This window comes from Podarcis gaigeae, assembly GCF_964106915.1.
Source record: "Podarcis gaigeae genome assembly, chromosome: 12".
NCBI classification, from domain to species: Eukaryota; Metazoa; Chordata; class Lepidosauria; order Squamata; family Lacertidae; genus Podarcis; species Podarcis gaigeae.
In genome coordinates this window covers 29,551,527-29,672,882 of record NC_139688.1, presented here as the reverse complement: position 1 = coordinate 29,672,882, position 121,356 = coordinate 29,551,527, and the positions used below count along the sequence as shown (strand labels likewise).

The 121,356-nt window shown below is 42.5% G+C and overlaps 3 protein-coding genes across 7 annotated transcripts; 2 read left to right on the top strand and 1 right to left on the bottom strand.

Moving 5' to 3' along the window:
• Positions 1–2,480: 2,480 nt before the first annotated feature.
• Positions 2,481–73,512, top strand: COL28A1 (collagen type XXVIII alpha 1 chain). 3 transcript variants are annotated; one of them, XM_083705228.1, is made up of 36 exons: positions 2,481–2,820; positions 5,299–5,468; positions 7,799–8,355; positions 10,777–10,797; positions 13,573–13,629; positions 14,178–14,231; positions 14,452–14,493; positions 16,114–16,140; positions 16,839–16,883; positions 20,962–21,006; positions 24,496–24,549; positions 34,889–34,957; positions 35,054–35,122; positions 36,433–36,501; positions 38,970–39,038; positions 39,983–40,051; positions 40,615–40,683; positions 41,980–42,048; positions 42,487–42,558; positions 43,378–43,446; positions 44,681–44,752; positions 45,575–45,643; positions 45,747–45,815; positions 47,912–47,980; positions 49,075–49,143; positions 55,995–56,063; positions 57,612–57,680; positions 60,077–60,145; positions 60,502–60,582; positions 60,671–60,706; positions 61,610–61,646; positions 62,746–63,300; positions 69,993–70,174; positions 70,736–70,970; positions 72,166–72,342; positions 72,670–73,512. In XM_083705228.1, exons 2-35 carry the CDS (start codon positions 5,342–5,344, stop codon positions 72,336–72,338), a joined length of 3,507 nt encoding a protein of 1,168 aa, XP_083561354.1. In that variant the 5' UTR covers positions 2,481–2,820; positions 5,299–5,341; the 3' UTR covers positions 72,339–72,342; positions 72,670–73,512. The 3 variants fall into 3 exon arrangements, with proteins under 3 accessions (XP_083561354.1, XP_083561355.1, XP_083561356.1); XM_083705229.1 differs by having other exon boundaries at positions 2,603–2,820; positions 5,302–5,468; XM_083705230.1 differs by lacking the exon at positions 2,481–2,820 and adding an exon at positions 5,139–5,198.
• Positions 73,513–75,151: 1,639 nt separating this feature from the next.
• Positions 75,152–87,959, bottom strand: C1GALT1 (core 1 synthase, glycoprotein-N-acetylgalactosamine 3-beta-galactosyltransferase 1). Of its 2 annotated transcripts, none has more exons than XM_083705376.1 (5): positions 87,053–87,959; positions 84,888–86,993; positions 83,242–83,909; positions 80,452–82,703; positions 75,152–80,287 (listed from the first exon to the last, which is right to left on the bottom strand). In XM_083705376.1, exons 2-4 carry the CDS (start codon positions 85,111–85,113, stop codon positions 82,479–82,481), a joined length of 1,119 nt encoding a protein of 372 aa, XP_083561502.1. In that variant the 5' UTR covers positions 85,114–86,993; positions 87,053–87,959; the 3' UTR covers positions 75,152–80,287; positions 80,452–82,478. The 2 variants fall into 2 exon arrangements, with proteins under 2 accessions (XP_083561502.1, XP_083561503.1); XM_083705377.1 differs by having other exon boundaries at positions 84,888–85,140; positions 87,602–87,959.
• A 5,930-nt stretch (positions 87,960–93,889) lies between these two features.
• On the top strand, positions 93,890–107,991 carry ASNS (asparagine synthetase (glutamine-hydrolyzing)). Of its 2 annotated transcripts, none has more exons than XM_083706223.1 (12): positions 93,890–94,119; positions 95,813–96,079; positions 96,952–97,189; positions 100,366–100,551; positions 101,181–101,282; positions 101,525–101,652; positions 102,990–103,116; positions 103,431–103,537; positions 104,147–104,247; positions 104,723–104,804; positions 105,194–105,349; positions 107,526–107,991. In XM_083706223.1, exons 2-12 carry the CDS (start codon positions 95,831–95,833, stop codon positions 107,733–107,735), a joined length of 1,686 nt encoding a protein of 561 aa, XP_083562349.1. In that variant the 5' UTR covers positions 93,890–94,119; positions 95,813–95,830; the 3' UTR covers positions 107,736–107,991. The 2 variants fall into 2 exon arrangements, with proteins under 2 accessions (XP_083562349.1, XP_083562350.1); XM_083706224.1 differs by having other exon boundaries at positions 93,916–94,219.
• Positions 107,992–121,356: the final 13,365 nt, after the last annotated feature.

Sequence of the window (121,356 nt, the reverse complement as noted above, 5' to 3'; positions counted from 1 at the left end):
TCATTTGATGAATTACTTTCTACAAGTGTATGAAGACAATTTACAAACACAACTAAAAAAACAACTAAAAAAAGTTTCAAAAATAGTACCAAAAATAATAGAAGATCAGTTTACAACCAAAACAAGATAACATGCAAGCCAGAGTCAAGTTGGAAAGGCCTGTTGAAACAAAAGTGTGTTTAGTTGTTTGGGGAAAGTACAAATAGTGGATGTCTGTCATATCTCAACAGGAATCCTATTCCACACAACAGGGGTATACACACTGAGAGCTTTGCTCCATGTTGCTGTGGAGTGGACTTCTGATATTTTAGGAATTGGGAGGAGAAACTCTCTTGCAGAATGCAGAGGCCTACTGGACATATCAGAGATCAGGTGCTTTATCAAGCTGCCCCTGAGCTGTTTATGGTCATAAATGTTATCACCAAATCCTTGAATTTGACCTGGTAGAGGATTGGCCATCTTGCTCTAAGACTGCTTGCCATCAGTTGGCTCTAAACAGCATAAAGCAACACTCCAAGCTCCGAGTGAACTTGGTATCTGGCTGCTCTCCTGAATCCAGCTTCACAATGAGCTGTCCCTGGTCCTGATCATTTGCTGCCGGGCCTGCACCTTTCCACACACCTAGTCAGAGCATCTCTGTGGGACCCAGCCTGGAATGGGAGACAGACAAAGACTGCAATCCTAATTATGTCTACTCAAAATTCAGTGGGACTTTCTCCCGAGTAAGTAGGATTATGACTACAGTCTTAGGCTGCAATCCTGAGCCTATTGAAGAGGAAGTGAATCCTATTGGGCACTGAAGCTTCTGACTAAATGTACTCAGGCTGTGCCACCTCTGTAGTACTTATTGTGCTTGCCACACAGAGGCATAACAAATCTGATAAAGTGGACTGTAATCCATGAGAACTTCTACCATTATCAGTGTGTTAGTCTTTAAGGTGCCAGAAGATTACAGTGGTATCTCAGGTTACAGATGCTTCAGGTTATAGACTCCGTTAGCCCAGAAATAGTACCTCGAGTTAAGAACTTTGCTTCAGGATGAGAACAGAAATCGTGCAGCGGCAGCGGGAGGCCCCATTAGGTAAAGTGGTACCTCAGGTTAAGAACAGTTTCAGGTTAAGAACGGACTTCCAGAACGAATTAAGTTCTTAACCTGAGATACCACTGTATTTGCTTATTTTTTTCTGCAGCAGGCCAACCTTTGGAAAGAAATCTTTAGTAATAATTGGAGTGGTAACAGAATGTGTTGATAACTGCAAATGGTTGTTTGGTAGGTGTTGTCCCCTACCCTTTGCAGGACACTGTGCAGCCTGTTTCACGCCTTAGACTGAATGCATGGAGGGCAATTGTAGGGTGCTGCCCCTGCTTACAACCTCCATGTGTGCAGTTGATTGATAGTGTACAGCTCTATGTGTGTAGAGCTCTCTCCCCACTGCTTCGGGGCCCTGATTTCTCCTGATTGTGAGTACAGATCTTTACATACATGTAGTCCATAGCAGGGATGGGCAGATCTGGGTCCAGCCGTAGATCCCAGGATGATTTGCAGTAGATGGCCAAGGACTTAGGACACTCCAAAGTAGCAGCTACAAAATGACTCCCTAATTTATACTGTTGAAGTGAAAAATGTTGAAGTAGATATGTTTTTGGAAGCACTGTGAACTCTTTTTCTTTTTGGTATTTGAAATAATTCATGGGAGCAGAATTCTTCAGTTCTAATTGTTGAACCAACTGTTGAAGAATACACCAAACCCAAGGAAGAGCCTAGAGAAAAAGTACCTTCGTAGGTTGTGAAATTCATTGCTGCACAGGTAAGATAATGTGCATCTGAGTAGAGTGGCTGAGAAGTCCACCAAAGCACCTTATGAGCAGTCTGAATCTGCACAAGTGTGCAGGTGGACATGCTCCAGTTCTAAGCACAAAAAATAGCTCCGCCTACTTACACCCATCTGCCAGGGGTTCTAGTTTGGCCTATAGGTCAGTTAGCTGATATCACACCCATAGGCAGGTGATGGACAGGGGTGTGGCTTTCAGTTCTGTATTGGCACACACAACCTAGACATCAGGATTTAACACCAGCAGCTGATGAGTGGCGGTTAAATCCTGTTCCGTTTTTGGCAGTGCACGCCAGTTCCCAGTCATTGTGACATCAGGTGATTGACAGGTAGCAGCCCAATCCTGATAATGACCTGGCCCTTGGCACTGAAAAGCTTCCCCGCCTGTGGCATAAAGGTAACTGCTAGCATTCACTGGTGTGTTTGTGTAGTGAATAAACAGGTGTACCTGTTTCCAGATGTTTTCAAAGCTCATCTATAACCTTCCCCAAATTTTGGCCATTCACTGTAATGCACACATAGTATCATGGTTGCTTTCTTATATTATACAGGAAGCATTATTGAATAATAAGCATGGGTGTGCTTTGGAGACATGGCAGGGACAACCACAAATGCCAATAGAAGTTGTTTGTAAGAAGTACCGCTTTCATTTACCGAATAGCAAACAGCAACCAACTCTATAGCAAACTCTCTGAATGGCTGTTCCTTTAAAGTTGTTTATGCTCCCACCCAGATTGCTAGACCTGGCTGCATGCCTAACCACTCTGCATTCAACTTGGACTAATAAAACATGAATAAAGGATCATGAAAAATCCAGATGCAGGGTTCCCTGATTTGCATCAGGACTAATTATTTATTTAAGGACAGCTGTGCTTAAAAGTATTTAAAAACAAACCAAAAAACCCAGCGACCCTAGGAATGCATTTTCTAGTTCATATTTGTTTACAGAATATTTATTCCCAAGCTTGCTGATTTGGTGTTCTATAAGGTAAGATACCAATACTTTAGAAGTTGTTTTTCTTAGCAAAAAATTCAAATGGGACTTGAAACAAAATGACATAATAATTATTGTCATATTGTTAAAATGACATTGTATTGTATTTTTTTGGGGGGGAGAATGAATTAATTAGATCAAAGTACTGGGTGGTGTTAAACAATATTCTGTAAGGAGAGTTTGGAACTGGAAAGTGAAGCATATTGTTTAAATGTTTCATATTAGTGATGTATTGTAAATGCATTTCTCTAAGATATTCTTGTAAGTTGCATCTCAGGCTAGAGGTGCTTTTTTACTAGGATAAACTCAGTGGAATTAACTTCTGCGTTGATATGTATAGGATTGCGTTATAAGGCTGCAGTCTAATGCACAATTACCTGAGATTAAGTTCTACTGAGCTTAGCTGGATTTACTTCTGAGTAGACATACACAGGATTTGGCTGTAAGTCACAGTATAAGTGTGTTCAATCAAGCTGCTCATCTATCTTGTAAATCTAACCAAATATGCATATGCCAAACAACATCCCGTGGACTATGTTAAAGATAATGCTATAATAATGAAAAACTTAGTAGTGGCTTTTTGTTGCTGAGTAGTTTTCTTTCTAAAATATGGGGTTACATAAATTAAAATCAATGCCTATGAATTATTATGGACACGCCTGTATGTTAAAATGAAATTTTGAGGCACGCTCACTTCAGGCACCCAAATGAGCAGCATTGTAATAAAGGGGTGAGGGGGGCTCAAAAGGTTTTCTACACAGAATGGAAAGTTTGAATTTTGCACATATCTCAGAATATAACCTGCGGCATGATCTCATGCATGCCTACTCAGAAGTAGGCCCCATTCACTTCAATGAGACTTGCTACCAGGGAAGTTTGTGCATAGGATGACAGTGCTAATTCCTGCTATTTAAAGTGATTTCTCTGCATCAATTATTTCCAGCGTTTATAATAGCTGGTATTAGACCACGGGCAGCTTGTTTTCTTGTAGGAGAATGCCAGGTACAGTTTACCTGAGAATATTTCAAAAAAGTGAAAAGGTTGATACGACTTTGGACAACAGGAACATAGGAAGCTGATGTAAACCAAGTCAGACCAATGGCCTATCTAGTTCAGTATTGGTTACTCTGACTGGCAGCCGCTCTCTGGGGCTTCACTCAGGGATATCTCTCAGCCCTACCAGGAGATGCCATGGGATTGAACCTGGGACCTTCTGCATGCAAAGCAGATGCTCTCCCACTGAGCTATGGCCCTTTCCCCAAGGGAAACGTTTATCATGGTTTCTGGAAAATATGTGTATCTAATTCATGATCTAGGAGGGCAAAGGTGTCTGTCTGTCTGTCTGTCTGGAACAGGGGTAGTCAACCTTTTTATACCTAGCACCCACTAATGCATCTTTCTTGATGGTACAATTTCCTTACCGCCCACCAGCGTTCAATGGAAGGAGGATTCAGCTTGTGCTGCAGAACCTCCTACTGCCCACCTAGAATCCAGAAATGCCCACTAGTGGGTGGTAGGAACCCCTGGCTTAGAACATTTCCCCACAATTTCCTACCATATACAGTCGTACCTCGGCTCCCGAGTTTTCCAGTTTTCAGACGTTATTTCAGAAGCCGAAGGTCCGATGGGGCTTCTGCAGTGGCAGAGGAAGCCTCTGGGGCACTTGGGGCGGTGTGCCCAGGGGCGGGGCAAACTGCCCATAGGGGCCCATAGGGGCTAGGGATGGGGAGCGCCACGCGCTGCCCCGATGGCACCCGGGGTGCACTGCAGCTAATCAGAAGCCACGCTTTGGAAGTCGGACATTTCGGAAGTTGAACAGACTTCCAGAACAGACTCTATTCAACCTCTGAGGTATGACTGTATACACGAGGCAACTTGCAGTATAAGAGCTTAAAACAAATCATTTTAAAGCCAATAGTAAAAATAAAATTAAGGAAACAAAAACAAAAAGCAAAAAAGGCAGAACAATGGAAGGAACATTGCTTAAAAAGATAATGATCATAACTTAAGCATAATTTTAATTAAAAAAAATGGGAAGTAATTTTATTTTAATTTTTAAGCCTGGGAAATTGGCAGCACGGGGGGGTGTGTGTGTGTGGAATGCCCCCAAACAAGGAGCTTGCTCTCCTTGTCCCCCATTTCTGAATTCATTGAATAATAATATTGTAAAGTTGGAAGGGACCCCAAGGGTCATCTAGTCCAACCCCCTGCAATGCAGGAATCACAGCTTAAGAATCCCTGACAGATGGCCATTCCATCTCTGCCACTAACATATGCTGCTGTTTTCTTTCTTTCTTGCCCACCCAGAAATATAGTATGCCCCTTCTGTTCTTCCCCCAATATTTTTTATCGGGTGCTGGCTGTGGTCTGTGGTAAGGTTGCGTTATATTCATTGAGCAAATGTGTGTTAAGTAGTTACAGATTTATTATTAATATGCACGAGACATTAACAGCTCTTTTTGTTTTTATTAGCAGGAGCAGTAAGTGACCCTTTGATTTTTGAATCCCCGTCACTATGTGGAAAAAACATTCTGTCTTTTGCCTTTTGGTTTTGGCTGTTGCTACAAACTGTGTAGTGTATGGACAAAACAGAAGAAGAGGACAGAAGCCAAGTTCTCTAACAGGAAAAGCGAACCTTCAGGGTAAAGTCATTTTCTTAGAATTTACTATAGGCTGCATGAAATGTTTCCAAGCGCAATGGAATAATCTCCAAGGGAAAGTGGCAAATTATTAATATATGGGGATTTTGAATCATTTTGGTAACAAGTCCTGAGTTCTATGGGAACAGCATGTTTTCCATTAAGACCAGACTACAAGGGACATAATTATTCTATTCTAAAAGGCATGTTCCCTTTCATATAAAGAAACTCTACAGACTTTTTTTCAGGTGGAATGTGCTACTGGAAAATGCATATCGCACACCCACAATTTCAGAATAGATTGGAATATTTATTTCCTTATTGAATAAACAAAATATCTTGTTGCAAGGAAACCTCTAAGCAGTTTACAATAATGGAAAATGAAACATTAGCACTATAAAAAAAAATTATTTAAAAAATCCCAGTTGAAACCAGGTATTTAAAAACTTTCAAGAGACGATTCTAGCCAACAGTAGCTAAAAAGAGATAAAGCACATGTGACTTCTACATGTCTGGATTGGCTTGCTGAAACAAAAATGTTTTAAGCAGATGCTGAAAAGAGTATGATGAAACCATCTGTCTGGTGTCAATTGGCAGGGAGTTCCAAAGTATAACTGCTGCTACACTAAAAGCTTGATTTCTTACAACTGCACAGCTAGTATTATGTGGCACCTACAATAGTGTCAGTTCTGCAGATCAAAGTGGTCTAGAAGCATATATGGGATCAGGTGATCCCAAGCTATTAAGGGCTATATATTCTAGTTGTGACACCTTGAACTTGGCCTAATAGCAAATGGGCAAACAGTACCGATCTCTGAGCAGGGGTGTTATATGCTGAAAGGCTCTCACTCCTGACAGCAATTATGCTGCAGCATTCTGTACTAACTGCAGCTTCTAGATCAAGGACAAGAGAAGCTCCATATAGAGTGCATTGCAGGTATCCAATTTTGCAGTCACCAATGCACAAACTCCGTGCTTCTCCGGACAGCCCTAGATTCAAACTGCATGCCTGCTCCTTCAGGGCAGTGCAGCTCCATCCAGCTCAGGCAATTGACTCATTTCTAGCTGTTGTTGTTTTCATTTTCCCTACAATACACACATAACAGGCAAACTTCTAAGGGTTTTCTTTAATACAGAGCAGAAGAAGCCATTGTCATGTAAATAGATACAGTGCACAAAAGGTTGCCTTCAGCAATGTGCAGGCTGTCCTGATTCTATGAAGTGTACATCATATTAAAGCAGATGTGAGAAACCAATGGCCCTGCAGATGTTGTGGGACTCCAGCTTCCAACAGCTCCAGCCAGCATGACCAATGGTCGGGGTGATGGAGGTCGTAGTCCGACAACATTCAGATGTCTTGCAACAAAAAAATCCCCTGTGTTGCAAAACAGAACAGTCTGATAAACATAAAGCAACACATAGGCTAATAGTATACTAACGATATTTATATAACACAGTTGAGCTGTTTCTTAATTCACAATCAGAAAACATACAGTATGTACATGGAGTCATGAACTAATAAGACAACATTCAGACATCAGCAGGTTTCCCATGCCTATAATAAAGGACTGCAGCCCTATGTTCAATCAACACTTCCAATCCCTAGTGAATGAATATACTTCAGCAATACTATTATGGCGGAGGACCTTAAGGGCCACAAATTACAACATTTTGGAGGTCCCAAATCTCAGGCTGGTTAGATTGGTCTCAACTAGGGCCAGGGCCTTTTCAGTACTGGCCCCAACTTGGTGGAACACTCTGTCACAAGAGACTAGGGCCCTGCGGGGCTTGACACCTTTCCGCATGGCCTGCAAGACAGAACTGTTCCACCTGGCCTTTGGTTTGGACTCAGTCTGACCCTTATGTTTCCCTCCCCTTATGGTTTTGATCTATGGGCTACTTTTAAAATGAGGCTGCATTTTAAATTGCATTTTAACCTGTATTTTAAATTGTTTTTTTTCCCTATTATGTTTTTACTGTAATTTTACTGGTGTTAGTTGCCCTGAGCCCGGCTCTGGCCGGGGAGGGTGGGGTATAAATAAAATTTATTATTAATATTATATTATTGTTATCATATGAATTGAGAACATAAGAACTGCCTATCTAGTCCACCGTCCTGTTCTCACAGTGGCAAACCAAATACCTTTGGAAACTCACAAACAGAACCACCACTGACTCCTGTTCCACCATCTAATGAGAAGAACCTAGAATTGGATTGGAATTCCCCTCACCTCTTCCCTTTCTATTTGAAACCACCCCATGTTGTTGTCTTCTCCCACTGCAGCTTTGTTCCCCGTTTTTGAATGATCTCTGTCCCATCTTGCCCTCTGCAGCTTCCGTCTGCTTCATCGATATCATCTTCATCCTGGACAGTTCCGAAAGCGCAAAAGATGTCCTGTTTGATAAGCAGAAGGAGTTTGTCACCGCCTTAAGCGACAAGGTTTTCCTCATGAAGCCCACCAGAGTCCGTAGGTACGACTTCAGACTGGCAATCATGCAGTTCAGCAGTTCGGTCAAAATCGACCATCCTTTTACCGAATGGAAAAATTTGCAGACCTTTAAGCAGGAAGTCGCCGGGATGACCTTTATCGGGCACGGCACGTATTCCTATTATGCTATTTCCAATGCTACCCAGTTGTTCAAAACAGAAGGCCGTAAAATAGGTGTCAAAGTGGCTTTGTTGATGACGGATGGGATCGACCACCCAAAGTCTCCTGATGTGCAGGGCATATCTGAAGCAGCCCGAGCCCTTGGAATATCGTTCATCACCATTGGCCTTTCTAAAGTTGCCAATCAAGCCAAACTGCGTTTGATATCTGGCGATTCGCCCGGGAAGCCTGTGATCATCCTCAACGATCCCAACCTGTCAGACAAAATACGGGACCAATTGGTAAGTAACATTTTTTAAAGGGTTCTTCTTCTAGTAATAGTTTCGTAGACTGGTAGAGTTGGAAGGGACCACAGGGCTCACCTAGTCCAACCCCCTGCAATACAGGAATCTTTTTGCCCAACAGAGGGATTGAACCCATAGCCCTGAAATTCAGAGTCTCACTACCAGCTGAGCTATCCCACAGCAATAGTAGCCACCAACGACAGGGCCTTTTCAGTAGTGGCATCCCAGTTATGGAACAGCCTTTTAAAAAAACTGATGTGGCCTCTCAGTTTTTAAATCTGAGGGGGTTTTCTTTAACTTTGAGGGTGCAATGATTTCATTATTTGCTTATTTTGATTGTATGGTTTCATGCCTAATAATAATAATAATAATAATTATTTTGTACTCCACCCATCTGACTGGTTTGCCCCAGCCACTCTGGGTAGCTTCTTCATATCAAAATTGTTTTTCTTACTCATTGATTGTAAGAGAAGTTAATGTTATGAAGTGGCATACAAAGGCTGCAAATAAATGAATAATTAAGAAATAAGGACTTGTAAAGAACCAATTTTTTTAGCATGGCAGCATCAACACTTTGGAACTCCCTGCGTGTTGACATGTGGCTAGCGCTTTCACTGTACTCTTTTCAGCACCTGCTTAAAACATTGTTATTTAGGCAAGCCTATCCAAACATGCTGAAGTTTCATGCAGCTACCGTTGATTTAAAATAATCTTTTGGATATTTTAAAATGCTTGTTTTAACTGTTTTTTAATTGCTAATTTCAATATTTTTTTCTAAATAGCTTAGAGGGTTTAAACACCTACCCCCACCCCCACCCTCACCCCATCAAGTGGTATATAAATTTTGTTACATAAAAATCAAACGGTCAATCCATCAATATGGTGACCGCCTAAGAGGCCACAAAGAATGACTTTAGCCATGTAAGTTCTCCATTCCTGCTCAGCTCCTGTGACACGCAATGGCTTGAAACAGTAGCATACCAGCCTTTTGCCCATTCAGATCATACACCACTCTTAAAGAGCTAACTTTAACGTATGAATGGGGCAGCACATGTTATTGGGAACATTCACGTGGGAAAAGAGGTCTTATGTTGGTCAGGTCTTATTTATTCATTTATTTAGAACATTTGTACCCCATTCTTCAGCCAATAATGCTACCAGAGCAGCTTACATGCAATCAAAACATGGCAGACCCTACCCACAGGCTTACAATCTTAAAAATGGAAATGACACACAAGGAAAAGGGAACAGGGAGGGAAGAGGAAAACCCAAATTCCAACTCTGGCACTAATTTCTAAACAGCCGTTTCCATAATGACCAGCTGGCACAGTTCAGGGGCAGGAGGTGCCTGATGGCGATGAGACGAGCCCTGCTCCATAACTCTTCCCCTGACTGATGGAAAGTCTGCCCCTGGGTTGACCGTTAGGGGAGAGGAGGCCTGATGGAGCTGGCCTGTCACAACAGAGCGGATGCACTTGAGTTCTACTTCCCAGCTCTGCCGCTGCTGGAATGGCTGCCTGCAGGTGATAGTTGTAGGCAGAGGAGGCCTGATGGAGCTGGTCTGTCATAGCAGAACCTATGGAGATCTTTCCCCATGGCCAGCAGTGGCCTGTGGCTCAGGTGACTGAAGCCTTGTTGCTGGAAACAGAAAGAGGGAAGAATGCTCTTGTGGTCAGGTCATGTTTGTGGGCTTCCCAAAGGCAACTGGCTGGCCAGTGTGAGGAGGTTGGGTTAGATGGGCCATTGGTGTGTGATCCAGTAGACTCTTGTTATGTTCTTATCTGGAGATGCTGGAGATTGAACCAAGAACTCTTTACAAGCAAGGCAAATGCGCTACTACTGAGCTATGCCCCTTAATTATACCTTGGCATAATGAGAAAGATTAGCAGTTTGCTGGCAAATAGAAACACAGAAGAAGAACAGGATGTGGTAAGGTCAGACGGCAAGAAATATTAGACATTGTAGAAGACCGAAGCTCTCAAGGGAGAACTGGATGCGGAAGTTGTGAATACATACATGACAAATAAGGAAATGAGCCTCTAATGGCTCATTAGAAGAAAACATATTACGGAAAGGAATAAGTGAGGCAGATGGGATTTGTTCTGATCTTCTAATAGTCAGCTGGGTTTGAGCCATGCTGTTCCATTGTACATATTCATACTCACCACAAAGTTTGGGTAAACAGAGCTAATGACTCTATCATATCAGGTTTACTTCAGTATTTCCAGAAGTGTTTTTCCTGCTGCACCTTGACTTTTTATGATATTGTTTTAGTAATGCAATATGTAAGCAACTTTGTGAGATTCACCTGAAAAGTGATTCATAAATGCCTGAAATAAACATTGTTGTTAACCAGACAAATCTAAATTGAAATGGCATGTCATGCTAATATATATATTTAATTGTTTTATCTTCCAGGCAACTCTATTTGATGAGCGGGTAAGTTGATCAGCTTTTGAGTATTCAGTGGCATGTCCACCATCTCTTTCATTTCCAGTATCTGAAGAAGTGTGCATGCACACGAAAGCTCATACCAAGAACTGACTTAGTTGGTCTTTAAGGTGCTACTGGAAGGAATTTTTTTTGTTTCCATTTCCAGTGTTCAAGCTGTGAGTGCCATTGTCTTTGTAGTCAAAACAGCACCATTTGCACATGCACAACTGTGAGGTATCAACAGGCGTGAGGGGGAAGGTTTTCTGAAGTACCAAAAAAACACAAAAAACTTTAAGGGGGAAGCTTTAGAATAGAGGAATAAGGGAACACACACAAAAACAGACCAATGACTTGAACATGTTCTGTGACAATGACATGTTAGATTATTGTGGGGGGTGAAGAAAACTAGGTGGGAAGAGGAATGAAATGGAGAGTCTGGACTCCTGATCAGCAGCACTGCACACTGCAACATTTTGTTGCAGGTCCCACTTTTCATGGGGAAATAAATGCTGATTCTCAGATAACATTTCCCTGCAAAAGGATAACGTCCTCATAAGAAAAAGGGATGCACATGTGCACAATCATGTGATTCCTCCATGATCCAGCTGGCCCCACCCCCCAAAGACACGCCATCGCTACCATCATCATCAACTTGCACTCTTTCCAACCAACACAACCCAATAGTGCCATTCCACTGAAAGGCACATGCGTTGTTAGAAATTTGCCAGGTGCCAGGCGCATTTTGCTGCTGGTGTGGTTCCAATTGCAACTGCGTGGAGATTTCTGGGCGCAAGGTTGGCAGCCACAGTTTAAAAACCTCTGCCTTTGTCCATCATTTATACCATTTCCATTTCCACTTTGTGTGTTTCTCCTCCTTGCGTACTGGGACAAGTGAATTGTTGTAAGAGCAGTCAAGCAATGTAGTTGAGATCATAGAACTGTGGTATTGGAAAGGACCCCGAGGATCATCCACAGATCAGCATAAACATGGAATTCCTCTCCTCCCCCCATGTTATCTTTTGCTGTGTATACACCATATATTTAAAGCACATTCCACACACACCACACAGAATCCCAGGACCTGTAGTTTTTACCTCTCACAGAGCAACAGTTCCCAGCACCCTTAACAAAATAAGCTTTACGTAGAATTTACTGAAAGGAAGGGACCTAACTTAGGCATGTTAATTAACTTCGATGGGTCTGCTGTGAGTAAAATATAGCCCACATCCACACCATACATTTAAAGTGCTATGATGCCACTTTAAACAGTCATGGCTTCCCCCAAAGAATTCTGGGAGTTGTAGTTTGTTCAGGGTGCTGAGAGTGGTTAGGGAGTATCTATTCCTCTCCCAGAGCTACAGTTCCGAGAGTTTGCTGTGAAGAGGGATTGATTGACCCACATTTCCCAGGATTCCTCGCGGGTGGAGGGAGAGGAAAATGTTCTTTAAATGTATGGTGTGTATGCAGCTTTTATCTCTTTAAGAGGAATAGATTAAACAAAAACAGCATGGAAGTGTTTTTTTTTCTCTGAGAGGCCCAAGCAGCTGTGCAAGGACTAAAGGTCAGGAGCATTCCTCCTTTTCAAGGTGGCTGCCTGGGCCTGTGGGACCAGAGGAGCAGATGCAGGGGTGGGAATCGGAGTGACTTGTTCTCAGAAGCAAGAAGCCAACAGAGGCATGAAAGGGAAGTTGCAAGGGAAGGGAATAGAAAAGATTTCATTCCATTGGGGAATCAAGGCCACTTTGGATGCGACAAAACTTCCCACAGGGGAAGCACTTCTTTGTAACCAGGCAAGATGCAGGATGATAAAAGCACATGTGCGTTTTGCCTGCGCATGAGTTTTGCATGTTGAGAGCTGAGCTAGATGTCATGGATCCAGGTGATCTACCAATTTCCTATCAAGTGGGAGAAGGGGTGTGGATTGCTCTGTAAGGTGGGCAGTAGTGTGGTATGCGTGTTAAATTCTTCTCAGCCAGTTTTCTCCCAGTGGGGTTTTGATAGTCATCTGAAAAAAAAATATTTTTTTTGGGGGGGGGGGCAGTATTTTGAGAGAAGATCACATCAAGTAAATGTCTCCTGTCTAGCCCTGCTGGGCTTTAACTTGCCCCAGACTTCAATGGAAATCTGCACTACCTACAATGTGGCACATGGGTTGTGTTGCCATGACATCTAGTCAGTCTCTGAAAAATTGTAATTGCATTTAACTGCCTGGTGCATGGACACTGTGATACCCATAGCTATACCATACCCAACACACTTTTGTGGGCCTCATGTAGCCAGTCTTTGTGGGTGATTGCCACTTAACTTTTGTGCGTTCCCATAAGGACCAGGGTTCAACTTCGATGCTACCCTTAGCTTCAGAGGCACTCAGAAGAAGCAAGACCTTTCACTGTTTCCAAGTGGCTCTGAAGCCAAGAGTGAGGACAAGCTGGAGATCACACTCTTCTTCTTAAGTTCCAGGCTAAGGAGAAGGGCAGGCACTTTCTGTATGGCCTTGTGCTGAGCCTGACTTTGTGCAGGCACCAGAGCTCTACATAATATAATAGACAAGACACTTCCCTTCTCCTGGGGTCCAGTAAGAACTTCTTTCTGATTATGGGAGCCACCAAAGTCCAGCATTACGTTGGAGATGAGACTTAACTCCAGTTCTCCATTTCTGGTGGATAGTATCAGGTTTTCACCAGATTAATGAACCACTAGTATCCTGGGACAATTTGGGACAATTACTTTCATAGTTGGAACGGTGAAATTATAACATTGCTGTTTCTGTTGAACCTGTAGTGTGAGCAAAAGAGCTGTGAATGCGAGAAGGGAGACCGAGGACCTCCAGGACCACCTGTGAGTATATTTGATGGGCTGTAGGAACCTTCAGATTTCCTGCTTATAGTTTATAGAAGCAAACTACCACACATAAAAGCTTAAAGGAGAATATAATATGTTTAAGTGTGCCTGAAGGAAAAGAAGGAGGAATTGTTCACTCAAGAAGAAAGTACAAAAAGCACCAGGTTAAGTTAGGCTGACCATGTTTTCTGCTTTACAGGGTACAGTCCTCTATTTTGAGGAGTTCTCTGTTTGACAGACTGTCCAGTCCAAATGTGGTTTAAAGATAAAGAACTGTAGGAAGGGAGAGAAAGCAGGGACCTTGTAGTTATCCATCAACATTTAGGACCTGGACAGCTGTCTGAGCATGGACACAGGTCCCCTGGTCACACTTTCCCCCACTTTGGAGCCATGCATAGCATTTCAGTACCAGTAATGGTTTCTAAAATTACATCGATTCACAGAAATTGGGATGTGCAACCTTTATGCAATTCTATGTCCTGGCAAACAAAGAGGGTACGGTATATACTCTATTAATGATATTTCTCTCTCCTTGTCCCCTCAAGGGTGGTCATGGTGGCAGAGGAGATAAAGGTGATCGAGGAACTAAAGGAGAAAAGGTAAATCACCACAAACGCCTCCCTTGTTCTCTTACAATTGCAATGGGGCCTCCCTGAGAGGTGCTAGAACTGAGTTCCAGCAAGTTCCAGTTGAAGAAAAATGCCCTGGCCTTGACTGTTATATTTTTTAACAAGACTATGGTCAAAGTTGGGTGTAAGTGTAGTATAAAAGGAAATAATATTTCCAAATATTTTCACTGGCTTCTACCTTTTTTTCCAGGGTGAGGCTGAGAAAGGAGAGCCTGGAGAAAAAGGTGCAGAGGTACGTGAATTATTGCTATTTCCAATAATTCAGTGTGAAGTGTGTTTCTGCTTTCTCACAGGCCCTGTTCTTTAATCTGTCTCCTCTCTAGCTGTCCTCTGTTTTGATACGCTGTTTCGTCACAGTGGGACTTTGCAAGCAGAGCCATCACCGTAGCTCCTTTTGCCGCCTTTAACTTATCATCTCAGATGTCACAGCAGCCTATGCAAGACTTAGCTGCGCTGCCCAAGGCTAAGAAAGATCAAGGTGGAGTTGTGTCTAACCACAGCTGGTAGGACAGAAGGCAGGGAGCCCCTCAGTAGGTTAGAGACAGAGCAAATGGTGGGAAGAGACAGTTTTGTCTTCCTCACTGCTGAGTTCTATAGGGGCAATGAGGAGACTAAGGAGGAGGAGGAAGCTGATAGGTAGTTCTTTTCCCTGGGCTGGTACTACCTAAGAAGAAAGGCAGAAGGGGCTGGCTAAAGGCAGACTGAGATTGGTGGAGCAGTGTTTCATTTGCCCAGATGAACCAGCTTCACTGGTCAGATTGCTGGACTATGACTGGAGAGACTCAGTTTCAAACCCCCACTCAGCCATGAAGTTCACTGGGTAATCTTTGGCCAGTCTCTCTATCTTCCTTACCTACTTCACGGCGTTGGGAGAACCGTGTCAACTGCCTTGACCTGCTTGGAAGAATGGTAGGTCGTAAATGTAATGGCGAGGATATTAATCATAGTATATAGCGAGGTCTACAATCACAGTGTAAATCACGTTGCCAGTGGTACTGAAACAATGGGTCTTCAAACGACGCCTCCAAGAGTTGATGGATTTTGAAATCTTTGGAAGACTGCTTCTATATGTGATGTATAACCATTGCCTCAATATCCTATAGAAATAGCAGCCTGTCTTGCAGCCTGTCTCGCAGGTGGCGCTGTGGGTTAAAGCCTCAGCGCCTAGGACTTGCCGATCGAAAGGTCGCGGTTCGAATCCCTGCGGCGGGGTGCGCTCCCGCTGCTCGGTCCCAGCGCCTGCCAACCTAGCAGTTCGAAAGCACCTCCGGGTGCAAGTAGATAAATAGGGACCGCTTACCAGCGGGAAGGTAAACGGCGTTTCCGTGTGCGGCTCTGGCTCGCCAGAGCAGCGATGTCACGCTGGCCACGTGACCCAGAAGTGTCTCCGGACAGCGCTGGCCCCTGGCCTCTTGAGTGAGATGGGCGCACAACCCCAGAGTCTGTCAAGACTGGCCCGTACGGGCAGGGGTACCTTTACCTTTACCTTTACCTTGCATGTGGAAACACTAATGCTAACACTTCCTTTCTGTCTGCATTTTAATGAAGGGAGCCAATTTGTTAATTCATTTCTTTGCACATGAATACTGCCTTCTTCCAATTAAATGAATGGAGAGAGCTCTGTGTGAAGATCAGAAGCATCTTATTCTCTCTCTCTCTCTCTCTCTCTCTCTCTCTCTCTCTCTCTCACACACACACACACACACACAATTCTTCAAAGGATGGCATTTCATTCTTTCTCCAACCAGGTTGTTACTCAGCCCTCCATGCTGATTAAATAGCATATCTATTTATCATATTCTTGATATTGAATTAGTCATGTTAAAATAACTTTATTTTGTTCTTTCAATAGGGAGGTGCTGGTTATAAGGGAGACAAGGTGAGATGGTGCACAAATGCTTACTTATATTGCCATATTAAGCAGTTTATAATTAGATGTCTACAAAGACAATGCATTAAAAATATAGGGGACGAGTTGTAAAAGAATCATATTAATAGAACCAGATGAAAGAAGGAAGAGATATGAATACAGTCCATAAAGTTTCACAAGATAGAGTCTTTTGCAATGTAAGCTTCTTCAGAGTATTAGTATTGTGTTCTTTAGGATCCTGCTCTGGACTGAAAGAGGCTGGTAAGGACTAGTAGAATAGAAGGCTTAGAGGACACAGCGGTCAGGAAACTTCAGAACAACTTAATTCTCTCTCTTTAACAAGAACAGAACAGTAGCAGGAAACCCCTGACTCCAGCCATATATGACTAAATTCAGTGCCACTTAGCAACTAAGCTGCAGAATGACCCTATCAGCACAGGGCAGGCAGATTGAAATTTTGATAATTTAGATCAGGGGCAGCAAACCTCTGGTCTTCCAGGCATTGCTGAACTACAACTCCAGTCAGCCCCACCCAGCATAGTCAGTGGTCTGGGGTGATGGGACTTGTAGTCTAGAGCCACAGGTTCCCAACCCTGATCTAGATTGTCAGAATAACCAGAGAATGTGACACTTCAACTTCCTATACAAAAACAAATTTGAATGAATCATCACCATGAAATCATGCCAATAATATATACTTTTTGCAGGGTGAGAGAGGGGAATGCGGAACACCAGGACTAAAGGGAGACAGAGTAAGTACCATAAGCAACTTGCCATACACATACATACAAGCTGTGTCAAAATTCTGTTCAGAACATTGTGTGAAAATGCAAAGAGTGTTTTTCTTAAAATGGCAAAAGGCAATTATAACTGTTCTCATTCAACCTACCGGTGTTGGTGGAAGGCTAGTTAATTGTTAACTTGAAAGCGTTTCATCAAGAGAAATGGATCCAATCAGTCAAAGTGTACCAGTTTGATTCTCTGGGAACACCGTGGCAATAGTCACACTGTTTCAGACCTCTATGGGTTGCTTTGAGATTCTGCTGCCTGAACAGGCTTTCCTTGGCCTGATTGAGAATTTCCATACCGCTCTAGATTTGAAGTGGCCTATAAAATAAAGGTGCTTAGCAAACATACATAAATAGAAGAGTGTCATGTTCTGCCCCATGGAGGAGCTCAAGGGGCGCAAGGAAGCAAAGCAGGTTGGTTGTTGCAGCACCACAGAGAGCTCCTGGTGAGCAACTTGCTCCAACTCAGACAGAAAGTGAACTGGGGCCTTTTTAGTCACTGTTTCCAGTCCACCTTTCTTAAACTCCTATACCTTAAGGACCACTTTGCTCTATATGCTCCAAGTGGATCACTAAACCACTTGAGGGAAGCACCATTAGTGGTCTCTCATGGACTCAAGTCAACAAGTAGTTTAACAATCAGTTCCAGGGAATGGTAGCTTTGTGAAGGGAATAGGGGCCTCCTAACAACTCTCAGCATCCTTAACAAACTACAGATTTCATGATGCTTTGGAGGAAGCCATGACTGTTGAAGTGGTATCACAGTGCTTTAAATATATAGTGCAGTCAGGTCTGTTATTTTCAGTGAGTGTCCTCTGAGCAAAAAATAATTGAATACCACCCTATGTTTTAAATTTTGTAGGCTTTTTTTGTTGCTGTAAGAAACATGAGGTATATAAATTTCTTAAATAGATACTCTGCCCTCTTTTGGAGAACTAGGGCTAACTTGCTGAAGACAAGACCTCCTCCTTGGAGTGCTCCCACCTACACCATTGAAGTTGTGAGGAAGGTGCTCAGTTTCTCAGGTCCTGGTGTCATGGGGTTTGTTTGATCAGGCCTGTAGCCTCTGGTTCAGTGCTTCACCAGTCACTAGCATCAGGCCTGAAGCCAGGAACCTGGTCCATCTCCTAGGCCGGTGACACTGTAACCTCCAACCTAATGTCCAAGTTACTACTTCACTTATGGGTCACAACAATGAGCCGGAATTGGGCAACCCAAAAATCAGTACATCCAGTATAAATATAAAACAATTCAAATTCAGCCTGAATTGAGAATGAACTGTGGCTTTGCAGATGTTGCTGCTCTTCTGCCAGCCCTCAAACAGCGTAGCCAATCTGCAGGGATGATAGGAGTTCTAGTCCAACAGCATCTGGAGGGCCACAGGTTCCTCATCCTTGATCCAGACTCAAATTTGATTGGCCTGTTTTGTTTGCTCAATCTGGTTTTTGTGGTTGACGAGAGAGAAAACTAGTGCTTAATTATTTTAATTTGCTAAGAAGGAATCCATGTGAACTGTAAGATTCTTAGTTCTTATAGCTCCATACAGCAATGTCAGTTTACACGGGTAGCAGGTGAAGACGTTGTAAGGGAGGATGTGAAATGTACACATGTGTGAAGTTAAAAGAAAATTAGTTAGCAGCTGGCAGTTTAAATGGAAAGGGGGGGGGAAATGGACATAAAGACCATATGTCAAGATTGTAGAAATGTAAGGAAATAGCATTTTAGTTGTTGTTTTTACTGAGGGCAAGGAAGGAGAAGGCATTGAACATCTGTAAAGGATTAAAAGGCCATAATGGATTAAGCACTTGCAGAAACTTCTGAACAGGCCAAAGTTCTCATCACCCACAGGATTCCCACTTACAACAGGAGATGAAGCGGCATTGCCAAAAATGAATGAGGAAGTTTTTTTTAAAAGAAAGAAAGAAGAATAAGAGGCAGCAATCATGCCAGTGGAAAATGAGCAGACACGGAGAACACACAGCAGAAGCACAGAGCAAAAGATTGGGACACACAGCACTAATATTCTGGAGTACATTTATGATCTGGAAAGATCAGCACAGCAGTATAATTGACTGTACTGTTGGGTGTCCCAACAAAATGTAAAAAAAGAGAAAGAAATGAGGGAGATTTATTGCATAGTATTCATCAGTGTTTACTGGTGTTTCCCACTGCCCAGAATTCTGGGTTTCCCTAAAGGGCAGTCAGCGGAGGGTACAGCTTTTATATTAGCTGAAAATGCAAATAACTGCTGGCTGTTTCAATTCAGGTTGGATGTGGATTGTGTGCACAAGTCTACAGAGGCCAAGCTTAGCTGTAATTATTTCCATTGCTGGTTTTGCTTCCTTAATGCCGGAGCCCACTCCTCCCGCCCAACGGCTCACAAGTTCAAAGGGGACCACTTGTGATAGCAAGCAGCTGGGGCTAAAGCTAAGGACGAGATGGATGCTCCCAAGAGAGAAGGGCACATATTTTGACCACAGAGTTCCATCCCGGCCCCCATCCCTCCCCTCCTTTAGCCTAGAAAATGATTGATTTTAGGATGGAAGAAAACATGTGCTTGTCTGGGAGCATTTTTATCCTCCTTTTCAGTCCAAGAAAGCTCCCTGAGAAGCTGAGCGATAAGATGGTCCCTGTAATCGGACTTTCCATTTAAAAGATGTGACATGAAAGAAAAGGGGAATGAGAGGAAAAAGAAAAAATAGCAAACTCCAGCATTAGTTCTTAGATATGAATGATTGACTTTATAACTTGTTAGTCATTAGCCATACACAAGAGTAGACCCATGGAGGTTAATGGTTGTGACAAACTCCGGTTCATTCATTTCGATGAGTCTGCTCTGGGTGGGATTTAATTGGCTACCATTCAGAGTTGTGTTTTTTCTTCTAATGACCAGATCAAATAGAAACAGCTGGAGAAAAACAGGAGCCAAAAGCTGCTGGTCTCTCAGCAGGGTGGGTGGCGGGTCCTGCTCCCCTTCCTTCTCCCTTGGACAGGCTGATGGAATGACCGCTGCCAGGTGACATTTCGTGGATGGAGGTGGCTTCTTTGAAAAGCCCTGCTTCCTTTCCTCTTCTCTGCTGCAGACCGGTATCCCAGCCATCCAGATACACTTTCTCATTGTCAGAGACTCCATTTCCTAACCAAGGCATTATTGCTAGGAGAAAGAAAATGATCTTGCATGGTCTGAATAGCAACTTAAAAAGAGAGAAGCTTATATTGACGTCTGTTCAAAATATGTTTTGCGATTGATCTGTTTTAAATCGTCATGGCTTCCTCCCAGAAACTTTGAGATTTTTAACTTCCTAAGGGTGCTGAGCAGTCTTTGTTTTCCCCTTCCTTCCCTTCTTAGAGAGTAACAATCCCCAGGAATACTTGCCCTGCTCAGATGACAACAAACAGGGGTACAATGGAGATGGGGAGGAGCAGAATTGCTCTTGTAGGTCCTTTCACAGCCTATGCCATGTACAATGTTGTGCAGGCTTTGTACATGAGATGAGGAACCCTGCAAAAAACAAAAACAAAAAACAGCAGCCTCACCAGCTACATTTTGAGAACCTTAGCGTGTGCAACTGTACAGGGAATGGGTTTGGGATTTGCTACCATGGTCCTGTTTCCCCCTTTGCACATTCAGCTAAAGCTGCTTATATTTTGAGTGCAGTGTGCTACATGACGCTGAATATTTCCCAACATAGATCTACTGGACCAGCCTTTGCCAACTTAGTGCCCACCAGATGGTTTGGACTGCAACTCCTATCCATCCCTGGGGCAGAGAGGAGTTGTAGTGCAAACCATCTGGAGATGACTAGGTTGGCCAAGGCTGTGGTAGCCCACTGACAAACCCTAGTTTCAGGTCAGAGATCTGAAATGGACAGAGCATGGAGGAGCAACCAGTAAAGGGGAAATTTAGGCAAATCTGCCTAACACCTATATGTACAGATAACAGCAACCACAGCTGCGGGGAGAGAGCTAAGAAGTGTTTTAGTGAGCCTTGGCTGAATCAGAATTTGCAATTAATCTTTCTATTTTTGTTTTATTTAAACAGGGGCTAGAAGGCCCTTTTGGCCCAAAGGGACCGAGAGGACCTCAGGTAAGTTTGTTTACAACCTAATTCTATGTGAAGATTATTATTCGTTTGCATTATTCAACTCCAGGGCACATTTGGCTTGTGATGTGTGGATTTCTTTGGCTAGAGGTGGTCAATTTGTGCCCGGGCTATACTTCAGCAGAACTAGCTGGCACCTTTTCCTGTTCCATGTGCAAAATATGACTGGACTGATAGCAGTTGAACACTTGTGATGGAACAGCATCTTCCACCACACCTGAGGGCAGCACACCCAATTCTGTCTTCCAACATCACACACACACACACATCACTGTACACACAGGTCTGTCCTACAACAGTTCACTACTACTGCCTGCCCGGCATCATCTGCCACTACATTCTGCTGAATGGTAGAGCCGGCTCTACATTTCAAGATACATGACTGAATTGCCCTTTATGTGAGTTCCTCCCTCTCCAAAGCCTGAAGAGATGCAGCCTCTGTACATTTATCACCTCACTGTCTTGTCTGTGTATGCATCAGTTGTTGCTTGCTGGTATTCCCTGCTCTGTCTCAGAACTAACTTGAATAGAAAGGGGATGAAGTCAGTGGACAATTAAAAATTAGTAAGTCACCAGGGCCAGATGACTTATGCCCAAGAGCTCTTTGAAAACTCGAAACCAAAATTATTGATCAACTAACAAAAATATGCAACTTAGCGCCACAGTGGGCCTCCTTACCAGAAGACTGTAAGATAGGCAGATAAACACCAGTTTATAAAAGTTAGGCGGAGCAGAGCCAGGAGATTATAGACCTGTCAGCCTAACCCAGGCATAGGCAAATTCGGCCTCCAGATATTTTGGGACTACAACTCCCATCATCCCTGACCACTGGTCCTGTTAGCTAGGGATGATGAGAGTTGTAGTCCCAAAACATCTGGAGGGCTGAGTTTGCCTGTGCCTGGCCTAACCACATTTCTTGGAAGCAATTGTTAAAGTTCACCCCCCTCTCCCGCAATAATAAGTAAATATGAGAAGAACAAGTCATGCTGAAGACAAATCAGCATGGCTTCTACAGCTGGAAAAGTAGAGTTTGGGGGGGGAGAAGGAGAGAAACAATAAAAAATCCAGTGTCGTGGTGTTCTTATATGACTCTATAGCTGTAACAAAAAAAAAAACCATATTGTGTCATTGAGTGAGGCACATTGTGTGATGATCCAAGATATGATCATTTCCATGACAGCACCGTGGGGCTCCTTCCCTTCTGGAATGTGGTTGATGGCATCTATGTCCATCAATTAAAAGCGTTTTTATTCTCCCAGGCTTTTAGTGAAAACTGATGGGAGAAATTCTGTTGGCTATATCTGCTGCTGTAATGCTACTGGAATGATTTTGGTTATTGTTGCTGTACTTTTGTGGGGGAAGGTCTTGTCAATGGCTGTTGACTGCTGTTCTACATTGTGTTTGAGTATACATTCTCTGGGTGTGTTTCTGTCCCACAAACACTGTTAGTAGCTTTTTAAATTGGTTTAAATTTGACTAAGACAAAGCAGACACACTGAAATTAATTAAATAGACACATTGATTACAATGGGTTTACTTTGAGTAACACTTGGGGAGATATAACCCATTGGCACCTACCATGGAATCATCAAAGTGATGGATGGGATATAAAGGCAAGCAATAAAAATAGATAAAACTTATTTATATCTGAAGATATATATCTGAATACCAGATACGGGAAACAGCAGGAGAGGGCCATTGCCTTCACACCCTGCTTGTGGGCTTCCTGGAGGCACTTGATTGGCTGTTGCTAAGAAACCAGATGCTGGGCCTTTATTCCAGCAGGCATCTTATGTTCTTATATGGCTCAGTGGCAGCATATCCTTTGTATCCGAGGAACTCAAGCAGTGGAGAACTTTGTGCTGTTCTGTTCATGAAATGTACAGCTTTCCTTCTGTGTGCTTATTTTTAAAAGCTGTCATTCTCAAGGGGAACCTGCTATCAATCTCCTCCTTGTCACAGTGTCCTGTTCTGCAGCTACAGTGCTGAGCTTAAAGTAGAACTGTGAGAACATTTTTGACTTCTCAGTGGAACTGCTGAACCCCCTCCCTTGCCAATTCTTCAGCTTTTCTTCCAGTAGAAAAATGTCTAGTATTTCTCCATAAATGTTTTGTTGTGATCCAGAGGAGTTCCCATGGTAGAAAATCAGACTGCTACTGAACAGCACCAGTGATAACGTCAGGCAAGACTTAAGCAGGGATTTCCCGGAAAGTTTGATGAGTTCTTCTTATAGCATTGTTGTATAGCTATGTCCCTGAAATACCACTGAAATTTAAATTACAGAATCATAGCAAGGCTTGTGTACTTTAGCGTATCTGTACAGCTGAACTACTGTATATCCACATTGTATACTTGTTGAATGTAATGTCTGAACACCCTATATTCTTCCTGGAAATGTCTTCCTGGACATTTGTACGGCAGCTCATTCTGAGACTGCACTTGTTGATGTTAAGCCATGAGAAGTCTCCTCCCACAAACCGATATTTCACCCCAGAATCTGATTCTCTCCCCGCTCACAGGATAGTTCTGACTGACAAGAACATTTCTGACAATGTACATACACAGTTTTCTTCTGTAAATACTGAAATCTTTGAGCTCATGTCTTTAGAGATAGAGGAGAGGGTTCATATATATTCTATACATTTCTGCATGTACACATCTTAGTATTGCCTTGACTGTAATATTATTTTGCTCTGGCTTCTTAACTGATCGCATGTTATTGGCTCCTACTCACTTGAAATCCTTCAGGATGTCAATAAGACAAGAAGATAGTAATAAAATATTCCAAGAAGCTGAATGGTTTTTAGCCAGATTCCAGTAATTCCTTCAAATTCACATTGAACTCCTGGGGTTAATTGGCTCTGGATACTATTCTTATTCTTATTATAATTACCCCCATTTTATATTATATTTATTTCATCTCAAATGTAATAGGAAGTTTGGGGGTCTGTATTGAAAGGTACTATCAGTGTGTAGACCACTGGCCTGTGAGCACTCCAATTGGAGAATAGCCTCTACCAAAGGCATCATGGACTTTGAAGAAGCACAAACTCTGGACGAAAGGAAGAAATGAACTAAAAGGAAGGCACGTTTGGCAAGCCCTCACCGTGATCAACTCCCACCCAGAAACCTATGTCCCCACTGTGGAAAGATGTGTGGATCCAGAATTGGCCTCCACAGTCACTTACGGACTCACTGTTGAGACTGTATTCATGAAAGGCAATCTTACGTGGCTATAAGTGATCACCAAAGAAGAAGGTCAGAGTCAGCTGGAAAGTTCCCCTGAACTTAGAGCAAGGGAATAAAAAAGTTTTACAATGAAAATGAATATACACAGTTATGAATTCTCTCTTATTGCAAGGATCCACACACATATTTACAGTATTTGTGTTTATTACTGAGACTGTGCCTGTGGTTATGCATAACATGCTTATTGGTTAAAGTCAAAATTCTCCTTTCTTTATCTTTCTAAAGGGAATCAGTGGCCCTCCAGGTGAGCCTGGTCCAAAAGGCATTCAAGGAAATAAGGTAAGATGTACCCTTTTGCAAGTGGGATTGGCAACAGAATGTTGCAGAGTGGGAGTACAGGCTGTGACAGTTTTAGGTGCATCCAATATGTGCATGACTTGAAGCATTTTTTGAAATTTGCACTTCTCTGAAGTGTGCCATGCAGTTCTCTCACCAAGCAATGTGCACAAAAAATGTATCATATAAGGGAAAACTGCTCTGGTATATTAGACAAACTTGAGTGTGAAGATGCGTATATTAGGAGAAATTCACACCAAAATGCTGATGGATTTTCATGAGGACTTGGGTTTGTTAAAAGTGGCACATTCTGCCATCCCTAGATACAACTCTGTGTATTTCCCCCATGCCCCGTAATTGCCAATCATTGGCATGCCAGCATGTATCAATATATTTATTGTGCTACTTGGGTCTCTTTGAACATTGAATAGCTAAATATTTATAAATGCCAGGACTAGTTTAACAATACTATTTTGCACTTCACTGTCAAGACGCGGGAGTTTTCATGAATGCGGCCTCTATTACACTGTATGTGGGCGTTCATTATGTGAAACATCCTGGCCTTGTTTCTGAGGCAACCAGAACATTTGAAGATACAGAGGAACTGCTATATGTGGAAAGTATTTGTGACCGTAAAAGATGCTGGAATCTTGGCCTCACACAGGCTTTTTCCTTGCCTTGAATTTTCTCGTTCTTTGTTTGCTGTCTTTCGTACAGATCGCTACTGTGCCATCTCAGCAGACACAAAAAAAGGGGGGGGGAGAGAATAAATCCCACACGTTATCAGAATCTTAAGCTTTTCCGAAACAGAATGTATTTTGATTATAATATTGATTTGATGTGAGTTTTGGGGAGCAGAGACCACGTGCAGACAGGAGGGGAGGGGAAAAAAACCACAACTTTTATTGGTTGCGGTCATGATAGCATAGGGCAAAGAGCCTGCTATAAGGCTGCCCAACTGATGGCCCTTGCCTCCAGCTCTCCTGGATGGGGGACTAGAAGGGATTTGCTTGGGGATTAGGGGGCCAGCCTGGCACAAGCCATTCTGGAGGGCCATACCCACAACCTGGGTGTGTGGTGACCAGCCTTAGCCCTTGGGTTCTAGCTGATGCCTTGGAATAGCCCCATCCAAGGTAGCTTCAGCATCACCAATTGCCCTTGCGTCTCATTGGCCAATCGTCTGTGATGCTGTGACACACCAACAACCTGTCTCCCGCTCATTGCACCAGTAGCGGGTTTCATTTTAGGGGGTGAAACTTAATTTTTGCAAACTTCTTCATTGAGGGGTCTTTAAAATACGCTTTTCAATGTAGTGAATTCAAACCTGCTATCATTTTTGTGACTGGACAACATTTAGCTTGGCAAATCTACATTTGATTAAAAAGCACATAAACTTGGTCTCGGAAAAACCAAAGAATTTAAATTTTATGAAAATGTCAGGTAATGCGATAAATTTTTAGGTTTCTCTGCATAGAACATATCCTACTAAGCATACAACATTATTTTGTTACATTCCCCCCCCCACTTTTTTATAAATAGGACAAGTTTAAAATTATTTGAAGTTGCATTGTAAGATATAAAAAGGCATTTATCTTTATATAGTTATACACCAAGCAAAACTAAATTTAACCAAAATGTCTTCTGAATCCCCAAGTTATGATACAGCTTTTCAGCATCGCTCGTTTTTGGAATCTGAAAGTTGAAAAATTCAACATGCTCTATTGTGCCAGTAGTACTAGCTACCTTAATGAGAAGAGGGAGAAGTGGAGATTAACTGTTGTTGTTTTTAAACTTATTTCTTGGCTCTGACACATTTATTTGCCTTTTGTACATACAGGGCAAGTTAGACGTGATGTTAATTGTGTGAATGCAGTTACCATGCATATTTTGCAAATAGCCTCCAAGGACAAGGCTTCAGCTGCCTTAGAACCAAGTGTTAGGGTGGGGGTGGGGTCAGGGAGAAAATGTAATTTTCTCTCCCTGCCACAGCCCCAACAAAATCCTCCCCTCTGAAACTGCCAACTGAATTTCAAATATAGCCGTTATTGGCACTAGTAGATAAACCCCTCCCTGTGCTGTGATCACGATCCAGGTCGGGGGATGCCACAGCTGCAGTTAGTTGAAAGAAAATCCCAAGAATCCAAACCATGTGATTTAAAGGTGTGTTTAGCAGTTTTGAATCTCTCCCTAATAACTTCTTTAGAAGCCACCCTTGGAGAACAAAGTGATGATCAAAAAGGCATTTCTGAGATATTGTATCACAGAGAAGGGAGATCAATTGACTGCATGTACCAAATGTGAATAACTGTAACTCAGGGCCAGTTTCTGTGTGCAGGTTTTTTATATATTTTTAAGCAGTTGGGTTTTTTTTTTTGGGGGGGGTAGGTTTATCTAAAATTTTGGGAATTATCAAAGCTGTTCTGAATTACATTCAGGGCTACATTTAGGTTTGATGAGGCCCTAAGCTACTGAAGGTAATGGAGCCCTTTATATATCCAGCTGTCCTTTGTCAACAACAAATTGTTGCTGTTTTTTTTGTGTTGCATATATGCTATATGGTACCCTGTATATAGAAATGAGCAAACCAGTGATATTTTAGGGAGCAGGCTAGCAGGCGGGGCCCATTACTTACTTACACTGTTGCTGTATGTAGATTTTATTTTATTTGTTTTTTATCTTATATTATGGAAATGTGCATCCAGTTTTTTTCCTTTATTTTTTTTGGGGTGCCCCAAGAAAGTGGGACCCTAAGCTATAGCTTGTTTAGCTTATACATAAATCTGGCACTGATTACATTCACTACATTTCTAAAGCACATGGTTTGTTGTGATCTTTACACATGCTGGAGCATTCAGAATAATTTCCAATCACTGGAAAAGTTAACTTGTATTGACTTCACCATGTAAAAAGCTGTAATGTCACTTGCTTCCTGCTTAATTCCATTTAAGAATTGGTCAGTGTCCTCCATCAACAACAATATAATAGAGATGACTCCCTTGTTGTGGAAGCACTACCTTGAAACAGTATATTTTTTATCTTTAAAGCACTTGATTAAAAAGAGTAGTATTGCCAATAATCTGCTCTTAAGTTACATTGTTGTTTTATGGGCTGAAGGGAGATATAGAAAAAAGCTTTTATGAATAAATGCATTTTCAGCAGACAAATCCCGAGAGATCTCTTGCTTTCTGTGTTTGCAAAGTAAATTTGGATCTGAAACATTTCCATCCTTAGCAAAGCCTTGGCAAGTCATTATTTACAACTCCTTTATTAAACAACTCCGTTATTTATCTTCTGCACTGAAAACTGTATACAAAGATACAGAAGCCACCCATTTTTTAATTAGCGGGTTTTAAAGTGGAGTTTGCATCTTGGCACCCTTTGGTTCTCAGACAAATGAGCTTCAGCTAGTAAATGAACTTGCCCAAGAAAGAGTTTTGCCCAGTAAAATGAATGGCTGTTTACAGCTCAATAAATACCCATTCAGCCTGTAAAGGTCAGTGCCTTTTTCATGTGAGTACTATGGCAGACAGATACTTAGCAACCTCTCCAAAGTCTGTTATCTTTACAGAAAGATCATTCAGTGCCCCCCTTTTAGAAAAAAAAAAGTTTCCATACACTTATGAATGAATTCAAAGTCATGCAGTTATTTATATGGTGGACAGCTACTTTCCCCAAGTGTATAAATAATAAGTCTGTTCTCAGGACAATACCCGTGGAGCAATTCAACTGCTGTGGAAGAGGTTTCCGACAAAATTAATGGAGAAGCTACCGATGGCTTTCCAACTGGGACACAAATGTGGCATGCATTTAGGATTGCCACTGCCAAAATTTTCTGTGGGTCTCCTTAAGCACTTGATGAAGGCATTTGTTTAGTTTTGTAGGTTGTCAAGGGGGAAAGAGAATTCCATTCTTGTGAAACAAGCCAATATTGATAGCCGTGGATGTTCCCTCTGAGTCATATTCTAGGAAATTTCGATTCTGTGCTAAAAATACATCCTGCGAAGCAATGAAATTAATTCAGATTTTTGGGCAGGGCTAGCCTAACTCCCCAAACCTAGACAGCATCTTAAAAAGTAGAGACATCACCTTGTAGTGATATATGGAAGTGAAAGCTGGACCATAAAGAAGGCTGATCGCCGAAGAATTGATGCTTTTGAATTATGGTGCTGGAGGAGATTCTTGAGAGTCCCATGGACTGCAAGAAGATCAAACCTATCCATTCTTAAGGAAATCAGCCCTGAGTGCTCACTGGAAGGACAGATCCTGAAGCTGAGGCTCCAATACTTTGCCCTCCTCATGAGAAGAGAAGACTCCCTGGAAAAGACCCTGATGTTGGGAAAGATGGAGGGCACAAGGAGAAGGGGACGACAGAGGACGAGATGGCTGGATAGTGTTCGCAAAGCTACCAGCATGAGTTTGACCAAACTGCGGGAGGCAGTGGAAGACAGGAGTGCCTGGCGTGCTCTGGTCCATGGGGTCACGAAGAGTCGGACACGACTAAACGACTAAACAACAAAAAGAAAAAGCCTAACTCCCAACCCATTGCAGCAGTGGGGGGTAAAGATATAGCAGAAGTGTCCCTCTGTTTGGCTTTACAAGTTTGGCATTGAGGTGGGGAGGGGGAAGCACAGGTGAGCAGATGCAGAAGCTACCACTGGTGACATCTTTACCTGCAGCAGCCAGAGTAAACCCCCTGAAATATGGTGTTAGGTGGGAGAGGGATGGGACAGGTAAGAATTAGTTGGGCCACCTGCCAGTGATGGACCCAATCTGGAGCTCTCTGCTGTGCCAACCTGGGGCTGGTGCACCTGAAACATAGATGCAACAGGCATCTTCTATACCAACTTTTAAACATTTGCTAAAAACTTTTCTATGCCACCAGGCTTTCTCAGACAATTAAAACAAATATTTTCTGGAATAGTTAGCTGGACAAGGGTGGTGCTGTGGTCTAAACCACTGAACCTCTTGGGCTTGCTGTTCAGAAGGTTGGCGGTTTTTGTTTTTTTTTTTCAAAATTTTTATTAGGTTTTTTTTAATAAAAGAGATACAAAAATGAAAAACAGCATTGTTTGTGTCTTTACAAAATTTCATAACATCTTTGGATTTCCTCGCGTCATCCGCTCGCACTTACATTGTTCATAAAATTTTTCAAGCAAATTACCATCTTATTTGTAATCTTATAACCAATCATTACAATATAGTCTAATAATACTCATCTAATTTAGTGATGGCCAATTGTTTATAATCAAGCATCCTTCTTAGCATTCCATCAAATTACAATAATTTTGTAAATAAATCTTAAATTTCTTCCAGTCTTCTTCAATCCTTTCTTCTCCCAGGTCTCGAATTCTGCCAGTCATTTCCGCCAGCTGCATATAGTCCATCAGCTGCATCTGCCATTCTTCCAGCGTGGGTAGATCTTGAGTTTTCCAGTTCTTTGCGATGAGTATCCTTGCTGCCGTTGTTGCATACATAAAGAAAGTTCTGTCCTTCTTTGACACCTTCTGGCCGACAATACCCAGAAGGAAGGCCTCTGGTTTCTTAGTGAAAGTATACTTAAATACCTTTTTCAGTTCATTATATATCATTTCCCAGAAGGCCTTCACTTTAGGGCAAGTCCACCAGAGGTGAAAGAATGTTCCTTCATTTTCTTTACATTTCCAACATTTATTGTCAGACGAGTGGTATATTTTGGCAAGCTTAACTGGGGTCATGTACCATCTGTATATCATTTTCATTATATTTTCTTTCAAAGCATTACATGCAGTAAAGTTTAGCCCAGTGGTCCACAACCTTTCCCATTCCTCAAACATAATGTTATGCCCAATGTCCTGTGCCCACTTTATCATAGCCGATTTAACCATTTCGTCTTGTGTGTTCCATTTCAACAGCAAGTTATACATTCTTGAAAGTACCTTAGTCTTAGGTTCTAACAGTTCAGTTTCCAACTTCGATTTCTCCACCTGGAACCCTAGCTTTTTGTCATTTTTAAAAACTTCTTTAATCTGAGCGTAATGTAACCAGTCTCGCACTTTATCCTTCATTTTTTCCATACTCTGCAATTTCCAGTTATTTCCATCTTTTTCTAATATTTCCCAATATTTTGGCCAATTGGCTTCCATATTGGGTCTTTTTCGGGCCTTAGCTTCCAGAGGTGAAAGCCACCTTGGGGTTTTATTTTCCAATAAGTCTTTATATTTTGTCCAGACATTAAACACTGCTTTTCTGACAATATGGTTCTTAAAGGCCTTATTGATCTTAACTTTGTCATACCATAAGTATGCATGCCAACCAAAATTATTATTAAACCCTTCCAGATCCAACACATCAGTGTCTTCGAGAAGTAGCCAGTCTTTTAGCCAGCAGAAAGCTGCGGCTTCATAATACAACCTTAAGTCTGGCAGGGCAAAGCCCCCTCTTTCCTTTGCGTCAGTCAGTATCTTAAACTTAATTCTGGGCTTTTTGCCCTGCCAGACAAATTTAGAAATATCTCTCTGCCACTTCCGGAAGCATTCCGTCTTGTCTATAATCTGTAGTGTTTGAAACAAAAACAACATTTTTGGCAATACATTCATCTTAATAGCAGCAATTCGGCCTAACAAAGAAAGCTTCAATTTTGTCCAACTGTCCAAGTCTCTCTTAATTTCAGACCAGCATTTTTCATAATTTTCCTTAAACAGACTCAGATTTTTTGCTGTTATGTTCACCCCTAGGTACTTTACCTTTTTCACCAATGATAATTCTGTTTCTCTCTGAAACTGTTCTGATTCAATATCTGTCAAATTTTCCCCCAACACCTTAGTTTTCTGTTTATTTAACTTAAATCCCGCCACCCGACCAAAATTGTCAATCAATTGTAACACTCTTTTCGTACTAGATTCCGGCTCCTGCAGTGTCAAAACTAGGTCATCTGCAAAAGCTTTAAGTTTATATTGTTTCGCTCCGACCTGCAGAAGGTTGGCGGTTTAAATCCCCGTGATGGTGAGCTCCCCTTGCTCTGTCCCAGTTCCTGCCAACCTAGCAGTTCAGAAGCACATCAAGTGCAAGTAGATAAACAGGTACCACTCTGGCGGGAAGGTAAACACCGTTTCTGTGCGCTGCTCTGGTTCGTCAGAAGCGGCTTAGTCATGCTAAGTATTGCCAAAAGTGGCTACTCTGAACTCATCCCTGACTATGCCGTGGCCTCTGGATTCCCAGAGTCTAATCTGCTTGCACTGGCTTTGACCTTGCCTGTTTGGTTCACGTCCTTGTCTCGACACCTGACCATCCTGAGGCACAATGGAAACCTTGTGATTCTCAGCATTCTTGTTTTGTACGGGAGGGAAGAAGCACAGAAGTTGCCAGATGTAGCCCCTTCCCTCACACAGATAAAATGGGAGATATTTCTTTTTAAATGGCTTACATAAGAAAAACCCCAGTCTTCACCCTACCCCACCCACAAAAGGCATTGCATGCAGCCTTAGGGCTTTAGCTTAATGCCAGAAAATGTCATGGGTGCATATATGTTAATTGTATTAGCAGCTGCTGAGAATCTGGAAACAATCCAGGAGTTACATGAAAGGGACTAATAAAGTGCATCTTACATAGCCAAGAAGAAGAAAATCCAAACAATTAGGGTTAGCCTTTTTCATTCCACTTAGGCACACGAACATGGACATACACCTCTGGATAATGCTGGGACAAACAAGTGTTTTAAATTAGGAAACGTTCCATTGTGCTAAATATTCTGGATGATTTCTTGTTGTACAAGCTCTTGGAAGCAGGGATATTTGGAAAGCAGAAAGCCAGCCTTGTAAGAAAACTGCCAGTTCCAGCACAAAGTGAAAACACTGGGTCAGGTTGAGAGATTTCAGATGTTGGCTTTCTGAATCTTTCCACTGAAAGAGGCCTACTGTCAATATTATAGATCTTGGAGTTAGGTGGATTCTGGAGGATGTCCTCATAAACCAAAACGAGCATGTAAGCCATGCTTTAAAGTTATGCTGCTAAAAAAAAGTTATGGTTCTGCCTATGCAAGAAAAGTAAATGAGAGATGTTAAAAATTAAACCCCATCTTACTCTTTGTACTAATAATGAACCAAATTCTCTTGAGTGTGGGTCTTTCTGTAGTCAACGGATCCAGACAGAGTAATCGGTAGGCTTCAATGAACCCCAATATTTGAAATGTACAAAATGTCTTTAGGGGAAAGCCTAGCCAGGAGCACACCAGAAGCAACCCACCTGAGGACTGAGCATGTCTGGTGGCTGCAGAATGCATGCTGACTGTTTGCTGGTAGAGGGCGGGGAAGAAATCAGTGGAAAGATGGAATGGAGTTTCCTAGAAAAGGGCATATCTCATTGGCTGGAACTCTAAACTAGAGTGTACATTTTGTTGCAGGTTCCATTTTGGGGGTGAAACCTATTCTTAAGGGGTGGAGAGGAGAAAGACCTACTTGCTATCAGAGATGCCTGACCTAGATACCTGGAAAGGGAGGTTGGGGTTTCTTTTTTTATTTTATTTTCTTAATATCGTTATGGATGCACCTGGACATTAAAGATCCTTGTGCAATTAAGAGTTAATTTGCCTGGGGGGGACAGAATCAGATGCTTTTGGAATGGAATATATTTGACCAAATGACAAAAATCTAGATACAATGTCTTCTTTCTTAGAAAGGCTGGTTCTGATGTCCTCATAGGGCTTCCTTGCATGAATCCTGTCATTGTATAGTATTTACGGTAGAAACTCTGCCAAGATCATTAGAAAGCAGACATGTATTAGCTCTCATGTTGTTCTTGGCTTTTCTTCCTTTTCCTGCTGTTGGGAAAAAAGAGATTTCTTGTTGATAATTAACATTGAAAAAGTATTAACTTTTTCACCACCAAAGCATCTGTGTGTAGCAGACTTCTGAAAACCTCACATTTCTTCCTAAGAGATTTTCGTCTAAGAAAGAACAAATCAATGGAAACTTAAGGGTGTGCCTTCTAATTTGAAAGTCAATAGTTTAAGGGTGCAGTCCTATACTTGATTTCCACTGGCTGAGGCTTCAGGATTTGGGGGTTGCTTTATTATGCTAGCAGGCCACCACCTATGCTGCTGTTACCACAGAAGCCCTGGTAAGCAAAGAGCTAAGTGGGGCTTACTCCCAAGTAGGGATGCCAGAGACTTCCTTGGAAATGGGAGTGGAAATGGCTGCAATTCATAGAAGTCAGGAACAGAAACTATGCCAATGAATATGAGCAGTATTCACTTTTATTGTTTAGTATTGTTTCAGTTTGCAAACGTCACATTGGTTTTGACATTTGCTTTCCAGTAAAATACTTTGAAATTAATGAAGTCATTAATGATGTCATTAATTCCATAGCTAACTGTTAGTTTTGGCCAGGGCACGTAGAGAGATGCATAACGTAGGTTTTAGTGGAAGGCGAGCTGTAGCAGAATGGAAACGGTACTGATTGCATCAAACACAGAATAGGACAGAAATTGCTGTCTCATTACATTCCATCTTCCAAGTAAAACAGGTGTGGCATTGTAGCCTTGGAGTAGTGTGTAAATTCTGCTGAACACAGTGGGACTAATTTAATCCATTCCGAGGTACATGTTACTTTAGAAGTAAAATCCATGAGGTTCAATGGGACTTACTCTCAGGGGACTGTGTAAAGGATTGCGCCTTAAATTCCATTGATTTCACTTAGACAATTCAGCACATGCTTAAATCTTCTGCACAGAAATAAATGGGACTGGATCTGTAAGCTTCGAGTCCTTACTTTCTTGTAGATAAGCTGGCATTTTCACGAATTTGACATACACCCATTTATAAATTCAATTATGTTGTCTGAAGATGGAAAGCCCATATTGCTTCAGATTATCTCATCTGTGCAGTGCTGCTGAACTGTACCCAAACCACAGGAAATCCAGTTTCTTTGCTTTGTTATTTTAACTTCTAGCTAAAGTAAAAGCACTGAAAAAGATTCTCTGTGCTCGTTCACTGCCACATGAAGAGCGAAAGATACAACAAGAGAAACATATGTTTAAAAACAACCCAGTCATAAAGGGACTATTTCCTGGTATGGGAATATGTTAGTGTGTCAGAACACCTGCTATTTACTGTGTTCCGTGGAGTCACACAAGGATAACTTATGAGCTGAAATGCAGGGCAGCAATAGAGCTTGAGGAAATGCAGCAAATCCTAGAAGCCATTTTGCTTGATCCTTGTACTCAAAGTCCAATGGAATTGTAAAGGATCAAATCAACACCTTTCTCAGCCTGGGTACTGTGGATCACAAATTCATTAAATGGAATTTCTTATTCATATTGTTTGCCACTCTACAGACTAGTCATTTGTTTATTTCTGCTTCTTTTAAGGGGGAGCCAGGCCCAGCTGGTCCTTATGGGCCTGCTGGAGCCCAGGGAATTGGATATCCAGGACCTAAGGTAATGTATAAGATCAACATTGGCAATATGCTCATGGAAACATTAATGGTTATTGGACTATGTTCTTATTTAATTTTTATCCTTTAATTTTACAAGGGTGACAGAGGTCAGGAAGGAAGAATCGGGCTTCCGGGACCTATTGGGATTGGTGAGCCAGGCTTAACAGTAAGTAAAGCGGTCAAGTTTTTCAGAAGTTTTTTCTACACTGTTGGAATTTTTGGGTGCAGCTGATTGAAATGTAGTGGCAATGTGTATTGATTCATTACGAAGAGTAATGAACAAAAACAAAAGTGAACCACAGGTTTTCTGCTTCCTGCAAAAGAAAGTTGTGCAAGGGATCAAAATGAGACTGAGAATTAAAAATAACATACTGTTAAAGAATTTCTGCATTTTAGCTGGAAACAAGTGGCACAATGCATTGGGCACCTCTCCTGTGTAAGTCCCATTCAATTGAATGGAGTCATTTCAAGGGGACTTGTGCAGAACTTTCTAGTTTGGTATATTAAATCCACCCATTTGACATGGCCACTGGAGCTCTGATGTGGAATTCTACCGTCTCCAAGACTGTCCTATGCATTTCAGCAGAGGCAATGTGTTTTCCTTAGGATCGTATAATTTGCCCAAAGCATCCCTGATTATAGAACATTTATTCAGTGCAGCCCTTCTTCAAAATTTGCACCTCTCCAAATTTTACAGTGCAGCTCCCCAGCCAAGGAATGTATACAAAAATGCCTAGGGTGAAGTGTGCATATAAATGCATATATTGGTCAAAAGGTAAAGGTAAAGGACCCTTGACAGTTAAGTCCAGTCGTGACCGACTCTGGAGTTGAGGCGCTCATCTCGCTTTACTGGCCGAGGGAGCCGGCGTTTGTCCTCAGACAGTTTTTCCAGGTCATGTAGCCAGCATGACTAAGCCGCTTCTGGCGAAACCAGAGCAGTGCACAGAAACGCTGTTTACCTTCCCGCCGGAGCGGTACCTATTTATCTACTTGCACTTTGATGTGCTTTCGAACTGCTAGATTGGCAGTTGGTCGAAGCCACATGCAAAAATGCATTATATTAGAGGAAACTGGGTTGCAGAAAAGTGTATGTTAGGCATAGAAAAACATATATGTTAGGAGTATGCTAAAATGTTGGGGGCGACATGAAGACTACTTAAAGTAAAATCCACAAACTGATGTGGAAATGTGAACCGAACTTAAGGTTGGATAAGCGAGAAACTGAAAGAAACTGAAGCTGACAGATGAGCCCATCCCTGCTTAGTTGTTAAAAAGCCAAATGTGATTTGCTAATAGCATCCAGTTAAGCCCCAATGTGGAAATACAGTTCACACCTCATATCCCTGTGATGCATTTTGTAACATTGAAGAAACTGGAGGGAAGTTCTTTCATGCACTGTGGGATCCAGGTGTGGTTCAGAGACGCATAGGGCTTTGCATCACAGCCTCTAAACACCATTTGTCCATTCAACTCCAGGGTCCACGTGGTCCTGAGGGCGTGCAAGGCGAAAGAGGTCCACCAGGAGAAGGAGTTCCAGGACAGAAGGTAAATATTTCAGTCAAAATTTTGAGGATTTCCAGTTCACTCAATTTATTACCTCCCCCTCCACTTCTTTGAGTGAATTACTAGGTGTGCATTTCATTCTTCTTGCCACAACTTTCCCTTCCTTTGTCTAAAATATGTTAGTATTTCCTCACTTTGTCCCAGGGTTACCATTTAAGGAGGTTAGGAGTGAAGTTTATCTTTTCTATTCAGGAATACGTGTGACAATGCCTCAGTAGCCATCAATATCTCTGGTCAACTCTGTGTTGTTAACAAACAACCTTCATAGTGAAAATCTGGCAACAGTTTAAACATCCTAAAATAACTAAATTCTTAAAAAATCACTACTGTTTTCTCTTAATCCTTCCTTAAAAAGGGATTTCCTTGGGTCTTGTCAGATGTTATTGACAGTTCCTGCCTCTCAAAACACTCAGTGGTGGTAGCTATTGGAGGTGATGGGGGTAAACAGTGGTGACAAATGTTTTCCCCCCATCCTTCAGTTATTTCTGTTGCTGCCTTGTTGGGTCTGTGGTGATTCCTATTCCCTAGATTTATGTTACCAAACACCAGGCCTGCGTGACTCCTTCGCAGGCAGTTAGCATTCTCCTCCCTCAGGCCAATTAGTATTAACAGCCTGGCGATTGTTATGAACCATTAATTAAATGGATCTCTGTACTAGGCCTGCATCCCAAAGCACCAATCCCTGCTCCAAGTTTATTCAGAAAGGGGAATTGTTTGACCTAGCCCAATAATATTCCTGCAGTCAAGGAAATGCCTACAACAAAGGCTTGGTTCTATTTTTTCTGTAGCAAAGTGGGATAAAAATGTCAGAAGCAAACCAATAAATCAAATGCTCTTTGATTTGTTACACAAAAGGATTTGTGTGTCTGTGGTATATGCAGAGCTTTTGTTCGGTTGGAACTTGCCAGAACTCAGTTCCGGCACCTTTCAGGTGTGTGCCATTGCCATTCTAAGAGAACAGGGAGGTGTTCATGGTGAGTTCTGGCACCTCTTTTTCTGGAAAAATGGCACTGGGCATATGGATCAAATTTCGTGGGTTGGTAACATGGCCAACAGCCCAAATCCATAGGAGGGCCCACAGCTGAGTCTCCAGCCAATCCAGAATCCATTTGCAGCCATCTGAGGTCAGTGGTCCTTCCAGCACTTCTTTGGAGCCTGTGTGGCTGTGGCTGGCATCCATTGTTCTAATGCCCCCACAATGTCTCTGGGACCTTGATATGGCATCATGAGCTCTCTGTGTGTAGCGTTTAGGTTGTGATTTCCTGTCTGAAGTGACTTCCTTTTGTAACTTCAATGAGACCAGCAGGAACTCAGCTGTCCTTAGCAGCCCCAGCTCTCCTCCTACTCTCAAAGCGAACCTTGTTTCTCAGCATCTTCATGCCATTCATTCTTCACCCTAAAAGATGACACCACTTGCAGTTGTATGTTGGGAAAGCAGGGCCGTCTTTACCTGGGGGTACAAGGGGTGTGGGGCAGCTGGGTGCCAAATTCTGGGGGGTGCCAGGCACCCACCGCTGAAGCCACCTAAGCTTCTACCTGTTACGAAATAATAAATAATTTTGATCAAGCTAGAAAGACAAAATACATATATACCTAGGTATTACCGAAATGTATACTTACTGTTTCACTAAAGGACTTTCAACTTTGTGTGCTCATTTACGAAAGACATGGCGCGCTTGTCATTCACAACAAGAGATAAGGCGTAAGCGTGGTGTCTGACATAAGCATAATAAAAATTAATATGGGGGCTAAACTAAATTTGGGGGCACTGGGTGGATCTTTGCACTCCAGCGGCGCATATGCTAAAAACAGGTCTGTGGGAAAGTCTAACATCAAAGAATGCTAGACTAAATCTCTGTGGAGACTTGCATCTTCATAAACCATTAGCAGTTTCTGGAAAATTAAACAACCTACTCATTAACATACAAGTTTAAAAATACAAAAGTGATTAACTGTGGAAATAAAAGCAGTTTTTATTGTCCTGTTCCCACATATATCCTGTCCTAGCAGATATGTACCGGAAGAGCCACAACCTCCTGTGGCTTGAGAGAACTCATTTGTTTTTCTACAATATTTTTCCCTCCAGTATGCAAATATTGCATTCCACGTACTCTAACTGAAAAGTTGCCTGCAACCTTTACAGTGTCTAGACTGAAACTAAATGCTCATTCCACTTTAATATTGCTGTATGTGTCCTACTACTTCAATATTGCTATGTCTGTTTTATTTCACTACTAGCGGACATTTAGCTACTAGAGAGGATACACATAAATTGGTCGCTGCCTGTATATAAATAATCTAAGGGATAAAGAACTGAACCTTGCCGTGAAGTAGTCGATGCCTGGCCATATCTGATTCTAATCCGATTTACATGTGTGCAATTGTGGCAGTCTTGAAGGAATGTAAAAAAAGAAGAAGCTTAATTCAATGCTAACGACATGTATTTTCAGGGTGACAAAGGTTCTGAAGGGCCAGCAGGACCTGTTGGAGCACCAGGACCCTCCATCAAAGGAGATAAGGTATGATGTGTGGAACAGAGGGTATAAATTGAATGAAAGCTTATATGAAGATGGTGCCCTAGGAGTCTGAAGGACAAAGAAGAAATTCATTGTAAAGAATGCAGGAAAAGTGTAATGAATAGTTGCCTTGATTGTGAGACAGCCTACATAATGTCTGTGTTCAGGTATAATGGTAGACTGTGGTTTGTTGTGATGGAAATGAGCCTAGCTTCCCCGTACCCTCCAGACTTGCACAGTCCCCCTCTCAACTTCTTTTCTGGCATGGCTGTGGGGAGGAAGCTGAAAGCTTTCACTGATGATTTTGATTAGCCACAAACTCCATGTGTTTAATCACTGTGGTTTGTTTGAAGTCAGATGGCTTCCTAAATCACAATTTGGAGTTGGCTTGAGTCAATAAAACCATAGCTGATATTTACCATCAGTGGCGTAGCGTGGGTTGTCAGCACCCGGGGCAAGGCAAGTAATTTGCGCCCCCTAACCTGTGGCTTTGCGCCCGGTGCGCCCGGCCCCCCTGCACCCCCACGCTACGCCACTGTTTACCATGGTTTGTCAGATTTGGTTGACACGACAAGCGACACGGAAGCAAAAGTTCCTGAACTTGTAGGCATGCTAGAGGAATAAGTGAGGAGGTGGAAGTGCTTGAGACTGGTGGGAGGTTAGGTTTGTTCCCAACATGATTTATTGTGACATCCAAATGCGCCCCATGATGTCATGACCACATTTTTTCATATCATTTCGTCCTGACTATGTCCCATTATTTCCCCAAATGTTCTCTATCCCATGATCTTTCCCCCGTGGGAGATGTTCCTCTTGAATAGCTTGTGAGGCAATGTGCAAGAATATGGGAAAGGCATTATAAACTTAAAAATAGTATGGTGATGAAGTTGATGAAGAATGCCTTGACTAAAGCAATAACTTATAGGAGAGACCATATTTTCATGCAGGGTGAACGAGGGATGGATGGACCACAGGGCATAATGGGACCACCTGGAACTGGCATCCAAGGAAAGCAGGTAAATGTACATCAGGGGACTACCTACTTTTGACCAGGTATTTGGTTGACTTATGAACAAATCTGAGAAGGAATTGTGGATATGTGATTCCTGTTGAGGACGAGAACATTATGCAACCATAGCCAGGAAAAGATTTATTGAGCCCTTTGGAAGTCATTGCCCAGTCCTGATTCACTTCCATGTTTGGATTATGCTTTTAGCATACAAGTCATGTGTGAACAGATCATGTAGAACACATAGCCTTTAAAACAACAACAACAACAACAACAACAACTGTCACCCTGTTCTTCCAGGTTTATAATATAAAATATGAGATAAAAGAAAGGCTAGAATTTAATAGAATTTTTAATGGGGGCGGGAATAAGGAAAGTCTTAATGTTGGGTTGAACTTACAAGTTACCCTGCATGCCTGTCGGTGTGCACACAAAATCACAATATGCTTTTGTGACCTACCTTTCCTTGTGAATAAAGCTTGTACGGTCACTCCCCTTGGCTTTATTTTTAGGATCTCTAGCGTCTAAAGAAGGGCAGTTCTGATTAACTTTATAGTTTTATCTCTTTAGGGCATTCAAGGTCCAAAAGGTGTGCCTGGGGTGAAAGGGTCACGAGGCCTCGGTCTGCCTGGACCAAAGGTATGCATTGAACTTGGAATAAATGTATTGTACAATGGGGGGAAAAATCAGATTCAGTTTCAGATTTGTCCATTGCTACACAAAGATACCATACACATGGCTGCCTCATTGTGTTTATTTGACCCTTACAAGGACTTGACATAAATCTTAGTAAATTATAGGTTTTGAACCATATCTGTTTTGATAAGCCCATTCTTCTCCACCTAAGCCATCATAATGGATAGGCTTCTGGGTTGCCATATTTTGAAGAGCAAAAAAAGAGGACACATTTGCCGACATCTACTTTTAACTATGGATGACAACTCTACCCATGAAAAAGAGGATGTGTCCTGGGAAAAGAGGACATATGGCAACCCTACTAGTAGAAAATTACAATTTCTGTGATCTGCTACTACATCTGCATTTCCATGACTGACTGAAAGTCAAGAGCTGGGAAGTGTGTGCACAGATACTCATCAGACCAACTTCCTGGTCAAAGATAAAACATTTCTTGAAGGATGTTATTTGATGGGAGCAATGGAAAGAAAACACAGTTCTCTCTCTTTTGAGCCACATTCCATCCTTGATCTTTGTGGGAAACATCCACAATATCAGTGGGTGATCTCAAAGACATGTACATGACCACATTCTGACCAGCACTTAAAGCTTCCCCTCTGTTGTATTGGAGGAGTGTTCTTGCCTCAAAACGCACAATGCCGTGTTTTAGAAATGGAACGATCACTGCAGCTAGGGATGCATTAAGGCAGCGGTTTCTATTCTGACCTGTCTCCGCCATAATTAGTTCAGTTTCTGGGAACCACTGCCTTCAGGTATTTGGATTCCAAAGGGTGCAGGCTAAAACCAGCACTTTTATTGGGATGTGGAAATGTATGGGAAGTCAGTGAAGGTGAAAAAGGACCAGTGTTGTATGCTCATGCTACCTGGACTCAGTTGCCTGCCTGCACCCTTAAGATCTTCAACAGAGGCTGTTCTTCAGTTGACCCCCTTCAGCGGATGGGTATAGCCGAAAGGGCCTACTCAGTGGTAGCACCAAGACTGTGGAATGCTCTCCTGAGAGAAGCTTGGCACCATTTTACCTTCAGTCTCTCTCTTGGGATTTTTAATTCTGTTGACTGCTTTCATCATGCTTTAGTTTGTTTTATTGTAAGTTTAACTTTTTGTTAGGTGCTCTGAGAACCTGTTGAAGGAAGGGCTGTTGAATGAGTACACACACATACACACACACCCTACATTAATAGGAAATTAGGAGAAAACGTTACTTAGTATGCTCAATATAAATACTTTTGTTTTTCTAAGGGACAAGAGGGTGCATCTGGACCAAAAGGAGAAGTTGGACCAACAGGAATTGGACAGCCTGGACCTAAAGTGAGCCTGTTTTGAACACTTGTATCTAAATGTTTTAAAACTGCCTTTTTAAAGGAAATTGAGTTCCAGAGCTTCCTTCCAGTGGTGTGCCTCGCTCCCTGATAGTTCAGCTTTGTAACACTGATGGCTACTTCTTGTGATACTTTTGGAACTCTGGTATAGGTACCAGATATATTCCAGTTGCACCAATTGCTAATAGCTCAACTATTAATAGCAGTGCTATTTTTGACAAAATGTGCAGAAGTAGTGGTCCATAAAGCATCAGTGCCTCACTGATTGTTGACATTATCAAGGGAAGTTAAAATAAGGAACAGATATTCAAACAACCTATGCTGAGCCCACTAGACCACATTGTAGGATAAAAAGGAAAAAGCATCCCTCCCCAACTGATCCAATGGTGTGTTCCAACTTGTTTTTTTTTTTAACCTTCTTCCAAAGGGAGAACCAGGAAGACCAGGATTTCCAGGAGAAAGTGGGAAGCCAGGTCTGTCAGGAGGATCTGGGAAAAAGGTAACACCATTTTGTTTGTCAGCTGCTTGTCTAAAACAAAAGGTCCAAGTTCGGTTTGCAGTGTACTCACCCTTGACAAACCATTCCTCAGCATAAAGACCCGCAGTTTCGGCTTTCGACCTGCAAAATCTTATTTGTGCCCCCTGCAGTGGTATAATGGAAGGGGAATGTGAGGGAGCACAGCTCATGGCCTTTTCTCAGAGCAAGAATGACAATACCCTCAGTAGGGCTGCCATGTAATTGGAGGATAATTTAGGAAATTAACGTACAGTAAGGTAGAGATTGAGGAAAATAATAAAAAAGAGAGGCTTTATACCATGTATTTATTTACTATCTATATCCCACCTTTATCTCCAAGGTGGTATACACGATTCTTCTCCTCATTTAATCCTCACAAGAACCCTGCGAGGTACATTAGACTGAGAGAAGATGGTGACTGGCCCAAGGTCACCTAGTGAGCTTCATAGTCTAGTGGGGATTTGAACCCTGGTCTTTCAGGTCCTAGTCTGACACTCTATCCACTACACCTCACTGGCTCTCAGCTGCTTCCAACACTATCTAGAGATACCTGTGATTGTGCCTGGGACCATCTACATGCAAAACAGATGCTCTACCCCTGAGCTATGGCTGTCCTCCAGATGTCTTGTGCTGCTGAGATTTTCCTGTTTCAGATTGTTGTGTTTCCCCTTCGTATTTTATTGTATCTATAGGAAGTATTTAAGCTGCACTGGAAATGCAGTTTACTGAAAGGTGGAGCATAAATCAACAAGGCAAATAACTGCTGTGTGAAAATTAATACCCTCTTTTTATTTTTGTTAGGGGGAACAAGGATTACCTGGCCCAAGAGGCCCAGAGGGAATTCCTGGAAAGGGCGAGGTGGGTCCAAAGGTAAGATTGAATAAATGTGTTTTAGAAGTGTGAGAGTGAGTGAAGTAAAATCTCTCTCTCTCAGTGAAGTAAGTTGTAGGACTGACACCTTTTAATCACTAATATTCCATAGTTCAATTGTTTTCAATATTGCTTATGAAAACAAAACTGGATAGAGATCTTGTGGGCTGCAAGTCTTCCCAACTGTGTAGAGATACACTTATGCACCGGCACAGATGGGGAATTGAACTTGCGAAGTCCACAGGCAAATGCTTCCACTGCTATGATGTCCCTCTGCATTCCTACCTGCATTTGTTCTACACACAATTCATGTCAGGAAGGGGCTCTAGTTTCAAGTCAGGAAGGGGCTCTGGCTAAAACTACAAGAACTTCCAAGTGTGCACATCCTTCTGAAAACTTTTCTTTTTAATAGCAGATTTTATTAATTGAGAAAAGAAGGGGACTCCAAGATTTGAAGAAGTAACACAGAACAGGCAGTTATTAACAAGGCAGGACATTAATAATGAAATTAATATAAGTACACGTTTGTATATATACCAATACCTGTACAATAAAAGATCACATACAGATTGCTGCAATAAAAACATCACAGCACCTTCCTTATCCTTAAAAGTAAGTGGCCCTCATAAAGAAGAAAGATTCCACAGGGCTGATTGTGGCAAGCTCTGATCTGTAGGTTCACTCTATCTGTACTAAAAACAGGAAGAATAAAATTACAAGATAATGAAATATTAATAGTGTATTCTGAAAGTTAACACCAGAATTTTCATTGAAATGAATGTTCGTCCAACTGAAAAATTAGGCTGCTTTTTCCTCCTGGAGACTCATTAATGAAATACTGGGCAAAGGCATTAATCTAGAAGTTTGACCTCATGGTCTGTTGTTTCTGGAGCTCCTTCTATCCTTCCGCTCTTCTCTGGGACCACTGACACTCATCAGTATGTGACCATCGTGTGGAGACAGCTCAGAAACACTTCACTTGCAGTTGTCCAGCAGCTGACTGTCAGATTTCACATGAAAACCCAAAGGAAACTGTGTTGGCCTATAAGAACCCCACCCCCCCATTTTGCAGACCTGCCCTAAAAAAAAGAATTCATGGGTAGAATTGATAGTTAACCACTTCAGGGCCCATCAATTATCACTTTTCATTTTAGATATTCTTTAAAACCCATAAATATATGTTGGATGGAAATAGCCTTGTGCCACAGTTTATTTTATTTATTTTATTAATTAGGGTGAAGAGGGACAAAGAGGAGCAAAAGGAAATGATGGTCAAAGAGGTTTGCCAGGTGATCCAGGACCAAAGGTATGTTACTTTCATTTCTGTGTTGCTTTTCTCTGTGTGGGTTCTGTCTGCTAACAGCCTGTCTGTGTGCAGTGCATCAAATGCAATTCATGTAATGCACTTGACTACTGTAGTCCACATAGCAGAAGCTAGTGCTCAACTATCTCGGCCATAGGTGGGAAAGACCTTTCAGCTCAAGGGCTGAACTTCCTAGGGCCACAGGTCATGTACACATTATAACCAGGCAGAAATACTCAGGGAGAATGCAAGTCAGAGCCAGTGAAGGGTGTGGCCTTGGGCAGAGTCCTGAGGATCACATAGAGAGGTCTGAGGGCCTGTGTTCAGCGCTTAGGCCTGAGACTCCCCATCCCTGGACCAGGCAGCTGATTGGTATGAATGAGGGACAAACAGCGTGGACAGAGAGGTCCCTGGTCTTAGCTGATTTCCAAATGAAGACAAGGAACCTGACTTCTCCACAATCACAAACACTAAAGGGAGAGCAAAGTCTACGTCACCAAAGACGCATCCCGCTGAAATTAAAATTAGCAGAAAGGAAACAAAATGATAGAATAGTTGCTAGATTGTAGCTATCCTGAAAAACGCTATGATCGAGATGAAGAGCAATTGTTGTGGGTCCAAAACCTTAGTTCAGAAAACTGAGATGACCCTTGAAGCCCTTTCTAATGAATTCAGGAACCAATTACTGGAAATCCAATCAACATTTTGCAGCTAGGCAAAATGTTTTAGGATCCACTTGAAAGCCAGTACTTTAGGACTCCTTGTCATCGTCTGAATATGTTGCTGATGATATAGACATGCATTGATTATATATTTCTTCTGCAGGGTGAATCTGGTATCAAAGGTTCAGTTGGAAGCCCTGGACCTTCCATTCGTGGGCTTCCTGGCCCCAAGGTAAATAATACCAAAAAGCAATGTGGAACACCTGATCCTGGTACTTTCCTCCAAAATTGTGTGATCCTTTAATAAAGATGTGTTCTTTTGTGTGTATGCTTAGGGGGAACAAGGATATGCAGGACCTCCTGGGAGCGACGGAAACCCTGGAAATTCAGTCATGGGACCTCAGGTGTGCAGTTTAATAAAACAAAATATTGGCAATATGATTCAATATGACCACATACAAAGAAGTAGAAAGAAATACTAAATTGGGTGTTTTTAGGCTTGTTGGGCAGGATCAGGGCTGGTTAAAGACATGCTGAAGCCCTAAGCTTCCATTTAGATTTTGGCAAGCTTCCATTTAGATTTTGGCAAGCTTCCATTTAGATTTTGGCAAAAAGATGCATCTCTTTATCCTGGCTTTTGACACCTGGAATGTGTGTTTTCAGGACCCACCTTATTTGTTGCAATACCATTTTTTGTACTTGTACATTTTCGAATCGTTTTTAATTTTGTGTTTTAAATTGTTGTAACCTGTCCTGGGGCCTTAGGGTGAAGGGTAAGTAATAAAATAATAGTAAGTGATATCAAGCTTAAGTGGCCTTCTTTATTGAGTAATTGAGTAATCAATGTTATGATGTCAGCAGAATCTGAAGTCATATCCAACCAGGTGCAATGGATTTATAATAGCAAACTGCCATCTGAGTCTTTCTTGCAATTCATTGTAAAATATTTTGATTACCCAATAAAGTCGTACATCGAAAGTCGAACAGAATCCGTTCCGGAAGCCCGTTCGACTTCCAAAACATTCAGAAACCAAGGCGTGGCTTCCGATTGGCTGCAGGAAGCTCCTGGAGCCAATCAGAAGCCGCACTGGACATTCGGCTTCCAAAGGACATTCGCAAACCAGAACACTCACTTCTGGGTTTGCAGCGTTCAGGAGCCAAAACGTCCGAGTGCCAAGGCGTTCGGCTTCCAAGGTATGACTGTAAAGTTATTTTTTTAAAACAACAACAACAACATTGTAAACACTTGCATTTTAAATGCAAATACACATTTAGCGGCATGTCTAGTTTGGCCTTCAGAAATCCCAGGAGGTAGAGGAGTGGAAACAGTTCGGTTAACCACATATTAGGGAGCTAGAGATTGCAGATTTCTTATAGTTGCAGGCACCAGGAAGGAAAAATTTAGGCTGCTATTCCATGGGGCCTGGTCATCCGAACATGCCGAAAGATGGGGACTTGTTTTTATTTAAGTACATTATGTTTTGGGTCAGGAGAAAAGTGTCCATAGTTCAGATGTGGTTTATATTATTTATTTCTAGTAAATATGGGTTGATGTATTCACTCCAGGGAATGAAAGATAGAAACAGATAAATTATGATGGCAATAATCTTGACATGCTAGTTTTATATGTACACAGATTTATTTATTTATTTTAAACATACTTAGGGGAGCATTCAGACACCCTCAGACTGAAATGCCACAATCCATCAATTGATGAAAGCCTTTTGATGGTGTGGGTGCTAGATTTAGGATATTGTGTAATGAAGATGCAGCAATACTTATGCCTTCTAAAATCAGGAGGAATATGTGGGACAAAATCCTCAGTTCATAAGAGAAGGGTATTGTTATCCTATTTTGGTTGTTCACAAAGTGAGAACATCTGTTTGGCAACTCTTCCCAGTGCAGGAATTTGGAAGTCAAAATAAAGACAAGACCCCTTGCCCCCGATTTCCTTCGTTATTGAAATAATTAATGGGGAAACTACTTGATATTTTAAAACACTGGCAACAAACCAGAGGAATCCTTTAGGCACACCCTGAGGACTCAGACATGTCCAGCATGACTTCTGCTCCTCCCGTCTTCTTGGAAGAGGAGCTTGCCGTGCACTATATCATATACCACTTCTGAATTTCCCCATGCAATTTGCCAAATTTCCCCATTTCGGCATGGGGTTCATTGTGGCTTGTGGTGCAAGCCAGTTCTCAAGTATTGCCAGTTCTCAAACTTGCAAATTAGCTGTCAATGTCCAGACCACGAACACTTTCCCTGGTAGTATTCTGCCCGGTGAGCAACAGCTTCCACCTTCCTCCCCGAGTCCTTTTCAACCAGAAGTACAACAGGAAGGTGAAGCTTCTCTGTCCTGGGCATACTCTGTGCATGCTGTGACATGGCAGGCTGCCAGTTTTGCCTTCTTGCATGCCGACATCGAAGTCTGGCAATGTTAAGAGTTAATAATATGATGTTTAGATAATTTATATTGACGTTCATTATTTGTCTTCAGGGTTCTCCAGGCTTACCAGGGCCACCTGGACTTCCTGGAGCAAAGGGGGATGGCTTTCCGGGTGCACCAGTAAGTGTAATTTCACCTCTAATTTGTGATAGGTAAGAGGTAAAAGGTAAATGGTTAGAACAGTACACTGTCCTCAGTGTTCTGAAGCGTCACACCTTGCCTCCTTCGGGATCTCAAGTGCCTTCAGAGCTCCAGCACGCCTCTTAGGTTCATAATGACCAGAAGAGTCTCTCCCCCTTTCTTTTCTTTTTAAAATAATTTTTCCTTTATTATACATAAACAATGTGATACAATACGTACAATACATACTATACATACCAAACCATACCATACAAAACATGCATACCTGCAAAACATACATTACCTACATACCTACCCAACATAAATACACCATCAGTGTTTGACTTCCAACTGTTCTCATTGTGCTATTTTGCAATTTATTAATCCATATGCATTTCATTTTTCTTTGTTCTATTTTTCTAAATGAATTTTACTATGTGTTTTCTTTGTTTTTTAGTATTATTCTATGTCTGTCAGGAGATCCACCTTATCCGTATAGTTTTTGAGATATTCTTTAAATATCATCCATTCCTTGTTAACTTTTTGTATAGTGTTTCCTCTTAGTCTCCCTGTTAACTTTGCAATATGTAAATATTCAATCGTTTTTGCTAACCAGTTTGTGTTTGTGAGGACATTTTCCAGTCTCTCCTCCTTTCAAGGTTAGTGCTCTTCTCTGCCCTTGACACAATCTTAGGCTGGCTTATTTATGTTTCTGCCACTTAGCCCACCTGGGCTAAGCATATGGGGATATGCTGCCCTCAGCTTTAGGTATCTCCTCCCTCTCTTATCTTACGTATTGAAATTGGTTTTATGTTTTGATTAGTTCTTATTGGTGTTTTACTTGCCTTGTTTTTTATGCTGTTTATTTTCTGTTATTGCTGTTTTGTTTTATTAATTGCATTTGTTTTAATATGGTTTTGCCACCCTGATGGAAAGGTAGGATATAATTTTAACAAGAGATTTTTAAAAAATGCATGTTGCTGTTTTTTAAATGAAAAAATAAAAGCTTCTTGATGGAGGCCAAAATCCCATTATTTGTACACCCTTCGGTTCTATGAGACTAACCAGCCTGTATTTTTCTGACGTCGTTCTAGGGACCTCAGGGAATGCCTGGCCTTCAGGGACCAAGAGGACTTAAAGGAGCAGGGGACCCTGGCCAAAAGGTACTCATGCTAAAGTAACACCTATAATTTTAATAGATAACTCTGTCATTAAAAGCATTAAAAGAGAGCCAGTGTGGTGTAGTGGTTAAGAGTGGTAGACTCGTAATCTGGTGAACCGGGTTCGTGTCTCCGCTCCTCCACATGCAGCTGCTGAGTGACCTTGGGCCAGTCACACTTCTCTGAAGTCTCTCAGCCCCACTCACCTCACAGAGTGTTTGTTGTGGGGGAGGAAGAGAAAGGAGAATGTTAGCCCCTTTGAGACTCCTTCGGGTAGTGATAAAGCAGGATATCAAATTCAAACTCTTCTTCTTCTTCTTAAAACAAATTCTATGCACTGTTTCCCTCCATATTGAGGAGAATGTTCTTGTGCTTGGATGCTTGTAGGTTTCCCACAGGCATCTGGTTGACCTCTGTGAGAACAGGACGCTGGACTAGATAGGCCATTGGCTGATCCAGCAGGTTCTTTTTGTATTCTATTTCCTCGGAAATGAACATAAATCACAGTTTCTTCTTGATCGATAACATAACTTTTATAAAGTTGACAGAATTCATCTTGACGTAGCCCTTTAAGTGTTAACAGAAGTTAGACCTCTGGCACGACGTTTGTTTATTTGCTTATGTCAAGCTGCCATTTGGGGTAATGACCCACCCAATGTAACTAGCTTGCATTTCAAAAATAAAAATAAAAATCCATACCAAATCTCAGAAATCAGCAATTTAAAACTAGCAGCAGTACAGCAAGTGTTTTAAAAGCATAGGCCATGTTTTCTTTTTAAAATAGAGAAAACAGAAAAATAAAAATGCTATCCTCTCACGTGTGGGTGTTTAAAGAAAAGCTGAAATTAAGGAAAGGTGGCCCTAAATAAATGGCTTTTTGAATGCTACTTTAAAGTTTGAAGAGTCTATAGAAACTGTGTGAAATATTTATGTGTGCTTGTCTAAATCTGCCAACTTTCAATCAGTCCTCTGCTTTAACAATGTAAAAAATCTGCTGTTGCCTTCTGCTGCCCAATTTACACAGGGAAATCAAAACCTGTCACAGCTGAGCCATTGAATAAAATGCACATTTCAGTATGTCTTGAGCTCTTTAGTGGCTGCCCTCAAGGCTGCTAAACACTTCTGTCCCCATGTGAACAAAACAGCACAGGAATTTGTCAAAACAAACAGATAAATCACTTATAGTACTCTGGAGCATATTCTGGCAATGGCAAACCAGTTTGGTATTATCCTAGTAAATAGAAAAGAGAGAGAGAGAGAGAGAGAGAGAGCGCTAGCTTCCTACATTCCATGGTTGTCATATGAGCATTCTTATAAAATCATTTCATTTGCGGAATTAGAGCTATTAAAAATTAGATGCAGCAAAGGTTCTGCTGCTTTTTGCTTCTGAGGAATGCAGTGTGCATTTCTGTATACTAGGGACTCTGCCTCTCTGTTTGTTCTGCTCACCGTTCCTCCTTCCTGCTCCTCCTCACTCCACTTCCCTGTGGTAACCCTCTAGACCAGTGATGGCCAAACTTGGCCCTCCAGCTGTTTTGGGACTACAACTCCCACCATCCCTAGCTAACAGGACTAGTGGTCAGGGATTATGGGAATTGTAGTCCCAAAACAGCTGGAGGGCCAAATTTGGCCACCACTGCTCTAGACCATGGTGGTGGGGGGGCTTCTTGACTCCATGGGCCAGTTCCTTATCGGGACCCCTGAATATTTGTACCCAAGAAGCTGGAAAAACAATAATCCACATGTTCATTAAATAAGAGACACAACCTGTGCTTCAGACAAATCATTGAAGCTGCAGCTATTATGGATCCCTGCACCTGTAAGAAGGAACAGTTAGTGTGGTTGAAAACAATCTCACATATTGGCTTTAATGCAGTTATGCAAATAATACCTTTTACCCCTGTCCAGGGGCTGACACAGGTATAGTCATTGATGCACAAAGCCCACAAGCAGAGCCTGAGCATTCTCCCCAACTATGATTTCTCACAATTTGTACTCAGAGCCATTGTCAGGCGTCAGGGAATCCACCCTGCCCCCCCCCCCCAACCAATAGGTTGCCAGGAACAGATAAACAAGGAGAGTTCTTACCAATGTCTTTTATTCAATAGTCACAGAGAGAGGCTTAGAAAAGCTGTCTCTTGGAGTAACGGCATTGCTCCGAGTAATCTCCACCCCACTTCTCTCCTCAATTTTCAATAGTACCACCCAGCTTACGGTGGCCGCTTAGGGCCATTTGCTTCCGAGCCCTTTGCTCTCCTACTTTCAATGCTTGCCTGGTTCTGGGACAATGGAGGGTGTGGTCTGGAATGCTTTCTAGTGATAACGTGTCAGCCAGCTGCTCCCGCTCTGCTTCCCCCTCTCCCATTACTTCCCAACTTTCCCCCTCATCTGCCTCTGAGCTGTGACCTCCCACAAACCCCTGTTGTAAATCTATCCTGTCTTCCTCTTCTCTGGAAGGCCTGGACTGGGGAGGCGGTCTCCATCATTCCTCCTCTGTCCAGTCCCTGACAGCCATATTGCCTCTGCCAGTGGAGGTGAAACACAGCCATTGTGGTTAGAAGCCATTGGTGGCCTTGTCCTCCATGACTCTGCCTAATCTTCTTTTAAAGCCCTCCAAGTTGGTGGCCATTACTGCCTCCTGTGGGAAGGCGTTCCATGAGGAAGTGCTTTCTTTTATCTGTCCCAAATTGTCCCAGATCCAGCTTCATTACTGGTTACTGAGATAATATTTGGAAATGTGGCATAGAAATTGTTCCGGGTATTGTTTACCTTCTCACAGAGGTTTGGCAGCCACTTCCATCGTCATTTATTTTCCGTATTATTGAGGTATCAAAAACACACACACACAAAGCGACCAGTAGCAGTGGCGTAGCGTGAGTTGTCAGCACCCGGGGCAAGGCAAGTAATTTGTACCCCCTAACCCGTGGATTTGCGCCCCATAATCCGTGGATTTGCGCCCCCTAACCCTAACTCCCAGATGTTGCGCCCGGTGCGGCCGGCCCCCCCTGCACCCCCCACGCTACGCCACTGACCAGTAGGACTTGGTTTCCCCCTCCGATCCTTCTTCTGTACTGCTCTAATTTCCTCTATTTTTTAATAAAAAAACGAAGAGCTTTGTTTAACCGAAGAGCCCCCTATAAACACATTTACATACAAGTTGGAATTCCACTAAGTATCACTCCGTAAGAATGTTCCCTCAATCTCAATTGGAGCTCTGTTCTTTGGGCTTGAGAGATGTCTCACATATGCAGGCAGCAGAAAGGAGGAATTTGGTGAAACAGAGGCCCGATTCACTCAAAACCGCCTGTGGGATGCGGGAACACTATAGGCGTGACTTTCTTGTTGTGTATAGGATAGACATGAAGGGCAAAGGAGCAGGCTGTAATCACAACAACTGAGTATATATATAAAAGGCATGCAAATTGTAAAGCCACAGCCTTGATACCACAGCAGTGGGAATAGCCTACCCTAGCATTTTTACTGAAGAACCAGAGCCAAAGCTTTTTTGGGGGGGAGGGGAACCCACCAACAGTGGTCTCTGGGGGCAAGGTAGAGCCAGCTGCAGGAAGCGTATCATGTTAAGATCCTGGCCTATCAAACATAGGCTCAACTCCAGTAAAGAGCTGAGTGTCTGTTCCTCGCCCCAGGCTTCTTAATTGATCTCACACACAGTAACTGCCCGTTAGCTCAATTTCAGCTGACTGCATTTTCTTCCACCCTCGCCCTTTTTAATTAAGAAAAAATAAGCATGCAGAAAAATTCCTGCGGTTCAAAAACAAACAAAAACAAAGCAAAAAGCCCAGCATGGTAACTCTTTGTATATCTTTGGATCCATTTCAACAGATATACATAATACTTCCCTTTTATAGAGTTGTTTCTAACCCATATCATTCCATTTATGATGAATGTGCAGTCGCTTGGAGAACCTTATTCTTGTGTTTCACAGTAGTGGAACAATTTAAAAATAAATGCACCAGAGGTCACAGAATTAATCGAGAGGAGCAGAAAAATAAGACAACCCCCCCCCCCGTCTATATAATATATATGCAAACTGTTTAATGTTTGTTTTCACACTAATTTAGATTACGTGTCACATAATAACTATGATTAGCTCCAAAACAAGTCAACTTCAAATCACAGGCTATGAAGTTGTCTTGTTGAAACTTACCATAGTGCTAAACCACAGCCACTGGTTCAGACAACTCCAGAAGGCATTGTTAATTAAAAAATTGAAAGAAAAGCTTCTGATTCCTCGTCCACCCTGCCCTTGGACACACAGGGGAGAAAAGAGGGGGTGTGAGCCTGGGAGGAGAATAGACCCATTCATGTAGCTCTAAGTCTGTGGTTCTTCAGATGATATAGGTCTCCAGCTCCCCTTATCCTCATCCATCATGGTAATGGTCAGGAATGATGGGAGCTGCAGTTACGCAATAGTCCTCCTGTGGCGCAATGGGTCGGTGCTCTTGGCTCTTAGCCAAAAGGTTGGTGGTTTGAGCCCATCCAGGGCCGGCTGTGGACAAGATTCTTGCATTACAGGGGATTGGACTAGATTACTCTTAGGGTCCCTTCCAACTCTGTGATTCTGTGATCTGGAAGGTCATGGAATCCCCACCTTTGACCATGCAGATGTTGTCAAACTATAAATCCCGTCATCCCTGACCCTTGGTCATATTGGCTGGGGCTTCTGGGTGTTGGAGCCAAACAACATTTGGAGGACCATAGAGTCCCCATCTCCGCCCTAAACCGTGGTTTAGCTCCAAACTCCCAGAAGCCCCAGCCGGCACTCAGGTCCTGCTTACAGGTTTCCCATCTGCTTGACCCGCATGAGAACATAAAGCTGGACTAGATAGATCTTTGGCCTGATCCAGAAGGGAGTGCTGGTTTAGCAACATGTCTAAACTGTATCTAAGTATTTACAGTAAATGTTTTGAACAGCCTGTCTTTGAAATGGTTAAGAGGAGAAACATTTGCTTTCAGTAGTCCTGTGAATTAAAGTTAAAGCAGCCTGGTCCTATTCAGGTTTACCTGAAATTAAGTGAGTGAGTTCAGAGGGGCATAATAATAATAATAATAATAATAATAATAATAATAATAATAAAAATAACAACAACAACAACAATTTTATCATTCATACCCCACCCATCTGGCTGGGTTTCCCAAGTAGCCTGCAATCCAGTTAAATCACAATGTTTTAGGTGAATAAATCAGAAAAGCCGGTGAGTGGGGGGAGATACAAATTCAACTCATCCACAAATACCAAAAGGCCCATACAGAAATTGACCCATCCTCTGGCACCACCTGCTGGTAGCACATGGAATCAATGTGCCTCTTGATGTGCAAATAAGAACTGCTCTGGGGATGGGGTTGGAACAGTGCCATCATGGAAAAAAAGAATTTGACACTTCATGTGTCAGCTCCCCCTCCCCAGTCCAAATGGGAACATGTCACAGCTGCTTTCAGATGTTTTCCAGTTACAGATCTATAACATGTAGTTTGGCCCCATCTTTAGCATTCAAGATCAACCATGTAAGCCTACACGTGTGTGATCCATGGTAAATTCCTCTGAGTTTAATAGGACTTATTCCCAAGTAAGATTGTTGAGTTTTTTTAAGGACTGCTGCAGCTCTAATCTTCATGATCTTTTCACAGTCTGATCCACAAACCAGTCAAACAGGCTTCTCGGATTTAAGCGCTGAAGTCGCAGCATTCCAGCCCTGAAAGCTTCTCCATTAACTAGTTTTTGAAGGTTGGGCTGCCCCCTCTCTAATATCACAGACGTCTCCTCCCCCTAAACAAACCACAGTTGTACACAAATTGTCAAACAGACCTTTGTCCTTTAGGGATTTCACCAAGATCAAGTTGCTCTCAGCCATCTGTCAACAGCTGTCCTATTATTTAAATCTCTGGCAGCTTTGTTAGACATTTCTCCATGATGTGTTTGAATTGTTAAACCTTTAAGTGCTGGGCTGGTTAGAAACTCTGTGGGAGAAGAAGGTTGCTCCAAATAACAGTTCCAGCAGCTTTCCCCATCATTTAGAGTGAGAGAGAAGTTTGTGAAGAATGAGTTAGGTGACCTCTCTCCACACTCCTCAATATTTACCTGCTCTGAATTGCCTCCCTCTCTTTCCATAGCAATTGAAAGCAGGTTGAGAGATCAAGTGCAACATTCAAAAGCCAGCCCAATGTCTATACAGACATTGTGTTTTGCAACACCAGTAAAAAAAGGTCTGTCTTTGAGTTGCCCCAGGCAATTCCTTGGACTTGAGCAAGGATAACCTACTCCAACCCTGATATCTTTATCCCAACGCTTTCTCTGGGTGCCCAAGCCAAATGAGGTATCTGTTTGTGAAAGGGGCATCTCAGTGGCTGTGTGACTCAACTGCAGAATGCTCTTCCCAAGCAGGGCCACATGTACCTAACTTTAATGCCTTTTTTGCCACCACGTTTTAAATGTATTTTATTTTCCAATACCTTTTTGAATTTTGTTGTAGCTCCTAATATTCCCCTGGCTCTGTGGCTTTGATTTTCTGCTCTTTGTTTTGGGTGTGCGTTTAAATATTCCTTTAAAATAAATTTTAAAAAACCTTAACTGGGAATTGCTTTAATGGTGCTTTACATTTTACTGTATTGTGCATTTTCTATTTTATGGGCTGCCCTGAGAATGCACGTAAATAAATTAATAGCACCTGCAATGTGGCCTTTAGCTATTGATATCTATGGGAAGTGCTTGCTGGCTTTTAAGTTGGAACATCCTCTGCTATGATTTGTTTTGAAAGCAAGCAGGCTCATTCATAAAATTCTGTGGATGTAATACCTGTGTTGAACCTCTTCCTTTTTGTCTTTCTTTACTTTAGGGAGAACCAGGAGCAAGAGGATCCCCGGGGCCTCCTGGTCAAAGAGGAATAGGAATACCTGGGCCCAAGGTTAGCAAGAATCTCTGCAGAGTCTAGCAGAAGGATTGGGAATATGCAGTGTGGCCCTCCAGATATTGTTTGATTACAATTCCCATCTTCCCTGACCACTGTCTGTGCTACCTGGGGCTGATGGGAGTTGGAGTCCAACAACATCTGTAGGTACCACAGGTTCTCTTCCCCTGATCTAGAAGTTCCTGCCCCTTATATATTTAAGTTAAACACGATAGCCACCTTTCTTGGAATGCTCTGCAGCTAATTTGCATTCAATATCTTAGCAGCTGCTGCTTCTTTTTTGCCTGTTTTAATCTTAACGGGTTTGTGAATGCCTTGCAAAAGAAGCACGTCTTTCTATAATGTTGCATTTTGTGGCTGAATTGTTAGATGCAGTGCACCCAGCAAAGGAATGCGGTGTTGCCTTTGTTTGGGGGGTTAGTTGCAGAAGAATGCTACTGATCCTAGGCTCTTAATAACGGGGACTGAGTGGTTCACTCCAGCCATCAGGCTCTTTTTCGCCCGAGACTTCAGGTGACTGCTGTGGATGTACATTTGCTTACCTTATGGAGCAAAGGATAAGCGCTTGCACACAGAGAATCAGCATGTCAGGGGGAAGGGTTCAGCCTATCTTCTTTCTGTGTGCGGGGAGTTGTTTTGTTTTTCAAATGTGTATCCAAAGCCTGAAATGGTATAGTCAAGGCAGCTTTGCCATTTAATTTGGCTGGCTGTTGAACGTGACCAAGGGCAGAGAGAAGGGGAAATAGGTGGGATTGTGCTATCAGTTTCCTTACTCCCTAAACACTTCCATGGCTGCCCTTACTCTGCTGGCCTCTTACTCCAGCTTTTGAATTACCTGGAGTGACCTCAATAGGAAATATTTCCAAGTTGCAACGGGGGTGAAAATTTTGAATTTCTTTGCATTTTAATGAGAAACCATTTAATCCACACTTTTTGAACCAATATGTGAACCGAAACATGGCTATCCTTTGAAATTTGTACTCCTCTGAATTTTTCAATGCCGTTTTCCAACCAACCAATGTGTGCAAGAATACATACATTACTGTATGGCATGCATAAAGAGGCATCTATTCATGAAAATGACTTACAAATGAATTATGTTAGTGGGAATTGCTTTGCAAAAGTGTATACATTAGTCAAAACTGCGTGTGAAATTTCATTGATTAGGAGAAATTGCACTAAGATGCCGATGGGTTTTCACAAGGATTTCTTTTTTAAAAAAAGAAAAAAGCCAATTGCCAAAGAACTGAAATTAAGATGGGAAAGAAGGAGAAGTTGCAAGAAACTGAAATTGATCAATTTGTCCATCCCTGTTTCTGAGTAGACATGTATAGGAATGCACTTAAGTGCCCCCAAGCAGTTACAAAGGCTTGTATATGTAATTCTTTTCACAGTTTCCAGCATTTGGAAAAGGCAGAGACGGGCACAAAACTTTACATGACACTACAATTCTGACTTCTTCCTGGAGTTGTCTTAACCTACTTCCCCCCACCCCTCTTAATCTGAGACAATTTTATTTCCCTTTTTCCCTTTTTAAAAAATTAGGGTGTTATTGGACAAAAAGGTCTGCCAGGGCCACAGGGTCCTCCTGGAGATAGTATACAAGGAATTAAGGTAAGAATGTAGGTGCTGACATAAGTTTTTTTTGCAAGTGACTCCCCCTGCCCTGTCTTCATTACACAGTTGTTTCATGGAACTATTTATGTTGCTGCTTAAGAGGGGAAAGAAACCCCAAAAACCTAAATTTTAAATGTCCACTTGGTTGACAGACAGTGGTTTCTTAACTGAGTGCCAGCCCTGTTGGAGTGAAAAGATCAGGCCTTTAAAACTCTATCTTGATCAAGGACAGAAATTTGTTCTGGAAGAACTGATGAACTGTGGATGTGCCATACCCTGGACTTTCCCCTTCCATGGAAGTGAAATAATTGAGTAAATACTGTTTGCTCTAACAAATTAAAAGGCTGCCATGTTGTGTCAGGGTGTCCCAGCAGTGACATATCTTTTAAACTAGAATTTCAGTTTTGGCCTTTAGAATCTGATGACTTCACACAGAGAGAGAGACATACACCTGCTGTCATCCAGACTAGGCAATTACTTATACCAAAGCTATAAATATCTGAAAAAATGTTGAGCTGGGAGATAACAGAAATCACTGGGTTAAAGTTGACTGAAAGTGCAGAGTTGCCATTATTATCAATTTACAATGGGGTGCAAGGTTCGCAGGCTATGAAGGACTTGCTCACAGATTTATTGACAGCTGCATGAATTATGATAGCTAGGAAAGTGGAAGGGGCAAGGAGAATATAAAATGGAGGAATGGTATAAAGAGGTGTAGCTATTAATGATAAATTGAGATGTGCCATTAAGGTAAGATGGGGAATATGTAGGAGAAATGATTTCGAGGAGATACGGAAGGTGTTTGTAGAATTTGTAAAACAGAAAGGGGTCAAACCATTGCAAGAGGTGTTGAAATTTTAGGAGGTTGGATAGTTACAATGGAATGGTCTCGGTGGTGGGGTGCACATTTTTATTCTTATTTATTTATGATTATTACTTTGTCAAAATAAAACAAAAACTAAACAAATGTTGAGCTGGATCCTTCCCACAAGATTCTGACTTAGAGCAATGCATTTTAAAAACACTTTCCCATTTACATGAACCTCAGTGAGGGCACAGAACACGGCTTGTGAGGGGCATGGCTGGGAAGGGGGTGTGGCCTGGAGGAGAGTCCCAAATGTTGAATGAATGGAGAATCCGGTAGGGACTCCTCTGGGGCAATTCAAAATTTAGAAAGCAAGTGTGTTGTCACCTACAAAAATGTCATCACTCCTTATATGGCCACAGAGATGTCAGGAATGTGACATTTCTTGCGTATGTAAAGCTCCAGGTCTTACGGTTTGGACGGCTAAGAGTAGTGGTTCCAAATATTTTTGGGGACCACTGTTCCCTTGGCTCCATAAACTCATCCCCGGTGCTCCTTGCCCTATAAAAAAAGCATTATTCAGAATAGTGGTTGAATCATGATGCACTAAGAAAAGTGATTAGTAAAGGTAAAGGGACCCCTGACCATTAGGTCCAGTCGTGACCAACTCTGGGGTTGCGGCGCTCATCTCGCTTTATTGGCCGAGGGAGCTGGCGTACAGCTTCCGGGTCATGTGGCCAGCATGACTAAGCCGCTTCTGGCGAACCAGAGGAAACGCCGTTTATCTTCCCGCCGGAGTGGTACCTATTTATCTACTTGCACTTTGACGTGCTTTCGAACTGCTAGCTTGGCAGGAGCAGGGGCTGAGCAACGGGAGCTCACCCCGTCGCGGGGATTCGAACTGCCAACCTTCTGATCAGCAAGTCCTAGGCCCTGTGGTTTAACCCACAGCGCCACCCGCGTCAAGAAAGGTGATTACACAGCAGCATTAAAAGCTGTAACCATTAGTTGCACATTTATTCAAAATCCAATGTAGCTTGAGTCAACAAAATTGATAAACTTGATACAGCAATGCCAGCTTTTCAAAGCCTGATAGTCATTGACACCTCCAGTGGCTGCTCAGGTTTGGAAACTACTGGCTTAGAGCCATAGAGTAGAAAACTGTTTCCCATCATGTGAAGCTGTCTCACAAGAGGAGCATCTGTGTATTAGGTCTCTGGGTCATGTAAGTAAACCCTGTGGCTGAGAAATATTGGTGGCTGCTTAAGCTGAGCAGCTGAGCCCTGGGGATGCTTTTGGGCCACATTTAACATAACTGTTCCATATGGAAGTGACAGGAAAGCTGCTCTGCTCAAAGGGATAAGATGGCTGGGCTAAACATCTGTCAGTGGATTTCCTGCATGCTTGTTTCCTGTATGTTTAATAAATGTCCATATGGGTATAGCCAAATGCAATCCTTGCAGACAGTTCTGCATTCAAACAGAAAACGACCTAAATAACCAAGGGAACAGTACTTTGCTTGCAGCTGCTAAATGTTACGGTCTTTTTACAAAGGCTATTTCTAAGCAAATCTCTATGTTGTTTGTAGGGAGACCGGGGTGTTCAAGGCTTACCAGGACAAAAAGGCTCTGTGGGGGTTGGACTACCCGGGTCTAAGGTAAGAGAGTTGCCCATCTATCTCTTTTCTTAAAAATCTGTTTTAATTAAAAGTTTTCAACATAAAATACGATAAAAAGCAAACTAATTTAGAAAGGAAAAAGAGGGGAAACAACCAAGATTAAAGAAATAAAGGAATAAAGAAAAGGAGAAAGAAGGGGGGGGGGGAGAGGAATTGGAAATTAAAAAGCCTTCTATCCATAGGAGCCAAGGCTCCTTCGGACCCCCCAATAAAATATTTAAGGGGGCTGCCCCCCCAAGTTGAGGGGCATTACCATTCAAATGGTGTCTGTGTGCTGTATCATGTGACCAATTATGTAGGGCCAGGCTTATAGCCATGTTGTATCTTATTATTAGGGGGATTCTGGAGAGAAAGGAGACCAGGGAAAGAGAGGTAACAAAGGAGAGATTGGAGAACCTGGACCTGCAGGACCAAGGGTAACACTTAAAAAACCACAACTACTTTATTTATTTTTTTACAACAGAAGATAGTGCACTTAATAATTTATATCATACAATCTTTCAGGGATTTTCAGGACTCAAAGGCGAACCTGGTCTTACTGTAAGTATATCCTGATGTGTTTTATCATAAAAATGTGACTGTTGGTAAAAGCTGCAGCTTGGCACTTTTTATGATCAGAGATGGGGAATCAGTGGCTCACCAGATGTTGTTGGATTACAACTAGGAATGAATCAGTCTTTTCCAGGTCCTGCTTGTGGACTTACTATAAGCTTCTGGTTGGCCGATATGAGAACAATATGCTGGACCAGATGGGCCACCAGCCAGATTCAGCAGGGCTTTTTGTATCTTTTATGTTGCCTCAAATAAAAATGACATTTCTGTCACAGATTAAGTATCATTTAACTACGTATTTTGTTGGAAAATGTGTTCCAGCCTGTTCTGAGCCATGTACACAGTGCTGTTTCTAATCTGCTACAGTTCAGCTTTTGGGGGAAACCATGTTGTTTGTCTTGCCATGGCAGACAGAATTTTATGCAGTCAATTACATATTTTAGCATTATGCCATACCATTAATTTCAATGCAAAGGCCATTCATTTCAACGCAAAGAACACAAAATACAAATGGCGGCGGGGGCGGGGGGAGGACAACGATACACATTCTCAATTAAATATTGTTTGTGGACTGTTGTGAAAACAGCAGAAAACACGGATTGCATTTGCTGCACTAATTTCCATTTTGGACATGAGAGAATTGAGCGAACTTTGGCAATTTCCACTCCCATGCAAGTAGACATGATTCTTTCCCCCTTTTAGACATGTTCAGAGAACCATCTGAATATCACTGTAACAATATTTTTTAGTGTTTCAAAACATCCAGTCACTTGCTTTATGCAAAGCAAGCATCCAATTTTCCATTAGAAAACAAAACAAAAACAATTAGGCAATGATGCATAACTGATTTCCAAATCTGAAATCACAACTGAACTGGCTCCTCTCTTTCAGAAAGAAGATGTAATCAAACTCATAATGGAGATATGTGGTAAGATCTACCTGAAGGAATGAAACCATTTCATCGTATTAGTTGTTTTCCCTAAAAGAATTCAGAATTGACCTTAGAAGTGTGTATATTTATTGGGTAAGGTTGAAAGAACCATGAATGGAAGGAAAATAGCTGAGAGTGGTGTTTCACAAGTGCTGGCCCATGTCTCTGCAGTGTTAAACAGTTGCACCCTGGAAGTCGAATGGAATCTGTTCTGGCAGTCCGTTCTACTTCCAAAGCATTCGAAAACCAAAGTGCAGCTTCTGATTGGCTGCAGGAAGGTCCTTAACCGTCCAGAGGTCCTTTACCTGTTTTTTACCTTTACTGTCTTGCTGCATCTCTACTTCTGTGTGAGGTGAGGAGCACTATACCAATGAAAAGAAAAAAAATCACATGTATGAAGCCACCCTTAGTGGAACAGTTATTCGAAATAGCATGAATGTGCAGTGTTCACCAGTGCTGGGAACAAAAGACTCACATCCACAGAAAACAGGTGGCGTTGTCCACTGTCTTTCCCAATTTTCAACAGTATGTACACACTTATTCCAAGATGTATCTGAAGTTGCTGTCACAAGGGAATGTAGGGAAGCCTTTCTCATGCACACGGACAGAGGAAGCACCTTGTGTGCACATCAGAACATTTATTTATTTTTTGGACCCCAGTCTGCAACTCTTGGGGAATTATTTAAAATCTACATAGCAGATAAGGTAAAGGTAAAGGGACCCCTGACCATTAGGTCCAGTCGTGGCCGACTCTGGGGTTGCAGCACTCATCTCACTTTACTGGCCATGGGAGCCGGCGTACAGCTTCCAGGTCATGTGGCCAGCATGACTAAGCCGCTTCTGGCAAACCAGAGCAGAACACGGAAACACCATTAACCTTCCCGCTGGAGTGGTACCTATTTATCTACTTGCACTTTGACGTGCTTTCGAACTGCTAGGTGGGCAGGAGCAGGGACCGAGCAACAGGAGCTCACCCCGTCACGGGGATTCGAACTGCCAACCTTCTGACCGTGGTTTAACCCACAGCGCCACCTGTGTCCCTACATAGCAGATAGCTGACTTAATTCTAACCCCATCTCATCCCTTTTTTTAACAGGCTGCGGTGTTAAGTGCAAAGAAAACCCTCTGGAGCTCGTGTTTGTGATTGACAGTTCGGAAAGCGTCGGGCCCGAGAACTTTGACCGGATCAAACGGTTTGTGAAAACGGTGATTGACGCTGTCACCGTCAACCAAGCTACGGCTCGCGTCGGCATCATCAACTTCAGCCACAAAGTCGAGCTGGTGTCCACTTTGCAGCAGTTCCCCAACAAGGACAGCTTGAAAAGTGCCGTCGATGCCATGCAGTACCTGGGAGAAGGCACATTCACTGCCACAGCTCTCAGCAACGCCATTGATGTGTTCCAGGCCGCCCGGCCAGGGGTGAGGAAGGTGGCTATTGTGATAACGGACGGGCAAGCAGATCGCCGCGATCAGAATTCGCTGGAGGTGGTTGTGAAGAACGCCCACGCTCTCAACATTGAAATCTTTGTCATTGGGGTGGTTCAGAAGAGCGATCCCAATTTTGAAAGTTTCCGGAAAGATCTGGACCTCATTGCTTCAGACCCAGACCTAGAGCACGTCTACCAGATAGATGATTTCATGACCCTGCAAGGTAAGAGGGAGCAACCTCTCTGGAATGTTATTTGCTGGAATATTAGCAATGCATATTGGTATTATAAATGTTAGTTGCTATAGATAGCAGCGGGAGCTTTTGCATGATGATAAAGTATAATAAGGAACATCAGCAATGCTTGTTTTTAGTGTGTGTATATATTCAGAATACCTATATAGCTATGGAAACATTTCATCCTGGTATGTTGCTAACTGTTGCATTTGCTGACTTCCTTGTTTTAATGTTTGCATGCAAAATTGTTTTAATCAAGATGATAAGGATAAGGCATCATTCCTTAAAACGTCCCTAAAGAGGGCTGCCTTCAGATGTCTTCTAAAAACCAGATAGTTGTTTATTTCCCTGACATCTGAAGGGAGGGGGTTCCACAGGGAGGGCGCCACTACCAAGAAGGCCCTCTGTGAATGGTGAAGGGAATTGTAGTTCTGGGAGAGAGAAACTTCCGTTCCCTTGATTCTTTGGGGGATGGCATGTGTTTTAAAAGTTTTTAAAGTATGGGGTGTACAAAGCTCTAGCCCAGGCATAGGCAAACTCAGCCCTCCAGATGTTTTGGGACTACAACTCCCATCATCCCTGACCACTGGTCCTGTTAGCTAGGGATGGTGGGAGTTGTAGTCCCAAAAATCTGGAGGGCCGAGTTTGCCTATGCCTGCTCTAGTCTGTCTGCTCTTCCCCCACATCCCAGGTTTTCTCCTCAGCTGAGCTCTACTTCTCAGTTAGCTCAGCTATTTAAAAAGTAGTAGTGTGATATTGCAGAGAGGTGGCAAGCCCTCTTCACTTCTTTATAAAGATTAGATTCTTATCCTGCCTGCTAGGGTGTGTTGGAGATAAGCAGTGTCCAGTGCACAGCGGAATGATGAAAAGTACGTGCCAACATGCTCTATATTACTTTATTTACACTTCAAAGCTGGTAATTTACAGAAAAACATCTTCCCTCTGCCGGAGCAGAGAAAGGCATCCTCTCTCCTCTAAAGCACGGAGAGAATCACCTACACTGAACTGCAAAGAACAGTGAAAAAAACAGGAAACCAGTGTACGTCACATCCAGTCTCCTTTCCCGTGAGAAAACCCAACAGCACTTGACTGTGGAATGTAAACATTGTCTTGTGACAAGCACTTCGCTGCTCAGTGAAGGAAGCAGAAACCAACATCCTCCCCCTTTCTGTGAACATCACTGGGCAGCGTGTTCGTACAATATTAGTACAAACCCAACTTCTGCACATAGGTACAGTGTTGATCCCTTGATACAATCTTGGACAATACATCAGCAGGAATTTCATTACCTGGCATATAGGACACCGTTACGAGTCCCTTTTGAATACGTTCCCTAGCATGTTGCAACTTTAATTGCAAGTGCTTCGTGCTTTGCTTACAACCTTCAGAATTCAGCAAAGCCAAACATGCTTTGTTGTCCTGGTAAACCTGGATTGGACATTTGACAGGAATTTTTATGTCTTTGCACAATTGTAACAACCATTCACAATCCTTAAGTGAATAAGACAGTGCATTCAGTTCAGCTTCACAAGTACTTAAGCTAACTGTTGTTTGCTTCTTGCATGACCAATCAAATAGACCCTGATTGTACTTATAGCAAACTCCAGACGTACTTTTCCTGTCTGTAGTGTCACTTCCAAAACTTGCATCTGCAAATATCTCAAGACCACCAGACTTCTGATTGTTAAATCTCAGTCTGTAATGCATAGTGCCTTTCAAATACCGCGCTATGCGTTTCAGAGCTTTCCAATCCTTAACAGTAGGATTGTTGACTTGTCTGCTTAGCAAATTACAGCTAACAGCAATGTCAGGTCTTGAACATCTGGCAATGAAGTTTAGCTTGCCTAGCACACTTCTGTACAGTGTAGTGTCAGAAAATGCTTCTCCAGTGTCATCTACCTGATAACCTGTTGTCATCGGTGTGTCTACAGGGTTAGCATCCATCAGGTTTAGTTTGCTTAACACATCAGCAATTTTACGTGACTGGTGTACTAGAATGTTACCATCTTGATCTCTCTCTATTTCCAGAGATAGGTAGTTGTTTACCTCACCAAGATCTTTCATGTCAAAGTGCTCTTTCAATTGAGCTAGGGCATTATTGTACATTGTGACATCCTTCCAAAAGAATAAAAGATCATCAACATAAAACAAACAATACAGTTTCTTTTGCCCCTCCTCTTTGACAAATACACATGGATCAGCTTTCCCTTGCTTAAAACCTAGAGAAAACAATACTTCAGTGAGTTTTGTGTGCCAACACCGTGCACTTTGTTTGAGACCATAAAGGGACTTCTTCAGAGCACAAACAAATCCCTGTTTTACCTGTACGCCATCAGGTGGAAGCATATAAAGTGATTCATCTAGAGATCCGTACAGAAAAGCTGTATTCACATCATGGTGACTAATGTGTAGATTCTCTTCTGCAGCTAGCTTGAGCATAAGCCTAATGCTCTCATACCTCACGGTGGGTGAGTAGGTCTCGTGATAGTCTTCACCTGGTACCTGTGCAAAACCTCTGGCTACCAATCTGGCTTTGTGTCTGACTATCTTGCCATTTTGATCAGTCTTCGCTTTGAAGACCCATTTGCTTCCAAGCAGTTTCATTCCTGGAACTACTGGAACAAGGTCCCATGTTTTGTTCCTTTCCAAGGAATCAAGCTCAGCCTTCATGGCATTTAACCATGGCTCAGCTTCCTTTGAATCCAAATCCTGGATTTCTTGGAAACTTGAAGGTTCAAACACCTTCTTGGAGCTTTTAACAGCTGTTACTGCTATCTTAGCAAACTCATCAGCAAATCTCTTTGGAGGTCTGCCTTTTGTTGCTCTCTGTGACCTGCGAATTAGCCTTAAGTCTTCAACACTCTCCTCTTCCTTCTTAGGAGAAAAGTGACCTATTGTGAACAATGGTTCCTCCAATTCTTGATCAGAGCTTTCAGAGGGTCGCATAGAGGCTTTCGCACTCTTGAAATCCTCTGAATCACCCGATTCAGTTTCAGACTCAGAATCAGAACCTTCATCAGTGGGTGTGGGTTGTTGCGGTTGCTTTTGACTATCCTCAGTTTCATCACTGTCATCAGGATAACATTGGAAAATTCCCACATTCTCCCCCCACTTGGCATTGTACTCAACACTTCTTGTGAGCTTAATTTCCTTAGAGTCAGTCATCATTATTCTGTAAGACCCTTTCTGATAACCTAGAAAGATACCATGCAATCCACGCTTGTCTAACTTGGAGTTTTGTGGTGAGTGAACCCACATGTCAGAACCAAAAATTTTCATGTGTTTGATGTATGGCTTCTTGCCAAACATCTTCTCATAGGGGGTACAACCAATCGCTGAAGATAACCTGCGATTATAACTGTAAATGAAACATGAGAGAGCTTCGGCCCAATAACTCTCTGGAAGATTGGCATCATGCAGCAAGGTTTTTAACCCTTGAAGCAATGTCTGATTTGCTCGTTCCGCAAGTCCATTCTGCCATGGCGAGCGAGGACTAGACAAATCGTGTTGAATTCCTTTCTCAGTCAGAAAAGCTTCAAACTGCTGAGAAGTGAATTCTCCCCCGCGATCACTGAAAAGAGTCTTTACCTTCTTACCATGCACATTTTCCAACCAAGCACAGAATTCCTTGAACCTTGGAAAAGCCTCTGATTTCTGCTTGAGATTGTACACATAAATATACCTGGAAAATGCATCAATGAGAACCATGAAGTACCTGTTTCCACCCAAAGAGGGCGCTAGTGGTCCAACCAAATCAGCATGAATAACCTGGTATGGTTCTGTAGCTTGCCTACTAGACACCTTACCTTTCGCAGCCATTTTTACCTTGTTTGCTGCGCATGCCTTGCACTTCATGTGGTACCTGCAGGGTTTAATAGTCATACCTTCAACCAAGGCAGGCATTTTAGATACTGCCTCAAAATGCAAATGACCAAATTTTCGATGAAAATCGTGAATACATTCTGCATGCAAACTTTTGTTAGAACCTGCAATGCAACAAGTGTCATCCTGCACAACATCATCAAAATACAAAACATACAAACGATCAACATATTCAGCATGCAATACATAATCATTTTTCTTTGTGATGATGCACCTTTTGTTCTTAAAGGAAACGTCAATTTTCCGCTCATTCAGCTGTCCAACGCTGAGCAGATTATGCTTGGCATCTGGCACATAAAGCACATCCTGTATCGATAAGTCCAAACTGTGAAGAACAACAGTTCCGTAGCCTTTACTGGGAATTGTGTGGTCATCCGCCTGGTGAATCGCACCTTCCTGCGGTGTAAAAGACACGAACAGTCGCTTATCATTGCACATGTGATGCGTTGCAGCCGAATCAACAACGAAGAAAGATCTAGATGTCTTCTGGACCTCTGCAACCTTTGGAGTGAAGCGTGAGACCATTGCCTTGTGCTGCGTTGTCCTGGACACCGGACCTTTGCCTTTGCCTCGGCCTTTTCCACGCGATGAGCTTTCGCTGCGCTGCTCTGTCTTGGCCCTGGGATATCTGCATTCCCTCTTCATATGGCCTAGACGTCCACACGTGTAGCATTTCACTGCCTTCAAAGCTTTGGCGCCATCTGGTGGTTCCACTGCACTCTGGGATGACGTCTGTGAAGACTCCCCCTTGCCCATGCAGCTATCACCCTGGCGGTCTGCTTCATTCTGAATCATGGCAGTATCACAGGCTACTCTGAGCTGAGCATGTGGCTGATTGGCATCAGATTCCCCACTTGCATCAGCCAGCCTTCTGCAGCTAGCCATCATGACTCTGGCATTAGCCTTCTGCGTCATCTCTGCTGCTTTAAATCAAGCTGCTTTATACAAGCTGCGTCTGTGTACAGCTGCTTCAATCCAAAAGCAAATTCAAAACAGCCTCTGCCTGTGAACCTGTGCCTTTCTGCTTAACTGCTTTGCTTATCTGCAGCTGCTTCAAACCGCATTCCAAAGGCAAGTTCAAAAGTGAAAGTTCTCTCTGCTGTCTTAAATTCATGCTACGACACTGCTGCAGCTGCTTTACTTTCGATTTCCCCCAGCATAGGAAAAATTTATCCTTCTAGCCTTTTGCCTGTGCCACGGCAAAACCGGCTATAAAAGTTCAAAGTCCAGCCATAAAGCCATTAATTAGAAGCTGGCAGGCTGCCCGGAGCTGTAGCACATACCTCATCAAATCATCTTGACGCGCAGAGATATCGTCCGATCCGGCCCTCTGCATTCCGATCCTTTGCCGGCACCCCAATTCTTTGCTCCTTTGTTCCTTTGCCAGGAGCCCGACTTCTGGAGTCCATTCTCAAAACACTGCGTTTTTCTGGGCCCGGAACCAAATGTTGGAGATAAGCAGTGTCCAGTGCACAGCGGAATGATGAAAAGTACGTGCCAACATGCTCTATATTACTTTATTTACACTTCAAAGCTGGTAATTTACAGAAAAACATCTTCCCTCTGCCGGAGCAGAGAAAGGCATCCTCTCTCCTCTAAAGCACGGAGAGAATCACCTACACTGAACTGCAAAGAACAGTGAAAAAAACAGGAAACCAGTGTACGTCACATCCAGTCTCCTTTCCCGTGAGAAAACCCAACAGCACTTGACTGTGGAATGTAAACATTGTCTTGTGACAAGCACTTCGCTGCTCAGTGAAGGAAGCAGAAACCAACCAGCTCTTCCTTCCATGGTGGCTTACAAGTAGTATTAAATCACATTACAGTGGAACCCTGGTTGTCGAACTTAATCCATTCTGGGAGTCGGTTCAACTCCCGGAACCGTTCGAAAACCAATGTGCAGCTTCCGATTGGCTGCAGGAGCTTCCTGCACACAAGTGGAAGCGGTGTTGGAAGTTTGGCTTCCAAAAAACGTTCAGAAACCGGAACACTTACTTTCGGGTTTTTGGCTTTCGGAAGCCAATTTGTTTGTCAACCAAAGCCATTCAAGATCCAAGGTTCCACTGTAGAAAGAACCCAACAATGGACAATGTCGACATTGAAAATGTCCTCAGTAGTCTTCCCAAAGGACGGTAGTAGAATGGCCCAGGAGGGATGGAGGTGAAGAGTCCATCTGGCAATGGTCTTCTCCGGAGGGGGCCTTCTCCTGTCTCCTCCTGTCTCCTGCAGTCCTTTCCACAAGACAGTTTAATGCCCATAAGTTTGCAGAAAAAATATACAATCTTAACCCTCCCACAAGATGTACACATCATACAGTGGAGCGGACCTCAATTTAAACAGGGGTGAGGAGCCTGTGGCCGTCCAAGATGGTGTTGGGACTATAATTCCCATGGGCCAAATTTTGTGGGATTGCTATAAAACCTAGGGAACAAGCTGTCATATCATCATGATGAAGTTTTTAAATGACAACTTCAGGTTATATTTTAGTGAGTAAGATCTAATTTGTATATTTTAACTGCTGCTATATCTGTACTGTTCCTGTTATACCGAACTGCCAATTTAAATGTGTTCTGATTTTGTATGTGAGCTGGAACTGGTCTGTGACCAAAATAATAAATTCATTCATATAATTCCCATGGTCCCTGACCACTAGCCATGCCAGCTGGGGCTGCTGGGAGTCCAACAACATCTGGAGGGCCCCTGGTTGAAGCAAACGGGCCAGTCACCATCAGCTCGGTCTCATTCCTGGTCAATGTGTATTTCCATCTAACAGCATTGACTTTTTCAAACCCTTCCAGCTCTTGAGAATAAGATCTTCAAACAAATTTGTGAGAATGATTTCAGTTCCTACATCACCAAAGTGCTCAGCTCAGCCCTTTCTCCAGGACTTGAGACAAGAACGCAGCACACTGGTCAGTTTTCTGTAGTTGAGACACATGAGCCTTACGTCCCTCCACGTAAGCCAGAAGATACTGATTTTGTAAGTATTTCTAAAGATTTGTGCTTATATAGGAAGGGCTATCGCTGAGTAGTAAAACATGTCTTTTTTTTTTTTTTTTGCACTTAGGAGTTCCCAGGTTTCAATTCTTGGCCTTGGTATTTAAGTTCACCTAGTTTTACCATGAAGGCTGGAAAGTTTTGTCATTTTTCCAATCTTCAGTTCACCAAATTTCTGCAGGAATTTGTATTCAAAAAATCCTCCTGAAAATTCTTCAGCATTCAAGAGCAAATTTCCCCTAACAAATACATTTTTGCATACAATAGATGAATGTACACATTTTTGCAAGCAATTTCTCCTAATACAATGCATCTTTATATGTTATTTTCACTAATACATTAATTTTTGCCATACGCATTCATTTTCATACACTTTGGTTGGTTGGAGAACTGCACTGAAAAAACGGATGAATGATGCTGTGTTTTAAATTTTCATATTGTTTCAGAAAGTGCGAGTTTGATAGATCTGAGATGTGAACTGAATAGAATTTCCCCCTATTCCCATTTGCCACTAACATTTAATTCTTTATTTCCTTTTCTATAGTTATCGCCAGGGGTTCCTAGTGAGAAAGGAGTGTCGTATTCTGAATGGGACCGCTATGTTACTACAGCTCCTCCTAAGCAACTTCCTGATAGTCACAGGCGACCAGCTGCCCCTTCTGTTCATGAGACACAAGAGTTTTTTGAATTCAGAACTCCCAAGCCAGATATAACTCGCATATCTAATGTAACTAGAGATGTGCAACCTCTGCCAGCTGTTCTGCAGCCTCATACGAAAGGTGTGAAAAGATTCTTCTAATGGAAAGTGTTAAGGCATAGAATCCTAGACGTTGGAAGGCACCATGCGCCTCATCTGGTACAGCCTCTTGCAATACAGAAATCTTTCACCCAATATAGGACTTGAACCTACAGCCCTGAGATTAAGAGCCTCAGGGTCTACCAACTGAGCTATGTACAGACTTTATGGGCCTTTATGGGTCTTGAGTTTGCTTATACAGTCATACCTTGGTTTTCAAACAGCTTAGTTCTCAGACATTTTGGCTCCCGAACGCTGCAAAAGTGAGTGTTCCAGTTTGCGAACTATTTTTGGAACCCGAATGTCTTGAGGGGGCTTCCGTGGCTTCCAATTGGCTGCAGGAGCTTCCTGCAGCCAATCAGAAGCCGTGCTTTGGTTTCTCAATGTTTTGGAAGTCGAACAGACTTCCAGAACGGATTACGTTCGATTTCCAAGGTACGACTGTATGGGCCACCTCCCCACAAAGTTGAAGTTATAGAGGTAGCAAAACTGAAGGCTATCACATGGCAACAGAACAAGGCCACCAGTTAAGGGGAAAGCTTTCTTCCTCTTTTCATAGATCACTTCATGGCCTGAAGCAGGTAAAGACAGAATAAAGCACAGGTCTTTAGCATGTCATCAGTGGGTTTGTGGGACATAACAGCCACAAGAGGGGCACATTAACTAGACAGAGTTTTGTATGTCCAATCCCAGCCTGGAAGTAAATGCCATTGACATGTTGTCCCAGGTTATGTGTGTGCAAGAGTGCCTAGTCAGTAAATAATAGAACGAAATAAGCCTCTGTAGTTGAATGGAACGTGGACAAACTTGAAGGGCTTCAACACAGAACGTAAAAAGAAAACTATGGTACAACGGCATTACGTCTTCTAGGGTTAGGGAAGAGGGACGATAGCTGTCAGTTAGTGCTGTGTACAGCCCAGCTCTGTAGCAAAACTGGCAGAACCGGCAAACACAGGAGTAAGCTAGGTTTGCCTTGGTTGTAGAAAAGAGGGGAGTGGCTGTTGTTTACAGATACACCCTCCCATTACCAAATACCTCAGGTGCACCTATTCACAGCACCATAGCAGGGGAAGACAAGGCCCAAGATTTTGTGCTTCTGTAAAATTTGAGCAGGTCTCCATAGATGTAAAAAAAAAAAACAACAACCAAAAACAAAATCCAACCCATTTTGTTTCCAGATGACAGATGTTTCGAACCAATGAAAACCGGAGACTGCCGAGACTATACAATGATGTGGTATTATGCCAAGGATGTAAATTCTTGTGCTCGCTTTTGGTATGGAGGCTGCGATGGTAACCAAAATAGGTTTGAGACAGAACAGGAATGCTGGGAAACCTGCGTTCGTGACTGAGCAGGTATGTCATGTTAATAGCAAGACCTCTGCCAAAGAGTGTTTTCCTTATAAGAGTCAGGCGCAAATCTTATGTGCACAAGAGATCATGCTGACTCTTCTCTGACTTTGCAATTATAATACCTTAAACAAGTGTTAGTGCCTCTAAAATCTATTTATCTCTTGCCTGCCTTTTCTTTAAAAAGTTCAAGGCTGCTTGTTGGAAGTTTGAGCAGGAGGGAGTTAATATTTAGAGCTGCACTAGTTAAGAGCAGAATACTCTTATTACAGAAGTGAAAAGGTTCCATTGACGTATTTCAGGTATGAATGTTGTTTTTGTGTTCTTTTACAGAGAGAACGTGAGCTTTGAGAAGAAAACAAAGCGAACTATTCCTGGAGTTTGTATAAGAATACTAGAGAGTTCCAAATGCTGTGTTAATGCAAGTACTAGTTTTGTGCCACGCCTGCTGCTTTTTACAATGCATTCAATGGATTTTATAGAACATATTATCTTCGTAATTGATAGTTTCACTCGCCAAAAAGCATCTTAATACTTCCGTGTTTGTGTTTTAGCTCTAGTACTGCCCATGGCAGCGTTTCAGGAACTTTTAACAAGAAAGATACCAAGGATTTTAATGTTTAGCTTTAGTAGAGCATGACCTTTTGTTATTTGGAAGTGAAGAGCAGAACAATGGAGGATACCTGAAACTGGTAAAATCTGGCAAAGCAACAAGTGGAAAAAAGTGCCTTTGAATGGGAACGTCTACATTTAGCAGCCAAGGATCATCAAAAGACGTAGCATTTGCTCTCTTTCCCTTTAGATGTCTACAGTAGCCAAGATCCCGTTGTAGTGGTGGGCAGCTCAGCACACAGGACTGGTGGCCCTCCATATGTATCCTCATCACAACAAGAGCCACCAAGTTACTCCAGTTAAGCTCAGACGAATAACAAAAATGGCTTATGGCCAGATCAAGGCTGGTAATTTTGGGATTTTTGTTAAAGCTAAGTCCACACATTTTTATTTCTCAGGGCTCTTGTACAAATGAGTGCAGTAAAGAGTAGAATCAATTTATAGGGGAATTTTAACAGAAAAAAGCACTGAAAGATGTACATAAGTGTATTTTTTTTTGGACCTTACCACTACACAAAAGTACTGTACAAGCTAAATGGGTAATGATTAAACTGATTATATGAACAAGAGGGTGTGTGTCTACTCTTTTTACATGAAAATGCTGCAGTTATGCATTTGTGTAATTTTCTACATATTGAACACTAAAACATGGATAATTCAATCACCTTCTTTAGGGATGTCCGCAGCATGTTTCATTTATGCCATGGTTCTTCATTCAGAAAGTGGTTTGATACACAGCAGTGGTTTGATACACAGCAGCAGTCCTCTAGCTACTGAGCTACAGTGCTGACCTGTAGTCCAGAATGATGAGACACTGTAGTCCAATATCATCTAGAGGACCAGAGGTTAGCCACTTCCACCCCCACAGTAGAAGCTAGCTCATGGACTAGTGGATTAGAATTAATGTACATGCCTGTCATTTGCAGTGCCTCCCATTTATACTAATTCTTTACATAGACCTAAGCCAGGTGTATCTGGTAAATGTCATGAATGTGCTTATCATCATTCAGCACACAAGGTCTTGCCTTGTTTTCTCTATTATACTCCAATAAGGTTTTGCCCTTGCACTTTATAAACAGCAGAGCCATCGGGTATCATCACATGGGGGCCTTCCAGTGAAGAAATAAATTGCTACCACACCCCACCTGAATCTTGGCCATAGTTTTATTAGTTCACTCTGACACCACACCGAGTCAGACTCTTTGTGGTGATTTCTAGCTTAAATTTTAAAAAGTAATAAATCTACAGTACTACAATGTAAGTAAACTTTAATTCAGGCACACGGTTAACCTATTGGCGCACAGAGAGATTGTTCTGAAGCTCCAATGAAGAGAGTAGCTGAAGACACAGGATAAAGGGGCTCTCTCGATTTGAGGTAGCAGAACTGGCAGAATAAGTGGGACCTTATAAAGCTTAGTTTAATTTCTTATCCACCCTTCAACACAACATCCAGGGTGGGCTACAGCAATTTTAAAATACAATGTTAAAAAGAGTTTAAAACAAATATATCAGGTGACAATAGTAAAGTAAACATGTCAGCTGCTGCATCAGAATAAAGTTGAGCTAAATGAGCCAAAGATCTGACAGCTCTTTGATTCTCTTTATATGATCCATCTTTCCAGGAAGAAGCATCATAAACACAGTATCCATCCACATAAGGGGATTTTAACTAGTGTTACAGTCATGACTAGTATGGGTCCATTTAAATAGGCGTCTACATAAATAAAAGGGACGCGGGTGGCGCTGTGGGTAAAACCACAGTGCCTAGGACTTGCCAACCGTATGGTCAGCAGTTCGAATCCCCGCGGCGGGGTGAGCTCCCGTCATTCGGTCCCAGCTCCTGCCCACTTAGCAGTTCGAAAGCACCCTTAAAAGTGCAAGTAGATAAATAGGTACCGCTTTAAAGCGGGAAGGTAAACGGCGTGCCGTGTGCTGCGCTGGTGCAGGCTCGCCAGAGCAGCGACGTCACACTGGCCATGTGACCCGGAAGTGTCTGCGGACGGCGCCGGCTCCCGGCCTCTAGAGTGAGATGAGCGCACAATCCTAGAGTCTGTCAAGACTGGCCCGTACGGGCAGGGGTACCTTTACCTTTTACGTAAATAAAACTCAGATACAACTCAAACACTTTGTATTTCTTGATCCATTGCTAAGAACACTATAATGGAATTCACAACATATACCATTGAAAGCCACAAGGGAGTTCTTTTTTAATTGAGATAAGTTATTTTTATTTGTGCACTTCATTTAAATTAATTGCTAAAAAATGGAGAAAGGCACTTCAAAGATGATATTTAAAAACAGTGATTTATATTTATCACATGAACAAACCAGTCAGCCACCGTTTGCTGTGAAAAAACCCTCAGCCTGTCACTTAAAAACTCAATACACTGCTCAGCAGTTAAGTTTATCTTTTCAGATGTGTTTCTAGTAAGATTTGTACAGTTTGTTGTACACAATATACATTGTTAATACACGAAACACAACAAAAAAAGCTTTACAATCCGAGTATGGTATCATTTTACAATATACATCGAGATCAAGGATGGGACCAGCTTATACTTTCTCCACAGACAGAAGTCTCACAATCCTAACCTTTATTATTATAGTTAAATGGAAACACAAAGAAGTTAGAAGTGTAATATGTACAGAAGCCATCTCATCACTCTGACAATAAAGTAATTTGAACACTGCTTTAAAAGATGCTTTTAAAAATGGTTAAGTGAATTCAACGAAAAGTGATTAAAATAATCTGATTAGGCAACAATTTGCAGAATGTTTTTTCACAAGCTGAACAAGACAAGCACATTTTGTATAACACAAAAGAATACAAAAGCAATGCAGATCAAAACTGACGTTCAGTTCAGCAATGTTCATATCCACACTATACACTGGAACTACATTTGTAGCACTTTAATAGTTACGGCTTCCCCCAAAGAATCCTGGGATCTGTTGTTTGCTCCACCCCCTTAGCTACAATTCCCAGCACCTGTAACAAAATACAGTCCCACAGTTCTTTGGAGAAAGCCATGCTTTAAGTCTATGATGTGGACGTGGCCAACTCAGCTAGCCATTATTTTATGCCAATCCACAAGAGTATACACCAATACCTAAAGGGATCTCTTGTGCCTTTAGATGCAAACATGCTTTTGTAATTAAGAATACTAGATATTTAATAGAATACTATGATTTCCATCTTTTAGAACCAAGATCAGGGATGCGATGAACAAGGAGTCGTCAAGCTTCAGAATTTGGCAGCTGGGTGCTATTCTGCTTCTCTACACTGAACATACAACACTGAGAGAGAGAAAGTAGTTTAAAGAAAAGGGTGGAAGAGAACTTGAACCCCACAGTAATAAGCTGCTTCCCAGAAGATAACCTGTGCCTCCTTCTGCTAAAGGCACTCCTGGTCAAAAAAGTAAATAAATGTTTAGCTGGCTCAGTGGTAGCCTTTGCACTCCCAATACTGACCAACGGTGGCTCACTCAGACTAAATAACGGTGCACACTCACAGACTTCCAGCTACAGCCGCTGCTCTTGAGGGTTGGGGAGGTGGGGATTTTCTAGAATGATGTGTTATGCAACATGTGAAGGTAACTGGCAGAAATAGATCCAAGCCTTTACTTTGAAAATCAGCAAATAAAACAAGTGCCAATGTATGAAGCAAAAGATTGCTCCCTACGTGGTACTATTGTTGCTGTGTCAATACAAATGATGGACAGACCCCAACTGAAAATGTACAAGTGGGACCTGCGGTAAAATGCTGTAGTGCATCCCAGGCCCCAAAAAGGGCCATTCCTGTTGGGACCTCTAAACAGCATGGAACAGGAGCCTTGTAGTGATTTTCGGATGTCATGGGGGAAAGGAAAGTTACAGGGGAAAGGAAAGGGATGAGGAATACCCCCACCCACCCTACTAAGGACTTCTGCAACTGTGCTTCAGCAAATAAAGTGAAACTGCCTAAGATGCACTGTGGAACAGAAAAGTCTGTAGAATAATGACTGACAGCAAGGGTGTATGATGGAAAACTGGAATCAGAACAAGAACAGTTGAGGGGAGAGAGAATAAAGGTATAGGTAAGAGTTATGACAGCTGTAAAAAGAGAAGTCGGGTATGCCAGGTTAGTATAGTAAAACAATTTGTTCTTCTTTATCATTTGACATACTCTTTTCTATAAATACAGCTGAAGTTCTTAAGTGTTCTGGCTTTGATGATTCTAGGATCAAAGTGTCATGCCACATCTTTGGCTGATCCACGCAGGTAGCAGGTTGTTCTGAGAATAGGAAAGTCTAGACGGAGTGAACCAGCTGGCAAAACAAGCCTAATAATGCCCAGGGGCCTTCTATAGGACCCCAAGATATCCCAACTTGGCAGCAAAGTAGTAGCATCCAGATTCGTGGAATTTGGAAATCATGAGATAAAACTGGTGAAGTCCTGAATACCCCAGAATTTTGGTGACCTGGAACTTTTAAGAGAAGACCCAGAGCTGTGCAGTCAAGTGTTATTTTGGTCTGGAGAGGTAGCAGAGGCTAGATAATGCCTTATAAGAAAGCACCAAATTCAAATGGAGGTAACAAAGACGCTGGCATGAATTCCGATTCCATAGAGGTTTAAAAAATGGTGCTTGAGCTTCAGGTGTTCTGTCTGGAAACGAAACAGAGAGCCAAGAATTGGAGTAGAGGGAGAAGGCCCAGAAGAAACATGGATTGAAGCTCAGGGACGTAGAAAGAAGAATGAATTGAAGATTATTACAAGAGAAGTCAGAGAATGTGAGATTGCAGAGTGCATACACAGAACCACCCAGGTAGCCTTGGCCGAGAGGGTTCAGGAGCCACAGCAGTTCAGCTTAGAGACAGCACTCTCCAAAAGCCAACTCATGGTGTAAAGTGGCCTGGGTACAAGTTGTAACTAGGAGGCAGAAAAGTTCGGTTGAGACCTGCACTCTGTTCGTGCTCCTTATGGTGTACCAGGGCAAGTGGCTTGCAGTACTGGTGATTTGGAACCAAAAGAGCATGAACAGTTGCAGAAGTTGATCTTGAGAGGGTTGCAAGTGAGAATTCATCTGCCAAGGAGTAGTGAAATAAAAGTCCCTGAATTTGCTGAAGCTAGTGCTAATGTAGTATGGAATTCCCTTTCCACCACTGCTGAGTTAACAGCAAGACTAGACATAGGGAGGAAGTGAAACTTAAGGTGTGATTCTGTAGCGGACCATATTAAGTTTGGTTCTGTTGAGGCAGTAGCTGCATATTCATTCCTGCAAGAGCTTGCAAAAATTGTATGGGGGCTCTTAGAACATCACGAGTCATCATGCCAATACAAATGACTGTCCAATACACTCCACTTGAGAGAACTATGAACTGGACTTGAGTCTGTGGAAAAGCGACTTGGCTGTTGGGAACCAGAAAAAGGCTACTGAATACTCTAAATCTAACATAACAGAGGGGCATAAGCCCTGGAGAAAGAGCTGTGAAGACAACATAAAACTTTGAGGACTTCACCTCAACCAAAAGGAAAAAGAAATGTGAAACCTTGGTAAGTTGGGAACAAGAACTCTATCTTGCTTTAACGTCTAAAACCTGCCAAGATGCAGGGATCAGAAAATAAATTCAACTGACTGTGGATGCAAATGGGCAATTGTATTCATACATTAAACTTGGGGATACAGGTGAATATGCAATTGTCACTGCAGGAGGGCAAGGAACTGCTAACCTTGCTGGAATTTTGAATAATTATTCTGTGACTCCTACAAGAAACATCCTTAGAAATGTATGCCTAGATTAAATGTGGGCCTCATTCTTGTTTCTGAAGAAACAGATATACTGAAGGAGGCTGAGACTCTGAATTACCGGTTGTGGTTCTTCAAATCAGATTCTTTAAAAGGAACTATCAACATGACACCTGTGACAGTTCAATGGGCATTGTACATATTGGCTCTATTAACTGTGAAGTTTCCATTTGATCCAGGGAAGGGGTTGTTACAAATGAGTTCTGCAAATGGAACACAGACCTGTGGAATTCAGTAGTACTGTTTAAACTATGATTTATATTCTTTTCTGTTGTCATGGAACGTCAAATTCAGACAATTGTTTGGAAGGGGGGTGTAACAGAAGAGGGAGAATGATTAACAGCAGGGGCGTGTGACGAAACATTTGGGTGGATTCCGACTGACAGATTTTTTAAATGACATGTTGAGGGGAGAGTTAGAAGCGCTGAAAGAGTGTATGGGGGGAGGGAATGAGATGAGAGAGAATAGAGGCATTGATAAGAGTGTTCAGATAGGTATAAACAAGGGGAGAGCAAAATGCCAGGTTTGAGTAGAACACTGATCTTCTTCATGAATTGACTATTTGTTCCACTGTTATTTCCATAAACAAAAAAGTTTCAATATTTTAAAATTAAGGTGTTTTAGTTTGGGTGTATTCTAGGATTTAAAAGTCTCATCCCATGCATCTTGTAACAATATACACAACTAAGCATATAGAGGGAGAGTCTTATACTATTCACAATAACTCAGTAGTTGTGGCAACAAATTAGGGAAGTCTGGACTCAATGGACCAGCTGAGTTATTGATCTATTGAATTCCCAGGAGCCAGCATCTTGTCTCCTTGGAATGCCAGGAGCGGCCATGTCAATACAAATGATTGTCAAGCACACCCCAGATGAAAGAATATATTAAGCATACAAGTGCCACCTGCAAGAAAATGCTGCTGTGTTTCCCAGCACGCGAAAAATAACTGCTCCTGTTCAGGGCTCCCACCAGCCCAGAACGGTAGCCTTCTATTGTTTTTCAGATCTCACAGGGGAAAGCAGGGGCAAAGTCTTTGGATGCTTAAAAGTATCCGGTAGAAAGTGATGGGAAAGTCCTCTGCCTGAGATCCTGGAGAGTTTCTGCTGGTTCGAGGAGACAATAAAGGGCTAGGTGGACAAGCAGTCCGGCTATAAGGCTGATTTCTGTGTTTTCTATGTTCCTATAGTGCTAGAAGGCTCAGATTCCAAACCAGAATGCATATATATATATATATATATATTCCTTTATTTCTAAAACATCTCTGTATAATGCAGAGAGAAGAGATTTTTTAATCAGATGCAACATATCCCATCATCCTGTAAGCTGTTAGGGGCCCGAGAAGGTCAATTCCTTCTAATCCCACCCCCATATCTGGTTTGCTTTATCTTCACTCAACTGACATCAATATTCCATGCACCTTGAGGAGAGTTTGATTTTAATTTTTTATTTTAGTTTCTGTAAACCTAGAGAGTCCCTCAAGTATGCAGAAATCAGTACCCTTTTGCTGCCAAACTGACAGCAATTCAACTACCTAAACTCATGAATAGAAAGGGTCTAATAATTAACAATTAATAACAATTAACAATTAATAATTAATAATTCGAGGTTACCAGCATGAGTTTGAGCAAACTGCGGGAGGCAGTGGAGGACAGAGGTGCCTGGCGTTCTCTGGTCCATGGGGTCACGAAGAGTCGGACACGACTAAACGACTAAACAACAAAATAATTAACAGACATTCTGATGCTTTAATGCAAAATGACTTAGAATAGTTCACTCTCCCCATCCAAAGATTAGCCACAAACTTCACTAAAGCAGTGGCAATTTATACCAGGTGCTTGGAAAATACTTTGAGGTAGATTGCCATGTGACATGGGTCGGACAGATGAATGCCACTAAAGTCGAAACGAGCAAAAGAAGAGACAGGTATAAACAAGCTGGAGACTAAAAAGATGTTATATATCGCATAAGCAAAAATTTATTCTACTACTGAGCAATAGCTTAACATTTGTCTCAGCAATGCATCTGTCACCAGAGATGCTCTGAGAATTTGGCATGCCTATTATTTTTTGCACTTTCCCCTTTTGATGGATGTAACAGAGAAGCAGCACGTCTAAAAGCCAAGATCTGCACCATTCTGGAAATCTCAGTTTTCAAAACTTCTCCACAGACAGTTCTATAGTATAAATTTTAAAAATCTAGTCTGTTATTTTCATGTGAGGTAAAGCCTACTTAGTTAATAAGAAACGTTAAGATTGTACTGAGCATTCATTAAGAGCAACAGTGGCAACAGAACAATACTATTATCCCATGCCTAAACAATGGAGAGAGGCAGAGGTGTACTGCATATGGAAACCTCGAAGTAAACAATCTTATAAGACAGTGGTAATTCTCCAGTGCTCCATTTCAATTAAAAAGCACATAGTAATGAGTTCAGGAAACTTGGGTGATGATTTCTAACCAGCAAACACCATCAAGTAGAAAATCTCACTGTTATCATCAATATGATGAATTTAAGGCAAACATAAAACAAGCCTTGGTAGATCACTTTAGCAGGACTATAGAGCGAGAAAGTCTAAATTTGAAGGTGGGGGGGGGAAAACTAGTATATTTCAGTACACAGTATCTAGAGTGTGAGTGCATGATGGCTACAGGAAAACCGCACTACTGTTAAGTTTAGCACAAAGTAAACAGCTCCTTCATGTGTGGATAAAGATCTATGTTTTAAAACAGCCTAACACAACAACACAACCATCTGAAACACTCAAGGGAAATCATGTTTTAGACTGACCAAAAGGATGTCACACAAGAAATAGGAATATACTATTAAAGTTGAACTAAATAATAACAGCCATCTAACCCTAAATGGAAACTAACAAACACTTAACATTCTAGACAGGCAACAAAATATCACATTATGTTGCAAGTCCAGCTCTATAAACAAAGAAAGATTTTTTTTTTTAAAAAGGAATCAATAGCATGAAACCAGAATGGAGCTATGGACAGTTTGCTGCTTCCTATAATACTATCATAGCAGTTCTTATAGTAATCAACTTTCTGGATGAAGCATGATAAATATATGTGGATATGTTTTTAATTTATCTAGTGAAACTGTGCCCATTATAATACTACAGAACTCAAGATTCTCATTCAAGTTTCTACCTAACCTTCTGCCACATCTCAAACACTCTCAGACTTCCTTCCAATGTATGAAACTAAAACCCAACATATTCACCAACATTTCAAAAATTAGATCTAAATGTTAAACTTTGGCATCTAAGCAGGAGGCTTATTTCTTGACTGCTAACTTTGTCAGGATAAGCTTCTGTTTAAATACTCCACATTTGAATCCTTTAGCAAAGAATGCAACAGTATCTAATGTAATTAATTGAAGGTGTCCAAGAATTGACACAAAGCATTGTTTCATGATAAAAACAACTAAAATACTGCATATTGTGGGTCAATGTGGAAAACAGATATTTGTTTCAATATAAGATTTGTGTGCATACATTACTGAATCAAGATTAAAGACATTTAATTCCTCACTACAAAGTTTTATAGACTTGACCTTGCAGTCCTCATGGCATGTGAAACGACCTTGCTACCAGCATGATTAGAAAAGAATCTGCTGGCTGCAGCCACATGAAGGAACACTTGTAATTATTTAAGAAATCCATCTAGCTCCACTGTAAGCTAAATGTTTTAGTTCAGCATTCCATAAGGCGCCTTCAGTGCAGTACCAAACATTTTATTTAGAGGATTTCAAAGGCTTTTCCATTTCAGCTTTGGCTTTTATATCACCCTTTGCTGCATCACTTAAATTTTGCTTTCCTTGATCCTTAGGAGCATCAGGATTGTACCTGAACTGGTACCCATAAGGACGGAGATGATAAAACAAATACTCCAGCTGATACATAGTGGTGGCGTCAACATAATGAAAAGAAACTGCCAGGTCAGAGCAGCAGCCAGGACCCTGCCGTGAAAGAGAAAAAACAGGATGAACAGGCAAGATAAAGAAGCAAATGTTTTAAATATATTTCAAGTGTTAATATGGACTATGGTTTGTCACTTAACAATCAGTGCTCAGGATGTGTTACGTAACAGCAAAAAAAGTTTTATTTTGAAATGTACTTTTTTCAGAGTTGGTCATAAAAGTACCAAACTATAGCAGAATCACTTTGGGGACATAAGAAAAAGAATATTTCAAACTCTTTCTTCCCCCACCTGCCCAGTTTTATTTGGCAAGATAGCCATAAAGCTTAAGTGTTAGAAAAAATAAATTCAATATAGAAAGGCTCATCCGAGTGTGTGTGTGTGTGTGTGTGTGTGTGTGTGTGTGTGTGTAAAGAGCTATTAGCAGATGCAAGAATTTGGAAATCAATCAATCAGAATACAATTCTCAATTGGATGGGCCAACAATGTGACAGTATATGGCAGCTATACATAGACAAAGTTAAAAGGTATTTTCTAGTGGCCTATTTAGACTGTGAAAAGCACTGCAAAAATCTTACCTCTATGGGAGGGTAGTAGTTATAATTCCAGTACCAAAAAGTTTTGGGTAGGTATCCCTTAATTAAGTGGTGCTCTGGAACAAATGGATGAAAAGTTTCTTTGCCAGTTGTATCCCTGGAATCTCCAGCTTCTACATTAATACCCTCCATGCATTTGCCTAATGCCAAGTCTTCAATAGAAGAGCTATGAGTACATTTGTTGGTTTTAAAAGCATCCACAAATCTCTTCAGAGCTTCTTTGCTGAGCACATAACCTGCGCCTCCGCTCATGTAGCCCTGTTTCACAAAAGGCTTAAATTTCCTTCCAAAATAAATTGGTTTTTCAGGACTGTGTTTTGAAAGAAGCCACCTCAAGTTGTCCAGTGCAACATATGTGTCATCATCTGCCTTCATGAACCAGTCCGCTTCATCAAGATGGTGATCGTGTACATACTGGAAAGCTTTGATGGTTTTCCAGTACAACTGATCCCTGCCTTCTTTGGTTTTTAATCCCACTGTTGGGAAGTCTTTGTTCTCCTCAGAGCTCATAAATAGCACTCTGTTGCAATGCTGGGCCCAAGTAGCTTTGACATGTTTGGCTTTCGTTTCCAGATTTTGAGGTCCAGTCATCACCCAACAAAGTATTCTTACTTTCTGGTACAGTTCTTCAGCAATATTTTTATTTTCATCTGGGGTGCAGGGAAGCAAAATTGCAAAATAGCATCAGTGTGTTAGAATTTTCACACAAGTAGAACACCACACATTTATTTATGCACTTCTAAGTACTTATATGCCACTTTTTAGAGCTACACCCTCAAAAAACAAAGTATGTTGAACTAAATGACAGATACAATACCTTAGTTGGCACATCAGAAAGGTGTATACTGTACTTCTAAAGAAAGCTCAAAACAAACACGGTTTTGCCATAGCTCTGGCAGCCACAATAACGGGACAGCTGCTCCTGCAGTCTTTATGGTACAAGATTCTACAAACTTGGAATGTTGAGGGAGGGGTGATACTGAGCAAGGCTAATGCAATAAAGATTTGTAAAAGTATGCTGAAAGCTTTGAACTATCCTTGTCTACACTGTAAATGAACATCACCTCAGTTAAAGTTTATCATGACATCCACTCTCCTTTAAATGATGTTATGTTAAGATATTCTCCATCCCCTTTAAACAGGATAAGAAAACTATTTCAAGTTCCCAGGCCCTTTTACAATATCTGAGTGCCAGAGTTGGGAAGATGGAGAAATTATCAGATTCCTAGATATCAGCACTATGGGGTTCTTTTTTGGGGGGGGGCAGAGCCACCAGCAACAAGTTTTCAGCTTTAAAAACTTAAACACAATCATATGTGCACTTCCATAAGAATAAGCCACATTTAATGCAATGTAACTCACTTCAAAGTAGATGTGATAATGACCTGCTGGCTTCTTAAGGCATTTGGTTTCGCTTGGCATTTAATTGTGGACTCAGAACATTTAAATTTTACAAAACAATTTAGAGAAAAACTTAAGCCTGTATCCTAAAAGATACATGGATTATTTATTTAGTTTGAATACTTATAACATGGGATATGTGTACAATCCATTTTCGAGGGATGTACAAGGTTATATATTGTAAAGAAAACTGAACTGTAATGCTCTGTACAGCTGCATAAATATACCTTTATGTTGCCCAGCATCTGCATTGAAATTCATTTGTCCTTTCAGCTGATGGCTTTCATCATCACCATCTGAGTGATGGCCATGAGGATTGTTGTAAAGAAGATGAGGCTCAACTTTAACTTGTTCTTCCAACACTAAACTAAATAGCAAATAACATAAGAAAAATCCAATTGCTGATCCAAATGTAAAGGTCAAAAAATGCGTTAAGGATTTAGGAGATGCCATTTCCTGAAGAGAGAGAGAGAAAGAACACTAATTATGTTATGCTTGAAAACATAAGATAAAAATGCAGAAAAACACTGACCATATGAACATACTGTTTCTTTCCCTGCAATTAGTTTGTGATTATACCTCATGTTGAAGATGCCTCATACTTAAGATAATATTTTACTATGTTTTGAACTAGTATAAAAACATTTTCTTTTTCTAAACATAGTAAAATATAAATCTTGGCCATTTCATAAGAAAGTATAACAATAAAGTAATAACCAACAACGGCCACATCCATAATTTCATGTTTAAAATTTTCCATTTGTAAACTTGCTTTAAAAATGGGGAAGCGTGTAATAAAAGGCATCCAAGAAATCTGAAGACTGACAAGTAATATTGGTCAACAACTTACACTGAAAAAAATATGTTGTGTGTTTCATCTTCTAACAGCACAAATTCAGTGTGCATACTGGGAGAATAGTGGGAGCACCAGTATGGTATAGAGGTTAGAGTGTTGGATCTAGGAGACCAGGGTTCAAATCTCCACTCAAGTCATAAAGCTCACTGGGTCAGTCACTCATTACCTTTTAGCCTAACCTTAATCTCCTAGCCTGCCACCATGTAATCTGCTTCACGTACACCTTTCCAGTTCTGCAGTGAAACTTGACAAAGGTAGGTGGTTTTGTCAGTTTCACCAATACTATGTCACTGTTCTTTTATATATACACCAGTGTTTATACCCTTTTTATCCAACTCCTATCCTGGGAGCAGCAACAGCAAAGAACTAGAACAAGTTTTCTCAGAGTTGGTGCAAGTTACATGGCTCCCTCCTTCCCACATATTCCCATACTGGGAGAAGTGGTTAACATACGAAAAAAAGCATTCCCTAATATTTAAAACTCCACAAGAAAAATATATGTGCTGGAGGACTAGAACTGCTATAGAAAAGAATACATTTCATAGATGGTGTGATACAAAAAAACTACAGGAAAGTTTAAACATTTTGCAACCACCTTCCTGTAGGACCACAGGTGTTGTTTTTTTTTTAAAAAAAACATCCCTTTTTGTCTTTCAGGCTTCTGCACCAAGTGCAGCAGAGAGGTACGAAACCATCTAACGAGAGAATCCAATGCATGTTTAAGCGAAAGTAAGTCTCACTGCATTCAATGGGGTTTTCTCTCAGGTAAACGTACCTAGGACTGCAGCCAAACAGATCTATCCTTTGCAAGCAGAAGTACCATGTCCTCTGCTTTAAATGGGATTTGCTCCTATGTTGCAGCTCATGCAAGATCTGCTTTTCAAAATGTGCACAGAAATACTCCCTCGGGGCGGCACCTCGACACAGCAGAGACGTCAGAAACTTCCTGTTTCTGACAACTGGTTTCCTCAGATAGTGGTATCTTGTGTTATCAAGGCCCAGCACCTGCCACTCGTGAGGTGGCCTTTACAACCCTGCCAAGCTGCCTCCCCACTTCCTCTTGTGAAATACTCAGCTTTCAGTCCTTCCAGCAAGCTCAAGCAGCAGGCTGGTATAGAGGTAGTTAACCTAGAAGATCTCCTTACACCCGCAGATGCCCACTGAACTTTGATCTGCGGAACTGGCACTGTTGCAGGCGCCACATGATCCCCGTTCCGCACTTGTAAGAACTCACATGTTTTAAGGCGGCAGCACCTACACTTTGGAACTCCCTGCCTAGTGATGATAACCAGGCAGGCGCCTTCACTGTACTCCTTTCGGCACCTTCTAAAAACATGTTTGTTTAGACAGGCTTACCCGGAAATTCAGAAAGTCCATGTGTGTTTTATCTGTGGCTTTCCACTTTTTTGAAGGTTTTAAGCTATGGTTGCCAATTCTCCTATTTATTTATTTTTTGCTTTATTATTTCCGCAGGCCGCTTGGAAGTTGTTGTTTTGTTTTGTTTAAACCAAAATCAAGCATTGTAGGAATTCCTACAAAGCATTGTGTATATAAATTCAATGAAATTAAATGATTTCTACCGCTCCCTCCCAGCACTTATATGGAATCCTCTGCTTCCAAGTACGGAGCTGGGCGCCCGCGGATCCTGGGATGCAACCCAGAAAAGCCGCTCCAGCCCCGCTTTCCACCAATGGCGACGGTGTGGATCCATCGCTACTATAAGATGTAGTAAGCGAGCCCAGCTGCGTTTGGGGGGGCGGGGAGCCGATCTGCGCTTAGTGGGGACTCTGAGCTTCTGCCCATGGGCGCAGCTAAGGGGGCCTCCCCCCCCAAAAACAGTAAAAATCAATACAAATCTGAGGTCCCCCCCCCGGCTACGCCCATGTTTCTGGTCCCAGGGCGCCCGGCTAAAAGGGGAGTTGACACCTCTCCCTCCTTGGGAGGCTTCGCCGCCGTCGAACCAGGCCGAAATCTCCCACCCGCGACACGATTTCCGCACGACACTTGTGACCCCGACCTCGGGTTTCGCCACGCCGCCCTCCCCGCCTCCTCCGGGGCGAGCCCACCTCCCTCTCTTCCCCTCACCTTGCCCCGGGCCTCGGCCAGGACAGCCGAAGTGGGCGGCGCGGGGCGGTGGAAGAAGGCGCCTCCTCCTGGTCGTCCTCCTCTCAGGCGCCCCGGAGCCACGAGAAGCTTCCAGGCGGCGGCGGCGGAAGCGGCGCTCGGGAGCGAGGCCCTGTCACGGCCATCGCGCGAGGGCTCCTCTGAGCAGGCCGGCGCCTACTCGACGCCCATCCTGCTACCCTCGGGCCGCCCGACCTGAGGGAGGAGGCGGAGGAGGGCCTAGGCCGGCCCGCCCCGGAGCCAGCTGCCTCATGAGGCCCGAGGACGGAGCCAACCAGCCCGGCCCGCGGCCCTGCGATGGGGCGGCGCCTGGCCGGCCTCGCTTCCCGCCCACCTGGTGACAGGGCTGAGGGAGGAGGAGCAGCCCGGCGCCGGCAGTTGCCTTCTCTCTCCAGGGCCGTTTTCCGAGGAGGGATAACTGGCAGCTTCTGGGGTGGAAATACCCTTTAATCCCCGAGGGCTTCATTTCCTCGTGACTCAGCTGCAGCCCGAGGAGTTGTCGCTTAAGGGAGTCGCGCCCTTTGACTAAACAAGCAAACAAATAATAAAAGTTCTTACTAGGCAACCATAGCCTCGGCCGGCATTTCACCCCCAAAGCCGGCTTGCTTTGGGGAACAATAAGCATGCCCAGCCCATTTGCTTTTTGCTCTTTGCCCTGGGTGCAGAGCACTCCTTGTATGTTTTATAGGGCTGTTGCAAAAGATAGAATATAAATTATAAGATTAATTTGGCAGAGCAGGGGTGAGGAAATTCAATCCTGGGGTTCAATGTGGCCCTGTCAAGGGCATAGCCGAGGGGAGGCAAGGGGGCAGCTCCCCCCATCAAAATCAGTACATATCTGAGGTTCTGTGCTCCCCCAACAAAAATCCTGACTATGCCCCCTGTTAAAACTTGGGGCATGAAGTTTACCCCATAATACAGGTCAGCACAGCGTGAGCTGCCATGCAACAGAAGTTGCATTACCTCTTCAGGCTCACATATAAGTAGCATTTCCTGTAGCAGCCAGAAACAGCTATGCTTGTAGAATCCATGAACAGCCCTAGGGACATGGGCACTCAAGTCAGTTTTTCAAACAGTTTTCCATGCAGGCGCACCACATCGTACTAAATACATGTACCAAGGTGATGCTTAGGATGATTAAAAGAAAGGAAAGAGAGAGAGAGGTTTACTGTTAGGGAGGAAGACATGGGTGTAGTCAAGGCGGGGGCAGATCAAGTAAAACAACTAACTGACCAATCACATAGGTTCTGCCCTCCAAACAAAAGTCCCCCCCCAAGTCCTGCCCCCACTAACAAAAATCCTGGTTACGCCCATGGAGGTAGACAACAATTTATCTGTCATGCGTAATGTTTTCACGTTCTGTGCATTTTAACAGTATGACGTTTGGATAGAGTGAACTCAACTACAACCACCAACACAGTCCTTTGAGACTAGTCACCATGCATTTATTTTATCTCTCGTTGTGTCAGTGAAATAAGTGGCAGGCTACCCAGATATTATTAAACACACAGTTTCTTTTCTCATACAGTATAGACTTTATGGAGCCCACACCAGAAATGTCTAGGTTCATCTAAACCTGATAGCCACCAAGTCATATGCAAAACCAACCAACCAATTTTTTCATAAATACTCAGCGCACACAAAATGTTTCAAAAGAAAATGTTCCTAGGCAAGAATGTCACAGCTGATTTAAGATAAGTGATGTCAATGGTATTACAATCAGATAAAAGCCGCATACACACTAACCTGTTTGTAGCACACAAATGTAGTTTTTATTCATCTGGAATAATTTATCTTCATCAACATGTTGCTTTCAGTCTAAATTTCTTCTCGATCCTGCTGTCCACAAGGATGTTTGAAAACTCCTTGATTAGGTGGTCCATGCCTTTTCCACATTGCACGTGCCCGGCCCCCTTGAACATAATGGTGATTGCAATCTTGGTACACACTCACCCACAATGTCAGGTGTGAGGATACATCACACACTCCACAGCTACATCTGTTTTTAAATGGACACACTGCAGGCAGTGCAGGTTCATGCAAAACTTACCTCAGTGTGATGAGGATAAAAGTATTTGGAAAACTGGAATAGTCCAGTGAGCCTTGATGTTCTGTTTATGCGCATAGCAGGAAGTAACTGCAAGCTTATGGTAAAACAGAAGTGTATTTAGCAGTGTGTTTGGCTTCATCTGTTTAATTAACCTCTGGTGCCACTTTTAAACAGCTTTTTTATTACTTTATCTAGATCCTGTTTGTTTTTCTGGCAAATGAGGAAGAATCATTGTTAGGAACCAGCCTGCTCTATAGAGCAAGGTCTAATATCCTGGTAGCCCTTCCTGGAGTCCAACTCAGCATGAGTTCAACTCACAAAAATATCTTTGTGAAACATAAAGGCTTTAATGAAAGGCTTGACTGAAATTATAGTTCATGAAATGCTTATTCATCTTTGCAAGTGTGCATGTTAGCACCTGTGTGTGTGCCTAAAGGTATCCTGCAGAGTTGCTTCTTTCAAATATGTTCAGTGTCTTACATAGGATTGCATATGCTTATCCAGCTAACATACTCCATGCGCCTGCCATCTGTCCTTTCAAGATATTCATCGTCAGCATTTACAACATGCTCCATTCCCAGCATTTTCAGGATGGGCTGTAAAAAACAAGCATAAGCAATACTGAGCTAAATGGACTACTGTTCTGACTTTAAAAGATGCTTTTTGAAATGGACACAGTATAATTGCTTTGTGGCAACTATAGTATATCAAAAGGCTGTGTGATAAATGGGCATTTGCCTCTTCAGCATTGTGGAATGATCAATCGTTTTAAAATATTATTTATTTAGAAGAGTTTTAGATTGCTTTTCACCAGAGGACCCGTAAGCTGTTTCCAGCAATAAAAATACAGATTAAAACCATATACAATTATTATTATTATTATTATTATTTGTTTAAAATGATGTTCTTTGCTTTTTCTTTTTGTAACTCTTAAAATTTCAATAAATATCTTATAAAAAAACCATATACAATTTAAAATAAAAACGAAGATGTAAAAACAATGCAAAATACGGCAGGCCTACAACCTCAGGGCAAACTAAACAAGCCATCTGAAAGCCTGGGACAACATGTGCAGGTGTCAGAAGGCCAGCAACGATGTTAACATCCATGCCTCTAGAGGAGAATACAGTGGTACCTTGGGTTAAGTACTTAATTCGTTCCAGAGGTCCATACTTAACCTGAAACTGTTCTTAACCTGAAGCACCACTTTAGCTAATGGGGCCTCCTGCTGCCGCCACGCCGCCAGAGCACGATTTCTGTTCTCATCCTGAAGCAAAGTTCTTAACCTGAAGCACTATTTCTGGGTTAGTGGAGTCTGTAACCTGAAGCATATGTAACCTGAGCTACCACTGTATTGCCAAAGTTAGGTTGCTGTCGCAGAGAAAACCCCGTCCAGCATTCCAGCACGATGAGTTACAGTTGCCAACAGCACTGCAAACCCCACCCCGCCCCCTGGCCTGCCTCTGGTTGTTTCAGGGTCCAGGCTGGCTGATGCAGAGAGAAACGCTCCATCAGATATCTAAGTCCCAAGTCGTTCAGGGCTTTATATGCTAACATCTTGAATTGGACTCCAGTAACATATAGGCTGCTCCTGAGTATCTTGGTATACTATTTCAGATCTTTTATCTTTTCCAGTATCGTTTAGCAATGCTCTTTTGATGCTATTCCTCTGCCCCATTCTAGGGCATGCCTTCTCCCAGGGAGAGTTATGCAGTGTAGCTGGAGTGTATGCCCTGTGTACTGAAAAATAAATCCCATTGAATTCAACAGGACTGAATTTCCAGTAACACCCATTTCCTTTTCTTTCCCCTTTGAAAATGGGGATGTGAAAGCTGAGTTGGGCTCTGGCCTGGAATGAAGAATTGTGTTGAATGTGCACAGCAAAGGTTTTGATACTATCTCAATGTTTGAAGCAGATACTCCATTACAAACACATTTTCAGAGAATTCGAACCTGTTGAATTAATCCGTAGGTATCACTTTGCTTAGCTGAAACCTATGTCTCATCTATTTCAGTACACACCTATAAGGCACTAAGAAGAAATATTCCCATTTATTATATTTGGTACTTGTAAATACTTGATTATTATGCCAAGTATACTGTAATGTGGTGTCTGAGTATATGCTAGTAAATGTAACATGTAGTTTGGTCCTCAGATTCAAAACTGCCTGGAAAAACTGACCTAATTCTGGCAAGCTTCTTATTGAAGGATATTGCCAAATACAGGTCATTTTTATAAGTGTTTTGTAAATGTTCGCCACAATAGCTTTTTTTCATTCAGCTGAAGCTGAGTTGATTTGGATGTCAAAGCAACAGCTCTACCTTGTGACAAAAAAGGGTACTGATTCTTTTGGCCTTGGCTTAAATTTTCAAATTCAGATTGAACAATTAAAGTGGATTTGTAGAAAGGACTTTTGCGGTAAGAAAATGATGGGGAAATGCAGTGGAAAGTGTAGGATAACAATTTTTGGCAGAATGGTGTATAGTATAACCTGCCTGCAAACAAACTGGGATGAATGCTCAATAAACTAGATGCCTAGAAGCGTTCAAAGAGTAGCTGTGTTAATCTTACGGTTTCATTCAGCGCATCCCCCCAAAAAGTTTCTTCTCATTCTCTCCCCTCTCCCCCTGTTTATAAAATCTAGTTTGATGAAGAGTTCTGCTGAACTTTAAATTTTGCTCTGTGTTTTGTGATGACTCCCTGTGGTTTGTATGGGCAAGCGTATGTAAATTGAGTTCTCTCAAAATACTAGAATGTAGGGTCATCCAGTAAAATTGATTGGCAGTAAGTAGCCGCACAACACAAAATTAACTTACTGCAAGATAGTAATAGCTTAGGATAGATGAGATAATGACTATCAGCTATGTGTAGCTAAAATGGAACTGTGATTGGAGACAATCAGCAGAGGTTGGCACTTGGTAGGAACTGAGATGCGAGGGGTTGAATTTGCGGGGAGGGTGTTGTGAATGTGGTCTCAGGGTGTACAGTGCTATAAACAAAACATTTCAATAATAATCACAGCCATGAAGTTATGTACGGTACATAGCAAGCAGGTGTTTTGGCCTGAATTAAGATCTGGGTTCAAACCCACTACTTAGCCAGTGGGAGGCAGATTAAGCTGGGTGCCTTATGCCAGTGGGAGGCAGATTAAGAAGAATACTTGAGCTGGTTGCTGCTATGTGGGGGGGCATAGGGCCACCTACCACCAGCTGCTCTTTGAGAAGGATTCGGAGAAAGAGAATCACAGGCACAGGCAAAGCCAATCCCACCTTGCTGCAGCTGCCTACTCATTCAACCACCAGGTGCCCTTGGGGAAGGAGCCTGGTGATGTCTTAATATGTCAATATTGCTTTTTCCCGTTTTTAAAACAGTGGAAGGATTTGGATCCCCAAATGTGGGAACTCAGTAACAGTAAACATTAAATAAACACCAGTTATTATTCTCTCTCCCCTACTCCCTGCCTTGCAGGGTTGACGTGGGATGGAAATAGCTGCAAGAAATCAGTATCCATGACTTTCTCTCCTTGACCAACCTCCAGGGCTGGATTTAGGTTTGATGAGGTCCTAAGCTCCTGAAGGTAATGGGGCCCTTTATATGTCCAGCTGTCCTTTGTCAACAACAAATTGTCGCTTTTTTGTGTTGAATATGTGTTATATGGTAATTTATGGACCTAATAGGTATCTAAAGCCATTTGCACATAACAAAATATGTATTTTATCAAAGTAATTGTTGAACTGAAATACAATTAAGAAGAATGCAGGCACCCTATATATATATAAATGAGCAAACCAGTGATGTTTTAGGGAGCATAGCAGGCGGGGCCCATTACTTACATCATAGGAGCCTACACAACACAAAACACTCTTGCTGTGTGTAGCTTTTATTTTGTTGTTTATCTTATATTTTGGAAATGTACATCCAGTTGTTTTTTCTTTACAATTTTTTTCGGGCCCCCAAGAAAGTGGGGCCCTAAGCTATAGGTTGTTTAGCTTACACGCAAATCAGTCACTGCCAACCTCTCAGGGTTGTTGTGCGGGGTGACAAAACTGGGGGGTGGGGGTGGTAGGCCGGATATATACACAGCCTCGTGAGAAGAGCGGGTCTAAAAAGCTACAGGTGATAAGAATAGCGGGTGGCCACCCCCTTGACACGCCGCTAGCCAACCCACCCAGACTGATCTGCATCGCCTCCGCCCAGCGGGACCGGGAAGCCCAAGCAGGAGGCGGGGCGTAGCGCGGGGCTGATGAAATCCGCCTGTGTGTTACACGAGGCCGGCGCAGGCAGCGGGCGGCTTCCGCTTGCCTCCTTCCCGTTCAAGTCCCGTTTAAGGCAGCACGAGGTTGAGCGGCGGAGCTGGCCGGTGGGTGCAATCTCTTCTGGCTTGCTGCGGAGCTGTCATTTCATTTCCCGGTGCAGGATCACCGACAGGTAACGGGCGAAGCGAGGAGGGGAGACTTTCCGGCTTGTACCTGGTCCTTCGTTGCTATTCTCGCCCCACCCCGGCACACTTTCTGCAAAAAGAGCTCAGGTGCGTGGCAGGGCGAGATCCAGCATTCAGACGGAGTGTATGGTAGCTATTGGGGGGTGGGGGGGGGGTAGGAAGGAAGGAAGGAAGGAAGGAAGGAAGGAAGGAAGGAAGGAGAGAGGCAGGTTCAATGCTTAGGGGTCGTAAGGAAACGAGTTTGTGGGGCGTGTCATAATGCTGTTACACCGATCTGTGATGTGAGCACGTTAGCAATTATGTGTACGGTCTGTGGTCTCCTCTGCTCCCTTGCGGAGAAAAGGACAACCAAGCCGCTTGACAGGAAAGGTTGCAACATTTGGGACTATTTCGTTTAGCTGCACCTGTTGAATGTCTGGTTGTCATGCAGTTCTTACCGGTACTTGGGTATGTTGCCAGGCAAAAAGAAAAAGGAGCGGTTTTTTCTTTCTTTGATTATGTTAGGCATTCTCTTCTGATAGCTACCCTTGAGTTATAACTAACTTGTGGGCCTCCATATGTTGTTGGAGGACAGCTGCAATCATCCCTGGGTGGCCGAGGGTGATGGGAGTTGTAGTCAAACAACATCAGGAAGAGCCCCTTCTCAACTTCTATGAGTAATATGTGCTGAACTGCAAAATGGCTAGAATCTTTTCTCTGTAGTTTGGGGAAAGAGTATAAAATACAAGAGTGTAGAAGTCTGCCCTAGGGATACTCTCGTCTTCTCCCCTCCCCATATGTTAGCCTTTCTTGTCTTCAGAAATTAAGACTTATTCCAAATCTTGTCATTCACTGCCGACCAAGTCCTTAGCGTAATTATTATTTATTTAAGATGAGTGCCAGTATGATAGTCCTGTTGTGCAATCCTATAAACATAGAGTGGGTGGTATTCAACTAAGTTTTATTCAGAGTTGAAAGTAATGGACCTACAGTTAGTCACGTTCATTAATTTCAGTGGGCCTGCTCTGACTAAAACTTACAACTGCTCCAGAAGTAAATCCCATTGACTTCAGTGGAACATACTCCCAGACTGGAGTTACAAAGTGATATACCTAGTCAAAACAAAAAAAAATTCATTCCAGTAGCACCTTAAAGACCAACTAAGTCAGTTCTTGGTATGAGCTTTCGTGTGCATGCACACTTCTTCAGATACCAAGAAGTGTATCTGAAGGAAGGAATTTTTTTTGTTTTGACTATGGCAGACCAACACGGCTACCTATCTGTAACTGATATACCTAGTGTTAGTCATACTTTGCATGGGTCTGTTCTGAGTATGAGTAAATGTTGGCTATTACCCTTCATTCTATGAAGAGTAAAACTCTGGATAGTGTGAATAGTTGTGTAATACTTTCAGACCCTCCAAGTGTTTCCTGTTGGCTTAGCTGGCAAGTGTCCATGAATCTTGTTTTCCTGGATGAAGGACAAAGAAGGGTGTGTGTGTGTAGAAATTTTACAAAGGTTAAATGTACATTTATTGTTCTGCCCCCTTGCCTCTGGTGCTCCCCATCATCGGCACAAAGCACCTGGAAGCTTGTCTAGAAGGCAGTGCAGTCACTGGGCAGAACATTGTGCTACCCACCTTGCTCTGGAGATCATTGGCTTGTAACTGAACTCAGGAACTTTGCTACTTTCCCCCAACAGTCTTGAGCAGATACCACCATGTGTGGCATTTGGGCCCTTTTCGGAAGTGACGAATGCCTCTCCGCTCAATGTCTTTGTGCAATGAAAATAGCCCACAGAGGTCCAGATGCGTTTCGGTTTGAGAACGTCAATGGATTCACCAACTGCTGTTTTGGCTTCCACCGTCTTGCGATTGTTGACCAGCTCTATGGAATGCAACCCATACGGGTGAAGAAATTCCCTTACTTGTGGCTGTGTTACAATGGAGAAATCTATAACTTCAAAAAGGTAAACGACAACAACCACCTCAACACTTGCTTCAATGATCTCTTTAGAGCTAGCTTTGCATGTTCAAAATATTTATTTGTTGTTTTAACGAGTTTTTGTAAGCTGCTTTGGAAGGACTTGAGCCGAAATGCAGCATATAAATAAAAATTGTTTATAAACAACACCCCCCCCATTTGGGAATTTGGGCTGTCCATTTTAAGTACCGGTAACTGTAAAGCGTTAGTACAGAAGCATCATTTATGTGATGCAGCAGTTAGGGTGTTGGACTTGGGAGACCAGAGTTTAAATCCCCACTTATTCATGAAGCTCAGTAGTTGGCATTGGGCCAGTTATTGTCTCTCAGTAACTGGGTTATTATGAGGGCAAAATGGAATGGCATGGGGCAGAAGAACCATATTTGCTGTCTTGAGCTTCTTGGAAGCAAGGTGGCATACAAATATAATAATAAATAAAAATATAAGTTTGTGCTACAAAATATTTTTTGCTTTGGCTTCGTGTTTAAAATGCTCAGTAGAAATATTTGATAGGATCCCTCCTTTTTAACCTTCATGAGTGCACGCATTCAAAGCATTTTGTCGTGAAAGGTGTAGGATGAGGGGAAAGAACTTTATCCCAAGCTTAATTCATGAGATTGGATATTCTGAGAGAGCAGCCCCATAGTTTACTTTTTGAATCATTCAGATGGTTTAGTTGCATTCTGAAGAGACAACTGCACATCTTTCCAGCACTTATTGACAAAACTAATTAGGGCATTTGAACGTTAATGTATAATTATTTCCCTTTTAGGGTGTAAAAATGCCTTCCTTTCATGTGTGCCTGACAATATGCATTGGTTTCATTCTTAAAAAAACTCATTTCTTTCTCTTTTGTAGCTGCAAAAGAAGTTTGAATTTGATTACCAGACCTTGGTTGATGGAGAAGTAATCCTTCATCTTTACAACAAGGGAGGAATAGAGCAAACAGCCTCCCTGCTAGATGGTGTGTTTGCATTCATTTTGCTTGACACAGCAAATAGAAAAGTGTTTCTGGGAAGAGATACATACGGAGTCAGACCGTTGTTCAAGGTCCTGACAGATGATGGATTCCTGGGCGTCTGCTCCGAGGCCAAAGGTAACCTCAAACTCTGAATTTCTTTTGAAATTGCCTTCATGTGGTACAGATATTGCTGCAACTTGATCCTGCCACAATAAACCTAATTGTTTAATCTCTTCTCTTTATGAAAGATGTTGCTTCATCTCACTTTTATGAAAGTATGTTTGCCCTGAATGACGTAGTGTCTACTTGACACCTTGCTTTGACCAAATTTGTGACAGCTTTCAGCAGTACTTGCAGTAATTATTTGGTGCCTTGTTTTGGTGCTCACCTTAGCTTTCTGTTTGTTTTATCCCATGATAGAAATATGAAGGATGTGATCAAGTTTAAGATGGGTGTAATGGCTTACAGACCAGTTTTCGCTCTGTCTCCCTCTGCCCCCATTCCTGAAATTCTTTATGGTGTGTATGCATTTTCACACTAAGCAGTATAAATAATGGAAGACCCATCTCTCTGTCCAGCGCCACCCCTACACAGTTGCACTTATTCACTCAGCATAGTGGGATACGTCTAGACAGAGATAAGGAGTTACTCAGAAGCCTCCTCTTGCCTGTACTAGCCTAGCACACACAGTATCCATGCACACACACACTGCAGAAGATGGAGATAAGTTTGTCTATACTCTACGGCAGGTGTGGGGAACCTTCGGCCCTCCATATGTTGCTGAACTACAATCTTCATCATCCCTGGCCTTTGGCCACACTTGCTGAGGCAGATGGGAGTTGTAGTTCAGCAACATCTGGAAGGCCAAAACTTTCCCTCCCCTGGTTCTATAGAGATCTCTCTGTGCTTGAGTGTTACACCTGTAGCAAACTGAATCGAGCTTCTAGTACTAATAAGAGGAAAATATGCCTCTCCTGGTATGTCCCACGGAGGACCTTATGGTCTTCAAACAAAACATCTTGGAGATCCCGGGCCACAGGGAGGTTAGGCTGGCCTCAACTAGAGCCAGGGCCTTCTCGGCTGTGGCTCCAATCTGGTGGAACGCTCTGTCACAAGAGACTAGGGCCCTGCGGGACTGGACATCTTTCCACAGGGCCTTCAAGACAGAGCTGTTCCACTTGGCCTTTGGCCAGGGCACAGCCTGACCCTCCCCCCTTTGGTAATTCTTCACAGAGCTCTAGCCCAATGGTTGCCATCAATTTGATTTGAACTGATTTTATAATGAATTGATTTTAGAATGCTGTATTATTTTACTGTTGTTAGCCGCTCTGAGCTCAGCTTTGGCTGGGGAGAGCGGGATATAAATAATAATAATAATCAAAGAGTGTACAGTTTATTGTGAACAAGCAAGATTTGTTAGTATGCAGGTTGTTAAAAAAATAAGAGATAAGTTTGCATGGGCATTTGTCAAGCTGGCCCAGCAATTGTCTGCTTAAACCGAAGGGGCAGTAGAGGCAGGAGGAATTCATTGAGGAGGGAGGCTGCACGGCAGGGCCGGTTTAGAGAGGGAAGCTAGAATGTGTTACATTTCCTTGCTGAGAAGCAGCAGGGGTGTCTGCATCAGAGCCGAAGGGAGAAAGAGAAACTCTGAAGCACAAGTGTGAGCTATTCTAATGCAGGAAACGCAAAGAACAGCTCTTCTTCAGCAAGCTGTGCCTGTTGAGGAGGCTGTCCTCTAAACCAGGGCAATAGAAGGAGAGGGGGCTATTACTGGGGACTCTTGGGGATCAGCCCCCTGGCTCATATGGATAACAAGGCGCCTCTTGTTGCAAGTAAGCAACCAGAGGAAACACAATGAGTGGAGGCTGGGCCATTGTAAATACCCCTGAGCCCTGCATTGCATGGAGCTATTGTTGTGACAAAGGGAGCTGTGTGCCTCTCGTGGAGCTCCGGTTGATCAGAGTATGAAAACAACAAAGACGAAAGGGAAGCCATGCCGACTTGAATTGGCACCATCTAGGCATGGGCTGAACCACAAATATTTGGGGAAATAACTCTTCCAGGTTTGGGTCATGTGAAGAAAGTGGAGGTTTTTGTTTTTATTAATAGAACATGAGACAGAGGTATCTAGTATACTGAGGGACCAATGCATCTCAGCTTGTGCTTCACTGGGTTCTGTTTCTCTGCAAAGATGGCGAGTTCAGAGGGTACCGTCTACAGAAGTGTAGTGAGGTGCTCTAACTCCTGGGGATGGGGAAGATGCTGTCGGATCCCATCAGCCCCCAGTCAACATGGCCAGTGGTCAGGAACGATGGGAGTTGGAACGTAGCAACACTGAGAGAGCCACAAGCCTTGACTAATGAGTGCTGATTCACTTACTGGCAGTGATCATGCCTCCGGCATGGACTTTCTCCAGCAGGGCTCTCAGCAGGTCGGATGTGTGCAGGGTTTGATTAGATTTGAGGTCATACAAGAGAGAAAGACGTTTGCATTTACTAGAGTCATCGCACTGATATGTGTACTTGTCTCCTTTACTGATAGACAAAAAGAATTGTGTGCCCTCCTTTTGCTTTGCACGTTTCCCCCTTCGTAAACTGTTCAAAATACAGTGGTACCTCTGGATGCGAACGGGATCCATTCCAGAGCCCTGTTCGCATCCTGAAGCGAACGCAACTCGCATCTGTGCGGGTCGCGATTCGCCGCTTCTGCGCATGCACTGACGTCATTTTGAGCGTCTGCGCATGCGTGAGCGGCAAAACCCGGAAGTAACGCATTCTGTTACTTCTGGGTTGTCACAGAGCACAACCCGAAAACACTCAACCCAAAGTTACTTCAACCCGAGGTATGACTGTAGATATAAGTCATCTGCATCTGGCCATGCTAAAAGAAGAGAAAGGGGTATATGTGTAATAGTAGCTTTCAGCATCCTGGTGCCTTCCAGATGTTATGGATTACAATTCCCATAGTCACACACTCTTTCATGTTATATTAGACAGACAGACAGACAGATATAGATGATATAGATGATATAGATATATATATATAGGGTGTGTGTGTTACAGTTTGGTCTTGTAGGTGGCTCCTCTATTTGCAAAGGTTGAAAGCTACTGTCTCCCTATATATCTTTTTCCTAACCTTGTGCTGGCCCAGGGTTAGATTTGCTACATTTCTTATAATGCTGTAGTTAGCTGTTACAGTTCTGAAAATTTCTGATGCTTTGACAGTGCATATTTTATGTTACATGGGCAAAAGCTTACACCATTTCTGCCTTCTCTCCCCCTGTACCCCACAATGTCTTGTTACATATTTAGGTCTTATCAACTTGAAGCACAGCATGTCCCTTGATCCCAGAGTGGACCCTTTCCCTCCAGGACACTATGAAGTGTTGGATTTAAAGCCAAATGGCAAAGTTGCATCAGTGGAAGTGGTGAAATTTCACAGCCCTAAAGATGAACCTCTGCATGCTGCCTACAGCGCTGTACAAAATCTCCCCTTGGGTAACAGCAAATCTAAAATAGTCTTCTTCCTGCCTTAGTAAAGGTGCAAATTTACTGTTCTAGGGATATGATGCCTTGAGGCTTCGTACATTGCTGTTGGGGAATAGACTACGAATTATCAAACCATGATTAAATTATGTGTTTCTGATGGAGAACTTTATGTTCTGTCTAAACAGTCTGATTTTGAAAAGCCAATGTGTGGGTAGAGTGCTGGGTTCAAATACCTGGAAGGTTCTGCTTTAAACAAGCCATAGTTCCCTGTGATGTGCAAACCCAGGGAACTGCGGCTTGGAAACACCTCACCCTCCAAATGTTGTTGGATTACAAGTCTCGTAATCCTTGACCATTGGCCAGGTCAGAGGCTGATTGGAGTTGGAGCCCAACAACTTCTTGAGAGCCACATCACTGGTTTGGAGAGCCAGGATGGTGTCATGGATGAGGTCTTGGTCCACGATCAGGGAGACCATGGCTCAGCCATGAAAGTTCACCTTGGGCTAGTGGCTATCTTTCATCTTAACCTACCTTGTAAGAAAATTAAAAACAGAGGGTGAGGAATACTTACATGCCACCACCAGCTTCTTGGTTAAAAGGTGGAGTATTAATAAATGAATCTTTTTTTCTCTTGATAGGTTTTGATGTTGAAACAGTTAAAAGCAACATTCGGCTTTTGTTTGAAAATGCTGTCAGAAAACGTTTGATGGCTCACAGAAGAATTGGCTGTCTCTTGTCAGGTAAAAAATAATGTGTTTTATGATTACCATTGCCTTTCACTAATACAGCCACAACCTTACTGTAGGTGCATGGGTCCCCATCCCCCCAATATAGAAACAATTTAATGGAAACCATTAAACCAGACCATAAAATGCAGGCAACACTTTTTCTTGGCAAGTAATTCTGACTGGCAGGTGGCTGGATACAGCACAGAAAGCTACATGTTCCTGGTTAGGCATAACTGCTAATGATGTTTTGACAGGCGGCCTCGATTCTAGCTTGGTTGCTTCAATGCTAATCAAATTGATGAAAGAAGGAAGCACTCGCTACCCATTACAAACCTTTGCAATTGGCATGGAAGATGCTCCTGACCTGCTGGCTGCCAGAAAGGTATAGTACTATTTTAGTTCAGAAGGCACAGGCTCCACATTCACCTGTATCACACTCTATAGAGAACCAGCAACCTCATACCTGACACTGATCAAAGAAACCAATAAATTAGTGCAGTTTTGAAATCCATGGTTAAAACCAGCACAGCTTTGAAAGGTTTGGTCTGCCATTGTGATTCAAAATGGTGTGCAGTTGTACTCAAACATAGGTGAAAACTTGTTCCTTTATCTCAGGATCCATATTGAAATTTTGGTTACAATATGTTTGGAAGTGTGTCTAAACACACAGCAAACAAACATCTTTCCAAAATGTGTAGTAGATGATACTGACACAGGATACGTCATGTTGAGAATCTAGACTTTTTTAAATGAGCAAGTTTGTAGCCCACTACACTGAAGGCGTGATTCCTTGTTGACGTGAGCTGGGCTTCTGATCTATGGGTGATTCACTCATAGTGCTGCCCCAGATGATTTCAATGATAGACCTGGGACATAGGACAGTAAAGTGGTTGTTAAGGTATCCTGAGCCTAGGTTGTTCATGCCTTCGTACAGTTAGATTCAGGACAGGCAAAGCAGAGAGCTTCTTCACACAATGCACAATTTAATTGATGGAACTCACTGCTACAAGATGCAGTGATGGTCTTTTTTAAAATGAGGATTAGGCATGTTTGTGGAGACTACCCAATTAAACATGAAACCTCCATCTTCAGAAGATACCACTGAATGACATTCGCAGGAAGGCGGCTTTAATGCCCTGCCTGTGAGCGTCTCAGAAATATACAGTTGGCCACCCTGGGATGCTGGACTACAAAGGCCTTTTGGTTGGATCCTGCAGGGCTTTTCTTTTTGCACCAGCGCTTTGCATAACTCATTGCTCTACCCCATAACTAGCAGGAGCAAATTATATTGTACACAATTAAATAGGTTGGTGTGCAAAAGGAAAATAGTAGAATTCAGCTTTTCTTGACCTGGACTTGAGATTATTTGGGGGTGTAGATTTTTTTAAAAAGAAATAGATTGGTGTATATACAGTTGTATCTCAGAAGTCAAACACATTGCGCCTCAAACGTTTTGGCTCCAGAATGCTGCAAACCGGTTTGCGAATGTTCTTTGGAATCCGAACGCAGCTTCTGTGGCTTCTGATTGGCCTTGGTTTCCAAACATTTTGGAAGCCTAACGGACTTCCGGAACAGATTCCATTCAACTTCCGAGGTACGACACTGCTGCCTTGCCTAACCATAAGCTGCTGCTTCTTCATTCTAGATGCAGCTTAACTTTGGCCTTGAATCCCAGGTGAGCCACTTCGCAGGTCACTTAATATAAATTCTTATTAACAGGTAGCAGCTTACATTGGGAGTGAACATCATGAGGTCATTTTTAATTCTGAAGAAGGTATTCAGGTACTAGAAGACGTTATACTTTCCTTGGAAACCTACGACATTACAACTGTACGAGCTTCAGTGGGTAAGATACATATTTTCCCCCCTTCTTCCCCTGAGAGGAAGGTGCTGTTGAAGCAGATCCATCCTTACAGGCCCATTTTGACACATGGGCGGGGTTTCCCACCTGTCAGTCACCTGATGTCACCCCTCCAGAATGGGCCTTCCATTCCTGCTATAAAGTGAAGCTTACAAAGATACCAGCGCCTGTCTTTATCTCTGAAACGCCTTTCTTCAGACGATACGGCTTAAGTGGCATGTTAGGGGAAGCCTTGGCCTAAGGATGTAGTTTGGGAAAACAAACAAAGTTGTTTTTTGAAATGGTCTCTCCATGACTAGGCATGTATCTGGTCTCCAAATACATACGGGAGAAAACGGACAGCGCCGTCATTTTCTCAGGAGAAGGCTCAGATGAGTTGACGCAAGGATACATCTATTTTCATAAGGTAAAATGCTTGTTGTGTTTCTCAAATAATGCTCATTCTTGCCTGCGGATGAACACACCACAATAAGAGAGCAAAAGGCGAAAGATGCATACAATCTGAGGTGAAACCAGAGTACACCTGAAGGTGTATAATGAAGGCGCCAGGTGAACTTCCCTGGGGAGAGCATTCCACAGACGGGGAGCCACTGCAGAGAAGGCCCTGCTAGGGATGATGGGAGTTGTAGTCCAAAAACAGCTGGAGACCCAAGTTTGGGAAAACACAGGTGTACACGGACTGGCAGCAGCTCTCTGCCTAGTGCTCTCCTAGCTCTGCCTGAAAATGCCAGGGATTGGAACTGGAGCTTTCTGCATACAAGGCAATGTCACATCCATAGCATCCATTTAAAGCACGTAACTTTCCCCCAAAGAATTCTGGGGACTGTAGTCTGTTAAGGGTGCTGGGAATTGTAGCTCTGTGCAGGGTAAGTTACAGTTTCCAGGATTCTTTGGTGGATGCCATGAGTTTTAAATGGATGCTGCAGCCCTGTGTCCACTGCTGATTTACGTTTGCACGTGTTAGCCCAAGTTCCTTGCCCAGGAAGGTCATCTTTCTCTTATGTCCTTGATGCAGGCACCCACCCCAGAAGAAGCTGCAGAGGAAAGCGAGCGGCTCCTCCGAGAACTCTACCTCTTCGATGTCCTCCGTGCGGACAGGACAACAGCTGCCCACGGGTAGGTCTGCTTTGTAACGCTATATTGCAGTGTCAATGGGACAAAAGTAAAAATGCATTGCCATTGCTTCTAAGGTAGACGTCAAACTTGGGGTACCTTTTAGTTTTTCAGTAATCCGCAACGAGTCTCCAGGAAGAACTAAAAACAAACTACGGTCCCTAATTAAAGTTAAATTGAAATCAATTATTTAACATTGATTCTCTATGGTGGTTTGGGGTTTTTTCAAGAAAGAGACGAGAGAGCCTGTTGTCCGGTAGGTGGCGCTGTTTATAGCCTAGCACAGTGAGAAGCTTTTGAAATGTATAGACATTGTACAAGGAAAAATATTGCATTTAGAGCTCCGTGCAAGTGTCTGACTACAAATGGCTTTAGGATTTCTTAGTTGTTACTGTAAGTCTCTTAGATATATTCTTGTACAAAAACAACATCTACTTATAAGTTTAATAAGTAGCTATTGATGTTTTCTCTTTTTCAGTCTGGAAATGAGAGTTCCATTTTTGGACCACCAGTTTACTGCTTATTACCTGTCTTTGCCAGCAGAACTCAGAACACCAAAGGTAAACTATGAACATATAACCCAGCTAGGAAATTTATACTGTAATCCCAGACAGGTTTACTGAGAGGTTAGCCCTAATAAATTCAGCGAGGCGCCTTCCTTATTAAGCATGTTTAGAAGTTCAGGCTTAGGCTATGATCACCAGTGGGCACATTGATGAAAGGTTGAGTCTCACCTGGGAGATCTATTTAGAATTCCAGCTTAATACACCAGACCGTATGATTGACTTTGGCATTTACCTCTCTAACTTCATTCTTAAAATGCTGTGTTGTGTCTGGCACTGTCTAACGGAGCTGCTTCTGAAACAACGGATTGTGTTTCTAGTCTAAATCTTTTTTATATTTTAATGTCAGTCTTTTGGTGGCTGATATTTGTGGTATCTCTTAACAGAATGGAATTGAGAAACACCTTTTAAGAGAGGCCTTTGAAGATACCAACTTATTGCCTAAAGAGATACTCTGGAGACCCAAAGAAGCCTTCAGCGATGGCTTAACTTCTGTCAAGAAATCATGGTTCTCAATCCTCCAAGACTATATTGATACTCAGGTACACTGTTACATCTTTTATAGTCTTCTACAAGTCTGAAACTTATAGAAGTTGCTTTTTTTGTGTGTCTTTCAGGTGAGTTCACATATTTATACAGGTGACTCTCCATTTATGTGGGGGTTATGTTATGCCCCCATGCATGCATAAGTGAAATCCACATAAATGGGGAACACCTTGCTGTGCCTACAGCTCGCGAGGAGACCCTCTGTGGAGCCTGAAGGAGACACCCTCTTTCGGCTCCGGAGAGGGTCTTCTCACAAGCTGGAGGGGCAATGTGGTGTAGTGGTTAAGAGCGGTGGACTCGTAATCTGGTGAACCGGGTTTGATTCCCCGCTCCAGCTCATGCAGCTGCTGGGTGACCTTGGGCCAGTCACACTTCTTTGAAGTCTCTCAGCCCCACTCACCTCACAGAGTGTTTGTTGTGGGGGAGGAAGGGAAAGGAGAATGTTAGCCGCTTTGAGACTCCTTCAGGTAGTGATAAAGCGGGATATCAAATCCAAACTTTTCTTCTTCTCTTCTTTGCTGAGATGCTTCAGGTCTCTCCCCCCACTTTGAGGGGTTAGTGGTTCTGGAGCCAAAAAATAGACCAGAGGCAATTGTACTTCATCCAGCAGAGCTTTACTGCTACTGAAGGCAATTGAGCATAATGTTCACAAATCCAATACATTCAGGATTGGCAGAGTCCATAAGAAATCTAGTTGCAGCAGACTGAATTTAAACTTACAGTAAGGAAGTGGCGCCCACCCTGTAGAACGCCATCCTGTCAGATGTCAAAGAGATAAATAACTATCTGATGTTTAGAAGACATCTGAAGGCAGCCCTATTTAGGGGAGTTTTTAATGACTGATGTTTTAATGTATTTTTTCATCTTTGTTGGAAGCCGCCCAGAGTGGCTGGGGAAACCCATCCAGATGGGCGGGGTACAAATAAATAATAATAAAAAAAATTTGTATTGTTATAACTTATAATAAGACTAAACCTTAACACTATATTCTACCGAACACTACACCAGAACAAAGAGATAGAAAGAGAAAGTGAGAAACCCAGGCTCCTCCTGGCTTGACTATTATAGTCAGCATGACCTTGACAGAAAGGATAACAGAACCAGTTTAAACCAACTGTACTCAGCTTCCCAGAAGGAATAACCCAAACATCAGAAACCTTCTGCCTGTTTCTTACACATAGAAAGAAACCTTCCAGAACACTCTTGAACTCAGTAGAATAGGAAAGATCTCTACACATCAGACCAGTACTTTTTGTACTAAGAAACACGTGTGAATTGAATGTGTGTAAATTGGGGTGGTGATGCCTGTATAACACTTTGTACATTGCACACCACACTGACTTCCTAATAAAGAAAAACCAAGTTCTCTTCCCTCTCCCATTTTATCCTTGCAACAACTGTGTGAGGTACTTAGTCTGGGATATAGCAACTGGCCCAAGTCACTTGCTGAGAGCTCTACAACTGAGGAGGGATTCAAACCCCCATGTTTACTTGAAAACTGCTAAACTAGCACTCTTACACTTGTGAATGAAAATGCAGATATACCAATCACTTGTAATAAGTGAAGTGGTAGCTGTGAGATTACACCCAAGGATGCTTCACTCAGCTGCAGTGCTGGCTTGCGAAACAAACTCCATGGCCTGTTGTGTTAAAGAATTTCAGTCGGGTGGGGAACCTGTGGACCTTGAGTAGTTGTTGGCCTCCAAAACCGATCATTGCAATGTTCAGAGATGATGGGAGTTGGGCTTCAGCAGTCTCTGGAGGGCCACAAGTTCCCCATCCTTTTCACAAGTGAAAATCGATTGGGTGTTGCTTTGCTGGCAATTGTACCGGCAGCCTCTCATACCCAGTGTTATTCGGGAGTTCTAAGAAACCAAAAGTTCAGTGCAGTTTTGAAATTCCCAAGCCACCATCTTGGTGTCCTGCTGTATCCAGACATAGGCCAAAGCCTGCTCCTTGATCTTGGGAATCCCTCATGCATCCCTCAGTATCTTCAGAGGTGTCCAAATGCATTTCAAACAAGCAGATTTTCCAAAATATGTAACAGATCTGTCAGGAAGACATGGACTGATTTGGGCAGGGGGAGTCGTAAACTTGGATAGCTAGTCAAAAACTGGGATTTATGTTTGCAGTTCTCACGGTTTCAATTTTCTTTCCCTTTTGTGCCCATAGGTTGATGATCTTCTGCTGGAGAAGGCGGCGGAGAAATTCCCCTTCAACCCCCCTAAAACAAAAGAAGGCTATTACTACCGCCAGATCTTCGAGAAGCATTTTCCAGGCCGCTCCGATTGGCTCCCTCACTACTGGATGCCGAAGTGGATCAAGGCCACAGATCCATCTGCTCGCACTTTGAAACATTACAAATCGGCTACGAAAGAATAGACGTTTCTAACCTGTTTTGAAGTTGCTCTGTGGGTGGTGGCTTGTGAGCCTATAATTGTCCTTAGCCTAAAGGAGAAAGCAAAAAACCCAAAGCATTTTTTTTTTAAAAAAATAAAGCAATGTGCAAATTGGGATAAAATGGGACTGTACTACTGATTTAAATGACAGCACAGTTTAAAGGACAGTTTCTGTTTATGCTTAAGCTGCATTTTACAGCTAATACACTCCAAAGTAATTATTAAAACCTGTGGGATCACTCACTGACTGCTTTTCTTATTCCTGGGAAGAGGCCCTTGTGGATTGATTCTGCCTCTGTGGCGGAAATAACTTGATTGTCATTGGGTATTAACGTACCTTGATTTGGAATTGGATGGGGGGCAGGGATCATTTTCTGCTCTGGCCCAGCCAGCAAAATATAATAATAATAATTTATTATTTATTCCCTGCCCATCTGGCTGGGTTTCCCCAGCCACTCTGGGTGACTGCCAACAGAATATTAAAAACATGATGAAACATCAAACATTAAAAACTTTCCTAAACAGGGCTCCCTTCAGATGTCTTCTAAAAGTCAGATACAGTGGTACCTCAGGTTACATACGCTTCAGGTTACAGACTCTTCTAACCCAGAAATAGTACCTCGGGTTAAGAACTTTGCTTCAGGATGAGAACAGAAATCGTGCTCTGGAGGCGCGACAGCAGCGGGAGGCCCCATTAGCTAAAGTGGTGCTTCAGGTTAAGAACAGTTTCAGGTTAAGAACGGACCTCCAGAACAAATTAAGTACTTAACCCGAGGTACCACTGTAGCTGTTTATTTCCTTGACATTTGATGGGAGGGTGTTTTACAAGGCGGGCACCACCACCACTGAGAACACCCTCTGCCTTGTTCCCTGTGGTTTCGCTTCTTGCAGGGAGGGAACTCCCAGAAGGCCTTCGCAGCTGAACTTCAGTGTCTGGGCTGAACGTTGGGGGTGGAGACAATCCTTCAGGTATACTGGGCCGAGGCCGTTTAGGGTTGGGCTCAACCTGATGGTGATTTTCTTGCTGGTTTTGCTTTCCTTGATCAAGTATTTGCAAAGAGAGAGAAATAAGGGCAGGCAAGGAAGAGGTGTTGTTTTGTATTCAGGTCTAGTTCATGTGTGTCCCAAGCCATCGACATCTCTGTATGCTTGTTAAACCCCTGGAAAGATGTAACATGATCCTCTACATACAAGAGCGGCTTCCAGCAGTGACTTGTATGACTGCGATAGCATCCCCACCCCCACCTGCTGAGATTGAAGGAATCATTGTGGCTGTTCTGGTCAACCTTGTGGGTACTGCATTGTCTTCCATACCATTTCAACAACTGGCAAGAGTAGCACTCTGATGGTGACCCCATCACCAAGATGGGGATGGAGCTGGGTGGGCTGATGTGGTGAGAGAACTGGGCATCAGGTTGATGGTTTCCCTGCATTGGTAAAAACCAAGGGCTGCCACCAAAGAGATGATGGGAGTTGGAGTCATAGGTTCTGGGGCCCTGGGTGCCCGAGCACCCACAAAATTCCCCATGAAGGGACCAGGCACCCACAAATTTCAGTGTTGAGGCCACGCACGTTGCAAAGGTAAAAAAAGGTAAAGGACCCCTGGATGGTTAAGTCCAGTCAAAGGGGACTATGGGGCTGTGGCGCTCATCTCGCTCTCAGGCCGAGGGAGCTGGCGTTTGTCCACAGACAGCTGTGGTCAGTATGACTAAACCACTTCTGGTGCAACATGACACCATGACAAACCAGAGCTCATGGGAACACTGTTTACCTTCCTGCCACAGTGGTACCTATTTATCTACTTGCACTGGTGTGCTTTTGAACTGCTGGGTTGGTAGAAGCTGGGAACGCGAGCTCACACTGTCGCGCGGATTTGAACTGCCGACCTCCTGATCAGCAAGCCCAAGAGGCTCAGTGGTTTAGACCACAGCGCCACCCACATCCCTATGCACGCTGCATGGCACCCACGGCCCCAGGCACCCACGGTCACGGGGCCAAGCCAACAGACCTGGTTGCTCAACAACATCCAGAAGGCCCAAAGACTCTTGTTTCAGGAACGCCTGAAGAATCAGGCTGCAATCCTATACCTACTTAACTGGGAGTAAGCTGCAATGAGCTCTGGGGGGTTTGTTACTTAATAGAAATGGAAAGAGTTGTACTCCTTATCAGTTTGAATCAGATGGTTATGTTTTCCCTTAGCAATAACCATTGTAACTTCAGTACAAAAAATACCATTTTTTTTTTCCCTTTTTGCAGATTTCCAAATTCTGGTGGCAATAATAATAATAATAATAATATTAATAATAATAATAATAATAATAATAATAATAGGTAATTATTGTACAAAAGCATTCACAGACTAATATAGCCACCCTAAACATCAAGAGTTTGAGAACAGTTTTACACAAGCTGGCAAACAAGCCATAGCATGTTTTTATTAAAATGTTTAGAAACAATTGCATTCAATTCTCGTTAATAAAATAAGAGTTTTCCCCCACCCTCTTTTTTTAAACGGATGATTTTATCTAGGTAGTATTCTGTCTTTTCCTGATTTAAAAGCAATTTTGAAACCACAAGGTGGCACCCTAGAACTTTCGGATAATATTTAAAGAGTGGCATTTGTACAACCTTGGTTACAAGAAAATTTGCACAGCTGTATAATTTACAGTATAAGTAGTGGCTAGTTTCATTTATTTAATACATTCATACTCTAACTTCATTTAGGCCTACTGTCTTTGCAAGGCTGCCACCAGTAGATAAGACTAATATGAACAGAAAATACAAATTAAAACAAAATATTTTTCTGTATGGAATAAAAATAAAAATAAATTCATTATTTATATGCCACCCATCTGACTGGTTTGCCCCACCCACTCTGGGTGGCTTCCAGCAAATTGAAACATGTACAATAGGGTTTGGCAAATCTGTCAGTTTTGGTTTCTGTCATTTTTCCAGTCTTCAGGTCAGTTCTCCACATTTCTTGCTTCAGTTGGTGAATTTAAAGATAAAATAAGAAGTCCTAATGAAAATTCATCTGTGTCTTTCTACAGATTTCTCCTAATAAATACATTTTTTCAAAACATTTTCTCTTAATACAACACATTTTAATATATATTATTTTTTCCTAATATATGAATTTATATCTTCACTTTACCCTAGTATATGCATTTTTGCACACACGACGACTGGAGAACTGCTCTGCAAAATTCAGAGACGTGCAAGTTTTGAAGGATAGCTGTGTTTTGATTTGGGTATTGTTTTGGAATGAATCAGTTTTGCCTTGAAATGCAAACTCAAGTCGGATTTCTCTTGCTATCCCTAGCCGTGTGATGATAAAGAGAATGCTTTTCCTTAACTGCCATTTGTTAGCCTTGCTAACAAATGTTGCATCATTTCAGGGGAAAGAGTTTCAGACCTAGGAACATGTGCAAAAAAAGAGGGGGTTCTATCAACAACAGCATATCTTGGAGAAACTTTGTGGGCCCCCAAACCTTTGGAGTTGCATACATGCTTATTTTTTAAAATATTTGCCTGAGCAACCCCCCTGCACCTCACTGCATGCTGTGCTCTTTCACCATTACCTGGAAGTGTGAGAAAAAAGTCTACAGTCTGTTCTGAACCTGCTAGTATTTGGTCTAGTCTACTGCTTGGGCCAGTGAGGGAGGATTTTTTTGGCAGTGTCTCTGGGTACTGTGAAGATGCCAAGTGCGTTGTTCTAGCACACTTTAGCTTGAGAAATCCTCCTTTACAAATCATAAAGGTAAAGGTAAAGGTACCCCTGCCCGTACGGGCCAGTCTTGACAGACTCTGGGGTTGTGCGCCCATCTCACTTAAGAGGCCAGGGGCCAGCGCTGTCCGGAGACACTTCCGGGTCACGTGGCCAGCGTGACAAAGCTGCATCTGGCGAGCCAGAGCTGCACACGGAAACGCCGTTTACCTTCCCGCTGGTAAGCGGTCCCTATTTATCTACTTGCACCCGGAGGTGCTTTCGAACTGCTAGGTTGGCAGGTGCTGGGACCGAGCAGCGGGAGCGCACCCCGCCGCAGGGATTCGAACCGCCGACCTTTCGATCGGCAAGTCCTAGGCGCTGAGGCTTTAACCCACAGCACCACCTGCGTCCCCTTTACAAATCATACAGAACATTTAATTTCCTCTCTTCTCACCCCCCCCCCGGTTGCACACAATTTTTTCTTTTCACCTGCAGGTGGCAGTATCTGTTCCATCATACCTTGTTTTTCTTGTTTTAAAATGAAACATTGGGTTTAGAGAACCAATTTTGTTCATATTTTTAACCACACCAAACCAAATCTCGCTAGCCTCTGAGTTAGATGATAGCCCTGCCTTTAACAAAGGGGGGAGATATCTTAGGTATTGTACAAATGCTATGTGCAATATGGGATATTTTTAAAAAAACCAAGCCGAAAAAGAAAAGCTTATTCAATTAACTGTGGGGGCGCAATTATTATGCAAGACTATATGCCTTGTGCCAGAGATATTTTGCAAAGGGTGATGAGTCGGTGTTATTATTCTACATCATTATTCAGTGATGAAAATAATTTAAATAAGTAATCCCTGATAATGGAAACTAGGGAGATCTTACAGTCTTATTACTTTACTATATTGAGTTGTTGCGGTCCCCCCCCCCCCGCCGCTCTGCATTGCCTTGAATTCTTGAAAAAAGCAAAACCAGAAAGGTAGATGAAGAAGCATGGAAAGAAAGGAAGAGGAAGATAGTTCTTTTGATATCCTGCTCTCAGAAAGCAAGATGTGGGGCAGGGGAAAATAGGGCACAGGTTACAATGAACCAGGGTTGGTGCTTTTTTGGGGGAAGAGGTTTGGAGTGTGGAATGTTAAGAGGGAGGGAGGTTCTGAAAGGACCATTGAACAACATTTGGGGTAATGGGGGGAAATCGGTCTATTGAAAGAGGAGGAGGAAGGACAACATGAGCGTCCAGGGTCTGGAGTGTGGTTCATTTGATGAACCACAACCCCCGGTTCCCCTTTGTTAATGAAGATCACGTTTCTAGAATTTGTAGAACCTGAGATGCGAGGCAAAATGTTAGTACATAGGAATAACCTCCTGGACCAGGTTAATGGCCCCTCCTGTTCTCACAGTGGACAACCAGATGCTCATGGGAAGTCTTCAAGCAAGATATGAGCTCAACAGCAGTCTGCCCACCTGTGATTCCAAACAGCTGGTATTCAGAGGCAAAAGGTAAAGGACCCCTGGACAGTTAAGTCAAAGATAACTATGGGGTGTGGCGCTCATCTCGCTTTCAGGCCGAGGGAGCCGGCATTTGTCCACAGACAGCTTTCAGGGTCATGTGGCCAGCATGACTAAGCTACTTCTGGCGCAACAGAACACCGTGATGGAAACCAGAGCACACGGAAACACTGTTTACCTCCCCGCCACAGTGGTACCTATTTATCTAGTGGCACTGGTGTGCTTTGAAACTGCTAGATTGCCAGGAGGTGGGACAGAGCAACAGGAGCTCACTTCGTCGCCGGGATTCAAACTGCCAACTTTTTGATTGGCAAGCCCAAGAGGCTCAGTGATTTATACCACAGCGCCACCCTCATCTCTTTTTATTCAGAGGCATACTGTCTCCAACAGTGGAGGTAGGCCATAACATTCATCACCAGTAGCTGTTGATAGCCTTGTCCTCTGTGAATTTGTCTAATCCTCTTCAAGTTGGCACCATTCTCCTCCTTTGTTTTGAGAGAAACTTGCCTGCTCTTTATAACAACAATAATAATTTTACCCCACCCATACCCCACCCATCCGGCTGGATTTCCCCAGTCACTCTGGGTGGCTTACAGCACATATAAAAACATAGTAAAACATCCAACATTAAAAGCTTTTCAATACCTTTCAGTTATGTATTCTCATTTATTTGAAGCCCCTTTACTTACCCCTGGAAAAATTACCATAGACTCCCATGGCAGAGGGTGCACAGCAGATAAGATGGAAAGAAGTAGGTTTAGGAGATTACTATTTCCGGGTTTTGTTTTCCTTCAGCCTCAACTAAAGACTTCGGGGTTCATCCTGGGCGATTGTCAGCAAAGCTCATCCCTTTGTACCTCACCCTAATGAAATACCTTTCCCTACACTCACAGCGTTGTTGTTTGCCTAGCACATCCTGTGAAAAGTTCCTGTTAGTTTAAATGTTGGGGTTTTTTTAGCTTATGCAACAGATTAACCTTGGAGCTTTTTGAGAGAAAACGGGAGTTCTGTCCTTACAGTTATAATAATGTGGAAGGCCAGGGCATTTTCAAGAACCGGCAGTTAACACCTTTCTCTGTTCAAATGGCCTTGGCTGTTCAAAAGAAGCAAAAAGCTTTCCACATACAATGACAGCATTAGTACGAGAGAGACAAAAAATAATAAAAAAAGGCTTTCTGCATCTTTCAAGAGTGCATTTTTGCCATTCTGCTTTACCTCCTTAAGCAACTTCTGGTGGTTTTTCTTCCCCTGGGGAGGTGGGGGCGGGGAGAAGCTGGGTAAGTGTGCGCACACACTATGCATTTAAGGCACATTTAAAGAACTTTCCCCAGAAGAAACTCATTTGTTAAGGGTGCTAGAGTAAGCTACAGTTCCCAGGATTCTTTGGGAGAATTGGCAGCCATGTTATTTCTGAAATGGAAGTACTAGTCCTTTGAGTACCAATGAAGTTTTTCTCCTTTCCATCGAAAGGCTTAAAGAATCCGTGTTTGCATGCATTTGGCAATGTAAAGATGTATTGAAGTGGTAGTATTTGCATTTTTTTTATTTTGCATGTGTGCAAGACCTCCAACATTTCTCCAGTGAAAATAGGGACGTCCCCTTCCATAATGATAATTTTACTATTTATACCCCACACATCTTACTGGGTTGCTCCAGCCACTGTGGGCAGCTTCCATCATATATAAAAAGATAATAAAACATTAAACATTTTAAAAAACAACCCTTCCTTATACAGGATTGCCTTCAGTCGGCTCAGGGGTCAGATAACTCCATACCCTCCAACATTTCTCCAATGAAAACAGGGACATCCTAAGGAAAAGGGGGACATTCTGGGATAAAATCAGAAACCAGGATGGCTTCTCTAAATCAGTGATGTCCCTGGAAAATAGGGACACTTGGAGAGTCTCTCTGTGTTGTTGTTGTTTTAAAATGTGAAATCACATGTACAAACAAAAAAAGGAAACGTAATCAAAGCTACAAAATGCAAGAGCAGTGCAGGGGTTGCATTTTCTGAAGAAACAGAGTTGATAAGGTAGAAAAATAAAAGCTGCAAAGCACACCATGAAAGCCAAATTTTGCAATTTCGTGGGGGAAAGAGAGCTTTGTATATCTGCATTCGACATGTCAGAAATGAAACCCCACCAAATGGCGTATAAATGTTCTGTGTCTTCCTTACCCTTAGAAGAGCGTAATTTATATTTATTTATTTAAACAATTTATGTGTGCTTAGCTAGACTCAAAGCGGTTTAAAAGATACAATACAAAAACGTCAATCAAAATGCCTGTGGGGTTTTGTTTTGCTTTTGTTTTTTGGGGTAAAGTTCCTCAGTAGACGCCAGATGTTCAGTAGGGAGAGGACCTATCTGGCCTCAACTGAAAGGTGCTGGGTTGGCAGAGCAAGGTGTGACAAGACTCAAAGCTTTTGAGCATGATTTGTCTATTTAATTCCTGACAATTCGGTTCCTGACTCCTTCAGCCCTCTCCTTTCCTGGACACAGCCCCTCCGATGCCTTGTCACTTAGCTCCCCGCTGCTTTCTCCATTTTGCAGGTGCCCAGGGATGTGAATTGACACAGCTGGAGGTGAGGTTACCTGTCAGTAGTTAACAGATGGTGCTGTCCTGTAGATGATAGTGGAAGAAGGAATGTCAGCAGGGTGTGAAACTTTTTCAATTCGCCCCCCTCCTGCAGGTCTTCGCAAAATATCAAACACACATGCACAATGAAATCATGATGTTAACAGAAGGGCAAGAGAGAACAGTGAGTGAGGAATGTGTTTGGTGAGCATTCAAGCGCATGCCAACATCTCAGAGGAAAGCTGACTGAGTCATTCATTGCCAGGAGTCTAAAAATCAATGTGGAATGGAAAGAGCTTCAAAAGATACTGGGGAAAGTACTGTTGAGGGAGGGTGGGAGGTGGATGGCTTAAATGATGTCATGTTCCAATTTCTAAGTAATATAAAATCATAGAAATGTAGAGTTGGAAGGGACCACAAGTGTCATTTTGCTCAATGTGGGGTTCAAACCAACGACCATGAGATTAAGAGTCTCATGCTCTACCAACTGAGCCAACTCCAAGATGCAAACTTGTTTTGCATGAATAAATGAAACACTGGAAGCTGTTTTTTACTGCATCAGACCATTGATCTAGTTTGATAATGTTGACACTGACCGACATTGGGCTCCTCTATCCTTTCACTTGACACATTTTTGGGATAGTATTCCTCTGGGCTGGAGAGCTTTTCCTGTTGTTCTGTGCCTTGCAAAAATCCAATTTTAACTGCTGTACTGGATCTTATCAGACGCGTGGAAAACCTGAAGAGAGATTTTGCTTAACTGAGTTTCAGTTCTGCAGGTAAGTCTGCATTTATGCAAGGGGTAGCCATGTAGCAAGAGAAAAGCTCTCAGACCTGGGGGAATTAATCAGGATGCTATACAATCAAAATACAAGTCAAACGAATGTGTGGATGAGCCCAGTGTCCCTCCACTATTTTAGGCACGAGTCTCTCCCCGCCCTACCTGGAGATGCTAGGGATTGAACCCAGGGCTGTCTGCATGCAAAGCAGATGCTGTTATGTATAATTGTTTCATTGCACACTGAAATGGAGAATGCCTGTATGTATATTGCTGAAGTGTTCAACACTGGAAAATTCCATTGATGCATACTGAAGCTCTCTGAGCTCTTAACAGGTTGATTATAGAATCACAGAATTGTAGAGTTGGAAGGGACCGCAAGGATCATCTAGTCCAACCCCCATGATATGCATGAATCTTTAGCTCAACATGGGGCTCAAACCCACAACCCTGAGATTAAAAGTCTCACTGAGCTATCTCCATGTTATTAATTAACAGTGTGATAATTAGCTGTTGCTGTTCTTCGCTAGCTCTCACATGGTATTTATCTTTAGATCATGTGAAGGTTATTCAGTTACAAATCTTCATCTTGAATGTAGTTGCTTGTTAGTCTATCTCTGGAAGTCACAGAGAACAAAGAATGTGATAATTATACCTCTTCAGGAGCAGTGGCGTAGCGTGGGGGTGCAGGGGGGGCCGGCCGCACCGGGCACAACATCTGGGGGTTAGGGTTAGGGGGCGCAAATCCATGGGTTAGGGGGCGCAAATCCACGGGTTAGGGGGCGCAAATCCACGTGTTAGGGGGCACAAATTACTTGCCTTGCCCCGGGTGCTGATAACCCCCACTACGCCACTGTTCAGGAGCACATAGTCTTAAGCTGGAATGCAAACTATTGGGAGAGACAGAGCTTTGATTTTTGCTCTGGTCATACTTATGTTAGGTATTTCAAAAGAAGAACCTATGCTTGGACAAGCATATGCTTTATATAACTTTCTGGGTGTATCATTGATTGTTTTGTACCTGTTTTGAATAAGTTGAATGGTTAGTAAAGCTTTGAATAATATTCACGGGTCTGGACAATGTTTTATTCCAAGAGGAGTTTTTATGTATCCAACTGCTTCAAACTGTGCAATATTAATATCTGCAATAGATGCTCTACTGTTGAGCTGCAATCCTTCCCTTTGAGCCGTAGCAACTACCCAGATGCAGTGAAATAATGGTGTAGTATGGTTTCGGATTCTTTGCAAACTAATTCCCAGATCTCCATATTCAAAATGTATGAGAACAGTAGCAACCTGTGTCAATCACATCATATCCTATCAGCAAATAATGTGGCTGTCCTTGTGACACATGGAGAAACAGCTGGGTAGCAATAGTTGAGTTTTGCATGCATGCATGTAAGTGTGTGTGTGTGTGTTTGTGTGTGTGTGTGTGTGTGTGTGTGAGAGAGAGAGAGAGAGAGAGAGAGAGAGAGAAATGGGAACAGACAAAAGGCAATAAATGGCTCAAATTGAATCCTGTCTCATGCAACTGAGTTATTGGAGAGGCAAGAATGAAACTCTTACCCACTTAGAAAGGCCTGCTGAGAAATGACCTTTAATTAAAAGTCCTCCATTAAACTGGGGCCTTATGAAATCCTTTATTCCTTAGAACAAAACAATCATGGAGAAGCAGCGAACATAAAGCAATCTAAGCTGGCAATGCAATGTGGAAGAAATGCCAAGTCACACGGGTGAGAAACAAAGAGCATAATTGATCAGGAACGTCTACAGTACAATTGGGGAGCTCCTTCCGTGTGCATGTTCCATGGTAGCCTAAGGGCCCCTCCAGGTTTGTATTCTGCAACATGTCTCTGCTGAAATAATTGTGCATGTAGCAGTGGGTTTATTACACTAACCATTCACACACAAACCATTCTGCTTTATTAGCTGTTCTGCAATGGCTCCCCAGTGTCACTGCATAATTGCCAACTGGAGGGATGCTCTTGTGTTAACAAAACTGGGACAAAAAAACAAAACAACCCTGAACACTGGTGATAGAAAAAGTTGGTTGCTTTTTACAGGTTGGCTCTGAGCAGCCAATCACAGGAGTTACACTTAGCCTGGGGGTTAGAGGTGATCTAGGTGTTAATGGCAGGAAGATGAGGCCTGTCAAAGTAATAAAATACTACAGGAATTGTTCTGCTTCCCCGCTAGACAACCATCTTCCCTCAGGTTGAAATAAAAAAATTAAAATAAAAAATTCCCCAGTAGCACCTTATAGACCAACTAAGTTTGTTCTGGTACAGTGGTACCTCAGGTTAAGTACTTAATTCGTTCCGGAGGTCCGTACTTAACCTGAAACTGTTCTTAATCTGAAGCACCACTTTAGCTAATGGGGCCTCTTGTTACCGCCGGGCCTCTGGAGCCCGATTTCTGTTCTCATCCTGAAGCAAAGTTCTTAATCTGAAGCACAATTTCTGTAACCTGAAGCGTATGTAACCTGAAGTGTATGTAACCTGAGGTACCACTGTATAAGCTTTTGTGTGCATGCACACTTTTTCAGATACACTTCCCTTAGGTTGTGTATTGAAGGGGAGACTTGATCTCTACACTTAAATATGATGAAGGATTTAGGAAACTGGGGGATCTTGAAGGGAGAGGCTGGGCAGGGTAGGAACCAAGGCTTTTTTCAGCCCTAACTCACAGGAACCCAGTTCTGGCACCTCTCAAGTGGGCGCCATTGCCATTCTAAGAGAACAAAGGAGGCATTCATGTTGAGTTCCAATACCCCTTTTTCTAGAAAAAAATAGCACTGGCAGAAACACACCACAGGATGCATATAGGTGAATATTTACTGGCGGAATATAATCAGTAGGACAAAAGACTGCAAGATGTACAATTTGTGATAGCTGTTTGTAAAGCTGGAATGCACTCTTATCTCTACATTCTTACCCAAACTACAGTCAACCTTTGCTCCTGAATGTTCCATTAAAAATCCATCATGGTAAGAAGTTTTGCTTGTAAATTTGTAGCATCCTTGAATCTATATTGAGGTACACAAAACAAACAAGTATTCATAATAGTCCAAAGCTATGCGTGCACTTAGTGAATAAATCTCTGTACCCATGAAGGACACGCGCTAAAATGTCTTTTAAACATCCACTCGTTTTCCCCCATAGTCGTTGAAGTGTTTCCACTTCACTGGTTTGAGAGGATGGGTAATTGCTTCAGCTCTCATGTAGCTCTCTGGAAGTTCCAACCCCCACCCCCCGCTTTGTGCAAAAATAACCTATATTATTAAAAGCAAAACTTTTCACAGCTGAATGTTGGAGGTAATCCAGGTTAGGGAATGTGCATCTATGTTCCATCAGTGCTTATGTGCTCTCTATAGAAAGCAACAAGTTTGTTTGTTAAACTCTTGTCAAATACCTCCCTCCCACCCTCTTTTATAACACTTAGGTGAAGACTTGGCAGCAATTCCTCCCCAGGCATCTATGCAGTAACCCACCCCCTTCTCAACCTGTTCAGTGATTTCACCAGTTCTACAGGTATGCTGATCAACTAGCAAGTAACAGGGCTGCTGAACAGGAGAAGCTACAGCTGCCCTCAACTCTCATTGTTTTAAAGGAAAATCAATGCGAAGGGCTCCTCCAGGACAGGTGTTGGGTTCAGAGTTTTTTGCTGGTGTTTTGTGCAACATAACATTGCTGCCATTCTAGTTCATGAGTTGTGGATTTATACTGGACCATCCACACATTGCTCCGCTTTAGTTATTCTGCAATGCTTCCCCAGTTTTACTGCATTATTGCAATCTGAAAGGGCTTTCTTGGGCTATACAGCGGTACCTCAGGTTAAGTACTTAATTCGTTCCGGAGGTCCGTTCTTAACCTGAAGCACCACTTTAGCTAATGGGGCCTCCTGCTGCTGCTGCGCCGCTGGAGCACGATTTCTGCTCTCATCCTGAAGCAAAGTTCTTAACCTGAAGCACTATTTCTGGGTTAGCGGAGTCTGTAACCTGAAGCGTAAGTAACCTGAAGCGTATGTAACCCGAGGTACCATTGTAGTGGAATGAAAGCAGAATAATGACCAGGAGTGCCAAACTGAATAAAATACTTTTTTGTAGGGGAAGCAGGTATACTCTGTTTCACAGAATCAATCACATCACATGACACATGCAAACCATTTGAATGGCAATGCCTGTCAACTCGGGGGAGGGGCTCAAATATTTTATGGGGGGGACGGACTGAAGGGACCTGTGCCCCTAGGAGTTGCTTCGTATGGTGATGATACTCTTCCTCAGGAATATTTGCGGTATGAAAGGTTACAGGATTCCAGCAAGGAACTATGGGACACACATACTTCTATGGCAAACGAATGGTATAACTGCCCCAAAATGCTTACAGGTGTGAGTGGTATTGAAAATACGATTGCGTAGAACCACCCCAATAACATCACAATGAATGTTTAATAAAAAGGACATCTAGCAACTTTTATTCACTGGAGGGAAGAGCTCATGGCTCTGCGCTCTTGAGCTATCTTGTTCCAGCCCTATTATTAACACATTAACAGCAATCTCTGCCCATTGACTTGCTGGGGGCTTCAGAGCATTGGCTTCCTCCCCCCGTGGCAGTAAATAAGCCAGGCTTCCTCAACCTCGGCCCTCCATATGTTTTTGGCCTACAACTCCCATGATCCCTAGCTAGCAAGACCAGTGGTCAGGGATGATGGGAACTGTGGTCTCAAAACATCTGGAGGGCCGAGGTTGAGGAAGCCTGAAATAAGCAGATCAAACGAAAGGAAAGTCGAGAGACAAAAGAAAGTGTCTCCCTAGAATGACGGAGCTCCCAATTAAGGCTTACCCACCTCCATCCCTATTAATCTGTGTCACTCATACATTTTGTAATCTGAGTTTGTACCCTCTGTGCTTTCTGGTCTAACACTCTCTGGGCTCTCCAGAGAGTGGGGTGGGAATACTGTCCAGAGACTGTGAATCTGTTAACCCTCTCTCTTCCAGTGTTTCTTCTCCTAGCTGCTCCCACCATTCCT

Excerpts from the sequence above, each read along its gene's own strand:
- COL28A1 (XM_083705228.1), top strand. The coding sequence starts at position 5,342 with ATGTGGAAAAAACATTCTGTCTTTTGCCTTTTGGTTTTGGCTGTTGCT. Across the intron at positions 45,644-45,746 it reads GTGGGCTTCCTGGCCCCAAG|GGGGAACAAGGATATGCAGG; the intron begins GTAAATAATACC and ends GTGTATGCTTAG. Across the intron at positions 60,583-60,670 it reads CTGGACCTGCAGGACCAAGG|GGATTTTCAGGACTCAAAGG; the intron begins GTAACACTTAAA and ends ACAATCTTTCAG.
- C1GALT1 (XM_083705376.1), bottom strand. The coding sequence starts at position 85,113 with ATGGCATCTCCTAAATCCTTAACGCATTTTTTGACCTTTACATTTGGA. Across the intron at positions 83,910-84,887 it reads AGATGCTGGGCAACATAAAG|ATGAAAATAAAAATATTGCT; the intron begins GTATATTTATGC and ends CCTGCACCCCAG. Across the intron at positions 82,704-83,241 it reads ACTACTACCCTCCCATAGAG|GGTCCTGGCTGCTGCTCTGA; the intron begins GTAAGATTTTTG and ends CTTTCACGGCAG.
- ASNS (XM_083706223.1), top strand. The coding sequence starts at position 95,831 with ATGTGTGGCATTTGGGCCCTTTTCGGAAGTGACGAATGCCTCTCCGCT. Across the intron at positions 100,552-101,180 it reads TGTACAAAATCTCCCCTTGG|GTTTTGATGTTGAAACAGTT; the intron begins GTAACAGCAAAT and ends TTCTCTTGATAG. Across the intron at positions 104,805-105,193 it reads CAGAACTCAGAACACCAAAG|AATGGAATTGAGAAACACCT; the intron begins GTAAACTATGAA and ends ATCTCTTAACAG.